The following is a 144,179-nucleotide window of genomic DNA, read 5'->3' as shown; positions in this document are numbered from 1 at the left end:
TAAACTTGAAAAATGGGAAAAATGTTTTTTACCATCCTTTACATGAACACACAAACCAATTTATGGTATCTAACATATTAGATTTGGAACATACAGAAAAGTGCAAAAAACGATAAAAATTACCATAGTGGTGTCGCGAAGCTGCGACTCCACTATATATTTTAGAGGTGGTGTGATATGCCACACGCCCAAAGGACCAGTCCCAAACTACTCCGAATGATAGGTATGGGACGATATATGCATCCGACAAACCCGATGGACAGTGCAATAATCAAAGGTATAAATCTGGGCTTCTGGAGCACAAGATAAGCCCAGATTGGAATGCAGGAAAGATGGACTCACCCGTTGATGACTATCACACGTCTCCAGGAGTATTAGTTGATTTCACTTCACAAATTATATGTATATTCGCCCTGTCTGATATTAATTATCACTCCGAACTCTGATAAGCAACTGACACCACTTGTCAGATTTTACATGTGTCGCAACAATATTTTTAATATGGTGACATTTTGGGATGGGTAAAAAGGTAGGTAGGACATTTGCAGGATTTGGTATTGACATTACACTTGTCCTTTAAGCCTGTGGATGCATACCTAACAATCCCATATATATTGCGCGAACATTCTCCCGGCGTTGAAAGTACCTTCCGAAATTTTAAGTACTTTCAAATAAAGTAAAAAGTTAAATGTAAAACGAAAGATGAAATATAAATATTCTTATCAATACGCTATTAATATTGCAAAGTTAAAACGAAAATTTATAAAATAATGAAATAAAGAAATAATAATTATTGTGTAGGCAAAGGACACAATTTTACGACTGGTCGTTTAAAGTTCCCGGAAGGGGTCCTTACGCGTGCGACACGAACCACTCCGTCTTTACCAGGGAACACCTCCTCAACAACACCCACCGGCCAATAAAGTGGAGGCGCATCCTCTTGATGCACCAATACTATGGTACCTACTAGAATGTTATTCGCGGGACTATTCCATTTTTTTCTCATCTGCAGAGAGTGAAGATACTCTATATGCCACTTCTTCCAATAAGATTGAACGAGGTGGTCCAAAAGCTCTTTCCTTTTCAGTAGACTAATGCGTTCATTAGTCAAATCATAAGCAGGTAGATGCTGAATCGGGGTAGACATCAGAAAATGAGCCGGAGTAAGAGCTTCTGGATAATGAGAACTGCTTAATAAACATAATGGCCGTGAATTAAGTACAGCCTCTATTTGTGTCAGAACTGTGAGAAGCTCTTCATAACATAAAAGTTGAGTACCCACAACCCTATACAGATGCGATTTAATGCATTTAATATTTGACTCCCATAATCCTCCAAAGTGAGGAGCGCGGGGTGGAATCGTCTTCCATTCAATTCTCCGAATGTTAAATTCATTGCGAAGAACTTCTTTAGTTGAATTTGCCTCTAAAAAATTATATAAGTCATCCAGACAATTCTTTGCGCCTATGAAATTTGTCGCATTGTCACTGTACATACACGAAACCGGTCCGCGTCTGGATAGAAAACGCTTAAATGCGTTTAAAAAATTGTCCGTGCTTAGATCTAATACCACTTCCATATGTATAGCCTTCGTTGTTAAACAAATAAATAGACATATATATGCCTTTTGACTTTTTACCCCACGACGGCTAGAAAGGGTTATATTTATTGGTCCGGCAAAATCTACACCCGTATGTGTAAATGCCTTTGCTTCCTGAACTCTAGCTGTAGGTAAATCTGCCATTAGCGGTATAATATTAGAAGGTGCAGTTTTAAAACAGAAATTACAAGCATGTACTCTTTTGCGTATTAGATTTCTCCCCGATAAGATCCAATAACGCTGTCTAATTATTGACATAAGGAGATGTGCACCAGTATGACAATTCACACGATGATGAAAGTCTACAATTATATCGACAATATGATCCTGTCTTGGCAGAAGTACTGGATGTTTGTTTTCAAAAGGTATATTCGCGTTTGTTAATCTACCACCTATACGTAACAAGCCATTATGATCTAGGAACGGGTTTAGTTTTCGGATTGAAGGTGAGCATAATTTATCCCTCTGTATTAATTGTATATCGGCACTAAAATACCTATTCTGTAAAGCTTTTAATACATTCATTTCAGCAATGTTTAATTCCGTGGAATTTATAACTGTTGAGCGTGATAACTTTCGCATAAATCGTAAAATATATACCACAATTCTCAGCAGTTTTGGCCATGAGGAAATTTTTAAAGCGAGATTATATATGGGAGAATTTTCCTCTATTGACGTTATCGTAAATGTATGCGATTTTTTCAATTCCAAAGTATTCTCCTCCTCTCGTGAGGGGGAAAATCTTTCGACAGGCCACTCGGATACTGGGTTCGCAGCCCAGGGCGGACCGTGCCACCAAAGAGAATGATCGACCAGCTGAGCAGGCAGTAGTCCTCGTGATAAACAATCACTAGGATTGGTAACGCCATCTATGTGATAAAAATGTTTCGCGGGTAAATTTTCCTGGATTTCACTAACTCGATTAGCTACAAAAGTTTGCCACCGGTGCGGGGACGAGTGAATCCAAGAAAGTGCTATTTTTGAATCTGAAAAAGCAAATATATCGTTTATCGAAACGCGATTTCTATAAGTATCTATAATAGATCTAACGAGTCTAGATAAAATAAGGGCAGCGCATAATTCCAATCGAGCGAGCGACACTGTTTTCAGAGGGGCCACCTTGGATTTAGAACATATCAAATTCATTGTAGTGTTGCCACCCTTATCCGTGACATGAAGATATATTACACAACCGTATGCTTTCATACTCGCATCTGCGAAGGCGATAATATTTATCGTGCAGTCCTCCTTTACTCCCAAATATCGAGGTAAATTTAAATTAGAAAGCATCGGTAATTCTTCCTTGAATTTGACATATCTATTAACAATACTTTGGGGTAGTTCCTCGTCCCATCCTACTTTCTCTAACCACAGCTCTTGTAAAAGTAATTTGGCATATAAAATTACCGGAGCAACCAAACCTAATACATCGAATAAACGAGCTATTGTGGAAAGAATTGATCTTTTACATATAGTTTTTTCCTCCGTCGGACATATCATAAATCGAAAACAATCAGATATCGGATCCCATTTCAATCCTAAAATGCTACATTTATCCGAAAAATCCATTGTCGCGCGGTGCGACTCTGGTAATTGGGCCAGTAAATGAGGAGAATTACTCGACCATTTGACTAATTCAAATCCTCCACACTTGAACATCGCCATTAAATCCGTAGCCAAAGTGATGCCTTCACTTATAGTATTTACAGAATATACAAAATCGTCCATATATAAATCATTAATTGCAACTTCCGCCGCTTTCGGATAACAATTTCTTTCATCGCTCGCTAGCTGCCGTATAGTTCGCATTGCTAGAAATGGTGAACAGTTCAAACCAAACGCGAGTGAATTAAATTGATAAACTCCAATTTGTTCATCTTTGTGAAATCTATAAAGAATTTTTTGATATTTTCGATGGCTTTCCGTTACCATTATACGTAGATACATTTGCTTAACATCTGCGGTTAATGCTACAGCGAATAAGCGAAATTTAATTAAAAGTGTAAATAAATTAGATTGCAAATTTGGACCTGTATACAAAATATCATTAAGTGACAACCCTGAACTGGTCTTTGTACTTGCGTCTAATACAACACGAGTTTTAGTTGTTGATTTATCTTTACGAATTACTGCGTGATGAGGAATGAAATATCCCTCATCAATATTAGATGAAGACGGAACTTCAACCCTCATATATCCCTTTTCCAGATATTCAGAAACTACTTCATTATAACTGCAATGCAATTCTGGCGAAGTATTAAATTTCCGTTCTAAATATTCATATCGACGCTGCGCGACACGGCGCGAATCACCTAAATTATTAGGATCTATCTTAAACGGTAAAGATACAATATACCTTCCCGATTCATCCCGTTGGACTGACTCGAGGTACATTTTCTCACATTCTGCATCTTCAGCACTCATCAACGACTTAATAGGCATGTCTTCCATCGTCCAAAACTTGGATAACGCATTATATAAATCTACATTGGTTATGGGGCCGAACGTCCACGAAACCTCCGGCGTACACGTAGGTATTTCACCCATTACAATATACCCGAATACTGTCTGTATAGCCGGTGGTGCATTCGTATTATGTTTAGATAAAACCTTATTCCCCAGCAGAATATATGGAAATAACTGTGCACCTAATAAGATATCAACATCGGATGGAACGTTCCAGGATTCATCCGCTAAGTTTAAACCCACTAAATGCTCACATGACTTTGTGTCAACATGTTGTGTAGGAAGCTTATCAGTTATTTTATCGACAACTAATAGACTAATTTTATAAGTATCTTCTGAAACGCGGGATTTAATTTTTAACGCAACGTGTCCCAATATTGGTGTCTCTACTGAACCAACACTTTTAACTACTGAATTATTTAAAGGAATTATTTTAAGATTTAATTCATTACAAGTGTTTAAACTGATTAAATTTTGTTGCGAGGCGCAATCAATTAAACACCTTACGGTTACTTGATTATTTTTATTGTCATAAGCAAATAACTGCGCGGTTGACAGTAGTACATTCGTAGCTATATTACCCGCAGAAAAATTATTATAATGTTTATTATTACGCGCTATTAATGTAATGGCTTCGTTTTTCGATTGACTTTCAGTATTCACCGTGCTCTCAAAATGCAGAGCGGTGTGATGTCGTTTTTTACAAATTCTACAATCCGATTTAGATGGACATTTCACAGTTTTATGTTTATCGCTTAAGCAGTTTACACATAAATTATTTAATTTCACAAACTGAAAGCGAGCATTTGGTCTTAATTCGTTAAATTGTTCACATTTAAACAATTCAACATGATCAGAATGATTACATTTCCGACACCTGTTACGATTATTATTACTTGACTTCGGTTCGACCACAGCGAATGAATGCGTAACTTTGTTTTTATTATTAACAACTTTATTATCATATTGCCCAGTTCGTTCTAGGATTTTAACATGCGACCGAATGTATTCTATTAAATCGGCATATGTAGGTATAGCTTTCTCCCGTATAGACATTTCGAAATTTTGCACCAACTGTATATCTAATTTTTTCAGTGCAACATGTAATATTATAAAATCGGTTAGGTCATCAATACCTAATTCCTTGAGTGCAGCTATGGAAGACGCAAACCGTTCGATAAAATTATTTAACTCATTTGGGTTACTAGGTGCCAATAATTTTAAATTCAAAATATTGTTCAGATAAAAGGTACCTAGCACGCGTTTGTCCTGATATTTCTTTTCGAGAGCTTCCCAAATTAAAAAATAATTTTGTTCGTTCGGAAGTATTCCCGCAAAAACTGATAACGCCTTTCCTTGGAGTTTCCCTATCAGATATTGCATCTTTTGCGACGTATTCAAATTTTGATTTGAGTGAATGTTTAATTTAAAAGCTTCATAAAATATCGACCAATTCTCTTGATTACCATCGAACGATGGCATCTCGATCGGTGGGAGCTTAATTAATGGTGAATTATTTAACTTCTGTCGATCACGTGATGAATCTTGCTTTGCCATAATGCTTTCGCGTGTAGAAACTACAAAACAGTACTTATTTTCGAATTTACTCCATAAATCGAAATTCATATTGTAATTTGAATCCTTTTTCAACTGAAGTGTATGAAATTCATCACAAAATGTGTTAAATTGTGCATAATATGTAGCTGTATTAACCGTTTGTTTAACAAAATCCTCCGAACTTCTCGTCTCCCTGTCCGCAATACTTTTCGCTTTCTCGTATAATTCATTAACACGATTATGCATCAAATTAATCTTCGATTCTAGTAACTTGATTTTAATATCCTGAGTACTATCGCTAGTCGCCATGATTAATTGTATGTAGAAATTTAAACACAACAATAATTACAAATGCAACCTAGTACATACAAATTAACAAAGTATAAAGAGGAAATAATATTTATTTATAACTTTAAATATGTTAATTTTAAATACCCCGTTGGTAATCCGGCTCGAAAGAACCAAAAATGATGTCGCGAAGCTGCGACTCCACTATATATTTTAGAGGTGGTGTGATATGCCACACGCCCAAAGGACCAGTCCCAAACTACTCCGAATGATAGGTATGGGACGATATATGCATCCGACAAACCCGATGGACAGTGCAATAATCAAAGGTATAAATCTGGGCTTCTGGAGCACAAGATAAGCCCAGATTGGAATGCAGGAAAGATGGACTCACCCGTTGATGACTATCACACGTCTCCAGGAGTATTAGTTGATTTCACTTCACAAATTATATGTATATTCGCCCTGTCTGATATTAATTATCACTCCGAACTCTGATAAGCAACTGACACCACTTGTCAGATTTTACATGTGTCGCAACAATATTTTTAATATGGTGACATTTTGGGATGGGTAAAAAGGTAGGTAGGACATTTGCAGGATTTGGTATTGACATTACACTTGTCCTTTAAGCCTGTGGATGCATACCTAACAATCCCATATATATTGCGCGAACACATAGCAAAATACACGGTAAGTATTTAACCATTAGAAGATGGGTAATATTTTGTAAATATCTCAAAGCTAAATATAATATTGTAAATTATATTTTAAACAATTAAAATGCATCTACAATGTCAAAGTTTTACTTAGAAATTTTCATGGACAGTATTGAAATGCGTTCAAAACTTCTCAAACCTAGTTGTACGATTACGGTAATAGAATCAGCTGGTTGACCAAGAGTTAAATTTTGTAATTTTACTATGAAACACATTGTGCCTTTAACTCCCTCAGGGGTAGTTCATGTCTCAATAAAAAGGCCGGAAGCTCTCATTAGTGCCATGAATACGCATAGCAAAATATAGACTATGTTTTTAATAAATAAATAAACATCTAGCAGTTTCTCCAGAGGGGTAGAAAGATGACAGACTGCCACACAACTCTGTCTCAGCACACACTCCTTTATATGACATGACGGCCTCCATTGGTCGAGGGGTAAGGCTCTCGACTAGCAAGCTGGGGGTAGCAGGTTCAAGTCCCAGCAGATAAAAAGATCTCCCTCAACCAGTCTTTCCAAATCGGCCCGCCACACATTAGCCAGGACTTAGACAATCCTCACCCCTGCTATGTCACCAAACGTAGCGAACCACGGTGACTAGTGGCAGAGGTGTCGGTCAACCAATGAATGGTTCCCCGTGCGGCGTTACCCATATCCCTGTCTTCCTCCTTCTTTTTCTTCCTATTTCTACCATTCACCTCTACTTTATATATTCTGCTCTCTGAGTCCGTGAGCTGGCTGCAGTAGTAGTTTTTCCCATTTGCCTGACGTTGAAACATTGAAGCACCCTATGTATGTGTTAATCATTACACAATTTCAGCAGTTAAATGAACTATTAAGTGGAATTTTTTCAGTCCACAGTACCTAGCTGTCAATTACACACTAATTAGGGTTAAATAGGTCACGATAATTTAAATTTTTATGGATTATATTTCATGGTAGTCCCCACATTTATGAGAGAGCTTATAGTGGCCCCCACTTTAGGGAATTATATTGATATAGTTTATGTATGGTATTAAATTTACACTCCCTATAATAACTATTTACATTTATCAGCACTAGAGTCCCAACTGGAGTCAGTGGGATTATGGCATCCCCAATTAGGGTACGTTGTGGGGCTGAAGGTAGTAGAGAGGCGAAGGAGTTGGGGAGTGGGGAAGTAACACTAAACTCGGCTAAAGCCGTTTCAAGCAACATATAGATTCTGAATAGCGGTCTTTTACCACTGGACGATACTTATAGTATGTACCACTCTTATGTTTGATGACTAGATTTGAATAGCCAGGAACTTTTCAACCTTCCTCCTCCCCATCTCCTTCCCTTCAGCCTCACAACATACCCTAACTGGGAACAGTTGGGACTCCAGTGAGGTATTCAAATATCAGTGAAATTGAACAGTGGTAACTTAAATTAACAGAGTTGTTAAATTATTACATATTGTATTTCACTGACTGATTATGTTATTTTATTATTTCTCCTTGTTACAGGTTGAAAAGACGATCGAAATACTCCAAAAAGAACTGAGGATTAACGCCATCGTCCTTTTGGCGATGAATGCAAAACTGGATGGGGGAGATATTCTATTTACAGGTTATTTACTCATCATTTAGATTACTATTTATCTATAATCTGTATTTGCGCGTGCGATGATCCTTTGTGTTGCGGTTGCTGCTTTTTTTTTCAGCTTTCTTTGGATATCAGAAACAGTTAAAAGATGCAAGTGTAATCTATACTGATTTGAATGAAACCTAATGTCACCTATTTATGTACATAGGAACATTCGCCACCGAGACCTTAGACAAGCCAATGATGTTGATTATTATTATTATTTAAGAAATAATTTTGATATCTTGAGTTGGCCGTCACTCCACGGGTCGGTAAAAAATCGACATAATAAAATTCTGCAACACCCTGCGCAGAAAAGTTCCACACTGAACTGCGCTGCAAACCGTTACCTTTCTATAACGATCTTAATTTTCTGCGCAGGCTCTTGCAGCATTCGGTTTATGTCGATTGCTTGCTGACCCATGGGACGACGGGGTAAGACAAAACTAAGATAAATTTACTTTACGTTTTGTATAATTTGTAAAACTCCTGTTTGAAGGAATTATCAAACTAATTTGTAGAATTTGGTTGATAATGCCTTTAGAAGGTGAAACAGCTGTCACGCGCAATAATAATTACACAGCAGAACTTGTATATAAATAAACATTTTTTTTGTAAATTGAATAATATTAAAAAAACTAAAATCAAAACTGACTACTTCAGGCACACCCACAATGCATTTGTATCTGTTTAAGATCCTTCTTCCATAGGGATACGCAAGAATCTGATATTCATGTTGTGTAATTGCATCGCAAACAATTTGTATATATACATCGCTACTGAAGTCACGAGACCCGCGCCGCCACCAATCATCATTGAATTCTCGAATCAACCTCACTCACAACAAAACAGTTCTGTAGCTATCATTATCTGATCTAAAGCACATCATTGTTACAAAATGTCTGACACAAATGACGCCATGTTTAAAGTCTCTACGATGTGAATGGCGACAACCTCGTCCCACTGGTCGCGGTTGAAAACCTCCGCGTAGAAGTTTGGCGGTATCCCTGTGGAAGAAGGGCCACTTTGCGAACACATCAAAACTTTGAATAAATTATTTCCAAAAAATACTTTATCACAATCCGCTTTGCTGTCTGTTTTCTTTATTGAAAATGCTCTCTCAATAACGTAACTCTACATGTTGCTTTGTTTGCGTTTGCTTGTGAAATACATAGGTGTGCGGATTTATTAAGATAAATGTAGCTAATTTACCACATAGTAGCGTTATTCATGTGAATTTTAATCCCAAAAAAACGTTTTTAGGTCGGGAATTTTTCGTAGGCTTGTCCAATTGGAGCAACGAACTGGGAGCGCGGGCGCTTGCTGAGACCTTCCCGGAGTTCCCCTGCACTCCTATTAAGGTAATTATATCCTCATACATCAGTTAGAACTCCGACAGAAGAAATATTTAAAAACTATCAAGTCTAAAATGAGCCAAAACTTTTTAAACTAAAAAAAATACATATCTGAATACTCCACCTACATAGAAACTAATTAAAATATGTTATCATGTTACTCGTTCATTAACTTTTCTCAATATAATTACAGTGTACGGGAAATCCCATATAAGTTCGTACTGTTATTTATAACTCTTTAGTACTTATGTATGCACTAAACTGATACATAAAAAGGCTGGCCTAAGGTTTTGTGGTATTACTTATACTTAGTAGTTTCAGGTAGGCGACACATTATGCTATACACATCACGGCTTGGCCTATTTCAGCGTATCACTCGCCATAGTCTACTAATGGTAATGTATGGCGAGCGGTATGCTGAAATAGGCCAAGTCACGCAAATATAGCGAGCTTATTACGTGGACTGTCACAGGCTTTATTATTAATGGTATGTCATCGCGGATGCTTTGTGAAGAGTCTTTTTAACCCCCTTGTAAATGGCAAACAAATCCGAATTGTGATTGGCCATACTAGTTATGATTCCTTAAGGCTGGGCGACTTACTGTTTGAATCATGCACACGTGAAGAAAACCTTACATGAGCAGATCCCGCACGTTAGATCGACATCGACTCCGTTCCCAAAAAGAAATTTATTTTCTGTCAAGACATACTCACGGTGGTGAATTCCAGAATATGGTCGAAACAGTCTACTTGGTTCTTGATGCCTTGTACGTGCGGGTCTCTATACTAGACTGAACTGAAAAAGGGTAATGTTTAAGTACTAGACTAGATTGGCTGGCGGCAGGTGCAGCGTCTATATAGGCGCGCATCTTAGTGGAGCATTCTAGAAGCTGCGGGAAAGCCGGCGTCGACAATATCTCAATGTTTCCAGGCAGCGCTCTTTGCGAAATTAGATATGAATGCTGCCTGCGCAATAAATAATCATAATAAATGCTGTGAAACAACCTGAACTTAGTATTCAAACAGATTGAGTTTGATTCCCATGCTTAGTGAATGTGTTTGGACTACAAGTCTTAAGCGCGCTCTACACTCGCGGCGCGAACGGCCGCGAAGGCCGCGAAACACGAGTGTGGATCTTGTTCACGCCTTCGCAATCTTCGCATTCGCGCTTCGCGCCTTTCCCCGATTTTTGTCGGTTTTTTGGCCCGCGACAAAGGGTTTGCGGTTAAAGTCGCGAACAAGACTGAAGCTTTGCGAGTGTGGATGGACACAGTTCACGCGCGGATCGCGGCGTATATTCACGGCGTGAATTCACGGCGCGACTTCGCGCGCGAGTGTAGAGCCAGCTTTAAGATTAATATTTTCATAACTATACTAGATGTACCCCGCCACGCGTTGATGTGGCCCGGTCTGTCTGTGCAGATAGAGAAACAATAGCGCATGTTGCTTTTATGTCCAACAGATGGCGCTGTTTTTCAAAACAACATGTCTGTCCAACAGATGGCGCTGTGGTTAAAAAAAAAAACATATTTTTACCTGTCTCAGGTGACATTCATATAATGTAGATATATAAAAACAGACGCATATTCAAATGCAACCTTGTATTAAAATTTCAAAGCAATCTTATTTTAAGCATTAATTACTCACCTGAAATATCCATACAAATTGAAAATATCTCCCGAGTAAACATAAATATACCGCCGACGGGAATTGAACCAGCACCTTCTGATGTCCGGTCACGTGCTCTGGACCACTGAGCTACGTCAGCTTATTCACAACTCTCCAAATAATTCAATATGTAAAAGTAATTCAGGACTAACAAAGCCTTTCCTACAAAAATAAATTTGGTTGTTTAGAGGTCAAAAAATATAATAAGCAGTAATTGTTGATTAAAGTACTTCACATTATTTATTATTTATTTTATGCTATTTTGTGCTATGCATAAAAACCTTGTCTTATAAACATTAGTTTATCATTCAAAAAATACTAATTCAAAGCAATCGGTGAAAAACTTTAGGAGATTTAAGATTTTGAACAAACGAACATTTACATTTATGTAGAAGATTTGCTGCCACCTACGAGACGTCTTGTGTCAACTCATAATTGATCTGTAACGTCAACTTCTAGGTCTTGTTGTTTATTAATGAATTCGTTTTCTATGATTATATAATCCCTTATGTATTTGCAGGTGCCCGAAGGCAAGCTGAACCAGTACGTGTCGCTGGCGGGCCCGGACGTGCTGTGTGTGGGCGAGGGCGCGGGCGCGCGCACTGTGCTGCGTCGCCTGGAGCGCGCCGCCTCGCACGCGTACACTACGCTCACTGTGCCCGAGGAATGGGCCGCCAACTGCCTCTACGTCAACGGCACGCTCATACACCGCGCTATAGAGGAGATCCCACAATCCTTCCAAGTAGGTTTTTCAACTGAATCGGTTTTCTTTACTTAAAACTATAACTTCTAATGATTACTTTACAGCATTCACCTAAAGAGAGTTGAGCAAATTAAAGATTTTGTTAAAATTTTAGACAGTAAATTAACTTTTGTTCATAATATAAATTAAATATCTAATGGCCAAGGCCATGAAATGTTTGAGGTTTATTTCTAGTTTGGTGAAAGATTTTTAATGACTGAATTTCTTTAAATTACTATTCCTTAGTTGTGAGAAGCAATCCTGAGTATAATTCGATCATCTGTGCTATTTTTTAAGATTTTATAATATTCACCAACTAAAAATAGAGAGAGCATAAGTTTCTGAGATTTATTAATTTTAAGTTATATATTTCAATTGAAGATCTTAATTATGCTTTTTTAATAGACTTACTAAACCTAGCGTATTTATCATATCACAGTGGATGATTTAGTGTGTCTGATGCCCTGGAGTTAACAAGTCTTACCATGCGTTACCTACCCGTTCCCTACGACAGATGGCTTTGTATAATGTTCCTATGTCTGCAAATAATTATTTCGTAAATTCGCCTATTCAAAGACATAGTGTTTTGTAATAAAATCGAATTGTAATAATTTGTAGGTATTCTGTGAGAAAGTGGATTTTGCACGACGCTCTGTTTGCTACTCGGAGCTGTCCAAGATATCAGCTGGCCTGACCTCGGCCTGCCTCCTCATCAGGAAGACCAACTAGAGATGAGATCCCGCAGCCCGGCCCGAGCAGTCTTTTGACTTCAACGATTTATTTTTAAAGCTATTTGCATTATTAACCAAATGATTTTATTGGCTGCCTATAGATCTGAATTCTTTTTTTTTGTGGTATAAAAGTTACCCTGAAGACAAGAAATTTATTATTATAAATTCTTTAATTCTCAATGGCGTTCAGCTGACTTTCATTTTCAAAATCTTTTTGACGCTTAATATTGCCACCTTTATAAATAAATTTGCTTGCCAAACTAAAGATTTGATCTGTTTTGAATCTCTATGTAAAGTTATTTAATTTATTTGTTATTGAGTATTCCTATTACGCTTTATTATTTTATTTTTATCCAAAAGTAAATCAATCGTCTTTATTGGAAACTTTTCTGAAAGTATGCCCTTTTTTGTACATATTTTCACCTTAAATTCTTGCCATTTTCTTTCCCAAACCGGTGATATAATTCATGTTTATTTTTTATTTTTTTTTTAACAATAATTAAATCACTTTAATGTCTTTGCAAACCATAATATTTCACTTTTTGATTCCACTAAAAAATCCTCATAACGTGTATGCTAGCGATGGGTGACTCATTTTATTAAGTGCGGGAGCCACAGTACCAGTTCAGTATTTTCGTTCGGCACAAAGAGAAAGAACGACGTCTCAATTGTGAGCTCAGATCGTATTAGCAATGAGAGTTCGGTACGGCTCCCCCGATACGGCTCTCCCATACGATGATCATACGACTCTTGGTACCGGCATGCCGTCTCGTACCACAAGAAAAATAAGATGCTAGGTAGTTAGTAGGTGTATGTACGTATGTCCAATTCCAAATGTCGAACGCCATTCACGTTTCTGAGTATGTATTAACAATCAATATTTGAAGGGTGCTATTTGTCTTGTTCAATAGAGCCGTGGTACGGTTTACCGAGAGTCGTACGAATATGGCTCATCATAAACAGAATTGATTGTGCGCCTCTCTCATGAACGACTCATCGCTAATATACATTATTGTATTGAAGACAGTATTATTACATTTACTCATTCAAGGCTTCGTAGCCAACTATTTAATCTATTTATTAATATCAATATTACGTCCTCTGGGTTGTCTGTATTGCAATTATTGTTTTTCAATATTGTTTTATTTCTCATGTCAAAGGAATTCTTCCAAAAGGGTAATGTATAAAATATATATTTATTATATTATGCTATAGAGAGTGAATATAAAAGTCTGCATTTTCTATTTTATTTTGTTATATATCTTATGTAAAATATGACTGTTTAATATGTATGAAATGAGAACATTCCCTTTATGTTAAAATATGTCCATGTACGTAGACTGATGATTGGCAGCAATGTACAACTTCTTTTACACTTGTTAAATTCTTTCCACTATCAGAGGTTTATTTCTAAAAATGTATTAATTAATATCTTGTCATTCCATTTTATTCTAGATGATAATTTTCTAAATTTAATTATTTATCTTACACTTAATCTAATTGTAACACACTATTTAAGCTAATTCTAATATTCTTTAAGAGTTGTGAAAATAGAAGAAGAAAGTACATATTACGTTTACTTATGACTTTTCCGTTTGCGCACAAACAAGTTATTATTTACTTATGACTTTTCCGTTTGCGCACAAACAAGTTATTCATTAAATACCCCATTTACACTTTATAATTATTTGAGAATTTTTAAATCATAAAATTTTGTGTACAAGAAATTATATTCCACTGTTATAGAATAGTTTGATGTTATAGAATGTATCCAATATACTTGCCCTGTAATATGTGTGTGTAGACAAGTCCTCATTAAATCAGCTGTTACAGTTAGTGTTAGTATTGGTGGGAATGCAGAGTTTGCTAGAAATTCTATCAAAGATAGCACTTTTAGCAGTGTCCAACTAATGTAGATCTTTTATACCATCTCTGAGAATATTCATATGGTAGTGAACACAGACATTCAAATTGATAGACTTGCCCCAGCATAAAATCTGGGAGGCAAAGCACGTGACCAGGCTCCAGGCACGGAGAATGCTTTGTATAAACTACGACATCAGTCGTAGGTTGACTGCCAAAGAGCACACATTGAAATAACCAGACCCTGTGCAGAAAAGTAAAGTTCGCTAAAGTAAGGCAACCGTTTACAGCGCGTGGGACGTTTTGGGACTTTTTGCACAGGGCCTGAATGTTAATTTTTAACCGATTTGTCTCATGCACTATCAAATCGGTTGCACAAAAAAAATTATAAATGATTGAGGTGAGTAAATTATAACGCATTTGTAAAAGAGTTGAAATAAATAAAGTTACAAAATATTCGATTTTGGAAACAAGCGTAATTTTTTTCGCCCGATACGGGATTCTCAAGTATTTTTATTACAAAGTGAGCAATCCTATGCGAGTTGCCTGTAAGCTGTCAGATTCGTTTATTTGATAAATCACAGAAAGGGAGACGGTCATGCCTCCTCCCCCTGATGGGCCGTTCTATCAATATGAATGTCCATGTTAATGAAGGATGGAACTGACAGAAAAAGAAAGGAAGACTGACAGAATGAAGTGAAAATCCGATCTCGTAGATCACGGAGTAGAATTGAATTTTGTTTATATTGGATTAAATAATTATTACCTAATTTATTTTATCAAAAAATATATACAAAAGACATTATAATGAAGTCCTTTATGATAAATTCTGTGAATGGTATTTTGTACTGTTTTACTAAAAGATAAACAGTAGGTAAAGTCACTAATTTTGTAGAAAATTAAAACCAAATGTGTAGTTGACCAAATCAGTGATGTCACTTTCGGTTTTTTGCTTCTGGTAATCAAATTTAATTTAAAAGGATGTACGATTTGCGATATTATTAAAATGTATTGAATATTTATATATGACCACTTGAGAGTTGATATTATCACCACGGTTGGCAGCTTAATTTGTCTAGTATTCCACTTCACCATTGGAAATTAATCTGTATAAAGAAACAGGGATGACATTCTGCAAATGAGTGAGCATGAAAAGATGTATGTGAATGGTGATCATTTCATTTTTCTCATGATTTTAGTTACCGGTGAACAAAAGTAATACATTTTTATTCCAACAAAGTGGAGAGATTTGCACAAAGAGAATGATAACATTGGTAAATACAGTATGCGATTTGAAAGTTAAAAAGAATACAATTTTCGACCAGCAAATGATCCGAAAACCATCTGTTTCTTAAAGAATCCAGCCGTTTGGGAGTTCAGGGCTATTATCAAACAGTTTGCTAATGACCTTGAACACCCAAAAAGCCGTCGCAATAATACAAACTAATATACTTGCAGAACTCATACTAACATTATTTAATTTGATTTAAACATTAAACTTGTAAGAAGATACTTGCCCCCGAGACCCCCGAATTAGAGATTGTCAAATTCTGCCCTTTAGGCACTGATTCATCGTACCTCTAGTAAATGTTAGATATTAGTAAAACTGTACCCTATTATAGTATGTACTCGATATCCTGAAATAATAAGTGTATTTTAAATTGTAGCTTGAACAGGTCCTTCCCATTTTAATATGTTGTAAACGGGCCACTTAGTGATAAATAAAAATGTTATTATATTTATTAGAAAAATTAAAGTCCCCTTTAAAAGTACCTACATTGTTTCAATTGTAACCTTTGAGTCACCTTGTAGAAATGTGTTTTGGCAATGATAATGAACAGTGCGTGTATAGATCTTCCTGCATAAAAATGACGTGTCATTCCACCAAACTATGTAATGTCAGTCTAGAAGCAGATGTAATGTGGGCCCAACCAATTCAATGTTACGGGACCTATGTGTTCGTATATCGAAGATCCAATTTTATCCATCCTAGCCGAAAGAAAGATGCTAGACTTGCCCTAACAACTACAAAGCAGGTGACCATATTTTTAAAATATGACATCAGTTGTAAGTTGACCGCCGAAGAGCGCAAAGTTCGCTAAAGTAAGGCAGTGGTTTGCATTGGAGTCCATTGCGGGACTTTTCTGCGCAAGATCGGAATGTTCTTGAATTTTAATCCAACCGCCTGGCGTGTAGCGATGCTAAAAATGAGTGAGGTGGGTAAACCAAATATTCTTGATTTATATTATTTATTCTTAATATAATGGCTGGTGGCTCCTTCTATACTCTTCCGATCACTTTAGACATTTTTCCTTCAAATTCAACAGGCAAATCTGGATCTGTCTGTGGGCGCCTCTGTGAATGTGTTTTGCTTAGTTTTTTTTTTTTCATCAATGGTTACGTCCAGACTAAGCCACTCTCAACTAAGCAGTCAAAAGGGCAAAATAAAGTGTATGAAATCAATTGCGACTATAACAAAGTATTCAGGTTTTCCCATCAATGTTCAAGTTTAGTATTTATTAACTTACTTGCTAATCTCCTGATTAGCTCTCGAGGCTCCCGAGGCTCTGCGAATTCTTATTGTCCTTGTTAGCCTTTACAGCTATCATAACACAATATCATTGCTACCTAAATAACACTTTTCTACTCCCTATAATACAATTAATTGATGGACACAGCAAGGCTGTTTGAAATGTTGGTTCTGGCCAAGAAAGACTACATGTAATTAATAACAGAGAATCCATTGACAAGTGTGCACGTCGACCTGGGAACATAGTAATGCATACTTTGCAACATGGGCCCCGTTTGTCCTTACCTTCACTTTTGCAAGTAGCTAAAGGAGGATCTCAATTCTTTTTAAATCCATAATTTTTTTTGTATCCAAGTGCGTTGAATGTATCAAATTGTGGTATCCCTTTTAAAAGTATGTACCTATAACTATATAACTTGTCCTGCAAGTTCGATGAAATCATCTACATGATGATGTAGTGTAAAAAAAATCATGCTAACTAAAAATGCTCAATTTCAAGCACAAAAGTGGTTTTTAGTTATTTTAAAGTTAGTTAGTTAAAAAAAATGATCAAGAGAAACTGTTACAGATAATCTTAGCCATCATATTGTATTTTAAGTTGTTTCTTATAAGCGTTCATATATTTCCAATGAAAAAATACATTTTTAGTAGTTTACGCTTATATTTTTGAAGTAATTAACAATTTTCTTGTAATTCTACTTGAGGGAAGTGACAGGAAAAAAAATTTATCCTAATTTCCTAGTCACAATTTGATTGAAAGCTGTAGTTTATGGGTACTGTTCAAATATCGATAAATTCCAATTATAATCGTGAGGTTGATTGACATCCAAATCTAAGTGAGTTTATTTAGCTAGATAATACAGGGTGCAGCGCTTTAGTCGTTACCGAAAAGGTAATTTAGTCGGTCCGAACACCGGGGCTTTGTCGTCTGCACTTTTCTTGAAAATGGCCATTCTTTCGTCGGCCTTCCATCCCTGTGGAGCGGTGAACAAACACAATTTTTGGTATGTACTAGTTGAAAATGGCAAATCCACTCCCCAAAAGTGACCGTGTGGTGTGCAATTTCCAAATTTGGGGGTGATTGGGCCTTATTATGGATGAACCGTGATTGTCAACACTCAACGTTATGTTTACATGTTGGAATATTTTTTTAAAACTCAATGAGAAGAATTAACGGAGGAAACATATCCGAGAGAATCTGATTTCAACAGGACGGTACTACGGCCCATACTGCTCGAGTTTCAATGACGAAACTGCGAGATGTTCCCTGGGCGCCTAGTTTCTATGAGGGGTGGCCCCCGTGCCCACCTGATTTGAAAATTTGCGACTTTTCCTGTGGGGCTACATGAAGATTTTAAATGTCAGTCTCACACCTTGGAAGATCTCGGTAGTTCGGGACGACATGGCCGCTATACCCATCAAGATGTGCCAAAATGTTAAAAAATCACATTCATCAATGTATCGCTGCTGGGGGAGATCATCTTTCTGATCTCATCTTCAGGACTTAATGCGTAAAAGGGCATGATGTACCCACTAATATAAAATAAACCCCACTTCTGTAAGCTGCACTGCTTTTTTTGCTGAAGTTATTTCACATCAAACAAGCTTTTCAATTTATAAGGGATTGTCATGCTCTCCTTTGTTTAGTGACTGAACCATATGTTATTATGTTGAAGAAAATGTGAAAAAAAAACATATTGGATTTTTATATTTTTTTATATAAGAAAAAGGACAAATTATATAAAATGTCTTATATCTGAATAACAATTTCAGAATTGTAATTCTTACATAATAAAAATACTTATTATATAAGGTACACAAAAAACATCCGACGACATTCTCAAGAATATCAACATTTGTAATATCAATCTTAGTCATTTCTAGAATCATAATGAATTAGTAAAGAACATTTTAGACCAAATAATACTACGTCTTGTGAAATCTTAAACAAGGTTAATTCATTCATTTTGTAGTGTATGGCCAAACATTAGTAAGGGAAACCAGGGCAGAGTGGGGTCACAGGGTACAGCGCCCTTGAGGTGATTTCTCACAAAAACGGCGCTGTATAAATTATCCAAATATTAATGGGTGTTACTTCCAGCAAGTTGGGTGGGTTCTGACTCGAACCGAGTCCCGTGGAACAAACTTATAAACGTGTGAATATATTTGTTGCATCACAATTAAACAAATAATTAATATTTATTAGGAAAAAGATGCATCATTCTAGCCCACGTACTACAAATTACATGTTTAAGTATGTAAGTAAATGATGATCATATGAAATGCCCCCAAACGTTGGCGACCCTGTTCTGATTCCGCCCCCGGCCTCGATTCTCGACATTTCACAATGGTTCGACCCACTCGTTGTTCGAATGGAATGACTTTTGACGTATGTAATTATGTACTTTCGACGAGACTCAAGAATAAGAATCTCTACCATTGTATGTATTTTGGATTGGAGAATCGATATCTATGTCTCCCCTCACAAGACATCAAGACAATTATTTGTATAAAATGTTGGATGTTTCAGGTAAAATTGTGTACATTACGTTACTAAAATAAAACAAAAAATGTATATAACATGTTAAAATTCAATATGTTACGAATTTAAAGCCATTTTCAGTCTTCATCAAGTCAGTGGCAGCCGGTGACTTATTTTGAGCTAGAGAATAAGATTGTAAAAACCTTTCTTTTGGAAGATTAAAAAACAATTATTGCATTAGGTTCTATAAAGAGTTACTAGTCACTGGTCTTGATGAAGAAAGGTATTACTTGTGCTTTGCGGCGTAAGAGAGTTGTTTTAAGTACTGAGCCATCCCGAAGAAAAGTACAAAATAACTCCACAAAGAACAGCATCGAATGAACTGGAATAAGATTTACACAAAATAAGTTTGTACTGTAAATATGCACATTAGGCTGGAAGAGACGATTGGAAGTATTTCTGAAGACCGACACTACAAGTGAAGGATTTCGCTTGAGATCTCCAGACCATCTACCCCGGTGCAATTATACTGTTTCAGGATTTACTATTTGGTACTTCTGACGTGTCATTAACGGCATAATTTCACTACAAAAGAAATGCCTCGAAAACTATTCAGCGATCGCGGTGAAGATTTAGACTTAAGATTAAGACTTTAATTTATTTACATATTTCAAGGAATGTAAATTACTTAGATATTATAACAACGGCTAGCGGGCCATTAACCTTGTCGAAGCGGCTGTCGCATGTCGCTGTGAAGTTCTACTATAGCACGTACATCGTGTCTAAAGGTGCCGCATGGTGGGTAGATTGCAAAGGTTAACCCCAACTTACAAGGGAAAATAAGATGTTACATTTCGTTTCCACGTACTTATCTATATTGTTTTTCATTTCTTAAGGAATAAGTTAAATTTTACAACAAAAATGTAAGATAGGTTTATAAAAAATAAAGGGGTTTGGACAATTATGTTGTACAAATCAACATATTTCAATAATTATCATTAGACATCGGATTAAATGTATTATAAAAGTAGAAAACGATAAACACAGGAAGGTAACATGTATCAAAACAGGTAGGTGTCTCTCAAAACCCAGTTCTTTGGGAAGGGCGGGGGGTACTGCGAAATTCAAACACATCAGGGAAGATGTGATGATTGACACTGTAATGCTGTCCGAAACATTGGCTAATAAAGGAGGTAACGCAACACGGAAACATATGTGAAAATTTCAATTCATATCAGCTCATATTTATTATTATATATATTATATTATATTTGAAGATTTAAATAACTGAAATAAAAATGATCAAACATGCAAATGCATATAATCCAATGTCTAATTATCATCTTACCCTAAGTACACACATAAATATAATGTTATACATCAATAGAGGTAAAAGGGCTTTATTACCCTTTCATATAAAACATTCAAAGTAGTTAGAAATGTCAGTTGGAATGGCTTTGAAAAGGAACCTAAAAATACATAGGTAAATTGATCAGAATTGATTTCATATGTTTTGTAATTTGAAAATAAAATGACTTAAAAGATTTTAAATTGTATAATATTATAACATAATCTTTTTTCAATAAAATTTTATTTGCAATTCTGAAGTCTTCATCAGCCTAAAGAAAGTGAAGCATGATATCTAGTCCTGATAATAGAAATTTATTATGAATCCTGTTTGGTCACACATGTTAGTGACTGCTGATGACAAACTCGCAATTGCGGCCATTGGATTAAAGACTAATATTAAATAATTTAAACAAAGAAATTACACATTACTGGTAATGTATTATTAGATACCTATCTTGACCTGACGCATAAATTCTTATCTTTCATTTAGGTATTAAAATTCTATTAGACTGAATATAAAATAATTTTTTGTTGCCTATGATACTGTTATCATTTCCAAAAATAATACTATAAAAACATGAAATGGAGGTAGATTCAAGTTTATAGAGAAAATTCTTTAGTCTTATGGTTCGAATACTGGCAGGGTCTCAAGCTTCTCCTTGACCGCTTCCGTGGAGTCGTCGCTGAGCAGCAGAGTATGCGAGAAGCCCATGGTCACCTGCGTCACTTTGGTTCCCGACATGCGCGACACTTCGATGGGCTTCGTCGAGGACTTAGTCAGGTCACCCAATCCCTGGAAGGAACAAACACGGACTTGTTAACTTAGTAGTCAATAACCTCTTTGTCCGACTGCACACACAATAACTAAATAATAAAGTACATCTGCCAATAGTATTTGAAAATATGAAAATTTACAAAAATTAGTTAGTAGTTTGACCAGAAGCGTCACATGGAATACACTCACAGCCAATTGGCAGATTGTGATGGTTTAGGAGCACTGGCAGCTAGCTCTAAGGAGCGGACTCCAACGCACTTCCTGTATTTTTGCCAATCTAAAAATTCCCCAGCGCCCAAGAACATACTAATTTTCCCACACGTCTCATCACATAAATTATAACAAGAAACTCGATTCAATTATAACATAACGCATTGGTACAAATAGGTGTCTATATAATGCGTGCATAACAAAAGCACAGCACTTTGTACCTATATTCAGAGCAGTGGTTCATTTCGCATATCGCTCAAAGGATCTTATGAGAACATTTACATATTCTATGATTGAGTCGAAACCGTAGGTAAGTACATTGCTTCGCAAATATTACCCCAAGGCATTAGATGTTTCAAATTACATCAAAAGGAGAGGTTTGTTCAGTGGTATGTTGAAAGGGGACGCGTTTGTGTCATATTCTTATCGTTATTCGATATTGTGTCTCTAATTTAACATCAACTCTTTTCTATTCACTGATAGCGTTCTACCAACATAAACAATGCAGACATGTTGTGACAGATATATCATTGTGATTCGTTTATTGTACGACTTATAAATGAGTTTTATTATTAACATTGATTTTATAAAAAAAACATCGCGCTGAACTTTGAAAACGGTTATGTACTAAACAAGAGTGCAAGTCAAAAATAAAAACCTGTAACTGTAGTTTTTGAAAGGAGTATTATAATAAAGCAGGTTGGTTTAGTGTTTGGTGGGGAATCAAAAGAATTAAGACCACAAAATCGGTGATTTGCAAAGAATTGTGTGAAATTATATTATCTCAAGTACAATCAGGATTACAGATCACCTATCAGCAGCTAAGTTACTCTATCAAGATAAGTTTCATATAAGATAAGTTTCATATAAGATAAGTTTCATACAAGATAAGTTTCATATAAGATAAGTTTCATATAAGATAAGTTTCATACAAGATAAGTTTCATATAAGATAAGTTTCATATAAGATAAGTTTTGGCAAGTTTAAATTAGGGAATAAACTGTTTACAATTTACGATCGCAATGACTTTACAAATGCCAATTGGTGAATTTCTATTTATTGTTTAATTCGTTAGTGAGTTCTAATTATTAAGATAGTTTGAAAATGGCCTTGAAAGCTGAAACAGCTGTAACAATAACAAAAACCAAAAAATACTTGCAGAACTTGATAATTATATCATTAAATTTGATTTAAATAAATTATTTTTTTAAATAGTGAATATCTGTTTTATATTTGTTGAAAAGAATGTGACCTTACTAAGGACGGGTTGTTTCGGAGAATCTGAACAATTCATCAAATTTCAACGTTCATTTTCAAGTTCTGTGAAAGATTTTTTCAAGTTCTGTTTTTATTTCAGTTTTGTCAAGCAACTAGCCTACAATGATATAAAAACAGAACTTGACTAAGTCTTTCACAGAACCCGAAAATGAACGTTGAAATTTGATGAATTGTTCAGATTCTCCGAAACAACCCGTCCTTAGCTACCCCGTTCTAAGATCACATTGTACAAGGTAATTTGTGTTAATTATAAATTTGATTTGATTGTTTTTTTAGTACGTTAATTTTGTTAATTTAATTTTTGTCGCTAGTTAAATTTTTGTAAACATTCAAAATATGCAAGAGGTAAATTATAAAGCGAAATAATAAAAGAAAAACATAACATTATTCAAGAAAAATGTATAGTGGTAAAACATACAGAAGAAAAACATAATATACCGTTGATCTTTGTTATGTTGCAACATTTTATCTACATTCTTCCTTCCGGCGTCCATAAACCATTTCTTAATACTTCTTTTAAAGTCAGTTATTTTTTTAGTGGTTTTTATTACAAGAGGGAGGACATTAAATAGTTTTGTAGAGAAATATTACTAACATTGTAATATTTTTGATACAACTATTTTATAATAATGTTTAACACATTGTAGTCGGGCGCTTCAAACAATGGACTCTCTAGCCTATAGCGGGTGTTTTTCGCGATTAGCGCAAAAATATATCGCTTTCTTAAAATTGATACAATTTCTAAACCAAATAATATTTTCGATTGAAATTTTCAAAGAAATCATATATGACATTTGATCATCAAAAATAAATTATAATTGCTTTGATTACATCATAATTTCCTCACATTTCAAAGCTGAATATAAAAACCTGATATTAATTCAGTAAATAGCATTCAACATTCAATATTTGATAAATCCATATAAAAGATAACATGTTTATTTATATCATATAGTTATATAATAAATAATAATATATATTTGCCGTGCCCACAATTTTACAATCGCTGGATGTGTGAAATCTGATCGCATAAATATTGAACAGTGTCGCCTAAGGCCGAAGGCGAACACTGAATAACTCATAAGTTTAATTGCATCTTGTCAAAAAAGAGTCTTATGCCGTTGCCTCGCCTAATTGAAGAGCCCATTCCACTTATGAATGATAGTATTTATTCTTTCAAGGAATCAGTACACTTCATCTGTTGATAATCCTTCACACACCATAAGTGCATGTATCAATGGCTTGTAAAGACATTTTTGTAGGGATAAAGTCCTATACAATGCTAATATATTCAAATAATAAAATACCAAACAGTAAACAAAACAGTGCAATACGTGAAATGACTCAAACTAAACTGGAGATTGAGATCGCATAAAAACTGTAGATTTGTGGTGACGCCTTTACAAGCGGCACACTAGCCAATCCGGACAAGGCATCTCAAATAACGTCGACAAACTGTCGCCTAGCACCCAGGTAGCAAATTACCCTTCAAGGTGTTTTATTTCACGCTGATAACAAACCCGTATAGCGCCGTTTCCCGCCAAAAACGACAGTCGACAAAAACAGCATTTGCCGTGTCCCGCAGTTGACCGACAGTTCGCGAAAAACGGCAAATGCCGTGACAATGTGTTAAGAAATAGAATTAGTCGAGATAATCTCAATGCATTGTCAGTGCTAAAGCATTAAAAACGCCTCATTCAATCTATACCGGACTTCAACTGCAAGGTCACCGACCTCTTTGAGACAACGGAGGATCGACCTAACCTACAAATAGGTAGGATATTTTTTATTGTAATAGGTAGGTATATAGTATGCCCAAATTTTTTAGCACACCACCCATTTATGTGAGCACCAACCACCACTGTTTAGGAGCACACAGATCATCAATTAGCGCGCAGTGCAGGTGGACTTATTATTATTATAATTATTATGCACTAGAGAAAGTTTGGTGGTGTTGAAAGTTAGATGTGGAAGAGGGAAGGGAATTGGTTTCACACAAAAAAAAATTAATTAGCACACAGTGCAGTGCAGGAGGATATGTGCTATTTTTGCACTTGAGAAAGTTTGGTGGTTGGCTGTTGAAAGTTAGATGGGGAAGAGGAGGGAATGTAAAATTTCGCTAATTGGTTTCACAAAAAATTATTATCTACGCACAAATTGATACATTTTAAATTTCATAATCGCCGCAAGTCTCTTAAAATACAATAAATTTTTGGAATGAAAAATGATATTTTAACAACATCCTTTTTTACTCAATAATATGTATTCGAGAAGACTTATAATGAAAGAGTAATGTATGTAAGTTACCAATTCTCCGTATGTGGGCGATGCTCCCCAAGCGATGAGGCTGTCATCGGCTGCAATCACGATAGAAGTGTTGCTCACTCCTACACTGTGAATATTCCAGCCTGCAGTGTGCAAAACAAAAAATTAGAATTTCAAACAACGACTATATAATCATTACATGAAATACGAAATGGTAATGTAAAATAACCTGCAAGGTCCTGCACCGGCTTTGGATACATATTAGCTTCACCGGTGCGCTTAGTTTGTCCAAACAGAAATAGTCCACCTGATGACAAACAAACAAATAAATAAGTAGATGTAATAAAATAAAAATTAGATGGTATTATTAGAGAGGTGAAGGAACACTTACCGAGATCATTGATGGCCAGGCTGTAAGTGGCTCCGCAGTAGATGGAGCGGATTCCACGGCTTTGCGTGTCAAAGTATTTGATCAGACGCGGGACCATCTCATCTTTGGGCTCCGCATGCCCCAGGCGACCGAATCCTCCAAAGCCCCAGCTGTAGGCTCGCTTCTTTGAGTCGATGGCCACCTGGAATTCAAACAAACTGTTGTATACCACTGATTCATAAAAGTAAGTTACAACGGACTTCTCATTGAGGTCTGTAGCAGACATTGAGGTCTATAGCAGAATACTTACAGAGTGGCTCGTTCCACAAGCGACATCTACAATCTCCACATCATCCAATGGCTGAACATGACCGTCTTTCCCCTTCTCGATGAAAAGAACTACTCGCTTGGGAGTCGGCTCAAAGTGGAACGAGAGCTTTGTGGATGTGACAAAGTATTTGCCGTCTGTGTTGTGACCTGGAAGAAATACAAACAAGGTATGTATTATAGTGTAAACAGTACTGATGTTTGAGTTTTTAGCCTCCATCAGTGTGCGTAGACGACTCTGTTGATTTTAATAATTAGTATTAAGTAATAATTTCATATATTAACTGCCATGTCATCCAATTTCAGGGAAATGTCCGTGTGTATGAATGATTGCCACCAAAAGTTGAAAGAGTGAGTCTATCTGCTGAGTTTCAGCTTGGTCAGGTGTCGGGAAGTGGGTCAATTTGCATTCATTCATTCGCAAAAACTAAATAGAAGTATTTAAAAATACACCACGCTCGTCCAATGAGAATCATCACTACAAGTACTAAACATATTTTTAATTGGCAATAGAAGTTCTTACCTAACTGGCCATACTCTGGGAGTCCAAAAGAGTAAAGTCCTCCTTTGCAGTCCAGTATCATGGAGAAATCGGCCCCGCAGGCAACTTTGATGATGGGTGCTCCACTAAACAAACAAACCAATTAAATTATAAATTTTATCCATATTATGTCCAACTATGTCTTAAAATAAATTATAGAATGAATCTCACCGATAGTTGATTCTTGTGGGAACAAGTAGCTGCTGGTTGGACACGCTCCCAACTCCGCACTGACCATTCCTGTTGTCTCCGCAAGCATACACCACACCAGAATCTATTGTTAAACAGAATAGTTGAAGTATAAATATTGATAGGTTTAAAGCTAGAAACAAATGGCAGCATGTTATATAGTATTCAATAAGTTACCAGTTAAGAAAAGGGAGTGGTTGCGGCCGGCAGCAGCGCTGATAATGTTCATTTCTGCAAGAGCTGGAATCTCTTCAGGCAGATCCTTGGTCAGGGTGTCGCCGAGCCCAAGCTGTCCACAAGCTCCGCGACCTAAAATATATACACACACTTTTTAGCAGAGGGGCAGCCTTACGTATTAATCAAACACGTCCGCAACCTACTAGTGAAGGGGTCGACAGACAGCCATGTGATGGGAGCGGGGAGGGGGTGTGTGGCTAGACAAATTCTGTGATAAAAACAAATATTTCAACACAGAAATGACCAGCTCCTTAAACAAGTAACTTTTAAATTGTCATTTTATGTGGTGAATGAGTTCTGTATAAAATAAGGAACTAGAATATCTAGAAAAAACTAGCTATGAAAGAGCGCAGTTGTCCACACTGATTCGCTGTTCGAGTCAAAGTTCGTTCTTCGGCTCATCTCATAAAGCTGATTGAGTGGAAGTGAAATTGGAGTTGGTGTGAAGAGCCATAAACGCCTGTGCAAAGAGCCGCGTGCGATCCCTGTACAGTGGATTTTTTAAAGTTTTCATTGAGAAGCCCTTCAACCCCCTCCAGTTGACAGCGAAATTCAAGATTTCACATTTCTGGGGATGTTTTGAATTCGTGTTCTGCAAACCGGTTCTTCAAATCTAGTTCCATTTAGGACGTGCATTAAGAATTTAAAAGCAAATTTAGTCAGTTCCCGCTCGTTTTAACTAAGTTTGACTGTAAATTTTATATAAAACACATGAGATAAAACTATTATTACTTACCAAAGGCCACAGCTTTGCCGTCAGCGTTAACCAACAGAGAGTGGGCTGAGTTACATCCACTGACAATCAGGCGATACTGCAAAAATAATAAAATACATCAAATTCCTTGTCTGCAGCAACTCATAATTTTAGGATTAAGACAGGGATACGCAAATACCCGATAAGTGACTATACAAGTATCGTGGCGACCTCTGCCATACATCTGCCCAGAGGTTCGAACACATGCAAATGTTGCCCATATTTTGTACACTCGTCGGCGACACAGATCTCCCGCGACCAAATCAGTTATTTTGTAACATTGCATGTGATTTAAATCAATGCTAGGAACAAAACAGTCGACAAAGAATGACGGGATATAAAAATGACAGCAAGTTTGGTTGTGAGTTAATAAGTTGGTTGATAATTTAACAATGATCCAACATTTAAAAGTAATATCATGAGTGTTCAACACCCAACAGAGCTGACTTATCGAGAGTGTTTTTAAAAAAGTAACTTTCGCCCAAAATAATATCAAAGCACTTCACTCTCGATAGCCCCACAAGCAACTTAATTCGCCAACGGGTGGGGGATATTGCCCACATTAGGAATCAGTTTTTGAAGCATGAAGATAAAAATACAAAGTTTGGAAAATTTTAAGTCTTAATCCTGGGAGTATGTTTTTCCACTAGTTGATGTTCACATCCAAAGACTTCAATAATAATATATATAAAGGGGCTGACAGATTACGCTATACACATCATGGCTTGGCTTATTTCAGCATATGGCTCGCAATACAATCCCAATGGGAATATATAGCGCGCTTACAGCGTGGTCTGTCATAGGCTTAATTCAATAAAAAAAGTAACCTTTGTATTAGTGAAGCGATGAAACACATTCAAGTTGGGGTGAGTTCTGACCAGCTTGTTGGTCTCGCGTTTGCCCGTCAGATCCCAGGACACCTGCCCAGCGATCATTAGCACTCCTGGCTCTTTGCACATCTTCCTGATGAGTTCCTGAGAGTATCCAATAATAAAACATGAGTTTTTTCGGGTTTCACCAACCTCCATTGCGGAAGGGATCAAATAACTTATATTATAGACAAAGGTAAGAAAATTTTAATAAATCTATATTATAAAACACAATATGCGTGCCGCTAAAACTCAGAAACGAGTCCCGGTACGATCAAGGGAGTTATATGGTGTGGTAGACCTCTATCCCTCATCCATGAAGCAGGTACCCACTTTTACCTGAAGGGCTTGCTTTTGAAGATATAAGAACATTATAATAAGATATAAGAAACAATATATATATAAGATATAAGAACATTCAAGAGTATTCAAGAGTATTCAAGAGTATTCAAGAGTATTCGAGAGCATTCCACATTCCAACATTGTGGAATACTCTGGAACATTCCGGAAAATCCCAGATCATAACATAGATCATAAAATGGGGTTACGTTCCGTTTCCTGATAAACTTTTAGTAAATTCGTAATCCTAACTATGCAACGGAGTTTGATATGGTTTTCACTATCATTTAGAGAATTTCTTCTGGAAGGTTTATATATATATATATATAATACATGGTTATTATATTTATTGAAGGTAGAGAAAAGTCGAGCAACGCCGGGTTCACGTCAGCTAGTTTTAAATAAATATTGCATGGTATCTCAATTCGAGATTATAACTTGAATTAAAGTCGATTAAAATGATGATGTTGTTTGTTTTGCAATTAGAATAGTCAGCATGAAAAGACAAGTATTGTACTTTAATTTACCTCGGGCAGTTTGGCGTCAGGCATCTCGGGTTCCAAGATGGGGATCGGCTCCTGAATCGGGCTGTGGATGGTGGAGTCATCGCTCTCCGAATCGGAATGCTTTTGGGCGGCCTTCTTTGCTCTGGCTTTCGACGCAGCAGCGGATGCCTTCGAAGATGGACGCTTGCGAGACTTACCGTTTCCCTGTTCGGACATCTTACTGCAACAATTAGACAACAAGACGACGTTAGAAGTGCCAAACACTGACGACCTCGATAAACAAACACCGCCTCAACTAATAATATTGACTGTTATCACGCGTGGTGTACGAACTGAACCAAAATGGACATAAAATGCCGGGAAATTTTAATGGTTACACAACTATTTATGGTATTTCACCTTCTAAAAATATCACTCGATGAATTATAAGTTTGAACAGTAATATACACAACCTTGTTATGTTAATTCAACGGAATATGAAGTGAAAATGAGAGACGCTTGCGACCGGCTCTGGAATTTCCTGTTGATCAGAAGCCGTTTCAAACCAGAGAGAAGGTGTCCGGTAAAACCATAGAGACATAGAGAATATAGGACATAGAAAACATAAACATGGAGACTCGCACCATAAATCACACACGCGAAAACATCATATTATAAAAAGTACCTACCATCGACAAATTTCTGCAGATTTCTTATATACTGCATTTTTTATTTGAAAAAATTAAAAACTTTAAGATGAGTATGTATTTTAATTCGAAATAATATTATTGTTCTGCCAAAGAATACCTAAAGATTTCAAAATTTACATTTTTGTTATTATGGAATACAGGATTATTATATTTTATCAGTGTCAATAAAACGGTTATTAATTTTCAATAAAATTAAAGAGATTATAAGTTAAGATGAACTTGAATTTTATGTTTAAATATGCAATTCGAGTATATTCTAGGGAGTTTGTTACTTAGTAAAAATTAATTAGCTGTTATACAGAAGTGCAAAGCTCCACTTTCAGTAAATTAACAAACAGCCTCTTGAGACCTAGCAATTGAAGCGGGGTTTTAACTGCTAGTAACAATCAACAAACAGCCTCTTGAGACCTAGGATACAGCAATGGAAGCAGGGTTTTATGTGCTAGTAACAATTTCATTTTTTATTTTCCAATATGAAAAAAATAAGCATACCATGGAAAAACTTTTTTTAGTGTGGGTATAAACACTCATAAATCAGAATGACAGAGGCGGATTTGCAGTCTTGGCCGCCCTAGGCCCCAGACCATGTAGCCGCCCCTTTCTCAGTACCCATCATATTGACCAGGAGTATCCAAACTTTTCAGTATGTTCCTAGGGTCAAAACCGTTTTAATTTTCCTGCCATTATCATTCATGGTTCATGGGGTGAGATTTGTCCAGGTCTTGGCGGCGGATACGTCTGCCCACCTGCTGCGTGGCGGGCCGGATCGAGAGAGACTGGGTGAGGGAGGCCTTTTGACCTTTCCAGCCGGACTATCTTGACCCATCGCCTTGCACCGCAGTTGGAGGGATGTATTCATACGTATGTCACTCCTGGACACACTAATCCCCAGATTCCTACCCACCCCTCATACATTTTCCTTTTCAGAACTTCCTATCCTTCCCTTCCTTAAAAATACCCTCCACACAGCATCACCTAAGATGACATAGGTCGTGAGGGAAAACATTTTCCTCAAAGCCTCCTGTGTGGAATTAATGTAACAAAATACGCTTGCTAAATTCGCTAGTTCAATTACTGTATAATTGTCGATTGTCGCAGGCCGGATTGATGACATTGGCGGGCCGTTGTTTGGAGACCCCTGATATGGACTATAGACTACATAATGAATTTATTTTATTGACAACTTTTATCGAAATCGATTCAGAAATTTAGTTAACTATAATAGCTATTAATTCTCTGTGTGTGAACACGCTATTATGCATAACAATACCTAACGCGGTTCAGTCACTAGCGCAACTGAATGGATTGGAAATACGCGAGCGGGCGAGTGACGGAGCATGATAGGTGTGGCGAAAGCGGCTGCGGGGCGTGGGGGCGCGCTGTGTGCTGTGTGTGAACACGCTCTTGCATATCGCTATTTCGTACGTAGAATATTTAGGTACTTAGGAAGTAATTTCTTGTTATCATCTGTGACTTTTTTGTCACGATTGGCCGCCCCTAATATCTGGCCGCCCTAGGCCTGGGCCTACATAGGCCTAAGGGCAAATCCGCCTCTGCAGAATGATGTTTATATTTATTCACTTAGACACATGTAATCTTGGGGAATGCTGTGTAGGGTACTCTTTTGTGGAAGGGCCATGAAGCAAAACCACCGTGGGAGGTAAATGCTGTCCAACGTAAAAATGATCCATTCTTATGTCTCACGTGGAAAATGTTGAATTCATTTACAAACCCTAAAGTATTATGAATATCTCTGAGGAACCAGCAAATTAAGGACAAAAGAAACAAAGAGAAGTAAGCTTGTGTGCTAAAGAAGAGACAGGAGGGCTGATAAGGATTTTGAAAAAATAGCGAATGCAGACAATACTCTCGCCATTTCTCCGCAGGGGTAGGCAAAGAGGGTGAATAATTCTTTCAATAACCTTTCTGTTATTCTGACTCTTGACATGGCCCGACTCGAATATTTGGTTAACTTAATCGCGCCGTGTCTTCCTCCGGTATCAGTGACTTTTTCTACAATTCACATTAGCATCATATTTTCTCCTTACCCTCCTTCTTTTATTAATTTGCTCTACATGCCCAAACCATCCTAGTATCCCCTTCTTAATCTTACTCTTTCTTTGCAAAACCACACATTTCTCTCACGATCATGCATGGTTTACATACATGTCTCAGAGATCTCATTTCTACAACATTCAGTCTACTTCATTCTTCCTCTGCCAGTTCCACTGCCATATATCTAAAGGCAGTATGTAGAAACTATACCAACATAATATAAATAAATAAAAATTCAGATTGCGTATGTTTATTGAAAGTAGTGGACCGATTATTAGTGCCAGGAGTGTTTAGAGACTGGTTTGAACTGTAGAAGAAGTCAGACACGCCCGAGTAATACTTAATGCAGTATCTCTGCACCAAAATGAGATATGGAGTCGAATTAACATTGCGGTGTACAGTAGTGAATGGTGGAAGAAGTCAGAGACACCCGAGAAAGACATTAGCAATAGCGAAGGGGACTGTAATGGAGTTCTGACATCTACTCAGATCTACAGTAGCATGGATCGCATGTTTCATCGAAACCCGTTGCATTCCCAAGCTCAGATTTATTTTTTAAGGATAAATTTAGGCTTGTATCATCTCGGGTTATTACTTTAATTTCGCTGCGGGCATCATCGTAAGTAGTAATTGTATCATACGTATCCAGAATATTTAGCATTTTTCAATGAAATTCATATTTACGTAAAACTGTAAAAACACTCAAACCCCGAAACCGCTTGATACCGTGTCGCCGACACAATTAAAAATCTTTACATCACAATTATTCTGTCAAATGATATGATATATGTAATTAATCAATTGAATTACATAGTGATATAGCAACAGATCCTGAAACACATCTGAAAATAAACATCCACCACCTCACTCGGAGCCACCAGTCAAAGAAATGAGCACCGCTAAGGAACCGACTCAGTATTTACGTTGATCCCCCTCCACTACTCACCAGAGGGAATTCCAAGATGGCCGACGCCTCCAACCATTGATATTTTAATCAAACAATGATTACAAATTCAAAAGTGACTATTTGTGATAACATCGAACTCAATTTACGGGAAAATGGTCGTAAATATAACCACGAAACAAATATCAACATCAAGAAATGATTATAATACGCTAACATAATAACATAATAAATCACACCTAAATATATTTATTGCTCTTTGGGAAATGTTCAAACCAAAGATGTCTAACTTCAAACCCAATATGAAAATTTGTATATTTTATCATAAAATAAATAAACGAGACTTGAGGTGATGGTTTAGGTAAATTGAACTAACTTGGTTAAAGGTATCATACCACAATATTACATCGGTTGGCTTGCTGAGAGGAAAAATACCTAACCAATTTACTCCTCACTAAAGAGGGGAACCTCCTCCGAGAGGGCCCGATTTGAATTTGTTCTATAAATAGAGAACCGAATTCTATGAAAAATCAGTTCAACAACTACCTCTGAAAGGGAATCCTCTTTACTGAAGAACCATCACCAAATCTGCAAGAAATATGTTTTACTTAGTACTAAATTGAGTTTTGCCTGTAATAAATAAATTCCTTTCTGAACTTGGCTTCAAATTTCAATCCAAACTTTCGCCACACTCGCCGAGACGTTGACAAGTGTACCCAGAGCCTCCTATGCGTGTATAGTAACTGTGCGGGCGGTTAATTACTTTTCAAAATAGAATAATATTAGCGGGTGGGGTGGTTCCTCCCAGAAACTGTTTACGAAACATTACACATAATATGCCTGCTTCATATTACCAAATCATTCTGGGTGGCGTTAACAATATTTACATATTCCTTCTTGGTAACAGCAATCTAAACGCAAACATTCATTATTGCTCATTACTCATTTCAGGCAAAAGTTTTCTTTTTATTTATTTATTTGTATATTTAACCCTTCGGGGCTCTGGCATATACTTTTTAAAGATGCTGTCAGAAAGTCAGAAAATTTGTGTGTATTTCCGCATCTTATTAAAATACAAATAAATGGGATATTTCTGAATGTATCCGAAAACTAAAAACTGTTGTTGAAAGGTTATAAAATACGCTATCAAATTTTATTATTAAAAATAAACATAATAATTAACATTGAAAAGTTTTAAAAAAGACTCACCTTATTTTTTTTTTGTCTAAACACTGACCTAAATTTACTGATAACAAAAAAAGACATATATTTATTAGACAAATGTATTATAAACATTACCGCCTAAAAGTTGTCATAGAAGTGTCATAGAGGTGTATATTTTAATTATTCTGTGGTTAATTTCTACAATTGAATATAAAGCATAGTGTTTTCTCTTTCAAACACCGTTCATATTTCTAACTGTTAAGCGCACTTGACGTGAAATGACCCTAAACTGCGCTATATAAATGCCATGTTATTATCATTATTATTATGACGGCAAAGAGACAATGATTTCTATGATACCATACGAGCTTTTCCCTTGTTTAAAATTTTCCATCCGCCGAAATTCTTGACTTAAGAGGAAGCTACAAGCCAAAAATGTGTATATTCTTGGTATACCTTATATTGTAGGTACATAATAGGCATTAAAATCGCTTGACAAACAGAGTCTAGAAACGTTCGATTTCAAGCCCAAAAATGTTTTTTATTTATTTTGTAAATAATTTTATAAGAAAGCAAAAAAGTTAATGAAACTGTCACAGATAATCTTAGCTATAATACAGTTGTTTTTTTTAAAGTTGTTTACTTCACATGTTCATCAATTTCTACTGAAAAAATATTTCTTTTAGTAGTTCACATTTATATTTCTTATTGAGTAATTTATTTTTTTATTTGTATTTTACTAAAGCGAAACGATAGGAAAACCTTCAATTTATCCAAAGCATATTTTTTTTAGTATTCACAATGTAAACCAATTCGTTACAAAGATTAATCAAAATAGTGATTTAGCAAAGCTTCGCCTTAATGGTGATGGCTAAGATCAAACAATGTTTTTGATTCCTGATTTAATGGTGATGTCTAAGATCCTGCAATGTTTTTCGAGTTGATTCGAAATTGTGAAATTAAAATAAAAAACTTTCATAGTAAATGTGATTTATTTAAATTACAAATAATGTACAGATGAATGGCATGATACATATTTGAAAAATATTTATTTAGGCAAATAACCATTCCCTCAAAATTACAACAATGTTAAAATTTTCAAAAACAAAATACAAGTGCAAATGAAAAAAAAAACAAAGATAATTTTTCAATTTGCATAACTTGAACTATCAACAAAAGAGTAGATAATGAAAGCAGTAATAATTATGCAAAAATTCATTTAAAATGAAATGTTAACTGGTTTGTTCAGTGTCAAGTGTTCACTGTCAGGTGTACAAAATAACATTGTTTTAAAACTGGTTTCATACACATGATTTAAATGTTAATATATTCTATTCACATTTAAATTATGACTTTACATTTGCCCTTACGATGGACAAAATGTTGACTAAAGAAGGAGGCAGCGCAACACGGCATAGTACCCCAAAAATCAATCTTGAATATACAAAAAATGAGTAAATTCATTTTACTCGACACAAAAAAATTTTAATTTAAGCAATGCTGCTATACAATTATATAATATGTATAAGAATGTGGCAGGAATTATAATATCAAAAATGGCACAGAATACAAAAAATAAACACTTCCCGGATTCAAGCAACAAATCATTAAATGTTTCAGAATCAGACAAGTCAATTATCTATCACGGTTATGAATGCATCAAATAAATATCACAAGCATGATTGTCAATATTACTAGAATAAAAATATATACAAGGCACAATGTCGGGAAAGCCAATGGGGAGCCCAGCAATTAAGCCGGCCACAGACTACGATTGACACGGAAGCTATGTGGCTTTATACAGTGATGCGGCCACACATTGCTAGCTGACCTACGCCACGACAACGCCCACTTTCGCCTCTACAGTGTTAGATGAATCTGAAGGTGAATTTGTTTTATTAGTTAAAATATTTCTGTATTTAATGACAATATTTCAATGTCTTTATTAGCGGGTAAGCGGGGGAAGAAACGTGACTGCCGTGGACTAGCAATGTGGCTGCAGCTTCGCTCGGCCGGTGAATACCGTATGCGTAGCCCGCTATTCGTTAATATGCATGGCGCTGCCATTGTGAACAAAGCTAAAGCCACGTGTGAAACGTAGCTGTGTGCAGCTATCTGTGGCGGGCTTTATACCGCTTACTTTGATTTTGTGCAAAATATAAATCGAGTTTAGTGATATGTTAAACCTACACATTATTATTACGAAAACACCTCAATATTTTAGAATAACATTATGTATACCAAATGCATTGATCGATTGGCAAAATCCTAGATTCTATTGAGATTAAGAACTCAAAATATTATTGAGAAATTCATTTTACTTGTTTTAAAAAACTTGACAAAAATAAATAAAATAATATAAAAAACACAAAAATGCTTAATATCTAACCACATAACCCATCGGGTTTAGAAAATATAATATCATGTTAGTTACAAAATCTATCAGATTGATTTTTGAAATATTCCCACTAGACTTTCAATATAATTTTTTTGAATGTATATGGAAACTTTTAAATGAAAGAGAAAGTTTGGTGTTCTTTTTCTAAAACTGTTCCCATGCATATTTTCTTGCATAAGAAGTTTGTTTTTTTTTTGATTCTTTGAAGACTAAATTTGAAAAATGGCCTGCTCAAGAATTTTCTCAACTCCTCAAGGCCATATTAAGCTTTAAGTTTAAGACAGGAGGTCAAAGTATGTTCGCTTTGCAATAAAATCAAAATAAGTGGAATATTTCTGAATGTATCCAAAAACTGAAAACTATTTTTGAAAGGTGATAAAATACGCTCTATGATTGTGTTATTAGAAATATAATTTTTTTAATGCAAATTTCTTTTAAAAATGGCGCACCCTACTTTTTTGAAGCATAAAACTTATGCATTCTACATAATAGACAAATGTATTACAAACGTCATTGTCACAGGTCAAGTTCACAAAAGTTTCATTTTTATTTTCAAATTGCATTTGCAACCTTTGGTTTGATAAAGGTGCCAAATAATTTTTTTCTGTAATAAATTTCTAGATTTGAATATAAAGCGTGGTATTTTCTCTTTCTAACACCGTTTAGATCATATTTCTCACTATGACAGTAAGGGAGATACAACAATTTCTATGAGTTGTTTCCAAAAGTGAACAAATTAGCCTGGGGTTAAAGAGAGTTTAAGTAGATATCATTTTCACGAAGAAAAAATAAATTAAATTATAGACGGACAAGATAAATTATAACATGTTTAAATATACATAAATAATCTCAACTTTCTAATTTGTTCGAATTTGCCCGATTATGAAATTGCTATGCAAAGTATATTTTCCTATATTATGTATTAATGTATGAACTAAGTATAAACTGGACACAATAAGATTTACAAAAAAGACACGGCTATAATTTTAGTGAAACTTTGAATTTAATTTAATTATTAATAACTAACATTACTAGATTGTAATAAGCATTTCAAAAAGCTTATTAACATGATGTTATGTTAAAAGAATAATACAGACAGTAAAATGATCAAACAGAGTGTTCATTTGTTGTAAGATTCAGCATTCTGAGGGTCCACGTCCTCTCCGTAGTCTAACTCATCTTCCAGGGGATCTTCTTCCATAACTGCAACTCCGTCTTTGCAACCCAAGCATCTGTAGGAGACAACATTCCAATAAATACAATCCTTTTTGGTATTTAAGTTGTTGTTTTATACAATACTTGGGAAACTTATTACTAACCATCACGCCGTATCAACAAAGGGGTTGGTAGAATATGAACATACACTTCTCGCTTCATTCGCATTCATACATACCCTTTTGCTATTCTGCTCTTGACAAGGCCAGTTCAAGTATTTGGGTTGTTTGATCCTGCCTCGGCATCCTCGACTTTTTCTATCATTTACTCCTTTCTTTATTCCTTCTCTCTTCGTGCCCAAACCATCTAAGCATTCCTTTCTTAATCTTACTCATTATGCTTACATCAGCCTTGCATTCTTTGTCAATCTCTAGATTTCTCATACGATCATACATGGTTGTACCACACACATTTGCCTCAGGGATCTCATTTCAACAGCATTCAGTCTACTTTCATCCTTACTCTGCCAGATCCATGCCTCACTGCCATACCAGAGATTGTAAAGTTACAAGATATAGGGTAGAAATCAGAACTCCTTTCTGGACTGCTAACTTTGCTTCTTTGGCAATTTGCAATCAAATTTTAAAGTCACTGACAAAAAAGGAAAACAATTAAATTATTGATACATATTTGAAATAATTTACTGCACAATAAAAGTGCTTACGCAGTAGATTACCGATCAGTTGTTGAAATGGCATAATTTAATTTAAACATAAATAATTTTGGAAAATCATGCAAGTGGTGAAAAAGTCACTGCAGACTTATGACAAACAATATAGTTACCTGCTCTCATCCAACCCATAATCAGCGCAAGTATCTCCAAAACATTCACAGCAACCATCACTGAACCATCTGTAAAAGAAATCATATTTAGAAATCGATATATTTAATTCACAGAAGTGGCGTACCCACAAAACACATGAAAAAGGTTAGCAATCTTCTGTCAACCTGTTAAGGAAGGGGCCTTAACAGGTTGACAGAAGTGGTGCACCCACAAAAAGCCTGAACGAAGTTATTAGCAATTGGAAGGGGCCTTTAAAAGGTTGGCAGAAGTGGTGTACTCACAAAATGTCTGAATGAAGTTATCAATTGGAAGGGACTTCAACAGGTTGTCAAAAGTTGTGTACCCACAAAATGCCTGAATGACGTTAGCAATTGGAAGGGGTCTTTAAAAGGTTGGCAGAAGTGGTGTACTCAAAAATGTCTGAATGAAGTTAGCAATTGGAAGGGCCTTCAACAGGTTGTCAAAAGTGGTGTACCCACAAAATGCCTGAATGACGTTAGCAATTGGAAGGGGCCTTTAAAAGGTTGGCAGAAGTGGTGTACTCACAAAATGCCTCAATGAACTTAGCAATCGGAAGGGCCTTCAACAGGTTGACAGAGGTGGTGTACCCACAAAATGCCTGAATGAAGATAGCAATCGGAAGGGCATTTAACAGATTGACTGCTGACTCGGTGACTGGGGTGCGCACAACTAGTATTGTTAGTTATTGTATTACTTTTAGTGCACCACCCATTTTCACCCAAGCCGCCACTGGTCTTTGTTACGCTTGACCTTGAAAATGTACACTTATAAGAAAGTTGTAATAATGGTCACCTCAAAGAATAGCAAAAAAAAGAGCAATTAAAAAAACAAACAATTTTTTCCTGTGTCTATTGTGTCTTTGTGAATTTTATTCACAAATTTACTTAGTTTTATTTTCTCAGCACAGCACTAAAACCTTGTTTCCTTCTAGTCTATAACCCGTGTATTCTTCTTGGTTTGTGTTAAATAATATATTTCATCACATAGAAGTGGTAAGGGCAACAAACAAAATATTTCACTAAGAATTATCTCAGCTTGACAATTTTGTTACGCTACCTGTATGATGACCACCTCATTTGTGAATATAGAGCTGATGTGTAGACTAACAAGTGATGAGAAAATTAATTGAAAGCATACCTGAAACCAGCAGCGCCCATGCTTACGCAACTGCTTTTGCATTTAGACCAAGACATGCACTGTATGTAATATGTAACCGTGCAATTTACACAAAGGTAGTTTGACTTCAGGTCTTGCTCGAGGGTTTCTGAAAAATGAAAATAAATAAAACAATTACAATTATTAAATACTAAAAAGTAATTTATTTGCTACACATCTTTTGTCTATGGATCTGGGGAAAAATCTACATCTGTAAGCCAGTCGCCTTATGTACCTCATCTTGGGAAATTAATGAAGCGGGCATTCGTTGACCATTTGTTCAGTGGTCTGCACCGTAAAACATTCACAGAGAATCTTATCTCATTGATGGCTGACCAGAGTGGAGCTGACCGGACAGGCAGTGGGAACCCAGGCTGTCTCTCAGCGGGGTCGTGTATGAGATGGGCATTTCTCATGTCAGCCGATTGCCACTCAAGTTATCTTCTGAAGTAAGAGTTAACTGGAGGAACCCCTCTCGTTCCATTAATTTTGGGACTTAAGGCAGCATGTCATCATTGTGAAAAGATATTGAGCTATTTTACAGTGTTTTTTTTTGTTTACTATTTATTTATTTTATGTTAAATATTCCCTTAGAACAAATAAACTACACTTTTTTGTTAAATACCTTTATAATACATACACTGGAGTATCGAAGAAGGGTAAGCAAGGACCTATATCCTTTTAAAATTTTGATTTCGGAGCTCGATTGTCGCGAACTCCTGAATCTAGTCAACATAAGAGTACCTACTCGACACGCTAGGCATAAGGACGTATTTCAATATCACAGAAGACAAAAAATGATGAAGCAAATTCGCCAATTCCTCACCTATAGTTTAGCAAACGTATATACAAATAATACTGACATTTTTAGCACGACTAATTTGATGTTTAACCTCTGTCATGTGCCAGGGGTAAAAATCAGATTATCAATTAAAGGAACAAGTGTACATGAGTGCTCTCGCCTACCTCACTAGTCCAAGTGGGTACAAGATACCGACATGAGTCGAGGTGGGAGCGAGTGAGACGAGACGAGACGAGACGAGAGCACTTTGTACACATTCGCTCTAGGCCTGTCTTGGCGAGTGTGTACAGCCGGCATGGGACAGTGATTCCATTTGAATAGAGAAGCAATGCAAATAGAATTCAAAGATGAATAGATACAAGCAACACAGCGTATTGATCAAAATGATTCCAAATGGTGACTTACGGAGCGAGGTGTCCATAGCAGGAACGGGGGGGAGAACAAATACATTCCACAGCCTTCCAGTCTCAGTTTCCTCTGGAATAGTCAGGGCTGCATACAGCTGGGGGAAGATGTCCTGATCAGCAAACTTCTCCTTGTACGATCGGCTAAGATTGTTAGACGGGACTACCAAATCCTGACACATGTCTAAAAAACATAATATTGGATTAACATCAGTTTGTTGAAAAATAAACAAAACATCAGCGCAGAGTGCCGGTATTCTACTAGGGGAGTTTTGTTGTTTCAAATATTACTGAGAATGCACACAAGTTGATAAATATTGTTACGCAGATTACCAACAAATGCAATACAATAGGTAAAATAATAATATTGGAGGGTATACATGTTTTACACTGAAGAGGTAAGCCGATATAAGTGTGTTGTGGGCACGTTCGAGTGCCAAAAATAAGTTCGAAGTTCTTTCCTGAAAGTTCGTACAGATCACACCTATAGGGATTATCTATTCTGTGGTAATAAATAATAAAATCGCCAAGAACAATTATATAAATATAAATCGTCATTGCACAGGTTATTTCTGTCAAGTAACATTTTCAAATTTGGAAAGGAGATTGTAAAACAATGTAGGTGATCCTATAGATCCCTAATTAATTTTTAAAATGTCAACAGATATAACCCTTCACAACAACAAAATATTTTACAGCGTTAAATATATTTTCGCTTTCTTATTAAACAATGAAAAAACGCTAGAACATTCAAACTAAAATCAGGGAATGCAGCAATGGGATGGGAAATCTGACAAAGGATAAATAGATCACTTCTTCAAATTCACTAAGTGGAGTCATTTTACTTTAAATAAAATAAATAACTTTGTATACACCACTATTTAATAAAAAAATGCCGTGATTCAAAACCAATGGTTTCTTCATTAGGATAAACGTATAATAAAAATTACGATAAATAGATCGTCACAGGGGTCGTCAACGTTGACATAGTTGTAAAGTGAGTATGTAGTAGAAAAAGATTACCGACACACGCACAGCACTCGCTGTATAGGTAGCTGAGGCAGTTGGCACAGAAAAAATGCCGTGATTCAAAACCAATGGTTTCTTCATTAGGATAAACGTATAATAAAAATTACGATAAATAGATCGTCACAGGGGTCGTCAACGTTGACATAGTTGTAAAGTGAGTATGTAGTAGAAAAAGATTACCGACACACGCACAGCACTCGCTGTATAGGTAGCTGAGGCAGTTGGCACAGTCCTTGCAACAGGAGCAGTGCGTGAGCTCGCACTTGCAGGACTGCGTGAGCATGCACTTGGACACCACGCTGGCGCACACGGCCTCGTTGCACAGCGAGCTCTCCCCTCGGCTCGCCCAGCCCACCAGCAGAGCTACCAACACCAACATTGGACCTGGAATAACACCAGCATATGATCAAAAACCATTTAACCTTTTTATCGCAATCAATCCCACCATACGGCGCTTTTTGACACATTGTTTGACAGTTAACTTTCGAAAGAAAACAATGTCACATTTCGAACTAAGATGGATAAACTTAGTATAAAATTAATAAAGTATTTTTTGGACAAACTTTTTTGATCATTGTAATTTTGCTAAATTGTACCGAGTTATTTAAGATTATTTTTCTTACTTTCAACTTTCGATATGTATACAAAAATTAATTAATTTCAAAACATTTGGATGATTTGTGTAGAGCTGTTTTTACGAAAAATTATGTCCAATATTTTTTCTCCAATGCTCTCAATATATTATTAGAAACTTTTACAACAACTTATGGCTAACAAATCATAATACAAAACTAAAATAATATAATATATGTATACAATGCATTTGACCAATGGACATCAAACTGCGTTAAAATGTAAATATTATTAAATTTATTTGAATTAACTTGTAAAGCTTATAAATATGTAATATTTAATCATTGAAGAATATAATATCAACAACTCTCAATGAAAATATGAAAGAGATAGATACTAATAAAAACGTGACAATCACAACAAGAACCATTTATTTTCTATTTCTATCTTTATCTCTTTCATATTTTCATCGAGGGTTGTTGATATGAGTAAATATTATTTATAGTCTAGTTATCGGTGCAATCTGTTAATTAACCATTCAGGCCGCTGGCATATTGATCGTTATATTTCTTAAAGACGCTGTCAGAAGGTCAGAGAATTTGTGTGTATTTCTGCTTTGCAATAAAATCCAAATAAATGGAATATTTCAGAACATATTCGAAAACTGTTTTTCAAAGGTGATAAAATACATTTTCAAATTTTATTGTTAGAAATAAACATAATAATATGTTGAAATAAAAAATTTTGAATGCAAACATAAAAAATTAAAAAATGGCTGACTAAGTTTTTTCATCTAACCACTGAACTAAAATAACAAAAAAACGCATTTTAATTGAAAAATGTTATAAACCTATGTCACCTTACTTTTTTGCTGTTTCATATAAAAATAATTTATAAAAGTTTCATAAATTTTTCTCAAATTGTGGTCGGAACCTTTTGTAAAACATAGAGGTACACATTTTAATTCTTCAGTATTTAATTTCTAGATTTGAATATAAAGCGTATTGTCTTCTCTTTCTAACACTGTTAAGGTCATATTTCTCACTATGATATTACTATCATAATGATTTCCATGAGACCAATGAGATCGAATCTAGGACCCCTTCTCTTTCTCTTATTCATCAATGACATTGGCAACACTATAAACCACTCAAAATATCTCCTTTTTGCTGACGATATAAAACTTTTCAAAGCAATCAAAAGTTACATCGATTCCATTCTTCTGCAGAACGATCTTGATTCTCTTGTCAAATGGTCGGAACTGAACAACTTACCCTTCAGTATTCAGAAATGCAGTGTCGTTACATTTACAAGGTCCAAAGATACATTCCTGTTCCCCTACCACATTAATAAACATGAATTAACACGTAAAAATGAGATTCGAGACCTTGGCGTAATTTTTGAAGCAAATCTCTCTTTCAAATCCCATATATCTGATATTGTCTCCCGTGCCAACAAAATGCTTGGATTTGTTCTTCGTAATTCAAGATCATTTACCAACGGAATCGCAATCCGAAGAACGTATGAAGCACTTGTTCGCAGTATCTTGGAATATAGCTCCATTATTTGGGCCCCTTCTGAGCAAAACCATATTCTCGAAATAGAAAAAGTACAAAAGAGATTCATGCGTTACCTATATATGAGGGAATATATGTACTACCCTTTCCTGTATCCATCCTTATTCTTAGCAGGAATGCTCGATCTTAATACATTAGAAGCCCGCCGAAAAATATTTTTAGGAAAACATTTTTTTAAGATAATCTCTGGAACTATACATAATCCACCTATTTTGAAAGAGATTAACTTATATGTCCCAGACAAGTATACTCGTGGAAGGTCCCATACCCTTTTTTATGCTCCAAAAGCGAGGACTTCTGCCTATCAGAACGCCCCAGTCAACAGAGCGACTGAACTGCTCAACGAGTCTGCATTGACCATCGACATTTTTAACGTAACCTACAGACAGTTTAACAATTATCTTTTGACGTATGTCACAAAGTAGTGAAACTGACCTTTTTATGTGTTTTGCTATACTTTTTGTCTAATTTGTAATCATCTCCATAATGTATTGGTGAATAACCGTTTTACGGAGAACATGAAAAATAAATAAATAAATAATAAATAAATAAATATGCACTGTTCTAAAAAGCGAACCAATCGACTCTACGGGTGATAGCTGTTTGTTCGCAAAACTGAACCAATTAGCCTGAGGAGGTAATAGAAAGTCTTCCAAAACATTTAAGTTGTTATTGTGAAAATTCACTTCAAGGCCACTTTACAATTTAAATAACCTTAACAAACATTCGAGAATATAATTAAACAAATATAGGTACTGCATCTTAGGCAAAATTTAAACAAACTACATTATTGTTATCTTGACCACAAAAAAAACTACTCCACTCTTAATTTTGTTCCTTCCTTCCTTCTATAGTAAATGTTTTAAACAGCTTTGCAGTGTCAAAATTTTCATTTAAAACATATATGTTTTACGTATAAATTTTAAGACATGTATCATAATCTATTTATAAAATTTTGTTGTGATGATATTGAAATGTTGGGTTGAGATTTTGTATTGACTGAGAAAAGTATTTTGTGAATATTGTGGAATAGCAAAGATATACAAATAAGTGGCTGGAGATCATATTACAATACAATACAAATTGATGTAAAGTTTCCCTCTGTAAACTTAAAAATGCACTTTAGATAGCAAGGAATGTTTTATTGAAATTTCTTAATTATTTGTCTAAATATGTAAAATCGTATATGGCAGTGATCGAAACATGACAGGAAATACACACTTGACAAAATAATCACTCGCCTTAAATATTGGCAACTTGTACATGTAAACAAAAGTGCATTATTCGTATTACCAAAAAAATAAACTTTGTTGGTGAATCAAAATAATGCAATTTGTTTGCAAGGAGCTAAAAAATAAACCACGTTTTATTTTGTGAATTGGAATAGAATTAAACGTAGTTGTACACTCGAGAAAAACATATTTAGAGCAACTTTAAAACAATAACTTTTAATTACCATAAAGCGCCATTTTTTACAACCTTTCTTAGAATTGCTTTAATTGGAGAAATCAATTACAACTTGAAACACAGAACTCAATAAGAAGAACAGAAATAACAGAATTGTGGATTATTTATGTTTACCACATTCATTGCCATTGCAGTAAAAAATAGTTCCAAAGAATTTACAGGAAACATCTCATTATTAGTGTTGCCAACGGATATTGGCCTAATGTCGCCGTTTTTCAAACATTTAGTAGCCTAATGTAGCCGAATTTCAGTTGCAGTAATTCTAATGAACTCGCATAAATTCTGCCCACATATTCCCCACAAATATTCTACGTGAGCTTGATTCCCCCTTTTTATTATTCGAAATCGATGGGGGGGGGGTTGTTAGAAAATTTCTCTAAAACATAATTCCCCACAAAAATAATTCAAAATTAGTACTCCCCTAAAATATTTGAAATCCATGGGGGGGGAGGGTTGTCACAGAACTTCGCTGAAAAAAAAATCCCCACAGCCAAAAACATCATATGTGATTCCCCACAACAATTTTGAAATCCATGGGGAGGGGGAGGTGGGGGGTGGATACTGAATTCCATTTCGGACAATTCCTCACATTTTTTCATTAAAATTGAAAATTTTCATTTCATATTTATTTATTATATGTAATTTGGCTGATTTAAATAACTTGTCTCTGAGGTAGTCTAATCGGCGACCAGTCGCCTTTTAGATTTTTTTATAAATTTAATTTAGATTAAATTTGATAATATTATTATTAAGTTCTGCAAGTGTTTTAGTTTTTTATTATTGTGACAGCTGTTTCGGCTTACAAGGCCATTTTCAAACTGTGGTTAGTCCACATTGAGACGACGTTTTTATACTATTTCTTACTATACTATACTTACAGAACTTAATAATAATATTATCAAATTTAATCTAAATTAAATGGAGTTCTACGAATTAAACACAAAAACAATAAAAAAAAAAAAAAAAAAAAAAAAAAAAAAAAAAAAAAAAAAAAAAATAAAAAAAAAAAAAAAAAAAAAAAAGCCTTTTAGATTTTTTCGTCGCCGATTCTCGTTCTGAGTAGCCTAAATGGCGATAAATCGCCTTCGTTGGCAATACTGCTCACTATTGATAGATGGATAGGTCTCTATTTCTATGCATTCGAATCAAAGGTATTTATTACAACAATGCAATTATGATGCTCACATACAGCCTTGATTTTCTTATACATAATAATCCATCAATTTTCCTTTTATTACATAATCATTTTCAACAGAACACAAAAATTTTGAAATATTAAAAAAATAGTCGCCTATTTTGCGGTTAGTACTTTTACCAAGTAGGTACCCACCCACAAAGGTAAATGTTTTTTTTTTGTATTAGGCAATTCACCCTAAAGAGAGTGCTTTGTGAGGTAAATGGTTCTAAAAAGGGAGTCGCTATATGCACAGCGACTAGTCGACAGGGGGCGTGGCCAACATATCCGAGCATACCCGAGCTGTTCCGAGTAAATTGTTTCTCAGAGGTGAGAAATTCTCACTGCCTGTGATGAGGGTGGTTTATTTATGCCTGTGATGCAGAATCAGTGAAACGCGGTGGGCGGTGAAACGAAACGTCAGAAATCATCAGAAATGGCGTCTTTGAGTGCCGGTTTAGACCGTCTTTTAGAAATTTCGCTAAGTAATTTCAAAAAGAATTCAGAGACGGGTGTTATGTTATCAGTGGATACATTGACAATGAAGTAAATTATGAAGCATGTCTGTGTTCTGTGAACGCGTTAGGGCACTCTTTTTCAACGAGAGACAGTATGAAAAAGAAGTTGGGAGGTAAGTTCTAAACCTTCGTCTAGGGTAGGCCTTCCCATTTCTTCAGTTCATAAGCAGCTGCTGATATTTACGAGTTATTCTAAATTAACATTTCCAATCTTTCAGATGCAGTATACACGTTCTGCCCGCCTACAGTGGAGTTCTTTGGGATGCCATTTAAATTCGGTATGAATGCGTACAGAAAGTGCGCCCAAGGCCCCCGACTACACCGCCCAAATAACAGCAAGGACAGAGTTGAATTGGTATGTTAATACACCCTTGAACCACATCAGCTAGGCCTACTCCCCCTCGTCTTTCAATAGTAGCATTGACAGAGCACCGAGGACTCGGTGGTCCAAGATTGATGTCTATAACCCCAAAATGATCACCGTATCGTCGGTGATGTGTTTAAAATAAAAATAAAAGCGATGGGCCTGGGCCTAGGTAAGCTAGGACTAGATTACACCAGGGGCCTTCCTAAGATGGCAGTTGGAGCTCCGTCGCATTTAGATTAACACGATAATCACACCAATCACAATTCATCTTTGTGTGTTAAAAAGTGTGCCGTGACTCGTAACACGTCCTCATTTCGTGTTAGTCTAAAGAAGACCGTGCTCAAAGTGCCAAATTAATTAAAGCCCCTGCAGCTATATCTTATTTCACAATTTTAATTCACATCACACTGGATTATAAGCATACTTGTAATTTTATACTAATGTCAACATTGCAAAGGCCCTAACAACTTTTGTAAAAGTTAATCATCTGCGTCAAATAAGTTAACCATGGGCAATTTATTTGCCGCACAAATAATAGGCGTCTTATGCGTATAAGCCTATTAGACCATATACCTTGAATTGTTCTTTCAGGCTGATCACCCAAACCATAAGAAGAAGAGGTTCCGGGTTTCGGACTCCAAGAAGCTTGGTTGTCTCGCAATGATGAGTGAAACAAATAAAATATTTTCCAGAATTTTCTGTTCCACCTCAAATTGCAGAAAGAGCAAAAACGAAGGTATGATAGTTTCTTTTCTCTGCTTATCCCTACATGGGCAATCACTTTATAACATTATTTTAATGTTTTCACTATATTTAGATGCAGTGTTGTGTCAGATACTTTTTAAAAGTATCTAGATACAGATACAGATACTTGGCAACATTTGTAGCTAGATACAGATACAGGATACATTGTAAAATTGTATCTGTATCTAGATACATATACTTTTTAAAAGTATCTCACAGATACTCAGATACATTTCTTCTTTTTTGGGGGAAAACTTATAAAAATATATATATTATCGAAAACAGCGATTACTTTAATTTCTTAAAGATGGTAGACGTAAACGCTTGTGATTATTTTACATATTTACACTTGCTTGTTTTATTCGTTGCCCTAAAAGATATTGGCAAATTGGCCTGCAAGCGGTGATAACATAAATGCATTAGGGGTTCTCGCGAGTACCCGGGTAGTATATTACTACCCGTGTACCCGACGCCTCTTGGATAAATAAAAAAATACGTGAACTATGTGCAACTTGATTACCTACTTTGGGTTCTGATGGAAAATTAAAAAAAATATATTATTCATTATTTTTATTTTATTTTTTAAATTATTTTTTTTTATATACGGGGGTACCCGGGTACTCGGTTACTTGGGTTAGGACCCCTAAAATGCATGTATATAAACTGCTATAAAATATTATACACTAGATGGACAAAAGTACCCACTAGCTGAATCTGTGTCATGAATCTGTGAGAAAACTTTAAAATTAACTAGAGAAAATCGGTCAAGAAGTTCACTTCGAAAATAAAGTATCTGAAAGTATCTGAGGTGTCAGATACTAGTAAAAATGTATCTAGATACAGATACAGTTATAAAAATATAGCTAGATACAGATACACAAAAATGTATCTAGATACTACACAACACTGGTTAGATGCAAGGTTATACAAATACCTTTTTTTACAACACAAATTTGTTTAAAAGGAAATGTGGTGGGAATACGCAACTTCCCATCGCTTACTTAAACACATTTTCAACATTCTTATCTATTGAATTTGACTGTGCTGCCATGGTAGATGTCAGCACAGTACCATGGCCGGAAATATGATTCCCAGGGCCTCAACACTGCAAAATAGAAGGTGTGAAGCATACTTCCCTGTGCCCTTCAGGAAATCAGATATTTTTTGTTGAAAATATTATTTTATATTTTTTACTGCCTACCAAACCAATAATTACTGTTTTTGTAGGGTTCTGTTATTTTTATTTATAGTAAAACATTGTGGCTTGTTTTCAGATTCTGAAACAAGTGAAGGCAGCCCTTCAATCCACCAGCCCACCTAAATGTGTGCTACGTTATTACGTCTCGGCAACCGGAGAAGCGAGCCACAACCACAGCAGAGACGCGGCCAAGATGACCCAACAAATTCATCCTGACCTGATACAGGAGATCAACAGGCTTGTTGAAGCTGGAGTTTCCTCGGTACGAGATGTGTCTCTATTGTTGGAGCAATTTATTAAACATAAATTTCAGGATGGGGCAGAACCTGATCGGCTCAATTCAGGGTTTACCTGTCATGTTTTTAAAGGGGTTTGTTCCCTCAATGTTTATATTTCCTTTGTGTGGTGTAATGTATTATTTTCCATTAATAAAATAATATCAAATATGAATCAATGAATTGCCCGACTTCCTTCATTGCTCACTTATCCTTCAACATGCTATATGGCATCCAAATTTTCACATAGACTCCAAATAATGCTAGTTTTACTTTCCCATGGGTGTACTGTTTTGTAATGTAAAAATATTAGATACTTTGAGTATATATAGGCTTAGTACGAATCTATACAAAAGTTGAACATAGGGTCTACCACAAGTCTTTTATTGTCCAAAAGTTAATTATATTTGCAGGAATTAGAATGTGGTTGCCATACCGAACAGTCTTTAAAGGCTTTGGAATCAACTTTATGATATTGGCCCTATAGTAATGTAATCTAACCAAATGAAATCAAGGTGCAAGAATCGTATTTAACGAAAGATAAAAATTAGCTATCGGCTGCTCGGCAATATTCGGAAATGCTCGGCCGTGACGTCACAAAAAAAATCTGAGCGGAGAACCAATTTCAAATAAAGCGCCGAAAAACTTCACTTCGGGTATGCTCGGATATGTTGGCCACGCCCCCTGTCGACTAGTCGCTGTGCATATAGCGACTCCCTTCTAACTTCATGCAAAGGTAAAAGTAATGAAAAAATAAAATCTATTATCTATGGGAATGATATTTCTGTTATCTATGCAAAGATATCTCACTATTTTTTTTTTAATTTTTAGCCGTTTGACAGTTTTTGACTCACTTAGTCATTGTTTTCAGTCCGTCTGTTGCGAGAAATTAACTGTGCTGTGCGCTATATAAGATTAATTTAAACAAACTTCTTTGAAGTGCACGAACTGTCTGATAATCCTCGATTTGCAATAATGGTATGGACTTACAACAACATGGAATCCCGAGATCGTAAACGTCAAATCGATACACTGAAGATCTTCAATGACTGGTAAATATACATTTTTTATTATTTACGTATTTAAAAGCTTTGTCGAATGACCCCTGGCGCAATTTGATGTTTACCATTCATGCAATATTCATGCTTTTTGTTTCAGTGTTGTGGAGGTCACTGAAAACAGTGAATATGAAGTAGAATTCACTTCAGGGGACAATCAGATTCGTATCGAAGTTTTGCTGGGACCTGAATTCCCCAATGAAAAGCCCATATTACGTGTCAACCCCATGGTGTCCCATCCGTGGATTACACCAAACACTAGAGATATTATCGGGGCTCCTGGTTTGCTCAATGTAAGTCGACTTTTTTAGTTTCAATAACTGTCGGTACACAAAATAGGTTTTTAGGTTATTGTAATAATTTATGCACATTTCCTAACCTTCAAACTTAACTTCGATTGTAAAGAAATGGAACTTTAATGGATCTTTTACCATTTCCCCTGACATAAATAGTTGTTTCTTGTAGTAATTAAGTCGAAACCAAGCCTATTTAGCTTGAAGCGCTGAACTGTCAACTAACTTACAACCATTCAAGAGCACGTACCTCCACACAAACTTGCCTCGTCAACAATCCTTGCTGTAATTATATTTATAAATCGTCTCTTGTCTCACACATAACCTTTAACTGTTGACGTGGGTTAGTAAGTACACTATTGCTGAGGACCCGCCCGAGGGACAGGTTTATTCGTGTAGCACTTACTGCCTTCAAAATTTTGTACAAACATTAATAAATCTGTTCAAAATGTTTATCCAGATATCTTTATTAATTTTAGAATTGAAAATAAACTAAATTAAAAAAAAATCAGAAGGAGGAACTTTATTAATTTATACACAACAGAATAAATAAATTTAAAAAGCTTTTGTTTCTTATTTAAAAAAAATATAAATATTCAAAATTAAAAAAGGTTTCTTCAATTTTTGCATGTGCAAGTAAATAGTGAATAAAACTAAACACCAACTATAAATCTGACCAAAAAAATCATGCAGGCTTCCAATTAGGTGAATTTCAGCACACAACGGTGACATGTAATATTGCTGCAACCCAGGCATATGGGCTTCTTACACAACCAACACGCAAAACGCGTGCGTCTTTTGAATTGATATGGACATACCGAACAGTTCTTCTTGTCAGTCACAGCAGGTTCGTTACGTATTGATTCTGGTTGAGGTGGTGGAGGTTTGTCTTGACCGACTCTCTGTTTAAATTGAGGTAAAACAAGTTCCCTTGCCACCTGTGTTTATTCCGTATAAAATTACACATTATTGTTGACTATACGCTTGTAAGTTTCTACGAGAGAATCACACTAATACTGACAACCTGTCTTAGTGACGGCAAGTAAATACTTACTTTATTGCTGACCAGACGAGTCGTTTTGCATACGACGAACACTGTGCGGACGACGCAACTGATCGGTAGAGCAAAAGATCCTAGGAAGGTACTTGGAGGGATTGGTAGGACAGAAGGAGAGGGAAATATAGGATTAAATGTATGCGTGCCATGTGAAAAACGCCCACGTCGGCAATTAAAGGATAATCTAATGTTATGTCTCTTGATAATAATTGTCTGACTCAATGTTTTCCTGAGGCATCCCAGACTTCTACGAGATAATTTTTTGTAATAATTCTCCTTACTATCTCTTATATTTATCTACATATACTCTATCTCTTTGCATTTATCTACATTTTCAATCTATTAACTGTTAATAATTTAATCTTTACTTATTTATTGAGTGAGTTTATCAAAATAATTTTTTACAGTAAGCGTAACAACTTTTTTTAAATACATTTATTTTTCAGACTTTCATGCATTTCATCATACATTTTTAGTCCTCTATATATTAAGCAGTTCTGTGATTCTCATTTGCGGCAATCTAATTCTATTTATATTTCTGGTTTCATATTTATGTATATTTTCATTAAAAACTATTTCATAAAGTATTTTGGCATTTGGTTTACATTACAAGTTTACAATTTTATGAACACAAATTAACACATTATACAGGGTGTATCGGCACGTACCCGACAAACTTTAACCAGCTATTCCTTAGCACATTTGGAGTAAAAAATGTGCTAAGGAATAGCTGGTTAAAGTTTGTCAGGTACGTGCCGATACACCCTGTATAGCAGTCTCTTTTTTATTAGAATCCAATTCAGCTCCTCTCTCATTTGTTTAGTTTTTGCTTATTTGCCTTTCCTTAGAATAAATCTCATAGCTTGTTTTGAATATAATATCACAAAGCAGTAATCTAAATGTGGAGCAACTATAGTTTTTAATTGACAACAAAGTAGAATGAAAACTTTTTGGCAATATTTTCCCCTTTACAATCTTGTATTTATTTGGTTCTTTTTCGCAAATCTAATTTTTTTCAAAATTCTTCAACCTTTGATCAACTGTTACAAAGCTATAACTCTTGACATCATTCAGATAAGCATATTGTCAATAACGTAAGCACATTGTCAATGACGTAAGGACATTGTCAATGACATAAGCATATTGTCAATAACGTAAGCAAATTGTCAATGACATCAGGACATTGTAAATGACGTAAGCATACTGTCAATAACGTAAGCACATTGTCAATGACATCAGGACATTGTAAATGACGTAAGCATACTGTCAATAACGTAAACACATTATCAATGACGTAAGAATGTTGTCAATGACATTAGCACATTATCAACGATGTAAACTCATTGTAAATGACGTAAGCATACTGTCAATAACGTAAGCACATTGTCAATGACGTAAGAATGTTGTCAATGACATTAGGTCATTATCAACGATGTAAACTCATTGTCTATGGCTAAACCCCTTCACATACTAATTTTGGTTGGGTACCCAAAGAGACATTCTATATTATTTTTTTTTTTCAGTTCACAACCCATTCTGATTTAGGAAGGGTGGTTCAGGCAATAATTCGAGACTTCAAGCGCACCCCTCCACCCCTTGTGATGGTGGAAGACAATGCCACATCGGCTCAAGCGGCCGCCCCTCTTGCCCCAGCCCTCACCGCAGGTAAAATTTCTCATCACATTTATCTATTTTCTTAAGCGCACCCCTCCACCCAACAAATATTTATCCATTTGCCCAACCAAAATTTTTCATTTGACAATCGATTTGAATAAATGCAAACTTCTTGAATGACCCGAAGTTATTTAAAAATTCCTGTTATTTTAGGAACAACTATTTGTTGCACATCTTCTCTTTTTTTAAATTGTCACTTCTTGCCAACATTTACATCAGATTTGCTAATATTTATTTTTCTGCTTTAGGTTCATCTGTCCCTGGATTTGACAACCTTTCTAATGAAGAACTGGAGCTTATGTACAAACACCCGGAATACATGGATAAGTTCATCGAAGGTTTGCCCGCATCCACAGAAATGGAAAACAATTTAAATAAGGCCATGGAAGATATTGAAATTCTAGCCAGTATGTTCATTATGTTTCTCTCAAATTATCTGTCGACTGTCTTCATATATGAATTTGATTGTTCCACATAAAGCGTTTCATTTCGTTTGAGTTGGTTAATGTCACCAAACCCAAAAAAGCTTATTGAAAACCAGTATGTATTAATTTCATCTTTGCTTTATTATGGCGTAAACATTTTTTGTACGGATTGCGGATGGTATTTTTGAATGCGTGGTTTCACTTTGTAAAAAAATATATTACATCTTTTTATAAAAATTTTGTGGGCGATTGATTACTTATTAAAGACAAGCAGAAAATCCTCAGAATACATTCATGAAGAAAAATGCAATTGCAGGTGTTATTAGCGGGACTTTGTCCTCTATACAGTTTTCGAAGCATAAAGATTAAAATCGCACTGCAAAAAATTCTAGCAAATTTCTGTTCTAAAGTTTATTACATAAAATATTCTGGAATATTTTGTAGCGGCGCATGTCCTACTACAATCCATTATTTAAAAAATTGTGTTATTCATAATAAGGAAGTTGAGTGAAAAATATTTTGACTTATAAAAAATATGTTCATGTAGATCAAAAAATATCGATTCTAAATATATAAATATATTTCTATATTATTATTCTTAGAATTAGTTAAACGTTCTTGAAAAAGCATTCAATAGCAATAGACTGTATACGCTCCACGATTGGTCGAAAGAATTCTGACGTCACATGTGTCGTGACTTGTACGTACAACGGATCACCTATGGTGCATCTCTTTCTATTACATGAGAGATGGTCGGTTTAGATGAGAGAGGTGTATAGGCCAAAGGTTTATTTGGGTTTGTCAAATATATGTACGTATTTGTTGTTATTATTATATGAAATGGATTTCTAAAGATACATATTCGTATAGTGCTTTATAATAATATGTTGTTTATTGCATAACTTAGAAGTTTTTATTATTATACCTGTCACATAGCATGTGATACACTTCAGGCCGCCGGCCGCCCAGAAAAGTCTCACAGTGAACTGGGCTGTAAACCGTTATTTTACTTTTGGTCTTTACTTTTCTGCGCGGTGGTCCTGAATTCGCGCGGGGAACGTCAACAAGTAGCGACGGCAATACCGTACAAGTACCGTACCGGGCGGGAAAAGCAAATATTCTAACTTAAAATATTAATTTAACTATGAAATCTTAATCAATTTTCTTTTTTTTTTTTAATAACATCAATTCTAATAGACAGTTAACATTGGTAAAAAAATTACTGGAATTCCTTGTTGAAGAATTAAAAATTTTTCCATACAAAATGCTTAAGCGACGTGGTTTTCACAGTTCGAATGACGTCACACCACACCCCGCCTCTTACCGCTCGGATTCCGCTCGTTTTGGCGGGCTTAATAAAATTTTAACTTTGAGAATTAATTTAATTATGAAAACAAACATTAAAAAAAAAAAAATACCTGTATTTAAGTTTGAATGCGAACATTGATAAAAAAAATAAAAAAAAATGGACTCAACTTCCTTATTGTGCGTAATTTAGAGTTTTACATGCCTATGTATATGATATATAAAAATGTGCTGTATCTACTGTATCAATTGTTAATATGAATGTCTTCTACGGACACGGTCATTATGTGTTGCATACATTGCTACAGTTGATGTGGAAAATCCAAAATGAGAAATATCATTCAATGGAATAACATTTCAATTTTGTGTTTTCTAAATCAACATATTACATGATAGTTGACTGAAGCCCTGTTTTAAATCAAACTGCTCGAGCATTTTGCATTTCGTCTTTCTATAAATGTGTTTGTTACATTTCGGTTCCGATTTGAAAATGTGATTAAAGATGGTGGCCATTTTAACCTGTCCTGCGCCGCACTAGTCTATAGGCATGATCAAAAAAATCATTTCTCTGCAAATATATTTATGAGTAGCTATTCTGGGGAAAATACTTATGATAACTTATTAACTGGTGATATAAGCGGAAAACTGGTCAATCTACATCACATAGAAAACCAAGAGAACTTTTGTTTTTTCGATCTGAGCATTACAATTTTATTTTTAAATTTTACCTAAAAAATTCCAACATCGGATCTGATGTTAGAAAAAAGGGTGACCGGATAAATCATCAAAATGATAATTAATCACATCTTTAAAAAGTTATATAAAGTCATGGAAAGTGATGAAATAAAAACTTTATTAACTGGGTTAAGGAGGTTAGGCCAGGTTTAAATTTTCTTTTTCATCGTTTCTAATGACTTTATATCACTTTTAAATGTGTGTTGAATTGTCGATGTGTTGATTTATCATGGAACCAGAAAAAATTTATTCTGCAAAATCGACTCCTTAAATGATACAGATTCACCAGTTTCCCCACTTGTACTATGAGTTTCCGGACACCGTGTAAACACATTATCTTGTAAGACAGTACAATTTACAAAAATATGGTTTTGCAAAAAACAAGTAGGTACCTGTTATTACGAAAATACAATCAGCTGACACAAAGTGAAAATTTTATTTCAAATTGTAATTAAGCAGGTAGGTATTTACGTACCTACTTATAAATCTTATGATTTCAGAAGAAATTTTAGTTTTGATTTAACTTCTTGATCGCTGATGCTAAATTTTCACTGTGCGCCAGTTGATTCTATTTTCGTAATAACTTATTTGTTTTTTGCAAAATTTTGTCTTTGTAAATTGTACTGTCTTACCAGATTTTTTTTTTTTATAGAGAATACCTCACAAGAGTCCCAACTGCTCCCGTCTGGAGCCAGTGAGACTATGGCATCCCCAATTGGGGGATGTTGTGAGGCTGAAGGTAAGTGGGGAAGGGAAAGAGGAAGGTGGGGAAGTACCTGGCTATTCAGATCTAGTCACTAAACACGGCTAAAGCCATTTGGAGCAACGTTTCAATTCTGAATGGTGGTCTTACACCAGGGCGATACTGGTAGTATCTTCCACTCTGGAACGTGCCGCAAATATAATATATATTATTTTAATTAATTAATTGTGAAATAACACAAATTAATCAAATAAAATTTATTTGCGCACGCCGGGTTCGAACCCGCGACCTTTGGAATGGCAGTCCAATGCGTTACCACTGGACTATGCCGGCCGTCAAATGTGTTTATACATTTATAATAGTATATAGTAATATTTTTCCAGAATAGCTATTATTTTTTAACAGTATTCTTAAGGATATGCTGGCGAACAAGAGTATAAAATGAAAGAAAATAAAAACATAAGTTTTTGGATGCGATGTTTACTGTTCACAAAACTACTAATTATGTTCTAACAACTTATGGATATAAAGATTTGAAAATAATTGTTGTATTTTATTTGATTTGCAGAAGAAAATTTGGAAAAAGATATTGAAATTACGAAGAAGAAAGAAGCATTAAACCAACGCATCGATCATGTGTCACAATTGAAAAAGAGATTTGAAGAAAAATATTTTCAACACAAGAAGCTAACCCAAGCCTACACTCCCAAAGCTATCGTGGTGAGAAACTTAAGTACTTACTTCTTTGCATTTTACAGTCTTGTTGGTAAGGCTACGCAATGCGTTGTCCTTTTTCACATCAATGTCTTCCAGAATGATCCTCAATTGAATATTTCCCACATGGACGGTGCACCTTTTCCAGGTCATTAAATCGAGCATTTAACCCTTCATTTACTTTTTCCCTAAACGCCTCCTCTCTGAAACTTCTGCGTGGGGGGTTGGAGGGGGAAACAAGACGCACTCGTTCAAAACGGAATGTACGCGGTCGCATTAACTCCTCATAAAAGCTCAGCTACACTACTCGCGAAGTTGACCGAATACGATAGTGTGGGCACGAACTTCACTTCGCTTCGGGCAACTTCGCTTCGCTTCGCCCGACTTCCGATTGTTGTCGGTAAATGCGCCCGAGTCAAAGGACTGGACTGAGTTACTCGCGAAGTTGCACGAGTGTGTGGGCACGCACTTCGAACTTCGGCTAACTTCGTCGAGGACTTCGTCGAAGCGTCGAAGCGAGTAGTGTAGCTGACGCTTAACAATGTAAAAAATAATGGAAAACTAAAAAATATAGTGTTTATTTAAAAATTATTGTTCGATGTTGAGATTTTTATATTGTTGATTATATTGATCAGATGTTGCACATTTAAGCTTATTAAGGCTGATTTAATCTCACCATACATGTAATTTTAGGAATCCCTACATAACCTGGCAACCCAAGCCGATAGAGATGCGGAGAATATTGCCAAAGAGTTTTTGGCCGGTAACATGGATTTAGACACTTTTTTGAAAAATTACACAGAAAAGCGAAGTCTGGGACTGAAGCGCCGAATGAAGGAGGATCGCTTGGCCAATCAGTTGGCACAACTTAACCGGGCTGGGCTGTCTTCCAAGTAGCCTGCATCTGTTGCCCTGTGAACAAATACCTCACGCCGTGCACATTCGCCGTGGCAACAGCTCTTGACCTTATTTGGTAGTTTGACGGATGATCAGTGTAAAAAGAACTGCAAAAGTTCATTGTAAACCTTGGCCAAATACGATTTCTTTCCGATATCTCTATAGGTTTGAATCGATATAATATAGCTGCACTGGTAAAACCTCCAGTGAACCAATTGTTATCCTTTTGTTACTTACCTTCAAACAATGTTGTAGTACCTTTTGACTATTAGATCGAGATATCCAATTAACGTTGCGTATTGTGTCTCTCTAAGGCGTGGTTTATACACAAGTGGCGAGTGGCAGATATTTGGCTCGAACTCACTTCTCCATAGACCTTTTGTCTGTGTGTAATTTACGCCACACAATGTCTCCGCCACTTGTATATACAGCACACCTTACTTTGTCTGCATTGTATTTTTTTTTGTATTTTGCATTCCATTTGATTTTGCGTATGTACTGAGAGACTGAATTGGAAATTTAAGCGAAGAATGGTCAGACTAGGACCACGCCCACTTCACATTTCTCGTGTTCTTTTTTCAATGCTTGGAAGAAATATATTTAATGCCTTTCGTTATTTTATGCACTGCACTGGAGGTTTATATTTCTCAATTATGTTGCCTGTGTGATAGGTATGTACATAGTATGATACAAAAAAATATTTGGAGAATTAACAGTCAAGCGATGTTAATCTTTCATATTATTCGTCGTCCATTTGAGTTATTACAATTTTTCCATTAGAATAAGTAAATGTGATATTACATATCTAGTTTGGGTTGTACATTAAACCATTCTATGCCTAAGATTTGTTGCTTAATTATTTGATCCTATGAGGAAAAGACTAGTAGAGTAGCTACCTTAATACATTATAATCATTTGAAATTACGCTCATTAACCACTTAAAGGTAGAATAAGGAACTCCAGTCAATTTTTATTTTTATTTTTTATCATTATTACCTTATAACTTAAATACCAGAATATTTATAGTAAGTTTTAATAATTTTCATTTTTGAATGCCCACTGAAACGCCCGTGATGTCACAAGGAACTTCTTTTTCAATTGGGTCATCTCAGTACTAAACTGAGAGGTACTCATAATATAGTCGTTTTATTTCCTTTTGTATGTATTACAGTAAGATACATGATTTAAGAAGTGTAAGTAAGAGTTAATACCACGCTGATATATTCCAAAAAGCCATTGACCGTAAAATTTTACATGTTTGTGAAAGATTTAAGTGAAGCGACAGTAATCTTTACAACACGTCTAGTAATTAAAAATGTTTTTTTAGTTAAATATAAAGTGGTATTTCTACAGTTTACAAGAAAAAGTTAAAAAATTCCTCTATTTTTGAAAGCAGAATTTTAAATTGAATTTATCCATTCGTTATATTAAAATCTCTGCTTCGTTATATTAAGTCTTTCATCTGCTTTCAAAACAGTTGCAACGTTCATTTTGATGTTCAATCGAACTTGGTTATAATGATCACGGCAATAGGGAGTTCACGGCAATTACAAAATGATATTTTAGTTAAGGCTTATCTTCATATAATTGTTGACTGCTATAACAAGATCAATTCACTGATATACCGTGCAAATAATTTTGTCAGCACAATTATATGAATACATGAATGGGTTGTTGGGAATTATCTTCTTAGTAAGTAGTAACAAAGGGGCCACAAATTGGTACAAATTGTCATAAAATCTGCGAAAGTCATGCGAAATTTGAACTTTGCAAATTTTTTCCTGTCTCTTTTTTCTTTTAAAAACCAATAAATATGTTTATGAAGGTACCTAGTTACGAGTACCTACATCCCTAAATGGGTAAATTTATGATACACAAGTTTTTCAGCAGAGGGGCCGCTTTGCCTATTTTTAAAATAGGCCGTGACAATAATCTTTATAACAAAAAATAATTACCTACAAGCAGATTTTTTTTTTGTTTTCGTTGATGAGAGGGGGGGGGGGGGATTTATGACAAGTGCGATTTTACAAGCGGTAGGTACAATAAGCACAAGCTAGTGATAATAGGATAGATAATTTAGTGATATTTTTCTTGGAAGCCTTGAACCAGGCGATGATAGTTATAGTGTGTTAATTGCTTTGAAGAAAAAATTGAGAAACATGGAAGGGAAATCTTTAAAACAATCAATGATAATAAATTTGCGTAATATAAATGTATTATTCTAATTTATTTTTTTAAAAGGTAATCCCTACTTTATTTTGAAAATGTACCGTACTTTTGTTAATATATTGATAGTAGGGGCATGTAGGTAGGTACATACGACTTTTAAAAAACCTATTTTGGAATATGATTAATGGCTAAAAGGAGCCAATTTAGTCAATCCCCTTGTGCTCGTTATAACCAAGTTTGACTATACCTCAAAAATATCAAATTTATTACATTCACAAATTTCTGATAACAAAACATAAAAAATGTTCATACAATACCACTAGAAAAGCTAAATCCAATCAGGAAGGGTGTTTTAATAATAATATACAACTAAACTTATATATTCAGAACCGACCTCTGTTGACCTACATGAATTTTTGTTGGATTTGGATTTTTAAGCAATAATATTTTTCACTGGAGTTCCTCATTGCAATTTATGTAACATATGCTAATTAAAACTTCCGTCCCACAATAACATTATTTTGTTGCCTGTTGGAAAAGGTTGTCCTGATAAAGTTACCACTTTTTTCCTCACAATGTTGGAAATTAATGACTTCTGGTTTCCGTATTTCTTTGGGGTTACCCCATTTTATTTTAAATCTGAACAGCCGTAATAAATTGTAAATGGCCGCTATAACAAAAAACCACATAAAGAACTGTAAGACACGAGTGTATTTTTTACAATAACCATTTTTGCAAATCCATTAATTAGTTTTTTAAACCTATGTTATGTTAACTTGCCTCATCATAACAATCACATATACATTCTATATTAGGTATTGAATAATTACGTTTATATCATAACAATCACATATACATTCTATATTAGGTATTGAATAATTTTGTGGTTTAAGGAAAAATAATAGTTTTTCAATGATAATAATAATATTTGTGCGTATTTGTAAGAAACCTCTGTATTATGGAGATAAATATAATATTTAAGAATTTATCCTGTTTGAGAACAACTTTATTTCGAAGTATGACTAAAAGTCGTTTTGTATTTGTTTTTGTTATTTATTTATTGTTATTGTGTTTAATTTGTAGAGCTCCATTAATTTTTTTTAAATTTAAAGTAAATCAAATTTAATAATGTTAAGTTCTGCAAGTACATATTTTAGTTTTTATTTCGTTGTATGTTATTAATGCAGCTGCAAGTCCTTTGCAATATTACCTTGTGTTATGCAGCAATAAAAAACAATATCTTAACTACTATAGTCCTAGTGAGGTTGATATTTATGAGAAAAAAAATGATTTATGTAAAGTGAGATGCAATAAATAAAAAAATAAATATTAGTGCGAAAGTGTTTATTTGTTTGTCCTTTCACGTCACAACGGAGTGACCGATTGACGTGATATTTTGTGTAAATATAGTTGGAGGACTGGGAAGTAACATCGGCCTATTTACTCATTGATTTCTATTTCATATTATTACAATAATTCATTTACATTTTTTTCAATTGTCCAACAGTAGAATAGACCAGTGCTCCGCAACCGGTGTGCCGTGGCACACTGGTGTGCCGTGAGCCGGACACAGGTGTGCCGCGGTCAAATTCAATGTATTTCACATTTTATAATATTTCATTATGTATTTAATACACAATGACAAAATATTTTTCGTAATATTGTCTATTTTTCATTGTCTGCAGATACTGTTAAAAGAGGTATTCACAATATATTAGAAACACTGATTAGAAAACTGTTATTGGCTGAAAAATTTGCACTTCAGATCAACGTAGCTAGATCAATATAGCTAGAGTAAAGTTGGCCTCTCAGAAGCTGGGCGTACTGTACAGGGCCCGCAGATACTTTAATAGTACACAACTGCTCACCCTGTACAAATCGCAAGTGCGCCCTACTGTCGAATTTGGCAGCCATCTCTGGTCTGGAGCCCCAAAATACCTGAAAAAAACCCTTGACTCTGTGCAGAAACGGGCGGTCCGTTTGATAGATTCCCCAATCTTAACAAACGGACTGCAATCTTTAGAGCACAGGCGTCAGGTAGGTATGCTGTCCTTGTTCTATCGGTATTACAATGGAAGATGCTCTGAGGAACTAGCGTCATTGATCCCTTCGGCACCGGTGCGTAGTCGGGATACACGCCAAACGCGCGCCCAACATTTGTACACAGTTGACACTTGTCACATGAGAACGGGTCGCTTCTATGATTCGTTCTTAAGTTCAACAGCTCGGCTGTGGAACGAACTGCCGGCCTCTGTGTTTCCTCCCTCCTACAACATGGGACTCTTCAAGACCCATGTTCACTCCTTCCTCTCCACAAAAAGACCCTCCACACAGCATCCCCAAAGATGACATAGGCCCCGAGGGAAATTATTTTCTTCAGGGCCTCCTGTGTGGAGTAAATATAAAAAAAAAAAAAAAAAAAAAAAAAAACGAAACAACCGATATTAAAAATAAAGCACAGTTGATAGCTATTGTACTTTTCGTTGACGAGGACTTTATTAAATAACATTATTTATTTTGTAAGGAGGTTCCAGAGCGAACTACCGGTGAAGAATTTTTTCAAGTAACTGATGATCTCTTCAACATATATAATATTAAATGGAACAATTGCATTGCTGTTCGCACGGATGGCGCTGCGGCAATGACGGGTAGTAAAAAGGGTTTTGTCTCTTGTGTAAAACAAAAAAATCCAACGTTACAATTTACACACTGCTGCATACATCGAGAAGCATTGATGGTCAAAAATTTACCGGAGGAAATTTTGAACACGATGAATGAATGCATTAAAATCGTAAACATAATTAAATCAAGATCCCTAAACTCGCGAATCTTTAGAATACTCTGTGCAGAAATGGGAGCCGAATATGAATCCTTATTGTTTTATACTGAAATTCGTTGGCTATAAGTTTTGGCTAGATTGTTTGAGCTTCGTCACGAGGTGTGTGAGTTTCTTTTAAATCAAAATATGTCCAAACTATATCAGCACCTCGATGATAATTACTGGATAGCCAAACTTGCATACATGGCTGATATATTCAAGCATTTGAATGAACTTAGTAACGAACTTTGGCAGAAAGAGTTGCAAAAAGGATGTTTGGAAATGTACCAAAGGATCAACCATAGTACAATTGAAAACAAACAATTAACTGTGGATCTGACCCAACAACATTTAGGTATGCTTCAGCAGAAATTTGGTCGGTATTTTTATTCCATTAATACGGAACAATACGATTGGATTCGAAATCCTTTTGCAACCAATGCAATAAATTCTACGGAAGCACTGCCTCTGCAAATTCGAGTGGAATTTACAGATTTAAATAATGATATGACATTAAAACTTCACTTCTCCGAAGATCAATTAGATGTTTTCTGGATTTACGTTGAAAAAGAATATCCTCACATTTCCGTCAAAGCATTCTTAACACTACTTCCATTTTCAACGACATATTTATGTGAGCAAAGTTTTTCAACGCTTGTATTAATTAAAAATGATAAGCTGTCATGCTTCCAAGAACTTCGGGCTGCGCTGTCAAAAATCGAGCCGAATATAAAACTTTTGTGTTCATTGAAACAAGCGCAGGTTAATTTAACAATTAATCGCTCATTAATTTATTATTATTTTCTAAATCAGTACAGTCTGCAACCTGGCAGGCAACGGACGCGTGTAACTGTACGTTAGTCGCACTAACACGTTGAGACCCGAATACAAAACAGGATAAATAAAACGTTGCGATGGAGGAAGAAGTTGATCCGCATGACTACATATCCAAAGCTAAGAAAGAAATTGCTGAAATGACCGCATTATTCGATGAATCAAGAATCACAAAAGAAACAAAAATAGAAATCTCGAAAAAAATTAGCTCTATTATGGAAAATATTTCGCATATGGCGATAGACCTAGCAAAACTGAAAGAAAAAAATACAATGCTGAAGGAAATGCTAAAAACTAAAAATGAAAGAGTAACGTACGCGTCAGCAGTAAAAACCAACTATCACCAAGAAGAGATTGAAGAAAAAAACTTTCCAATTATAATAACTTCATTAAATACGAACCAAAATCAAGACCAACTTAAGGAAACAATACAAAATAAAATTAAAATATCTGCTCTGGGCATCGGAGTAAACAGCATGAAAAAAATAACTAACAACAGATTAATTATAACTTGCCCTAAAAAAGAAGATGCAACCAAACTGAAAAATGAAATAAACAAAATATCAAAAAAAGACATTACGGCAGAAGAAATACAAAGAAAAAAACCGTGTGTAATATTCAAAGGAATACAAACAAATTACACAAAAGAAGAATTTTTAACAGACTTAAGACTCCAAAATGATGACATTAAAATAATGACAGATCAAAATCCTGATATATTTCAGGTGAAAGCTATCACCGACAACAAAAGAAATAAGTCCCACAATATAATTGTCGAAACAAATGGAAACATGAGAGATTACCTTATAAGAAAAAAACGTGTCAACTTAGGATTCTTGAGGATATATGTTGAAGACTGCTACCCTTTAACGCAATGCTACCATTGTCTAAGATTTGGCCATACTGCACATAAATGCCTAGATAAAATAAAGGATCCAAGATGTATGCACTGCGCCGGGGACCACCAATACCGGGAATGCAAATCTCTGGACTGCCCCCCCAAATGTGCCAACTGCTGGGATTCTAATCAAAAGAAACAAAAAAATTTCCCTACGGATCACCTACCAAATAGTATAGCATGTAAGTTTAGAAATTATATGTTAAAAGTTGCCAAACAAAAAATTGATTACAATGCAGAATAAATTAACTATTTTAATTAAAATCAATAATTTAAATATTCAGCCTGACGGCATAGTGTTAAACAAGCCATTTACAAATCATGAGTCACTGCCGATTGCTTATCAACGGCGGCACTCTTATTTTAAATATATTCAGACGACAATAAACAAAAATAATAATAGAGGTGTTGCAGTACTCATTCTGACGAAATTCATTATTGTTAATATTTTAGATTACCCAATAATTCTTACAAACTGCATTAAAATTGAAATAAATATAAAAATGACATATGTAAACCTACCTTTCAATCATTACTCAAATAAATACTTAGGTATAGTAACCAGAGAGGTTGTAATAAATTATCATATTAATAGCACAGAATTTGAACTAATTATTTTATAAAACATTGCTTTAAGTAATTATCTAGAAGAAGATAATGAAGTAGATTTTTTAAGAACTAACGATCTACAACAGTGGATAAATATTAAAAAAAGTGATGTAGGGGAATTAATTTGTATTCATGTAAATATCAGATCATTATGTAAGAATTGGGATGTTTTGCATGTTTATTTAAGAAATTGTTGGGAGCGTATAGATATTTTAATGATTAGCGAAACAAATATACAAGCTGACCAAATTAATATGTATGAGATTCCGGGCTATTCAAATTACAACTATTGTCGTAATAATAAATCAGGTGGGGGCATATCGCTATATATAAGAAACAGTATGGTATTTAAACAATCACCACTAGAATCAAATTATTTTGAAAATGTTTTTGGTATAATTACTCTTCCAAATAAACAAAGTTTGAGTATATTAGCGATATATCGACCACCGAATCTTAACAAACTATCTTTTATCAGGGAAATTGAATCTATTCTGACGGATTTCATAGGCCTTCGAGACAATGTTTTGTTCTTTGGGGACACTAATATAAACTTGATGAATTTTAATGATCCTGTAGTAAACTCATATGAAAATATTCTTGCAAGCAATTATTTGATCAAATGCATAGACGGTGTGACGCGTGAAGCAATTGTTAGCGGGCGCATAACACAATCATGCATAGATCATATATACGTTAGGTACAGTAACGGGCTTAAAAAAGTGGACTCGCTATCAGCGTGTGTATGCGAGATTTCCATAGCAGATCACTATATGACAGCCGTTAATATTAAATATGATGTGCAAAAAGAACCATTAAAAAACATGAAAAAGATAACAATTTTGTCCCAAAAACATATTGATAATCACATCCGAGAAATACATTGGAATTCTTTACTTAATGAACAAGAAAGTACCTTTTTGTATCATCAAATTAAAAATAATTTCATTAATTTATATGAAAAAAGTACTGTGTCATTTTTTGAAAAACCAACCAAAAGACCACATGCGATCAAAAAATGGATAACTACAGATATTTTAGAGTTAATAAAAAAAAGGGATTTATTGTTTCGAAGATGGAAAAATTCTCCTTGTAATAAAACTTATGAAAATGAATACAGGTACATGCGAAATAATGTCAACAAATTAATTACTAAAAGAAAAAATTGTTATTTTAAAGATAAATTCAAACGTAGTTTCAATAATACTAAGCAAACATGGGATGAAATAAATAAATTGTTGGGAAGAAAAACAAAAAGTAATTGTGATGAAGTCATCTCACGATATGTGTTAAAGGAACAAACGGTGGAGAGTGTAACAAACCAATATGTAAATTATTTCTCAGATAGTATAAGCCAAATGTTGCACAGATGTGATTTTAAGGCATCCAATGTTAATCAAATAGAATTACCTCACAGTATGTATTTACCAAAGGCAACTCTCACTGAGATAAAAAATATTGTTAAGAAAATGAAAAATTCAAAATCCTTGGGAATGGACAACATAAGAATGTACGACATAAAAAGACATATAGATATTTTAGGACCTATTATAACGCACTTAGTTAATAGACTTATTATAGAAGCTGAATTGCCAAATGATCTTAAATGTGCTATTATTAGACCTATATACAAAGGAGGAAAGCACTCAGAAATAGGAAACTATCGACCTATCAGTATAATGCCTGCACTTGAAAAAATTTTTGAAAAATATATTTCCTTAAAATTAAATAAATACTTAGAAAAATTTGACATTATAGACCAAAAACAATATGGCTTTCAAAAGAAAAAAAGCACAGAGCATTTATTACAGGATTTTTCAAATTATATTAATAATGAATTAAACCATAAAAGACATGTTTTAGTACTATTTATAGATAACTCCAAAGCGTTTGATACAATTGACCCACAAAAATTATTAAAAATCTTAGAAGCAATTGGAATTAGAGGTAACCTACTTAATTTGTTTAAAAATTATTTATCTAATAGACATATATGTGTAAAAATATTAGAAAAAATGAGTGGGAGGAAAAAAATCTGTGCTGGAGTCCCGCAGGGGTCGATTTTGGGTCCAACCCTTTATATTATATTTGTATCAATAATGAAAAAAATATTTAAATATGTAAGACACTTTGTATATGCTGACGACACTGCTCTTGTCATATCTGATGAACAATTATCCATTGCGATTAAATATATGCAACATGACTTTACGTCCCTGATAAAATGGTCACATGACGCAGGTCTAATCATTAATACCAAGAAAACTAAATTGATGCACATACGGTCTCCACATGCTTCATTTCAGATCATGCCTAAAATAATTTCACATAACTTTATATGTATTCATCAAAACATTTTACAGACATGTATGTGTGAAAGTATTGAACTGGTAAATGAATACGTTTATTTGGGGGTGACTGTTGATTGTCATTTCAAATGGGATACACAAATAAACAAAACTTGCAAGCGGCTGAGAGCGATAGTGGGTAGGATATACAAACTGAAATGTTTCGTTCCGGTGAATATTTTAAAAATTATTTACCTATCACTCGCAGAATCAACTTTACGGTATGGTTTAACTACTTGGGGTCACTCTTGTAAAACTAATTTAAACCACCTGCAATCAGTACAAAATTCTTTGGTGAAGTTATTAGCCCAAAAACATATTTTTTCACAGAGACGAAACATATCATTGTTGTATCGGAATTTAACAATATTACCGGTGCAGGCCTTATTATGGTACAAAATATTGATTCAACATATATCTGAGTCTGATTATAAAAGAAAAGTGGAACATGAATATAATACAAGGTTTACGAAGAATGAAGGAATGCTTGTTCCAAAATATAATAATAAATACGGACGGCGAACCCTAGAATTTAACGTGCCAAAAATGCTTAACATGTTACCCATTAATATAAAAAATTGCGATTCCACAAATAGATTAAGATATATACTGAAACAATGGTTACTAAATAGAGATAGTTTATATTAATTTATGTGTGTTAATTGTATAGTTATAGTAATAATATTATGTGTGTATGTATGTAATTGATCATTAACATCCTGTTGACAAACTGCTTTATTGAAGTTTAACGGGATTGTAACTTGAAAACCAATAAAAAAAAAAAAAAAAAATAATAATTATGAAGATTGCGTAAAAATAAAATTTTTATATTTCTATGTATGTATGTATACTTTTCAAATAAAAAACAAGGAATTATTGTAAAATTTGTGTATCAAATTAATATCTATATATTTTAGCTTTTGGTGTGCCGCGGAATTCGAGGAGGAAATTTGGTGTGTCGTAGGTGAGAAAAGGTTGCGGAGCACTGGAATAGACGGTAGTTTAAGTTCTAATATATTATTTTGCTACGCATTACAATCTGGATTTTATAGAATTTTTGACATGAAAACGTTATAAAAAAGCCCCCATACTAAGGTCATGCCAGAGTTAGCGATGAAACGCTTTTGTTGTTACCAAATATTTAAATATATCTAGAGGCCCATGGGTTGTGGCGCTGAGAGGCGTGTGTATTCTAAAAAGAGACCACTGTCCGTTGCTGATTAGGGTAAGAGGAGTCAGATAATTCTGCACGACCAAAGAATTAGCCAAAACTCCATGACGGAAAGGGTTACACGAGTTTTTTTGTGCATTGCAAAAATCCTTAAAACAATATCTCTTAAACTGTATCTCATAGCTGTCATATAATGCAAATGACCGCCCATCACACTAGCGCCATCTTCTTCGAGCTTTTTAGATTATCTACCATTAAGGCATCATTGTAGGAACCAAATAAATTCACATGTTTTTTTTGTTTGTTTAGCAATCTGTGTTGTGAAGGCAGAAAGATATCATATGTTACCTTAATTCTAATATGTACTGCAGATGACATGGTTGTTTGCGACATCTCACGGGTCACAGAAAAGGAATTGATTGCATAATGAACACCTGTTGTTCCCGATGCTTGTCTGAATGCCCCACACCAAAGAAGAGTAATCACACAATAAAGCAAACTCACGGCTGCAAGTCTTCGGTTGATGGTTTAGTGGTGAATTTAATTTGTTTTAATTTTTCACTATCGTTGATTTGCACCATAATACAGTTAGATTACATCACAACAGGCACTTGAGATAATTATGCACTTTTACGGCGGATACTGGCTAGGTTATGACAGGGCAATAGGTACTTGATAACTTTTCTACAGCAATCCCATTGGACTGGACAATCACACTGGTCGTGACAGAGCAAGAGGTAATCAAGGGACGAACAAATACTTCGAAATTAAGATTGAATAGTTTATTCCTGTAAAGTTGACATCCAAGTAGAATTAAGGTAATGCATGACTATTTTACTGCATTCTAAGGACGGGTTGTTTCGGAAAATTTGAACAATTCTTCAAATTTCAACGTTCATTTGCGAGTTCTGTGAAAGATATTTTCTAGTTCTGTTATTATTTCAGTTCTGTCAAGCAACTAGCCTATAATGATATAATATCAGAACTTGAATAGGACTTTCACAGAACTCGCAAATTAACGTTGAAATTTGATGAATTGTTCAAATTCTCCGAAACAACTGGTCCTTAATCAATTTCTAAAGTGTATAATTGTATTAAATCGCTTAAATATTTTCTGAAAAAGACTAGTGTGATTATTTAATAAAAATATGTTTATAAATTGATTTCAATGATTGTTTGTTTTTTCAAAATCTTTATACCTGTGGCCTAATGATAAGAGCACTGTTTTTTTAAACCAGAGATGTAGGTTTGATTCCTACTATGTTCTGTGTGCAATTTTTCTTCTTGTGATTTATTTTGTATTGATACTTTCAGGTTACTACCTAAAAACAAACACCTTTTCCTTTATTGAGCTTCCAACAAACTTTCTTGATTGTATTTTTTTCGATGATACCGCCTCGAAAATATTGTTACAATTTTGTCGCAATTCTTTAAGATTTTCAAAATTCACACTTTAAGATTGCTGGTTTTTATCGGCTTTTCGACTGCACCATTTTTATATTGTGGTTGTAGGCTGTACCGCTGTTAGTATAAGGTTCGGGATTATTCATATAATGATACTCCAAAATTGATTACTATGTTTATTGTTAACCGAGCACAAAGATTACGAATACATGGTTACTAGGTAAGTCAAAAATCAAAAGTACTTTTTCGCAGTGCAGTAAGGAATGTATGAATATTTTGCAAACAACTGTATTATATAATACAGTAAATTATTAATATTAATAATAAATTAATTTCGTGCTAACCATAGACAAAATAACATTTAATACACATATAATATTATCTAAGTGAATCAACATAACTATCAATCACTGTCAAAATTATTTGGTAATAAGCACGGCGAGGACAATGACATCTGTGCTTTGAAATCTTATACTTTATTTAGTCATTTTAAAGAAAATCTACAACAAAAAAACACTTGCTTTGTTGCAATAATTTGTGCACCCATACCATTTGTCTTTTGCAATATTATGACTAAATTATTAATTACTAAAAGAGGTGAAAAATATGCAAAAATTTAATTATTGTCCCTGCCACAATCGAGGAGCAGTTTTGCATAACCAAAAGGCCAGCATCCTACTGCTGGCGACTAGGCACATAGCGGGCGAATCATACACCTCCACTGACGACATTGCACTATACGCATCATGGCTTAGCCTATTTCAGCATATCATACTTCTCGCGTACACTACCATCGGGAATGTATGGCGAGCGACATGCTGAAATAGGCCAAGCCATGAGGCTTGAAGAACACTCTAGATGTCGACTTGCAAAGGAAGCATTGAAAAGAAATGAGCAAACCCATTTAAACAAAGCTTTTTTACTAAAATAGATCTATTGTCGAATGTCTTTTAAAATTATTATTTTTTTTTGATTTGACTGAGAATTGAACTTTTATTCCCAGGTACCACAGTCAACTGCGTTACCGACCTTGCCAGATGCCGATCGTGTAGGACTGACATTTATTGCATATATTAACTGCTGTAATTTCGTCAGGTTTCAGAGAAAAGGTTGATAGAATGCATTGCTATCGCCAACAAGTCTATTTGCAGAGTTTCAGCTTGATCGGATATCGGGAAGAAATCACTCATTCATTATCGAAAACAAAAGTGATCTTTTGTATTTAAAAAAAAGTTATGTCTGGTGAAAGACAACCATTCAGAATCGAAAAGTTGCTTTAAATGGCTTTATCCATATTTGGTGACTGGATCTCTTTCTCTTCTCCACTTCCTTCAGTCTCACAAAATACCCTAATCGGGGATGCCAGAGTCCGTACAGTCAGGACTCTTTTTATCACATTTAAAAAGAGTTTCTGATTGTCAAAGTCTGGTTTGCTTGAAACAGCCTTGGGTCATCTATTTCAACAAGACATACAATAAAATGGAAACCAAAATGAATGTCCCCGACACAACGAAGATGCGGTGTTTAGCCCAAAAAGAGACATCTTCTTCACTCTGGACTGTTTTGCGCTGCTTGTATTTCTTTTTACCAAATTTCTTCTCAAATTCGGCGATTTCACGATTATTCTTAATTTGTTCTTCGAGCAATCGTTTGCTTTCTTCTTCTTGTCGTACTTGAGAGTCTTCAGCTTTCTTTAGTTCGCAAGCTTCGTCGCACAAAAGCGCGTTATCTTGTACCTTTAAAACATGAAAATCATTAGGTAAGATTGAACTTTACTCAGGTAATGAATGAAAAGGTTCTGTGCATGAAATGACTACTTACCAAATGACAAGGTACGTCTTTCTTGATTCTGCGACAAGGGCAGTATACTCTTGATTTCCGCGTGCATACTTCTTCAATTGGACAATCTCCAGAATGGCAAGTAGACCGACACCTGTGTCCGCAGTCCAGCTGAAATAGAAAAAAAATGATCCATTTAACTTAGTTTGCCGGCTGGAACTGCTGTGATATATTATCATCAATAATATTGTGTATTATGAGGATAGATTAGTGATTTAAAATTAAATTTTTGATTTTATTTATTTTTTAACCTTAAATTCAGAAAATTAAATATCCCCCAGTAATTTTAAACAAACACCAGCTGGATTCGTCAATTTCGATTGCGTATCTGTCGTTTTCGAAGTAATTTATTATCTCCCATCCAATACAATACATGAAATACAATCCACAATTCTTTTTAAAACTATTAATTTCTTTAGCAATAATTAAGTGCGTTTAAATGCCCTTTCCAGCCGACAAGTCAGGTTTTGTGTTAGGTGAGTCGAAAAATAAAAATAGTTTAAAATTGTTTCAATATACACAATTATAATGGAATTCCACCACGAATTATTAGTATAAACAATTGAAATTTTAACAAAATAAAAGTTATGCAATATATTTGTGCCTAATATTTTATGGTTTATATTATTTAAAACTCACAAGGCGGATGCACTGCTGTTGGCACGACAAACTCTTCTCCTTCTGCGCCTCATCGGTGGCAGTGAAAAGGTTGCACTGCAGGAACAGCTCTGTAAGGCCGCAGTGACAGCTGCGCTTCAGAAATTGCTGGCACGGCTCGCAGGGCGCGGCATGGCAACGCTTCTTGCACGGGTGTGTGCAGCCAGATGGACGTGACAGCTTGCACTGATCGTCGCATTTCTCGCAGTCTGTTGCAAGCTGCGGAAATACGTAAGTTAAAGATGTTCAATACAGAGATTGAAACGTACTTAACGCAAAGGAGAAATTCGAGAATCTACTTGAGTAGCCACTAGAGCGATTTTTAGCAAGTTTGTAATAATGTACCTAATTTATAGAACCTAAAAATATGGGATAAATGGAGAAATCTAGGTGAATTCATTGGCTTTAAACCGTAATAAGAAGTTCATATATTTCGATATTAATATTTTGAGGAAAGATATTAATTAAATAATATGGTTAATGTAAATATTTACAAATAATCGCTCGAGTGGGTAGATCCTGAGATAGATAAGACTGCGGTGGACTAACCATAAGGAAAGAATGCCAGATGAGAGGACCCGGCAGAAAGTGCAGCACTCCAGCGAGAAACCGGCGGCCAAAACTCTCCAAGGGTTATAACGCTATTAATTCAGAAGAGTTATATACCTGCGCAGACTGTCCATCGGCGACCGGGTGGCACTCTTTGGAACACTTGTGGTTTGTGCAGGCTAATGGGCGACCACACTTCCTTCCACATGAAGACACACGCGCCAAGTGACACGGCCACTCAGTAATCTCGTGGTCACCCAGGCAGTTCCGTTGCACTGGCTTTTTGCAAGGTGGGCATGGCAAAGCTCGGACCTCCACCTGAAAAACAACTATACATACTTAAGGCGATGCACTAAGTCGTGTAATATTTTAAATTAAGCCGCTGTCCATAACAACCCTTACATAGATGGCGATAAGGTTTAAATTCCCGCTTAACACCATCCGCCTGTTTTGATTTATGCAAGAAAAAAACATGCCCAAAACGTGCCTTTTATTTTATTTTGTGGATGTTCAGGCATAAATATTTAATTTTTTTCCGATCATTTTATAAATAACCTAATTTGCCACATTATACAATAAAATCATAACCGAAAATGGGTTCGTAAGTAGGAGATTTTGAACTTTAAAGCAGTTTTCATAGGCCTATATAAAAAATAAACGATTATTTCAAAGGCCAAGATGTATTCTACTCGCAGTATTTAATGAAAGCATCTGAAACATTTCTAGGCGACCAAATTTTCAAACCAAAAACACATGATTTTGCATTACTACGTATGGCATTGCCTTAAACAACAACGTCCATCTTGCTTCTATTTAGTGTTACACAATAATCTTAATATATAAAAATTATATGTGCTCGCAAAACTTTAAAAGTAATCGACCGATATTGCTGAAAATTTCAAAGGTTGTTCTTGTTAGTTGAAGGAGTGTTTAGAGAGTAGTTTAAAACGTAGAATAAGTCGGAGACGCCCGAGGAATACTTAAGGAGGCACTGGAATTAAAGTCCATGTAATGTAGTTTTTTAACAGTAACATTATGGTATACAGTAGCGAATGGCGGAAGAAGTCAGAAACGCCTGAACAAAGACATTAGCAATAGCGAAGCATCGCGGGTAATATATATGGTAAAGTTCCTAATAGCGATAATTTGATATTTAACAATTTGTGTTTATAGTTTTATACATTGTACGTTTGCACACACCTTTGGCTGTTGAAGTTCACAAGGAGTATCAGCTTTAACAGTGGACAACACAACGGGCACACAGCTGTGACACACGGCGACACAGGAGTGCCCGCAATAAAGGAGCTTTCCACACTTCTCCTTGCACTGGGGGCAGGCACCAAAGTGGCACTTGTGCGTATTTTCTTTAACATGACTGCACGGTGTTGCTATCCTAAAAAAATTCCACTTATTAAAGCACTTCATAATGGCTCAGTTATGTCGTGATTTAGAATGACGTAAGTGTTAGTATTTTTTTTAATAACAAAACATCCATTCAGGTACAATACATTTTTTAAGTTGTGTAAATCTAGCAAAAGTATCGCAAGCAACTACAGTAGAACCCCGTTAATTTGAAATCCATAGGACAACAAAAATTGCTTTCGAATTAATGAATTCTTATGCAATATTAAGAAAGAAAAAAAAAATGAGTTTCTCGGTCCCTCTTTCAAATTCTGGTAGGTTCTTGGAGTAAATTCGAAAAAATACGACATTCGATTAAAATCGAATTAAATTGATTCAGATTTACAAAATAATAATACGAATCAGGATGGTGTATAACCTCGTTAAATGTCATTTTATTGCATTTTAACGACTTTGTTAGATTCAAATTTACAAATTATGTATATTTTAGCAAATATCGAATTTATTACACAAACAAAAATTTTTGAATTACGAATTAACGAATTTAGAAGTAAAAAAATTTGTGGAAGAATTTTTTTTTTCAATGAAAATTTCGAATTACTTGTTTTTAGAATTATCGGGGTTCTACTGTATACAGTGCCATGACATACATACCGGCAGTTATGTGAGCATTTTGGTGGTTTGGCCTTTTTCTGCCTTCCACAAGGTACCGAATAGAAAGTGCGACCGCAGCGGCAAGGCACCTTGGCCAGTTGCGGGCACGGGTAGCAAGGGCCGCGGTGGCAGATAGAAATGCACTTGTGTTTGCCGCACTGCAGACTTCTGCCGCAGACCTTATCGCACGGCAGACAGTCTCCGTTGCAGCACTTCTTGTTGCACGGGTGGCGGCCGCACTCTTTCACATTCTTGCATTTGGTCTCGCAGAGGTATTGCTTACTGCACGGCAGCTGTTTCGTGTGCATTTCGCAACGGCACTTTTTGTCCACGAGCTCCAAACACTGAAATTGTTAGAAACATGCATTATTAAGGGTTGGTTACAAACATTTTTAATGCTGTCACGCTCCAAAATTTATATCAACATCATTGAACAGGAAATGACAAATTATTATTTTTGGAATAATTGATGTCACAGATTATAATAAAATACAATATATTTATCCGAGATACTATCTAGTTTGAGTTGAATCTTGCAATCAAACTTAAAGATAGCAGCCAATAAAAATGTGCGGTAAGAAAAATGAAGATAATTTAGTTAAATATTACAGAAGGAAATAGGGTCACATTAGCGCTTTTGGTACAGCAGCACCCGGCAAGGCGAAGGTCTTGGGTTCAAGTCACAGAAGGGACTTTTTGATTTTTAAATTATGAAGCATTTGCAATTCGTGGTTCACTTCTTAAAAAATAACTTCTTATAATCAAGGTCGTCCAAAAACTCTCGACAACTCAGTTTCTTGTTTTTCTCTATTTTAATCTATCAAAATTACCTGTGGGCATTTATCCTTGTGGCATTTGTGTGGGCAGATGTGCTTCCCACATGGCAACACTTTATTACAACTTCCACCACAGGAGGACACATCCGTGGGACAGGTGACCTCCTTCTGCACCGCACCGCATGGACACTTCTGGAAACCGGTGAAGGGACATTGGCCGCAGGTTATTGTGTGGCAAACTTGCTCACATGTATGGTAGCCACAAGTCAATCGTTTACCACAGACCTGTAACAAGGAAGTTATTGCAATTTACAATATTTAAAAACTTACTTATATTATTTTATAATTTGAGTTTGAATTCCCTCGCCATAAAGAGCTTTATCTCTTTTCTCTACTTTCTATAAATATAATATGCATGTACATATTACATATATAGTCGCTCTAGTTCGTTTTTGTCCAACAGACCATTTTTGGCGTAATTGAGTTAAGTATGCAGTGTTCTCAAAAAGTATTTATTTATACGACACAAGTGAAAAAAAAAAAAATTCTTAACCTTTTATATGCGTCATAAATTTGTATCACTTCGTTCACACGTGGGGCTATTTATCATCAATCTAATTTATGACTTTAAACAATAATCACGCATGGATTTTAAAATTTGTTTTAAAAAATACGTCGCTTATGTCTTGAATTATCTTTTCAAGTATAAATAAACAATCCAAACATCAATGGGACTTGATAAAAATTCGAAGTATATATTCGTAATGTGACTGATACGGTATACCCGGGCGGCCATGTTAATATTTCAAGGATAACGATACACATGGTTATAAACATACTGGAGTAGAGTTCTTCAACTGTGGTGCGATGTAAGTGGTTGATTTATGGGTGCGATGTCGCGTTTGACTGGATACATGAAATATTGACACACTTAAAAAGGTTCATATAATAAAAAATAACTACACTTAAATTTACAAAACAAAAAAAAATTTAAATTTACCAACAGAACCATCGTGAAGAGTGGTCAGCATGTGAATTTCACGCCTATCGTGCCATTTCAAAGCTAACAACGGTGATTGGTGCTTTGATTGGATTTCCCCTTTCTTCAATTTAACAAAAGGTGCCATGCCTTTCCTGTTTTTCCGAACAGTGCCACAAGCATTAGTTTTTTTTTCGTGTAAATATTTAAATAAATTTGGTGTACCAGTTATCGCACCACAGGGTGGCCACAAAAAACGGATTTCAAAATTCCCTGATAATTCCAGGTTTTCCAGGGCAGTTTCTATATTTTTCCCTGATATGTTTTATTTGGTATAAGGACATATCGTTCAAAATTTTATTTTTGAAACACGATTTTCATCTACGCCAGAAAATTAGAACAGATACATAAATAAAGGGAATTCCGTCATCTAAAGCATTTATTATTTCCTTGCACCACAATGATCTATTCAAAACAAAATACACTTATTACAAATTTATGATATTTCGCCTGAAGACAATTTGTGTACAAATGAAAAGACCAGACAAAAATAGACAAATAAACAAAAGTAAGTACAGTAGAAACCCGATAATTCGAAAAAACGCGTAATTCGAAATTTTCGCCAAAAAAATATCCGCAGAAATTTTTTTTCATACAATTTTTTTTTTTAATTCGAAATTCATTAATTCGTAATTCGAAATTTATTTGTGTCCGCGCACGAAAATTTGTTCGTGAAATTCGAAAAAAAATGATTTTTGCGAAAATAAATCATAATATTTCGTAAATCTGAATCTAAAAGTCAGCCGTGGCGGTAAAACGCCGAAAAATGTATTTTTACGTGGTTATACATCGTCCTATTTAGTATTATTATTTTGTAAATCTGAATCGATTTACACTGGAATGTTGTATTTTTTCAAATTTATTTCGAATATCTGAATTTTAAAGGGCCCGCCGCGACGGAAATCGGACGCGAAATTTCAATTTACGCGGAAATATCGTATTTTTACTAACTTTACTTAGAATATCCGAGTTAAAAAATACGGCGCGACGGAAATCGGCCGAAAAATTTCGATTCACGCCAAAATATGACATATTTTTACGAATTTACTTCAAATATCTTAACTTAAAAGGCCGGCCGCGAAGAAAAACTGCCGATAAAATTCGATTTACGCGGAAATATTTCATATTTTTACGAATTTACATCTTAATTTAAAGGGTCGGCCGCGCATTCTCGATTTACACGGAAATATATCGTATTTTTGGGAATTTTTTTCGAATCTATATTTTAAGAGCCGGCCGCGACGGAATACGGCCGCGAATTCTCGTTTAACGCGGAAATATATCGTATTTTTACGAATATCTCAATTTAAAGGGTAGGCCGAGACCGAAATCGGCAGCGGAATCTCGATTTACGCGTAAATATATAGCATTTTTACGAATTTATTGCGAATATCTGAATTTAAAGGGCCCGCCGTTACGGTAATCGGCCGCGAAAATAAAGAAATAATTGGTATTAATACGAATTTACAACTAAAATACCACCCGGATTTGAAGAGGCGGCCGAGAAAATCGATTTTCGGCGTATTTTTTTTTTTTTTTCATAAAAATTCGAATTACGTGGGAATTCGTTAATTCGAAATTTGATTTTTGATGTCCCGTGGATTTCGAATTAACGAGGTTCTACTGTATTGACACTTTGTAAAAATGTTGATAATGATGATCTTTAAATTTTATTACGACCGTACTGGGTGTCCGACCCTTTTGACACTTTGTTGTAACTTTGCTAGCTTTTTCTTTACAGATTTCGCACCTACATAGTATAGGGGAAAAACCAAGGCGGGTGGTTTACGACATGATTGTGTTGCAAGGGCTATTTACGAAAATAATAATAAAAAAATACCTACTTATCTAGTTTGTCTTTGTCGGCATATCTTTTGTTACACACGCCGCAAGTAAAAGTAATAAAACACAATTTTGGGACTTCACAAATCGTAAATAACGAATTTCGTTTTATTTTTGGAATTCCCTGATATTTTAAGAATATTTTAAAATTCCCTGACATTTCCCTGATAATTCCCGGTTCGGTAAAATTCCCTGATAATTCCCGGTTTTCCAGGTCTGTGGCCACCCTGCACCACAAATTATGACCCTTTCCGAAATAATCTGACAAAAGGGTGGTTACAACGCCTCCCGAAATACCAATACCTTGAGTATCATTTTTTTCTGTATCAGAACCAACATAAATTATAAAATCGAGAATGAAACCCGTCATGACGTCACACATCACAAACATTTTTATTCCAAATCGGTGACGTTTAGATGGAATGTATTGCTTGAATAATAGACGGCCTTTGAAAACGATGATGCTTTCGTCAATACATAGATTTTCATGGTGCATCATAGTTGATTTAAAAATCTTTCGTGTGTGGTCAACAAGAACACGTATTTTATGCAGTCTATCAGTAAGCGTTTGAATATTACTATCACTAAAGTGGAGCATCTGTAATATTATCTGATAACGGGCATTGTCTTTGCAAATATTGGTGAAAAGATTATGGGGTTCGTACTCCAATGTTCCTCGATAGCAGTGGCGGCTCGTGACTTTTGGGTGTAATAGAGTGCTAATATTATAAAAAATGGCATTTCTGATGCTGTTATAGCTGAAAATGATTTTTTTTTTTTTTTTCGAAAATCGATTTTTTGTATGAAGATTTTCAGGAAATTTCAGTATAGCCGTGCGCCGCACGGAATTCCTGAAAATCTTCATACAAAAAATCAATTTTTCTAAAAAAAAAAAAAATCGTTTTCAGCTATAACAACATCAATTAAGCCATTTTTAGTAATATTAGCACTCTAGTAACCCAAAAGTCACGAGCCGCCACTGCTCGATAGTTAAGTGTTTGTTCCTAGTCATGGCAAATGTTAACGCAATAAAAACACAGTACATTTCTGAGACTGTTGTATCAACCCATTTTGTAACTCTCGATTTTGCTGTAAAATCCATCGTCCTAATTTTATATTGATAAAATTGATTTGTTTCATCAACAATTTTTGTCATAATTTCTGTATTCAAAAAATGTTCAAAAAACATAAGTTCGGGCGTGTCTTCAGTTAACCTGGTATCTGGATTGATACCTGATGCGAAATCGTCGAATTCATAAATAATGGGTACGAAAGGGCCGGCAGTCCACAGATTTTCAACCACTTCTTCTCCTTCTTCAATGTTCATTTCGGGTTCAGAATCATGGCTTTCATGTATTTCAGCAGCTTCGCAATTATTATCGACGTCACTGTCACTAATTTCAAAATCTGAATCTATTTCTAAAGTAGCACCAAATATTTCTTCGTCATTAAGACCACGACCCGACATTTTGTATTTTGGCAATAAAAATACTTTCAAAAATTGATAAAAAGTCAAACTTGTACTTTACTTTACACTTGATTTTTCACTAAAAAAAAGTTTTAACCATGTATCTTTATTTGAAAATAATCTAACACTGACGAATTTTATATTGCTTCAATAGTTTGAATGAATGTATGTAACTGAACTTATTTTAAAATATGATAAATCAGATGAATGTACACTGTAATTAAAATAGTTCATATCCACGAAAAAGCAAACAATAATTCGATAAAACAATGTAATCTACACGGCGAGCGTCTCTGTTTGAGAATCTTATAAAATGCGCCTGCGCAATAACGTGTGTAAAGACGCGGGAAGAATTCAAACTGATTCATTTTTCGCTCTGAGTTGGAAGATCCCTTCAAATCTTTGTATCGATGATTAGGATACGTATTATGGATAAATATCGTAAGATGTCAGTAGTGTAAAGAAGTGAGATTTTTTAGGAGTATAAGTTTTACCGTGCTCAAGCATGTTTCATACCCATAACGCCGAAGAAACTTTGCGTCGCACAGATTTGCCTCCCGCGTACAGGGCATGTACAGTAGCATGGAGCGACATTGCAAAAATCAAATCTCGGTATTGTAATAGCTGCCAAAAGATGCTTCATGTCATTCATATTCACGTAAAAATACTTAAAAAAATCTAAACTTATGTCTTCATTCAACAACCTAGCGATTTCATAACGTAAAAAACGTAAATTTAGCCTATTTTTCCCAAAATCTGAGTACAGTCTCAAAAATATAAAATAATATCCATTACTTTCAATTGCATTTACCTTATTGAACATTACATGTTTTATAAAAAAAAACACTGCATAAATTGCTGTTAAACTAGTGAGTTTGTGAGCGCTGTGGAGGTGGGGGGGATAATTTCGCTCCTATTGTTTCGTCGCAGAAACTAGATGCGACATGCATCTAGTTTCGTTTCGGCTACCGCTGACCGTAGACGTGTTAGAATCAAATTTCAATTAAATTTTAAATCTAAATTTTAAATCAAAATTAAATTTTAACACATATAATTGTTGTGAAAATGAATGCAAATTACACGAGAAGCAAAATTTTATGTCCAATATTCGGGGCACCAACTGAAATGAACTCTCAAATGTTACCTACTGTCTCAGAAGTGATTAAACATTATTTTTTCTTACGATATGAGCGTAATCTTAACTCTACAAAAAAAACCGTCAGTATTCGAAATAAAAAGTGTTATATCTGCAATTGTTGAAGGAATTTGGAAGCGCGCTTCTATTCCCATTGTTTCACACAATCGAGTGATGAAACTGATCCAAGATCATTATAACGAATACTTAAAACTTAAAAATTGGCCAAAAAAAGTGTGCATTATTATGTTAAGTTAAATTCTTATGAAATCAAAATGAATAAACTTTTCGATATTGCTTCATGCAAATGTAACAATCTGAATATTTGTTCCTGCGAAAAGACGCGCAAGGTACCCACCAAAGAACAAGCATTCCTTCAAGACCAAAGATCCTCGAGAAATATGATACTGGGAGCAATAGACACCGACACAACAAAAAAATTACATCGGAAAATGAGGATGCAAGCTCGTTTATCTGAACTTGCTTCGATGGTCAGCTCATCTACAGCATCAGCGACAAAACCACGTCAACCATTTTTTGATGAAAACCAATCATTTTCTTCACATTCTTCGCAACCTCCAGAAAATTCCCGTATGATATTAAAACTCCCCACTTTGGCCAGAATCTGCGATCAGTATGGTTTGTCAGACAGGTCAGCATCAGCTGTTGCAAGTGCTACATTACAAGATTTTGGCATAGTAACCGAAGACGACTCTAAAATGGTGATTGATAGGAGCAAACTCAGACGAGCTAGACAAACGTGTCGCACTTCTTTAATAAAAACATGTCAAGTAAAACGTCGGAGTCATCAAATATTCGAGGTCTATATTTCGATGGAAGGAAGGATAAAACACTGTCTCAGGAAAAAATAGGGGATAGATATCATCGGAGAACGATTTCAGAAGAACATTATTCCATTTTATCTGAGCCGGGGTCTCAATATGTTGGACATGTTACACCATCATCAGGAACTGGCAAAAACATCGCAAAGAGCATGTTACACCATTTAAAAATGAACGGTTTTAATTTGAATGATTAATCAGCGATTGGATGTGATGGGACTGCTGTCAATACAGGCAAAAAAATGGAACTATTAGATTTATGGAATTGGAATTAGGTCATCCGTTACAATGGTTTATCTGTCAGCTACATGCAAACGAACTTCCCCTTCGCCACTTGTTTCAACACTTAGATGGTGCTACAACAGGACCTAAAGGGTTTTCAGGACCTATTGGAAAACTTCTTTCAAGCAGCTCTAAAAACACCGTTATAAATTATTCACCAATACACTTTGAGATACACAAACTCAACGCAGAGGAATTGAAAAATTTGAGCACGGACCAAAAATACTTGTACGAAATATGTTTTGCAGTTACAACAGGTCACTGCCCACCAAATTTAGCAAACCGTCATCCAGGTAGTATTTGTCACTCACGCTGGTTGACGACAGCAAACTCAATACTTCGATTATATATAGGAACAACTAACCCTTCAGTGAACCTAAAAATTCTTGCTGAATATGTTGTTAAAGCATATGCTCCGACATGGTTTGAGATAAAGAGGCACCCGTCGTGTAAAGATGGGGCATTACATGTTTTTACTATAATAAAACTCACCCGATATTTGAGCACCGATCTACGAGATATAATTAATCCAGTAATTCAAAGAAACGCCTATTTTTGCCACCCGGAAAATCTGCTACTATCCATGATAATGGATGACAACCTTATTGTAAGAGAATTGGGTTTGAGACGAATATTAAAGGCGCGAGATAGATGTCCGAGTCCATCTGTTGTTAGAGACTTTATTATTCCAACAATAAACTTTTCAGCAAGTAAATATTACGATATTATCAACTGGCAGGAATGCGAAGTTACACCGCCACCGATACTATCCGAAATCAGTAATGACGACCTAGTCAAAATGATAAATAATTTTGGTGAAGAAAAGGACAGTATTGAATTTCCCAGATTTCCCTGCCACACTCAAGCAGTCGAGAGGTGCATCAAATTAGTTACCCAGGCATCGTTGTCTACAGTTGTGTCTGAAGCAAGAGATGGATTCATTCGGGCGACAATAAAATCTAGGCATATAATGCCCGAATTTCACACCAAATCTCATTTCAAAACACGATAAATTTTATAAAACTTCGATAATGTTTAAAAAAATTCTCTTTGTTAAAGTATTTTATTTAATAAAAAAACATGTTTCCCAAAAACACGAAAAAAACAATAAAAAATCAATAAACCTCTTCAAAAAACCAAAAATAGACCCCGCCTTGAAACTATGGTAATTTTATTTTTATTTTCACATGTGTTATGCACCTTATTAGCTATAAAACCCCTAATAAAATTGTATTTTTGCTATGAATATCGCTTGTTTATAATGCTTGGCAGAGTTTTCAGCGACTTTTTTCATACAATTTTTTTCTAAATATAAATGTGCTGGTTGTTGAATAAAGGAATGTTTCGATCGAGTTGATTTTTTTAGACGAAAGAGGTGTTATATAAAGGCAACTTTTTTTTGCTATTACAGTACTGGCATCTTTAAAAAAAAAAGTCCCATACAACGTCACTCCACCCTAATGTACAGTGAGTCGCAGGCGTGCGTCTCCCGCAGGGATAGGGTTAATGTGTTTTCAAGACGCAGTTTGTCTCAAGTGCACCAAAATTAAACAACATTCCGAGCGTGTTTATCCAACACTTTGTCCTACATCCATATTAAAAACGTGTTCTCTGCATAATTTTAAACATTTGGAAATTTTTTTAATTAAAAATAATAATTTGTATCATTTTAAATCATTGTAGTAAGCTTAAAATGAGCTGTTTATGAGTTTTTTGTAAAAAAAACTTTTAAGCAATATTTCTCCCGATTCACAATTTAGTCGTTTGGACATAAACAAACTAGAGCGACGATATATAAACCTTCCGGATGAAATTCTCTAGATGATAGTGAAAACCCCATCAAATGCCGTTGCGTAGTTTAGAATAACTAAGCTACTCTTATTCTATTTAGAGATAAAAAATAAATATATTAAATTTTTACAATGGCATGCAAATTCCTCGATGCATAATAACCGTAACTGCGAATCCCAAATCGAGAAACTCATATTTACCTTGGTGCATTGCCAACTTGTCTGAGAGCACGGAATCTTGTCCTTACGGCTTTTACACTGACAATATTGCTCTTTGAATTTGGAGCAGGGATCACATTCACCCGTGTGGCACTTTTGGTTGCACCTGTGTTGGCCACAATCCAGTGATTTGTTGCAAACTTGAGTGCAGCACCAACTGGAAACACTGCAGCGAACTGGCTTGGGTTGGGACTGCCCGCAGGCGCAGGGCAGACTCACCATCTTCGGGCAAGGTGGACATGGCCCTAGAAAAGGTATAAATAGATACGCTTAATTACATATATTATCACACTTTGATCGGGTTATTTTTTCGCCGGCTGACCGCTGAAAACGGGCGAAAATAAAGGTCCCGCGCGAATTTGTTTAATTTGTTTTAAATCGCTATATCTTCGAAAATAATGGAAATATTTCAATAAAATTTTCTACATACTAATTCAGCATACCCAAGCTATAAAATTTCTAGCCGAAAACCAAGTATTATTTCTAATGCAACATAATAAATCGAAAACAAAGTCATTGTTGAGTCATTAGGGCTAAATTTTTTAAGTATAAACTAGGTTTCAATTTTATAAAATTACAAATTATTATATTTTCACCAAGCCCAAATCATTATAAAAACAAAAACAATTGCGACTTCTCTAGTATCGTCAGAGTAACACATTATTACCCATTGAAATACCACGTGTGCAATTGCTCCTCGCACGGTACAGCGGACCAAAACCATCGGAACGTGCTAATAATATTGGTTATTTTTTCAAATGAACTTTAAAATAATCACTTACGGTAGAATGCTTCTCGTATTGCTCACGTAATATTGTTTATTGTTTTTCACCATACACTATTAGGTTTTAGTTTCTAACCACTTTTATGTAATCAGTTTCAGTTCACGTCTAAAAATTGTTCATCTAATATTTGGATACAGTGTGATACTTAGTGAAACATTCCCCCCTATGAAGAGGGACGTCGCAAAATTGACACATATAACTCGTCAGACCTTTCGTTTTGTGCGCAGAACACGCGCGACATTGTCTCTGGGGATATTTCTTTTTACCGCCGGTGACAATTTTTATCGCTTTATGTTTTTTTGTGTCCATTGATAATCTCCCTGGAGGATCTTTTTTCAAGACTTTCCTTTGTAATTGTGATGTGGATGGTCTCGGTTCCTCAAAATTTGCATCAGTTTCAGAAATCTCGGTCATTATCCAATATTTGGCAACATTGAGTAAAAATTGTTTATAAGTCAGTCTTTTGGTTGCATTCAAGGCCTTGTAAACTTTGTAGGAATTAAACAGAGCACAATTCAATAAATACATCACAGCTCTCTTAGTCCATTTTTTGGTTCTTCTTATTATTGAGTAATACGAAAGATACTGATCTGCACGATCAACTCCTTTCATATATTTGTTATACTCAATAATACTCTGTGGTTTCCAGATTCGTAGTTTCGTCTTCCAATCGATATTGCCGCTTTCAAGTATGATCGAAGAATGTATAGTTGAAATCATTCTGACGTCCCTCTTAGATTTCCAAATTTGCAATAACACATCATTTTTTCGACGGAAAATACTTTGGCCTGGATTGAGCTTTACGTTTTTAAGGCATTCGGGAAAACCTCGATTAATTCGCATTGTTCCGCACGTTCTTATTTTATGTTTCAACAAAACTTCACTAGTTTTAACGCTATTATAGTAATTGTCCATATATACATGATGCCACAAATTTAGGTATGGATTAAGCAATGTTTCAACTGTATCTATTAGTCGCTTTCCTTGCCCACAGTATATTTCTAAATTGCAAATGTATCCCGTAGGGGCTTCACTAACCATTCGCACGAGAATACCATATCTAATTATTTTTGACGCATTGTATACTTTAAATGCTAGCCTTCCCCGCCACGGTATGATGCTTTCATCTAGAGAAAGCTCCCTTTGAGGCTTGTAAACAGAATTAAATTTTGGGATGAGATATGTCAAAACGGGTCGAATTTTTTCAAGGCGGTCGCTGGAATCGGTAATGTTTTGGTTATTTGAAAAGTGCCAAGATCTCCAAATTTGATTGAAACGATCACGGCTCATTGTTTTTGAAAATATGGGCGTCTCGATACATTGGTCTGAAGACCAATAATCTTGTCTCGTAGTTTTTTGCACTTGACCCATAAGCAGAATCAATCCTAACATTTTTTTCATATCTGCAATATTTATAGGCTTCCACTTGATGGATTTGTTCGTTTGTTTGAATCTTGATTCATTTTGAGCATGGTAACGATTGCTTTCTTCTACCATCATTTCAAACAAATCATTTCCAATAAATAGTTCTACTACTTGCATAATACTTTTGGAATCAGCTGGTGTTACGCAAACACCAGGATGACCTAAAAATGATTCGATATTTGGCGGATTGTCTATTCGAGACCACTCTTCTCCTTCTTCCTCCATATCACTTTCTTCAGAATCACTGAACTGTAATGGCATCACTGACATTCTTCTCCTACAAGAAATTTCTTCACTTTCACTAGATTCTTCACTTTCACTATCGAATTCAGGCAAATAATTACTAGAACAGGCAGATAAATTATCTGCAACGATTTCGTCATCACTTTCGTAATTTTCAGAATCCATTTTGAAAGGTTTGAAAAGGCTAATATAAATATTATCTCCTCAGAACACAACCGTACGACAATTTGCGTTTTAAAAACTGCCATGCACTTGTAAATATTTATTGGTCCGCCTAACTGTGTTTGCCGATACCTGCTTTTGTTAGACGCGTCAGACACTCTGCGCTCGCTCGCACCTAGGAGTTGAGTGGGTGCGGAACAGAGATAGAGAGATTTGTTTCGGGTTTCATGGTCATAAAAACCCTCATTCCAAGAATTGAATTATTAGAATAACAGAATATGTTATCTAAATTACTTATTTCGTTGATCTTCAAAGCAATACCTATTAAGTGTCAGGTTTTCATAAAATATAGGTCATTTTAGTTGAAATATCGATGTACACAAAAGACTCCAAGATAAATACTAAATAAAGACTTGCATTACAATTTGATAATTATGTACGTATAGTTGGGACCTTTACAAAGAGATTGGTATATAATATTCATATAAAAACATCGGATAATTTCTTCTTTTCTGCCATTGAAATGAGGCGGGCGCAGAAGGTAGAACTACCCTTCCCGACGTTAAGCATCAATCGACCGAACGGGTAGAACTACTCTTCCCGATTAAAGTGTGTTATTATATATTTGTCTCCCTCCATTGCAGAATAAGCATCTGAGTGACTTGCCTGTTACATAACCACTCCAGTGATTGGTATGAATGAAGTGAATGGAAACGTATGAACACTGCTTACTGCGGTTTAAAGCTAATAGATTATCCCATATTTTTAGGTTCTATAAATTTGGCACATTATGGCAAGCGATCGCTCAAAACGTTTTGCAAACTTGCCATAACGTGCCAATCACTCGAGTGGATAAAAGATTTTTTAACACGGTGTGTGGATCCCTCTAGATATGGAATTATCTATAGCTTTGGTTTTTTTCGGCCAACACTAAATGGATGTTGGATTTAGCGGTTGTGAAAACTGCAAACAAGCAGTTTTTAGGTCAGTTTTTGGAGATGAGCGTTCAGAAAGCAAGGCCGGCTCATTCCTTGCTTGGCAGTCCTGATCTCAGGGCAACCTCTTTAGCGTTTTAAATAAATTGATTTCAATAAAATTACCTGGATGGCACAGTAGTAGGCACTGATGACCACAATTCTGCAGTAATGGTTTGTTACAGGTTTCTCCGCAGGAATGTGGAACTGCCCATGGATGAAATACCGGATCGTATGTCTTTTTACAGAAGCATTGATACTTGTTGGGAACCTCAGCCTAGAAAAATATTACAACTCAAGTCTTTCAAAAATGCATAGTGTCAGCACATCAGCCAGTGGAACTATGGCACCTCCAAATGCAGAAATTTGGTAGGAGTATCAAGTACAGCAAAAGCCATGTCAAGCAACCCCTCAGGCTCTCGCATATTCTGTCAGATTATTTCTGCTTTGCAATAAAATCCAAATAAATGGAATAATAATATTCCCCCCCCCCCATTCTAAAGTCATCAGGACCATCCTAGATGAAAGTGTGTTTATGACCAAAGAAAGGTCAATTTTATTTAACTCCGAGTGAAGTTGATGACATTTACAAACATTGAAAGTTTTTCTTGAACAGATATGCAAATTTGATTGTCTGCCTGGGGCCTGCGAGTTGAAAGGTTTCATGGTATTATAAATATCTTATCTTAAATGTAATAAATTATTAATTATAATATATTAAATTAGTTCTTTTTCAAATCGGTACTCCGACGATATCTAATAGTTGAGAGAATCTCAATTTGACGTTGCGCGTGGCTCGGTTACTGACAACAGGACGTATAACAAACCTCGCTGTATGGAGATCTGCATTTAGGACAGCACCATTGAAGTTTTTTGAAAGATTTATCACGAACGGGTAACTCTCCCGGGCTAGGTTCCATGTTTTGAGCTTGTTGATAAACTGTGTCTTTAGCCCAACGCTGTATACACAACAAGTGGAATGCCGTGTAACAAGACTCACAACTCCATATCTGAAATAAAGGAATAACTTTACTAAGTACAATTGAAGGAAAAGTGTCTATATTAATTCAGTTTAGATATAAAGTTATAAGATATTCCTGTGAAGCAAACATTCATAATGCAATTTCTCAAAACTTTGTGCAAAATCCATCTAAAAATTTAATAGAAACAAAAAAGATTGCTTACAGCTTGTGTTCTCTTGACCGATGCTATGCATACAAGACAAATGACTGCACCAGAGTGAAAAGATTGTTCGAGGAACTCTTTTGTCCTGCCCAAATCTGCATCCTTGCTACTGGTTTTATAGTTGACCATAACGGAATCTGAAATAAGGACCAAGTGATTACCGTTATATATATATGTTGGATGCTGTATTGCCAGGCTATAAATTCAGATTAAGTATTGTCTTACCTAGAATCTTTCCATCTTCCAAGTCTTCTTCTTCCGAGGAAGATTCATATTCCTGAATGTGACGTTGCACCGATGCCTGCATCTTGGCGCTGGCTTCCTTAAACCTGGTTTCTGTGTCTTTGGGAGCAGCGACTACCGTTTCACTTTTGTTTTTTGAGTTTGCGGCAGTTTTGTCCCTGGCTTTTGAATGCCAGGGATTCTTTTTTGATTTATCAGCCATTCTGGATTACTATAAAGAAAAATTAAAGGAAGTGACATTAATGTAAGGAAGTAGAATGGGGCAAGCGCGCATTTATTTTTCAGTAATTGATAGTAAGCTACTTTCATAGTATGCAAAATGTCCTATTATATTAGTGGAAGTAGATTTCTGTACTGAAGGGTCAATTTGTATCTTTTGCGTTATCCTAACGCTGCGTTTTAAGTCGTGCAAACGCGATTTCAATTTGTTTGAATTTGATTTCGTTCCGAGAAGAGCAATGAAATCACGTTGACTGATCACTCCTTGTTCGCAAATAAAAATTGATAAAATCACTTATTTGTTTCAAATTAAATTATGAACATTTTTGCAAATGTACATAATTATTCAACCGCATGGAAAACTAGGATCAAAAAAATTTTGGTGATAGTTTCAGTTAGCAAAATGATTTCAGTAAATTGATTCCCGCTATAAAACACACGCATATTCGAATGCAACTTTGTGTCAAAATTTCAAAGCAATCAGTGAAGAACTTGAGGAGATTTAAGATTTTGAACAAAAAACATTGACATTTTTATTTATATAAATTACATTTTGTAACCACGAAAATAATTAAATCTGTGATCGCTTCAGAGCTGCTGTCGGAGATAATAAGCAAAAGTTTTATGTCAACAATGATATTATTGAACAGGAAACATAAAGAGTAGGTACATTATCACATTTATCCATAAATATATAAGTTTGTTAAATTCACCAAAGATTAAAACATAACAGTTTCGCTTTATTCGCAAATAGCTTCCACAAGCTATGACATAAACATACATTCGGTAGAAAAGCAAGTACACATTGTTAAGTATTTATATTGTTCTAAATATGCCAAATACTTTGAAGAAAAGAGATTCTGAATCAAAAGGATTAAAATACGAGAAGAAGTGAGATTTTGTCTCAGTGTTACGTATGAAAGTTGAAAGTGCATTCTAAATATGAACAGAACATTCTTGGAATACAATATTATGAAAAGTAATAAAACCTTGAACGCTGGTTAATACATCAGCATATTCTATGAGTGTTGCTGATTATTGACATTTTAACTCTTTCACATTTCCGACGGCATCTTCAAAAAGTCGCAAAAAAGGGAAGAAAAACTGAGTAATAGCGAAATCGACCGGTGAGTCGGCAGTTGACAGGAGGTGATGTGGGCGATGTTGGCAGTTAACTCGGAAAACTAACCAATCAGGTGAATCCACGCTAGATGGCAACATTATAAAGGGACCTAACTACGGAACATCAACTTTATTGAGAAAAAGTTGAGGTATTAACCTAACAGTCATTCAGAAATTCCGAACAGGTTGTTATATTATTTACGACATTAGCGGATCCCACCACGCTTCGTTCCAATACGTGCTCCAAAGGGATTATCAGAACTTTTTATTTGTTTATAGTAAGTATTTTTACTTTTCCGATTTTATGTCCGGGTTAAATCTTCCCCATAGGAAAAACTAAACCCTTCCACACACTTTTCCACAAATGATCATCTAGTCAATCCACATTGATCCACATAAGTACCATTATATGCAAGTGCGTTTATGATTTTTAACAGATTGATAAATGATAAAAAAAACAGAGCATAATATTATAATTATGCAACATTACTGTGGTATAAGAATAGTCTTTTAGACAGAGAGAAAGGAAGTGATAACTATAATTAATAAATTAGCCCATGGAACAACAGCATTATCGAAATAAAGCTGATTTTGTGAAGATACATTTAAATTACGCGCCATATATCCATCTGTATTCACAGGATAAAAAGTTTTAAAATCTCAACCATAAAATTCGTGGCCATTTAATGGCTGTACAAGGCCCATGGTGACAAGTCTAAAGGAAATTCTGTGAAGGAAAAGGGTATGAATCTGGGGATCAATTTGTCCAGGGTGATGGACTGAATGCATCCCTCCCATGGATCTAGATAATCCGTTGGAGAGGTAAAAAATCTCTCCCGATTCTCGAACCAGCCCGCCATGCAGACGCATCCGCCTCCAAGTCCTAGACGAACCTCTCCCCATGAACCCCTGCTAGTCACCAAACGTAGCAAACCACTTGGGATGACCTGTCAGAGGTGTTGGTTATCCAATAAATGGTTCCCGGAGCGGCAGTACCCATACCCGCCTCCCAAATTGAAATGGCAGTTTTTGCGATCGACTTTTTTGTGATTATTATGGAGATGAAGTTTTATTTCCGCCTTGAGTAACACGCCTATAATTTTTATGGAAAATACAGTGCCTTATTGGGTTCCCATTGCTTACATTTGTTTTATGTGTTAAAAATATATGAGTCGTGTAATTTCTATACCCGCTATATCAACTTTCATTGATTTGGAGAAAACCGCAAAAAACTGTCACATCTCTAGCGTACATAAGTAAATGCATTAAAATTTTTTATATAATGAATTGGAGTAATAAAATTTCGAAAAGCATTTATTTTTCTATATATGTCTAGCAATAATTAAGTAATTTCGATAAATAAAATGGATATAGCGGATTTTGATACTCACTTCGTGATTTTGAAAGTCAACTGAGGCGACATGGCGGGTTTAGAAACTCACGCGTAGATCATTTTGACACACGAGCGTGGCGTCAGAGCGGCGGCCATATTGTATTTTGGCAAAATAACTGCTTGTGATTCGTTGAATCCGATATAGCGGGTTTTGATAGTGACTTTCTGTATGATATAGCGGATTTGGTTTCTCACTCGCAGTTTTAACATGGTTTTTGGTCATGATAAGGAGGGTTTTGAAACTCAATTTTAGGCTCCTCTTGTTGCTCGCAAAAATGTGAACAAGATGTCATACTCAGATCATTTTGTCAAAAAATCGGATATAGCGGGTATAGAAATTATAGGATTCATATAATGTACATACTTACCTATGTAAAAATAATGGGAAAAACTAGGTTATTGCATCCAATGTTAGTTTCATCCACACTTTTTTGTTATTTTGATTATATGACCGTGAGTGGTTTATTTATGACATGACCTGTCATGAACCTGGGATTAACATGGACACATTCGATAATGAATAAATAAAAAAAACGATAAGGTATATTTATTCTGGAATGCTTTTTATTTAGTTAACTGTATATTGCCACCCTTTCGGGTTAAAATATCAAAAGTTAATCGTATGACAAAGAGGTTAGTGTTTTATTGCCGACAAACTACATAAGTAGTTTAGCGGGTTTGAATTTTAACCTGTTGAAGGCTGGAGCATAAAACAGAAAAATATTAGTGGAACCTAATGTTTTACTAGCCCAAACGATGCTGATTTTGTTTTTCATACATTTCTCGAAGCATGAAGGTCAAAATCGCATAGCAAATTATTCTAATAATGATCGTATTAGAATGCTCGTATGTTCTCCAGAGACCAATCGGTGTTCCGGTAAATACATTTTTTTAATTTGAATTTCTTTACAACACGTACGAGTATTCAGATTAATACTATTGTTTCTTTTATTATAGAATTGACATGCCTCATGAATAGTACTCTATCTGCAGATCCATAACTTTACAAAGCAAAATTTGAAAGTTATTTTATTAAACACATTTAAAGTATGAAACAAGAACTCCTAAGTAAAGAAACAGATTGGCAGATAGAGAATTTTACCTAAGAACAAGTATATAACACTTAAACGAACAGATATACATTTAATAAATTCATTACAAACAGATAATTTTAATTTACACTTTAATTATTAGCTTCATTGATATTACGTACATATCTAATTAGAATTACAGTAAAAAAAAAAATCAGTCAAATTTTTTTTATCTTTGTGTTAGTGGAGGCTGTTGTGTGGAATTGAAAATTTAAACGAAAAGTCCAAAATAATAAGTACATTAATTTTAAGCAATTTGGTAAAAATGATTCTGAATTATTAGGGGCAGAGATGAAACAGCAAGGAACACTCACCCCCTTATTGGGAATTGCCAATATTTATCTGCATGAAGATAAATAAAAGGGAAGTAAATATTGTAAGGCAGCTAATATACATACATATTTATATGCCCAGTCATATAAAAGTCAATAAAATCACATTCTTTGTAATTAGCAGATCATTCTAGCGTTAATCATCTGTTAGTCTATAAGAATTGCCATTAGGTATATTAACGATATTGGCGAAACTACATATGTAATGAGATTCAATAATATTTGTTCATCCATTCCCCGCCTTCAGTTTGGGAACTTAAAAAGAGATTTGTTTGAGATTGACAAATACAAAATGTAATATTATTGAGAGACTACAAAGTGATAAGTTATTTTAGAGTTCTACTTTCACATTAAGATTGTTTTTAATATAAGTCAAAAATCCATCGATAGTTCTTTCTCCTGAATAGGTTAAGGCCGTTGGGCTTTTTCCAAATAATTTGAATGTTGGGTAGGCAGAGATGTCTTGGGCCTTGGTAGTCTTGGGATTCACCGTGGCATCCATCATGCGCAGTTTGGCTTTCAATTTTTCGTTTTCTATTTGTTTGGCTGCCGCTTCGAATGCTGGTTTGGTTTTAGTGCAATGGCCGCACCCTGTAATAAATAAATAAATAGTTTAAAAACATATGATAACTTTAAAACTCTAACCTTTTTAGCACAATTCATCCCATAATGTTGCACATTTTGACACAGTGTAATGTGTTTTTATTTTTGTGAAAATTAGATCACATAACCGCGTACATCCTCGTAACGGTATACATAGTAGCCGATAAATCACATAAGTGACAGCCGCATAGATCAGGTTAACTTTATTACAGATACATTGGGAAGTTTTTTAGTAAAATAACAAGTCACAACATGGGGTCTTAGGATCACAAGGGCCTAGCTACAAAAACAGTAGTGACACAAAGCTCTATCTCATGCATACAGACATTTAAGAAATACAGTTGGGCATACATGTGGGCATATGAGCATTCCAATCTTCATTTGTGTTTATCTCAAAACTATGTTTTTGTAGATAGGCCCCTGTGATTCTACACCCTCGAACAAAAATAATTATTTCGTGCAAGTTGTGACTTTTCTAAAATCACAAGTGTAAATTGATAGAAAAAGTAGTAAATATTTAAAAAAATAAATGCATATTTGGGTAAAAGTAAGGAGGTTATACTAACATGGTGCATGAAACATCACTAGCGTCAGTCCAGGAGCACTTATCTCCTTCTCAAAAGTCTTATCGGTGAGATCCAAAACGTCAATTTCATATTGTGAACGACCTGTATCCACCTTCGCTTTGGAAACACTCGGTGTGCTCTCGGTGGGATCTTTCATAAAGTCTATCATGTCAGCTGCCTGCAACACACAATAAAGATATTTAAAATATATACAAATTATACAGAAATTGGTGATTCTATTTCTCAAAAACGAATTTTTGGTTTGATGAACCGATTACATAATGAAGTTCTGTGAACAGTAGACATCTCGGGTAATCTTGATTACTCCCGACTTAACAACTGACAGCTTGCAATAGTCCAGTCGCAATGCTACGGTGCTATGGTGGAATAAAGAAGTACATACTATCAAACACGGATACCATCTGGTCAGGATTGCCCGGACATGGAAAACGCAAATAAATTTACAGACAGACGAAATGCTGAGTGGTCGATCAAACCAGGACTTCGCTACAATGAACTAAAAAATAATATATTTATCGTTTTTGTGTTTAATTCGTAGAACTCCATTTAATTTTTTAAAAATTTAATAATATAATTATTAAGTTCTGCAAGTATTTTGGTTTTTGTTATTGTTACAACTGTTCGGCTTTCAAGGCCACAAGGACAGTTTGAAAATGTCCTTGAAAGCCGAAACAGCTGTAAAAATAACAAAAACCAAAAAATACTTGCAGAACTTAATAATTATATTATTAAATTTGATTTTTATTGAATTTAAAAAAAAATAAGAGTATGCATGTACTCAATAACCCATCTGAGCAGTCTTTACATTGACAATTGCTTGTCTCCAGTAGGAGAAACCACAAGAAGAAGAATCAATTTGGAAACTTACCACTCTGTTACCAGTGTAGTCTTTCCGGACCTTGTCAAAATAACTGAAATATTTGATGGTTGGGTAGCCCTTGATGCCATGTTCCTGGCAGAGGCTCTGGTGTTCAGTACAGTCCACAGCTCCAATTATAGTTCTGGAGTCTTCTTGTAAAGCCTCAGCCAACTTTAAAAATTCGGGTTTTGCCCTTTTGCAATGGCTGCACCCTGAAACAATAATTAAGTGTTAAGAAAGATGATGCTAACGAAGCAACCAAAGTTTTGTCCAAAGAAACATGTGAAAATTTGATTAAAAAAAGTAAAGTGCTTACAAGGGGCGTAAAACATGACAAGTGCATGCTTTTTCTTCTTCAGTGTGCTCCGGAAGTCGGTTGCTTGAAGATGCACAATATTGCTCGCTTCATTTTCTGGCCACATCGGCTGAGGAGGAGGTGGGGGAGTTGGCTCTTGGGGGTCCTAAACCCAAAGGATATAAATTAAACATTACCGTTCTATTGGAAAGTTCATTTATAAATAGAATCACCTCAAGGGAGCTTAAAATGGTCATTGCTCTCTTATTACATAATAAATTATAGCAATAAAGTTGTCACTTTAGCTTTACCTAAACATTTTCTACTTGAGCATGCAGTCTAATACTGATTAGTTTGTTTTAAAAGTCAAGTCTAGGATGAAAGGGTTCAAGTCCCAGATGCGCCCGTGTTTTTTCGGTTTCAAATCTTCGTTTGAGAATTGCTAATATTGTCTTCAATAAGGAGCTAAGTTGTACAGCTGCCCGATGCGAATTTCGGGTCCGATAAGTGGGAAGCAACGTTGAATTGAACAGTTCTTAGCCTTTTTAACCTATGATGGTATCCTCCTTGAAAACTATGAAAGTAAGCAGGTTTCCCTACTAACCATTGATTCAAATCTTGTACAATCAATCTCTCTCCCTGGCGGGTTGACTGAAGTTTGTGATGTCCAAAGGTAATTTCCCATAGCTCTTAATGTTTCAAGGTCCTCAGCAAAGTTGACAATTATAATTTCTAGATATTATGACATTAAATACTTTTAATATATTGTATAATATGCGAACATTTAATGTGTAATTTTATAATACCTTCATGAACTCGACAATTTTCATTTCTTCCCGCAGGCTTATGTCATATTTAAACTCTCCATTAGCAAAGTATTTCAAGGTGGGATATCCCTTGACTCCGAACTTGGATGCTAGTTCTGGCTCCTTGGTGGCATCAACTGCAGCAAGCATTCCACTTATCTACAAAACAAAGGTAACCTCATTAAACAAATAAAATGGAATTACAAATGTATTTATTACCTGATGAACTGCTTCTACCTATCTCGAAGGTGTATCATTGAAAAAAGGCTTTGAAAGAAGAAATTAGTACGGTTTAAGGGATTTTTTTATTTATTTTTTTACTTGACAACAATCATTGTTTGTTTAACCTTGGTAACAAATACAAAAACATTTGTTGCCCAGGTTACCTAATCAAAAATGAAAGATTGCTTGACACTGATAGCTTTGCGGGCAACATTTGTGAGTTTGTTGGTGTCACATAATCTATCTATCTCCATAAATAAAAGACAATGTTCCTAATGGTATAATAAGTCGGGGATGCCCGAGAAAGATATGGCACAATCTATTGAATCAATCAGTTGGTAATAGCGAAACTTTGGCTTTTTATTTCATAGATTTTACAGTGTTATGTTTAGAGAGTGGTTTTCATACAGGTTAACTTTGCAGTAAAACCCATAATAAAACAGTCATAGAACACAAAACAAGCTCCTCAGATGAAAATTTGGTAATTATTCGGAATCGCTGGACAAGGATTATATGAAATATTTTTAAATAAAACCTTCTGATTTACCTTAATTACTATAAAAGGAATCTGACTGCATTTGGGATATTTTTAATTTTAGCATTTTAATTTTTAATTAAGTGAATCGAAAATTCACTTTCGTTGTATGGGATGACAGCTGGAATGCTTTCTGTTGATAAAATTTTCTTTTGTTGGTATTCCTGATACGAATGGCTATATTTTTTACCATGTGCAAATACTAGGTAGGTACTATTTTAGCCAAACTCGAAAAATAAAATAAAGATATTTAGGTATGTTTTATAAAATAGAAAAATTAAAAAAGGTGAGGTTATTATAGGTTAGGTTAGGATAGATTGGATATTATAGGTTAGGTTGGATTATTATAGGTTAGGTAGGATTATTATTAGGATATAGGTTAGGTTAGGTTAGGTTGGATTATTATAGGTTAGGTTAGGTTGGATTATTGTAGGTTAGGTTCGATTATTATAGGTTAGGTTGCATTATTATTAGGATATATGTTAGGTTAGGTTAGGTTGGATTATTACTAGGATATAGGTTAGGTTAGGTTGGATTATTATTAGGATATAGGTTAGGTTAGGTTGGATTATTATTAGGATATAGGTTAGGTTGGATTATTATAGGTTAGGTTAGGTTGGATTATTATAGGTTAGGTAGGATTATTATTAGGATATAGGTTAGGTTAGGTTAGGTTGGATTATTATAGGTTAGGTTCGATTATTATTAGGATATAGGTTAGGTTAGGTAAGGTTGGATTATTATAGGTTGGATTATTATGGGTTAGGTTAGGATATAGGTTAGGTTAGGATTTAGGTTAGGTTAGTTTAGGTTTAAATTATTATAGGTTAGGTTACTATAGTTTAGGTTAAATAAAACCATAATTATAATAATACCTAAATATAAATAATTTAAGTTTTTTAAATAACAAAAATATTTTATTTTTCGAGTTTGGCCAAAACTGTACCTAACTAGAATTTGCATTCTGAAATGATTCAAATTCTAGCTACTCGTATCAGGAATACCAACCAGAGAAAATGTCATCAACAGAAATCATTCCAGCTGTCATCCCATACAACGAAAGTGAATTTTCGATTTACGTAATTAAAAATTAAAATGCTGAAATTAAAAATATCCCAAATGCAGTCAGATTCCTTTTATAGTAATTGAGGTAAATCAGAAGGTTTTATTTAAAAATATTTCATATAATCCTTGTCCAGCGATTCCGAATATTTACTGAAAATTTTATATCTAGGTCAAACCAATAAATGTTACATATAACATAAAACTGGTTCAAAAAGTAACATTGCAAACTATCGCCCAATCTCAATACTCACAGTATTTAGTAAAATCTTTGAGCGTATTGTGTACGATCAAATTTATATAACTATTGTCCGCAGCATACAAAATCAACAACATGGTTTTTTACAAAAAAGGTCAGTAATAACAAACTTAGTCAACTTTACTGAATACTTAACAAGCAATATGGATAATGGACACCAAGTAGATGTTATCTACACAGATTACTCGAAAGCTTTCGATAAAGTTAACCACTCTATCCTCATTAAAAAATTACACCAATTAGGAATCCATGGCGACTTACTTAGGTGGCTAACTTCATATCTGCAGAAAAGACTACAGTGCGTATCAGTTGAGGGAACTAAGTCTAGTTTCTTAACTGTGCCCTCTGGCGTACCGCAGGGTTCCCATCTGGGACCATTACTGTTTAATGTATATATATTTGATATTTATAAATGTTTTTTACATGCTAACTACCTTGCATATGCAGATGACAAAAAAATATACATAGTAATCAAATCTATCAATGACTGCATAAAACTTCAAGAAGACCTAAATCGTCTTTTTGCATACTGTAAATTAAACAAATTAATCATAAACATTTCTAAGTGCAACAAATTATCTTTTACGCGCAACAAAAATAAAATTTATTTTAATTATAACTTTCATGATACACATATCAATGAAATATAATCAATCCGTGACCTTGGGGTAGTACTGGATGTAAAACTAAATTTTATCAAACACATTAACGAAGTAATCAACAAAGCCAATAAAATGTTGGGATTTATAATTCGTATATCTAAACCTTTTCGCAATATTAAAACCATGTATTCCCTTTACACCACGTATATCCGCCCCCACTTAGAATACTGCACACTCATTTGGGCACCGTTCTACCAATGCCATATTGACAGAATCGAAAGTGTGCAAAACAAATTTTTTAAACACATAAATTATAAATTTAAATTACTCTTTGCAAATAACACCGAATCCTTAAAATTTCACAACTTTACTCCACTTCAAACACGTAGATTAATATCTGATCAAATATTTTTATACAAAATTCTGAATAACGGCCTGGACTCTCCTGAACTCGTAAATTATTTAAGAATTCACATACCTACAAGGCCAACCAGACAAAACCATTTTTTTCATTTGCCCGCGTGCAGAACCAACCTTAGAAAAAATTCTCCAATCCCCCGTAAATGCGCGCAATATAACACGCAATTTAATAATATCGATATTCTTAATAATACTCTTGTGAAATACCGAAACGAAGTCAAGCGCACGACCACAAATATTAATTAAATTAATGCACATTTATAGAAAAGGTACAACATGAGCGTCTCCTGTCCCCATCCCATCTTCCTCTGCCTCTTGCCCTTTCCTATTCCTTCTTCCTTCTAATATATTTAAATGATTTTTATTTTTTTTGTTAATTTCATTTTCAGTCAATCTTGTATTATATCACATTAACCAACATTAGCATAAGAAACTATTTTGGCTTACCTCATATGTAACCTCTTGTATAACTAATCCTGTAAAAAAATGCTGTTTGTTTCTTACAATAAATAAATAAATAAATAAATAACATATAAAAAAAACAACCAGTAAAAAGCATAGTTTTATTTACTAGATAAACTTGATGAATATCCTCCTTATATTAGCTTAAATACTTGACATATTATTTTAGTATTTTAAATATTCCTGCGCAAAAAAAAAGTTACCACTGAATAATTGGGATTTCTATAGTTTAAAAGCCCATAAGACAAAAAATCATGGGGTTGTTTCTTTACATTGTATCTTTTTTTACGTTAGAATTTTTAACCTCACTAGGACAAGCCTGTGTTGAGGTTAATAATAATTAAATAATTGTCTACATTACATATTTAAGTCGTTTTTTTAAAGAGCCTTCGCATGAAGCGGAATTCAAAGTCGGAAATCGACAAAATGCGTATTAAAGTTCATAGAATGCACAAGCTTATCTGCCGAGTTTCAGGACGATCGGATGTCAAGAAGAAGGAAGAAATCACTCATTCATTATCAAAAACAAAAGGGAAATTGAAATAGATGTATTTAAAAATACTTGAAATTTTGGACGGCTGTTTCATAATAAATAGGCAAAAGTTTGTGGCGAAACCCATTTGTATTTTGTAATACAGATTTTGAAAACGTAAAATATTTGATTATATCACACAGAAATCAAAATAGTTGCTATTAAATAAGAAATATCAAAACCAGAGGCGGCTTGTGACTTTTGGGTGTACTAGAGTGCTAATAAAAAAATGGCATTATTAACGTTGTAGCCGAAAACATTTAAAAAAAAAAAATTTAAGTTTGGCAGTGAGCTGCACCGATTTCCTGAAAATTTTCATACAAAAAATGAATTTTCACTAAAAAAATAACATTTTCAGTTACAACATCAAGAATGCCATTTTTTTTTTAATATTACAACTTTAGTATACCCAAAAGTCAAGAGTCGTTACTAGTCAAAACTATCTTCTGTTACTCTCAGAAAAATTATTTGGAAATGTACCTGATGAATTTTAAATGTATATATACAGGGTGCGGCAGAGAGGACGGACGGTTTTAAAAAAATCATAAAATAGTTAATTTTTACTCAAAAACAAATTTATTGATGGAATCAGGTTCGCGAGGAAATAGCATTTGAGACAGTCAAGTGTGGAAAATCACATCAGGCATGTGGTGGCCGAAATCGTTGATGCAGTGCTGGAGGCGTTCTTGGAAGTTCGCGTAGACTCTCTCCAACATCGCTCTATATCAGAGATCCATATGCAAAATTCGCTTTACCGAACGATCACTGAGGCGAAGTGCAGCAGCATGTTTCCGGGCAGATCGAGTCGGACTGCGAAGAAAGGCTTGTCGAACACGTTCAACATTTTCAGGAGTTCGAACTGTTCGCGGAGCTCCTCTTGGTCTTCTGTTGATCAGTTCACCACGCCTGCGAAGTGATTCAACCCAACAAAGGATGGTTTTTCGAGAGGGAACAGCTCTATTCCGATGAATGTTGAAGTGGTGACGAAACTCACGCTGTACGACGGTGACTGACTCATTATTTCGGACGAAACAATCATAGGCGAAAACGCGGTGCTCCACCGTCCACGGCTTCATGACGACAACTGGTAAAACAATGCTAGGAACTAACGAGTCAAGCGGCACCCCCCCCACCTCTCTCGTAGACGGAGGGGGAGAGTACTACCCATCTCAAAAACGTCCGTCCTCTCTGCCGCACCCTGTATAATATTGTCAACAGATGTCACTCTAATTTCACCAAAGCAACCAGTTTATTTTATTTGTCAATTTAATGTATTTATTCAGGGAGGTATAACTCCGATCGAAAAGTGGAACGGAAATATTGTGACGTCACATGATTGCCTAACTATATCTATCAATAAAAAACTCTGAAAGTCTATAGAGTTTTTCATTGGTGTATAATAAGTACGCTCAAAAAGCCAGAGTTATCAATCCAGGGAGTGGTTTATTAATGTATATACTTACACCCCTATCTTTCAGCAAAGAAGCTGCCCGTTCATATTCGGGCTTGATTCTCTTGCAGTGGCCACACCACGGAGCGTGAAATACTACCAGGGCTGACTTCTCTTCTTTCAGCATCGGGTCAAATGTGTCACCTGGGTTCAAAATTAATACAAGATTAGTCAAATATCTCTCAGTCACATCGCTTTTAAGATAGACGACCGAATTTGCAATACCAGTACCGGCAAATTATAGAGATCGAAAAATAATGGGTGTTTATAGTAGTTATTGGATAATCGAACGGCAGATTACTAAGAGAATATTGAATTTAAAAGAAACCATTGCTTTTTTCAGAAAGTAAAAAAATAATATTGTTTAGTAGTAATCTAGGGTAATTGCTGTTTTTGCCATTTGATAATGAAAGAGGGCGGTAGGGTAAGTACCCATTGTTGTCGTGTAGAGCTAGTAGCAATGGGTTAGGTGTCATTGCTATATCGGCGCAATGACACGGGATCGTATCGCTTCCCGAAACAAGTCGAAGAAAGCCCTCCAGAATAAACGTCGCAGTCTGCTGACATGTTGAGCCAATTCACATGGACATGGCTCCATCTGTTCACTCATATGACGAAGTGGGTTGGCGCTCAGCACTTGGTTGAGGATAGAGATCTTCAAAATGCTGTGACAGGTTGGCTTATTATTATTCCCAGTCGGCCGAGTTTGCAAAGTAATTTGCAAATTGGTGAAACGTTATCGACAAATGCTCGCAAGTGCAATTTTCACAATAAATAATGAAATTTTTTGGAAAAATTGATTACTGTAGATAGCATTCAGATCAGTGTTATAAATATGACACAATTGCTCCAACTGACATTAGATAAAAGTAAACAATTAAGATTTTCGGGGTTGGTGACTTTTGGCTGAACCGTATATACAGGGCTAGGAATATTACAAGGTCAACGTAATATTATTTTCGCCAGGAAGGTAGCCACAATAAACACTAAGGACGGGTTGTTTCGGAGAATTTGAATAATTCATCAAATTTCAACGTTCATTTTCGGGTTCTGTGAAAGTCCTATTCAAGTTCTGTTTTTATTTCAATTCTGTCAAGCATCTAGCCTATAATGATATAAAAACAGAACTTGAATAGGACTTTCACAGAACCCGAAAATGAACGTTGAAATTTGATGAATTGTTCAAATTCTCCGAAACAACCCGTCCTAACCGTCTTACTAATTAGATTCTTACGCGCTGAATCAATGTTGTTGTGGTAAAGCCGGCCATGAGCCGCATAAGCCGTAGCCGGTAATAAGTCAAGTTTTTCACTATTCTGACCTTCCTCGCCGCTTTTATTTACACCACGTTTTTTTGTAAATAAACAAAAGCATAAAAAAAATACATTTTGATTCCACAATTAAGGAGTTTTATTTTCAAAATTCAACACTAATGGGAGGTTAAACTTTTTCAGGACCATTTGTTTTTTCAATTACTTTATTTCTAAGGATGATTTGTTTCACAGAATTTGAAAAATTCATCAAATTTCAAAGTTGATTTTCAAGTTCTGTGAAGGTTCTATTCAAGTTCTATTATTATTTCAGTTTTGTGAAACAACTGGCCAATAATGATATAATAACAGAACTTGAATAGAAGCTTCACAGAACTTGAAAATCAACATGGAAATTTGATGAATTGTTCAAATTTTCTGAAACAACCTATCCTAAGTGAGCAATGGTTGAAAATTAATACAGGAAGCGTTACTGATTTTGATGTTCAGTTTAATGGTAATTTTATTGTTTCACAACTCTAATGATTTTTGGCATGTTATTATTGCAAGTTTGCAAAAAACGTTTTGAGCAATCGCTTGCCATAATGTACCAAATTTACAGAACCTAAAAATATGGAATAAACGGTGAAATCTGGTTGGATTCATTAGCCTTAAACCGCAGTAAGCAGTTTATATATATGTTTGCAAATTAATATTTTGAGGAATGATATTAATTAAATAACAAATGTAGATCCTAGGAAATAAATTGTACAGCGCCCTTGAGGTGATTTTTCACAAAAACAGCGCTCTACAAATTATCCAATTATTATTATTATTATTATTAAATTGAATGGCCAAATCGGAAACAGAAATGCCATTGTGTTTAAAAAACACAGAATATATGCAACCGGCGAAAGAGTTTTTTGTAAAACCACTTGTTAATTTAAGGTTGACTTACTGGTCAGATGAATGACGTCACTGATAGTCAAAGCCCAGTCCTTTTCCTTTGGGATATGGGACTTGAGGGAATTCTTCTGCATCGGTTGCGGGTCTCGCATAAACTCCACAATAGCAGCGCGATTGTTTTCTCCCTCATACGGGAACTTGAGCTTTCCATTCCTGCAGATGTAATATAAATATTTATTTTAAATGATGACCTCCATGGGTAGGGGATGAGAATAAGGATCTCATCTACGAATCGTGTTGCCTTGCTGAAGGACAATTGTTCAGAATTGAAATGGTGCTTTAAATAGCCAGGTACCTTCCTGTCCATACTAATTTTTATTTGTGACATCTGTGCATACTTGAGAAGGATTATTATTATTTTTATTTTTTTTAAAAGAAAGACAAATATTTCCAGGTTACGAATAACCTGTCAATATTTGAAAATCTCCTACTACCACCACAGTAAGCTGAAATTGTTGCTTGTGTTGGGATGGAAGACTTAGCCAGCCGAGGAATTGAACACACTACGCCTGGGTGGGACCCAAACGCGATGTCAACTCGGCCACCGACCGGTCATTACTGTGCAATATTGCACCCCATATTTCCCCAAAATTAAACACTTTTTATTCTTTTATAGAGATTATAATTTTATTGTGAACTATCTAAGTATATGGGAAAAATTTTAGTCGCCCCAATGGGGCGGGTAATATGCCGATGTGAAAAAAGTGCAGCCCTCCAATCTTGGCGGCAGGTATGCTGACGGGTTAACCCACCCCACAATGTCACATATTTTGGATTATTGAACTAGTGATTTGTTTTTGGGGTATTTTGCTGTGTTGCGCTACCTCCTGCTTTAGCCAACGTTTCGGACAGTATTGCAGTGTCCACCATCAGAGCAGATGTGTAATCTAAGGTTGTGGTGACATGTGTGCTTATGTATGAAGATGTGATACCGTGTTGCCAGGTCCAACCCTCTAAGAGCTGACATTAACATATAATTGGTTTTCTACCAAAGAACTACTGAGCCTAGCTCCATCGTCTCTATTAATTTAGTGATTATTTGTGTAAAACTTACTCATAGAAAAGTAGTGTTGGAAATACTGAAATATTGTACTGATGAATCAATCCAGAGTTTTCCGGCCTAGAGACATCGACGGCTGCCAAGAATGCTTCTCCCTAAAATAACAATTAACATACAGAGCTAATTATTAACTTATTCCACAGGTGTCCGGAGAATTTCAACATTTTAAAGCAAACGAAAAAGCTTTTAAAATTAAAATATCATTCGCAACGCAACTCATTCATATAATCTACCATGCTAATGTTTTCGAATACCGATAATATTATTTTAAATGACTTAAATTTAAAATTAATTATGTTTAAAATTTAGCACAACAATTTTAAACGAGGTCTGGTCAGTTAATTAGTTACATATTTCGACGCCAAAATGTTTATAGGTAGCCAAAGAGTTTTGAAATACATAGGGCAAAAATCCAACCAAAAGGAGGTAGTTTAGCTCCCAAATACATATTATAATATCCAGCAACAAAAACTGTGCATACAAATTTCAAATTGTAACAGAGTTCGCATGGGTAATCTTTTTTTAATCAGTATATATAGTAATAAAAGTAAGTGTGTACAATGTGCATGCCGCAAAAACTCAGAAACGAGTCCCGGTACGATGAAGGAAGTTATATGGTGTGGTATCCCTCTATCCTCCATCCATGAAGAAGGTTCCCGTTTTTACCTGGAGGGCTTGCTTTTGAAGATATAAGGGCTGGAAGTTTCGCACTCTAGAAATTTCTAGAACCGTCCAAACCATTCGAGAGTGTGGAATGTTCAGGAAATAAGTAAAGAAGACCAAAAAAAAATACTATTATGTCTTGTATGTACCTAAGAAATATGACAGAAGATCACAAGATATGTTCAGTTATTCGTAATGCAACTACGGGATTTGGGATTCATTTCAGACTCGCCCAGGGGCAGTACGAGTATCATTGGGACGGTTTGATTTTTTTGCACAGAATTTGAATGACGCGCTGTTTAAAGTTTGGTAAAATTATAATACAAGTTTGTCTTATTTCCCTTTATTTTTATGGGAGTTCACTGTACAAACGCACTTAGAGAAAACCATCGCTGACAGAAACATATAACAGAAATAAAGAGTGTACAGATTTCACAATAAAAGTTCTACCAGTCGCTGGAGAGATAAATAAACAATCTCATACGCTTAGAACCGTACAGGTAAATAATTTTAAAGAGCCTCGCTTGTGATAAAAAAATAATTTGATGGTAATTTCATTTTTGTTAGGAAACTGAAGAATGTAAAAAAAAGAACGTTGTCGAATTGAATCGCTACGCATGGGCATTTGCGGGGTAAGAGGGGAGTGTGAGCTGGTGTTTTAAACTAGTTGAAAACACTATTTTGAAACTTTTGATACTATCGGCGTTCAACGCATCTTCTTTGAAATGATTTTCCTGTACATTCTGTCTGTTTCTACGCAAGTGCACGAGTGAGTCTGCAATTTACATACCTTCAAGTCAGTGGCAGCGTTGGAATATTCAGGTTTCAATGTCTTGCAGTGCCCACACCAAGGCGCAAAGAACATTATTATGGATGGCCTGTTCAATACTGGACCCTTCTTTAGGAAGCGGACCAATGACTGAAAGAACAAACAAATGACCTCTGAACATTGTGTTAAGATATAATTTATATACAAGTTATGATCTGTAGAGTCTTGTTGTATTGTAATACAACAAGTGTATCGTACTTTTTGATGGTAATTAATTTGAATGTATTTCTAAAACAGTATTGATAATCGAACAAAACATACAAACAATAATTTACGAGATACTAAAAAGGCATAAAAATCATAATATAACAGCAATTTAAGTAATAATAATTTATTTTCCGGAAACTATAGAACATATTATATCGGGATGTTCTATATTAGCACCGTCCGAGTATACATTTAGGCACAATCAAGTTTTAAAAATAATTCACCAAAATTTGGTAATTAAACATAACTTGATTGACTGCCGTAATATAGTACCATATTATGAATACGAACGAATTATGATAAAACTATACTAACAGACCGAACGATTAGTCATAATAGACCCGATATAGTTTTACATGACAAAATTAAAAAAATAACTTATATCATTGATGTCGCTATTCCAAATTCCTGTAACATTCAAAAATCTGTTAATGAAAAAATAAGAAAATACACAGATTTAGGAAACGAAATAAAAAGAATTTGGCATTCTCAGAATATAAAAATATTACCATTCGTTATTTCGGCTACTGGCATTATACCTAGCTCTCTCATTCAAAATGTAGGCGTATTAGATCTATCAAAAAATTTATATATAAAGATGCAAAAGTCGGTCATTTTGAATACATGTAGGATAACGAAAGATTTTTTAAATATTTATGTTGAGGGATCAGTAGGATTTATAGGCCCTGTTAGAAGTTCTACCGAGCCGAACCCTCTGATATGAAAATATCTGGAGTCGGTGAATTTTTTTCCCATTTGATCTCTGGTGAGTTGACGTGTTGTTGTTTTTTGTATTGTTTTGTATTTATTTTACTTATATAATGCACTTGCATAGTGTTGATTGACTAGCTGATCATTTGTGGAAAAGTGAGTGGAAGGGTTTAGTTTTTCCTATGGGGAAGATTTAACCCGGACAACAAAATCGGAAGCATTAAAAGTTATTGTAAAGGATGTGCGACTGAAGTCTTGTATGAGAGAGATGGAGTGAAAGTGAGACAACTGTAGGTATATATTATTCCGCCATCCCAATATCACAGTAAATCCTTTATGCAAAGGGCATTATACGAAAAGCAAAGACATTACAAATATTAATGTATTCAGACCCATTTGGTCATAAGTATGTATTCATTTTTAAGTCACTAGTTGAAAGTCTTAGCTATAAGTCACAGTTATACCTCAGAGATGTAAGTTATTAGTTATAAGTAGCTCAGTATCTACTTAGTAGTGAGCTATAGGTCTTAGTTGTAAGTCATTGGTAATAAATCTTATTAGTTCTAAGTGTAAGTGATGAAGTTATGGTTAAATTAATTAAATTGTAAAGCTCTCTTAAGGTGATATTCCCAGGTGTTATATAAATAATATAATCATTTTAATGCAAATAAAACCACAGAATATAAGTACATCGGGGTCAGGCAGGTGAACCACGTCTGTGGCTGATGGATCTTCTTCCCAAGGGATCCCGCCCGACGGATCTCTCATGAAGTTGATGAGCGAAGAAGTGGTGGTCTTCCTGTCGTAGTCTTTGTGGAACTCTCCATTCTTATAGTGCTTCAGATAAACGGGATCGTCTTCATTCACCTTCAGCTTGCGGCACATCTTTTTGGTAGTCCTGAAAACAAGCAAATATTAAATTATTTTTTTTTTTATATGTGTTTATTCAGTTTTTTTTATTTGTACATTATTTTCTCTTACTTAGATCTTACAAAACTGATCAATCAGTTTAATTGTATATATATATCATACATATTTATTTCACTGGCGAGCTTGTGTTGTTTCGAAACTGGGGTGACAGTTAAATAAAATGTTTGGATCTATTCTGAATTTCGGATTCCTTTCCTATGTTTGCCTTCTGTGTGACCTACATTACATCCGGCTTTATTACTGCCGTGGAATTTTCATGATTGATACTTTGTCACTTTGCCAACACCATGAACACAACACATGGCAGAATAGAAACATTCCTGTGTGAATCATTATGCTCCATTAGCCCATTTGGCATGTCTCCGCTCTGATTTTAAATACGTGGGAATGTTCAGTAAAAGGTTTTTAAAATGAACACATTAAAAAACATCCGGCAAGTTCAAGCAAGCGCGAAAGTAAAAACAAAGATACTATTGTAAATTTCAATTAAGAAATTATTTCAGTACAGTCGTATAATTTAAAATGCAACACTTAAGATATTAAATCTGTCTAGTGCAGAGGTCCCAAAATTTTTTTGTCCCGTAGACCATGTGCCAATTTTTTATGCTTTGGATAGACCCCTGTGATGGTAGGGTTTGCCCAAAATTTTAATTTCCCTGGATTTCAATGTGTTCTCAATTACTCAGTAATACACCACCAATATTTTTATGATTCCATGGGGAGGGATGGCTAGGGAATTTCGATAAGAATAATTCCCCACAATATTTTTGTATCCTCTTAACGCATTTCAGACCAAAATTTCCCTAGACAGCACTGGAATAGTGTTTGTCTTAAACATTCATATTTATAAATAAAGAATTAAACAAGTTGCACAAGTTTGGTCAAACGTTGCTATTGAGCGGGTGGGCTCAAAGTATTGCTACTGGTATCAAATGTGCAAGTTCCACTCTCATGAATCCCCATTTGCATCTTCATGCAACCCCAATTTTTTTCCTCTTTTACATCGAAATCGACCACTTTGGGAATGACTGGTCTAGTGCATGGGTTGCCAACATATCTTGCGAAGAATAATATTACTATTTCTTACATGGGAATACGCAAGTATCGAATACTTATGTTGTGTACTCACATCGCAAACAACTTGTCGTGCCCAGTTTGTAAATGCCAGAGACCCGCATCGCCACCAAATATTGTTGAAGCTCGAAACGTCAAAACTAGAATGCTTACATAACCTCACTCACAAACAGTTGCTGTAGCTGTCATTTTTAAATCCTGTCATTCTTTGGCAACTGCTTTCTTCCTATGATTTAAACCTAACCAAACATACACCCACAATTTGAGAGTTCTGTGAACCTTCCTGCATCAACGGAGTGTAGAAAAAACTGTTCTAATGGTATAGACAGCTTGCAAAGATGCTCCAAGTTAAACCCAAGTTTACCAATGGTTTCCATTTTGTCCTTTAGGGTTTTATCTAACAAAAGATATAAAATTAAGATGTAACATACCCACTACAGTCAACTATGACCATGGTCCCATGCCCCTTGAGGATATCGGCTGCGTCTCGAAAGGACCTCAGGGCCTGAGTAGTCTTGGTGCTCGGATAGTTGATGAAACACACAAGGATGTTTGTCTTGGAACGCAGCAGTTTTTTAAAGGCTTTTATCTCCACAATATCCTCGATAGCCGATTTGCTCCGTCCCGTTTGCAATGCATTGTCCGTTGTTATTAGGCAAAACAAAATCAGGGAATACTGAAAACAAACAGTCATTATGAATTATAATTACATCATTTAGGAATATTAGATTAAAGCTAGTGTTAAGCTTAATGATCTGAGATGTGCTTTGCTTCAAACCACTGTTCGTCTTCATACAGAAGTAGCACATTAAAAGGAATGTCAAAAGACTGACATCTATATAAAATACTGGTGGCATTTTCAGATGGAAGACGTCCAGTCGACCGCCTCAAACAAAGTTGGAAAAAGCAACTCCAGAGACTCTGCCTGCTATGGACGGAGGCTGCTGAAATAGCGTAGCACGGGGACGCCTGGAGGCTCTGCTTTAAGTGACGGATTCCCAACCCCAAAAGGAACATGGGAAGAAGATGATGATACATTTAACTCTGCGTGTTCATCGATTCATTTATCATTTGTATTGTTTGAGAGTTATGGTAGAAGCAAAGAGAGGCAGAGGTTCCTTATCTAGTTGTGCAGCACAGCTGTGCCTCTGGGAAGCTTTATTGTTATTCAAATGTAATGGTTACTTATTAACTCAGAAAAGGCTCCTGAGAAGAACTCTGGTAAGATCATTCCTCAAGAAGGTTTTGTAAAATTTGAATGTAGCTTTGAAATGACCGCCTTGAACTTGCAAAACTAGAACCGTAATGGTCAGCTGGTGGAATTTTACTCTGAATACAGTTAACGTTGAATCGTCTATCTATATATCTGGATTTGCTAAACTATACTCTATCTTAAGGTCGTGTGTTTTCACTATTCACTATTAATTCAAAATATTTTTTCTATATTTATAACAAGTCAAAGTGTCTTCATATTATATATGATTTCATAACAACTTATAGTTTATAGCTTTGTTTTGCATCTTCAAGAAATATTTTTTGGAAGGTCAGATTTTATTACAAGTGACCTTGGTAATCTTTACAGAGAATTTTCTAATAAATTGTCTACTATAATGTGAACTTCTTCTAGATTCGCCGGCAGGACGTACGTGTTTTTCGCCGCGCGCCGTAATTTTAATTTATTAAATAATTTACAAGTTTACAAGTTTATCCTAATGGATATCAACGAGGAAACGAATGGGCTTCGTTTGCTAACGATGGCCATCGAAGTTCTCTCTGTTAAAGTGGACAATTTAACTAGTGAGTTGAATGTTGTTAAAAATATTCTAAAAACGTCACCACTAATTGTCGGTAGTTTGTACAATAGTGAAACTGCGGTTGCAGGTACATGTGTGCACAAGATTCCCGTTCACGCTACAGGCGACACACTCGGCCCGCCAGCGCCCCTCGTCACCGCCACCTCACCGCCCCCGCTCGCTACTACCGCAGACAATACAACTGCAACTGCCGCCGGGGCCGGTGTCTCCGTTCCGTTCCCCCCGCACGGCGCCCCGTCTACTAAGCCGACTCGTACCTCAGATGACGCTACAAGTTTGGCCGTTGGAAAAATAATAACCCGCTCGCAGGCTGCAAAAGCCTCCCAAAGAGGGAAAAAAACGAGTAACGCTTCAGACAAGGGACAATCTTCTTCCGCTTATGCTTCATCCCGAAGTACTCCTGATGTGACACCCGTTGCGTCTACCTCCACAGCGCCTACCTCCACGCCATCTGATAGTGATGCGCTGCCCCCGGCCGGCGGAACTGATGTGGATGCACCGCCTCCGCCCGATGGAGCTAAAGCAGATGCACCGCCCTTAAGTCAAACTCCAGGAAGTCAACCTTGGACTTTGATTAATCGTAATCGTAAACGGCGTCCCATCACCGTACGAGGTAGTCAAAAGGACCAGGAGGAAGTGAAATACTTCCATCTTTACCCCTTGCATCCAGAGACTACAGTAGATGACTTAACATTGCACCTCAAAACAATAAGTAAATCTGTCAGTATCTCCTCATTTAAGATAACAAAAATCAAAACGAGGGGAGAATATGCGTCATTTAAAATCGGTGTACCCGGGTCAGCGGTGGCAGAATTACTGCAATCTAAGCATTGGCCTAAGCATTCGTTCTTAAAAGAATGGGTCAATAAGGTAATTACACCACGGCTACCAAATTTTAAGCCTAGTTGACAGTACAATAGTTTTCATTTCTTTTACCAAAACGTTAGGGGACTGAAAACTAAATGTTCTCTATTATATTCTAACGTTTTGGTAAACAATTACGATGTAATAGGGCTCACTGAGACTTGGCTGAACTCCAGTGTGTGCAACCAGGAGTTATTCGATGACAGCTTTCAAGTGTACAGAAAAGACAGAGATAGTGGTAGTGGCCACAGACAAGGCGGAGGCTGCCTTTTGGCTGTCAAAACTAAGTTTAAGGCCGAACACATGCCTGATCTGGAAGCTGACATCGAAGACTTGTGGATAAAAATTACAATCGATTTGTTTGTTACTTTTATATGTGTAATATATTTTCCACCGGCATCAACTCTGGAAACATATCAACTATTCTTCGACAAGTTTCACGAAAACGTGGATCTTCTCGGAGGAAGGAATATTATTGTTTTGGGAGATTTCAACATCCATTCAGCGCGTAGCGGCAAGGATGTTGAAAATGACCTCAAATTTTTATGCGAAGTGTTTGGGCTCACCCAGAATAATGGTATTCCCAATTCTGAGTTGAGGATGTTGGATCTCGTTTTGTGTAACATTGAATTAAATGTCATACATAGCGATTCTCCCCTCGTATATGAGGACAAATATCACCCCGCATTAGAGTTCCGGTATTCTTGTAAAAAGCCTCCGAAGACTACCAAATTACCTAAAACTACAGACGGCACTTTGCGGGGATGGATTTTTGGTAGGGGTGATTTTGTCAAACTTTATCAGATGATGAGCCAATTGGATTGGCATGAACTTTCTAAATTCGATACCGTTAATGAGACGCTACACCATTTTTATTCATGTATATATAATGTATTTGACGCTTGCTTCCCTAGGAAACCTCCCAACAGAGGTGGACGTAGATATCCGAAGTGGTTCACTAGAGATACCATCAGGAGCATTGAGAAAAAACATGCTCACCATAAAAAATGGAAAGCTACTGGTGACCAAAATGAGTATGAAATGTTCAGTAATCTCAGAGCAGTTGTTAGAAGAAATGTTCATATAGCATTCCGAACGTATGTCGACTCAATAGAGAGTGATATCAAGCATGATCCCAAGGCATTTTGGGACTACGTAAAATCACTGCGCAAGGATGGTGGTATAACAGACATCATGATGCATGGTGATCGGGAAGTTAGAGGAGCGGATGTAGCCAATGCATTTGCAACCCATTTCCAATCAGTGTACAGTAATGAGCCTCCATTACTAAATCCCATTTCTGCTTCCAAGTTGAATGTGAAGGGAGCCCAAAACATTGATATAAGTCATATAGACGAATCAGATGTTAAATCTTCAATTAATAACATGAAACATACACATTCACTTGGGCCAGACTTTCTTCCAGTATTTTTTTTAAAAGGATGTGTTGAATTTTTAAAAATGCCACTAAGTTTTATATTCAACCTATCTTTAGATACTGGTATATTTCCTGATTCCTGGAAAGTCTCAAAAATTTGTCCCATTTTCAAAAGTGGATCAAAGACATCTGTCGAAAATTTCAGGCCAGTGGCAATACTTTCCGCCCCGGCTAAGTTATTCGAATCGATAATTCATAAACATGTGCTGTTTCAAGTAGAGCCTTTCTTAATATCGGAACAGCATGGGTTTAGAAAAGGTCGATCAACAGATACTAACCTACTGGTACTCACAGATTATGTTTCCAAATCTTTAGATAAGGGCTACCAAGTAGATTGCTCATATAATGATTTCTCGAAGGCATTTGATACCGTAAACCATGACATATTATTAAATAAATTGTCAACTATAGGTTTTTCTTTACGGTTTCTCATATTCTTTGCAAGCTATTTTACTGGAAGAAAGCAATTTGTATCTCATGGAATATTCATGTCAAAATTATTCCTTGTACTCTCAGGCGTTCCACAGGGCTCTAATTTAGGACCGCTCCTCTTTCTAATTTTTATTAACGATATTACAGAAAATATTCTGCATTCCAGGTCACTTCTTTTTGCTGATGACCTAAAACTATTCTTGGAAATTAAAACTTTAGAAGACTGCATTCGACTCCAATCGGACATTAATAGAATTGTTGACTGGAGTAAACGGAATCGGATCGAATTCAATATTTCTAAATGTTTCATTCTTTCTTTCACAAGGGCACGTCATACTTGGTTTTACCGGTATAACATGAATGCCCGAAGTTTAAAACGTGTCTCCACTATGAAAGATCTTGGCATCATGTTTGATAGTAGGCTGACATTTCATGCTCATATCGAAATGACGTGTAGTGCTTCACTGAAAATGCTGGGCTTCGTCCTACGCACTGCGATGAATTTTAGAGACACCCGGGTTCTCCAAGTGCTATACATTGCGTTGGTTAGGAGTAGGCTTGAGAGTGGGTCGGTGGTTTGGAGCCCACATCAGGTGAAGTATTCCCTCATGTTGGAGAGAGTGCAGAAGAAATTTCTGAGATTCCTCTACCTGAGGGAGTATGGCTACTACCCGTGGCTCTATCCTACTGACTTTCTCTTGGGCATGCTCGGTATGAACCATCTACGGGTCAGAAGAGATGTGCATATTGTATCACACTGCTTCAAACTGATTCGTGGATGGTTTGAAAATCCGACTATCATGGAGAGTATTAGTCTCTATGTTCCTGATGGTTATCTCCGTCACCGACAGCATAGACTGTGCCATCTCCCGGCCTGCAGGACTAACTTGCCAATGGTCATGCCGGTGGGGAGAGCAGTCTTGCTGTTGAACAGAATTAATTCGGATATCGACATATTTAGCATCGGTGAAGCTGCCTTCAAAAGGCAAGCTCTATTGATGCTGGTATAGTTTATACACCGCTAACTATTATGTAATACCATTTTACAAATATACTTAAAAACGAAATAAAATGTAATTTTGTAATGTTTTTAAAGGAATAAACAAATTGAATTGAATTGAATTGACTTAAGATTATATAGTTTCAAAATCTACATATAATTTTTGTTATAAAAGTTACGTTTTTATTCGAACTTTCCCAATGCTTTCGATTTAGAAGAACAAAAAAAACGGGTTTAGCGAAAATTCATATTAAAAATATATATTTCTAAACTGTTTTTGTATTAACATAACATAATAATTCAGAAGAGATACATTATTGGCTTGTGATTTTAATTTTATATGACACAATTTTAAGTCAAAAAAATTAAACACATCCTACACGTACAACAATTTAATTTAAAAAAATGTGCGTAGGACAATAAACAAATGAGTAGAATGAATGTGCGACAGACTACAGACACGTAAAATAATGGCCGGTGTGGGCCGGATTTGGAGTTTTGGCTGGAGATTTATGAATAAAGACACTTACAAATAAACAAGTATGGGTGAGATTCATGGTGGCCACTTTGATTCACGTTAGCACAGCGAACTCGAGTCGATAATTTCCTGAGATGGCGCTAAAACCAAAACTAGATCTGGGCGAGCCTGTTATAATGCAGACGGCCGCCCGGCGAAATTTGACACAAAAGTATTGCTAATTGCTATTTGCTATAGTATTGCCATATTATTGCTAGGTGCGTGCTGGTGCTGGGTGCGCCTGTTCTCACATTGCTGGAGGATTGGGGGCGGAGCTACGAAATCCGAACTTCACTTCATATCTGCCCGGCAAATTTAAACCTGTGACAATGAGAACTTGGCTTTCTTGGTTGGTTGTTATTTCTCCATAAGACTGCATAACAATTACATCGAAGAAGGCACTTTGTCATAAAAATACAAGTAGTGCATTCAAGTTTAAATGATCTTAAGAGTTACTAGTGAAGTAGGCCTATCGTAAAGGAATATCAGGATGGGTCACGGATTAAACACAAATTTCTTCTACTTTGTGATTTTATTCGGAAAACCTAGAATATATAAGATTAAATAACAATTGTGAGGTCAGGCTTCTGGCAGAAAGCTTAAATAATACAAACATAAGCTTCAAATATCAATACAAACTACCAGAGCTAGGTAAGTTGGAGGTTAGTAATAAAAAGTACAATAACCTATCCTAGTAATGGTTTCGTAACCAGGAAGTAGAAGGTTAGGTTAGGTTAGGTTAAAAAAAAAATGTCCGTAGGGTTGATTATGTCTTGTAAATGTTTACTAATAACGACCTCCATATTTCGTTTCTTTCAACTCAAAATCTCCCTCATACTTGAGAGATTTTCGAACGTCAAACCACAGTCAAACTTCAAGACTTCAAACAAATTATTCAAAATCAAGTTGATTGTTGCCAGCCTTCGTGTACACTCGGCAAACTTCGTAGTTCCGAGCCGCTTTGAGCCTTCGTGTTCACTCGGCAAACTTCGTAGCTCCGCCCCCAATCCTCCAGCAATGTGAGAACAGGCGCACCCGCTGGTGCTGGGTGCGCCTGTTCTCACATTGCTGGAGGATTGGGGGCGGAGCTACGAAATCCGAACTTCACTTCATATCTGCCCGGCAAATTTAAACCTGTGACAATGAGAACTTGGCTTTCTTGGTTGGTTGTTATTTCTCCATAAGACTGCATAACAATTACATCGAAGAAGGCACTTTGTCATAAAAATACAAGTAGTGCATTCAAGTTTAAATGATCTTAAGAGTTACTAGTGAAGTAGGCCTATCGTAAAGGAATATCAGGATGGGTCACGGATTAAACACAAATTTCTTCTACTTTGTGATTTTATTCGGAAAACCTAGAATATATAAGATTAAATAACAATTGTGAGGTCAGGCTTCTGGCAGAAAGCTTAAATAATACAAACATAAGCTTCAAATATCAATACAAACTACCAGAGCTAGGTAAGTTGGAGGTTAGTAATAAAAAGTACAATAACCTATCCTAGTAATGGTTTCGTAACCAGGAAGTAGAAGGTTAGGTTAGGTTAGGTTAAAAAAAAAATGTCCGTAGGGTTGATTATGTCTTGTAAATGTTTACTAATAACGACCTCCATATTTCGTTTCTTTCAACTCAAAATCTCCCTCATACTTGAGAGATTTTCGAACGTCAAACCACAGTCAAACTTCAAGACTTCAAACAAATTATTCAAAATCAAGTTGATTGTTGCCAGCCTTCGTGTACACTCGGCAAACTTCGTAGTTCCGAGCCGCTTTGAGCCTTCGTGTTCACTCGGCAAACTTCGTAGCTCCGCCCCCAATCCTCCAGCAATGTGAGAACAGGCGCACCCGCTGGTGCTAGGTGTCTGTCAGTGCTGCAAGCAATCTAAAATATAATATTCGAAATAAAATTCAGATGAGAATATAAACGCAACTATTGCTCTATACAACGTTAAGACAGCTAACGAACTGTGTTTTTTGATATTTTCGGATAGGATTTAGGATTTATACAAGTTAATGTAATTGGTAAAATAAGTAAATTTTCTAAAATATGTTTCCTATAGAGTGCTAAATAAGGTCATTAATTCATACGATTTGGATTGTCACAGCCAAAAGCATTATCATGATTATTTTTCGTTTATTATGCCGTGTACTTCCTCCATCTTAAGCGAACGTTACATTGTACATATATTATGCTTTTTACCGGACACTGTAACGCTCAATGACTAAATAAAATACACTAGAGAGGTAATGCTATACGAAAAGTTGTATATCCCATTTGTGAAATATATAAAAAAAAACTATGATATTGCTCGATGAAGTAAACATCCCCAATTTTAAGAATGATCATTTACTGCGCACTTATCCATTGCACCTGTTAGTAATCTAATAATTGTTAATTTGTGTAGCCTCGATCAAATATCTCCGAATATTAATAATACGTCCAACTCCAGTAAAATTTCGGCATAATTTACTTGCATTGGCTGTCAACTCTGGCACTAGTATTGCATGGCATATCATGCATAAAATGTATGAAAGTAAACAAAGCCTCACAACTCGTGCCGCTGGAGTCGCTAGTGTAACATACTGCCATCAGAATATCTGGGAAATGTCAGAAGTTAGAGGTATTATAGTATTTTCCTCGATTCACTGCCGGCCCCAGAACCTTCTTCAACAGCAGTTTTAATTTATTGTCATAAGTTCACCAAAATTAAAATTCTTCAAGTTCACTATGCCAACGAAATAAATAAAATGTCAATGTTGACATTTTATTAAAAAAAAAATTTTTCGTTATGAACAAAAAAAATATAATGATCGTTTTGGCCAAATGTAATTAAGTATCTTCTTTAAAAAATCGTCAAATGAACCCCAAATTTTTAGTTTAATTCATTAAGACTCGTTAAAAATGAACTACAGTGAAAAAAACGGAGACAATTCATCAAACAATTCAACAAATGGGCAAGATGAGGATACAATAAATTTGTCAAAAGAAGATGGAGATAAAGATGACGAAGAAGAAGAAAATGAGGATCTCTCTAATCTTTGCATTAAAAGTATCAACACTTTAGATGAAGACGTACAACTGACTGAGGATTTTTTTGGCTATAGTGATCCTTCTCGGGTTGCTATTATCGTCCCTACAAAGAGGTTCACTTGGATTACTAAAAACAAATTAGTAGTGCAATTGATTACATACGGAGCGACAATAACAAGCATAGAAGCCCCTGACAGGCACGGGCAAACAGTGGACATTGTCTTGGGGTTCAATGAGATTGAAGGTTATACCAAAAATCATCAATACTCTTTTGGATCTACCATCGGTCGCGTAGTCAATGTCATTGAGGATAGTTTCTTTGCAATCAGAAGTAAAATTTATGTTTTGAGTTCAAACCAAAAGGATCATCATTACAATGGCGGTAAACGTGGTTTCGATAAAGTTAATTGGGAATGGCACGTACAAGATAAAAGAGTGACCCTTAGCTATTTGTCCCCTGAGGGAGAGGAGGGCTACCCAGGAAGTCTGTTAACCCAGATAACTTACACGGTTACTGCAGATAACACAATCATAATTCAAATGAAATCCACTGCCACCGAACCCACTCCAGTCAACATTTCGAATAACATATATTTCAACCTCGCTGGCCATGTAAGATTATCTTTTAATTTAGACATTAATATATCACAAGCTAATAAATTGTGAAAAATTCCTGAAAAACGATTACATAATTCCATTACAAATATAGAAATGAAACATTAGGCAAAATTTAGATTACGGACAGGAGAACTTGGTGGGCAACTGCAATAATATACATTATTTAATTTTTAGAATAACTTAATGAGTAAAACCTCAAATTGTAATATTTAATCATTAAAGCTAAGGTCCTGGGTTCAATTCCTAGATGCGACCGTATCTTTTTCGGTTTCAAATTTTCGTTTGAGACTCGCCAATATTGTCTAATTAATAACTAATAACTTAATACTCATTAAGTTATTACAAAAATAAAAAAAATATTCATCCTAGACTTAGAAAAGTCAATACATGTCGGGGCACTGCTCTACGACTGAGCTAATCCAACCCTATTTCCTTCAGTCATATTTAACTCTAACTACCAAAGATTCTTAATGCATATTTTTATTTTAATGCGCGAAAAATAGGATATATTTATCAAGACACTATCTAGATAGCATTTAGTTCGGGAAGAATCTTGCGATCATACATAAAGATGTAGCAGTCAATAAAAATATGCATTAAGAATCTTTGGTAGTTAGAGTTATATATGACTGAAGGAAATAGGGTTGGATTAGCTCAGTCGTAGAGCAGTGCCCCGGCAAGGCTAAGGTCCTGGGTTCAATTCCTAGATGCGACCGTATCTTTTCTGATTTTTCCATTTCAAATTTTCGTTTGAGAATCGTTAATATTGTTTTCAATGATTGAATATTATTTTGTAGTTATGAATGCGTATTACATATTTGCATTCATTTATATCAATGTACCTGCCAGACAAACTCGAAGCAAAGACACTTTTAAATGTAACAATAACCATATACATATACATACATATACTTACATACATTTAAATATTTAGATTTAAAAAAATTTATTGCAAACCGCAGTAGTGACCCGTGTGCGAGTATACGCAGCACAACTTGGTATAAAATTGTCCGCATTCTTAACGCATGTGGCCGCCAACCCGTGAGGTGGTAGTTTAAGTGAACCCGTCGACCAATCACAGAGAGTTTGAGTGTCTCACTGTTTAAAATGTTTTTTAAATTAAGATTTATTAATTCTACACGTAATTACATATACTAAAACTTATATATTCAGAATTGGCGTATGTCGATCTATATGAAATATGTTTCTAAGCAATAATATATTTCACTCAAATTCCTTATTGAGCAACTGAAACGATCTAACATTTAAATTTAAGGCGATACACTACGTCGTGTAATATTTTAAATCGAGCCGCTATCAATAACAACCCTTACGTAGATGGCGATAAGGTTTAAATTCCCACTTAACACCATCCGCCTGTTTTGATTTATGCAAGAAAAAAACATGGCCAAAAAGTGCCTTTTATTTTATTTTGTGGATGTTCAGGCACAAATATTTAAATGTTTTTCGATCATTTTATAAATAACTTAATTTGCCACATTATACCATAAAACCATAACCGAAAATGGGTTTGTAAGAAGGAGATTTTGAACTTTAAAGCAGTTTTCATAGGCCTATACCTTATTTTTTTCTGGGCTTATAAAAAGACTTATCTAAAAAATACTCGATTATTTTAAAGGTCAAGATATATTCTACTCGCAGTATTAAATTAAAGCATCTGAAACATTTCTAGGCGACCAAATTTTCAAACCAAAAACACATGATTTTAAATTACTACGTAATGCATCGCCTTAATAAATAAATAATAATTATATTTTACAATATAAACAACAGTAACATATAGTCTGGTCTAGGTAATGAACATCAACCTCGATGGTAACATATTATTTGACAACAATATTACAATGAAATGATTTAATAACTTTTTTTCTTTTCAAGAATGCTGGAGCATGTGAGTTATATAACCACTTTGCCACAATAAATGCAGATAAGTACACTCCGGTGACCGATGATCAAATACCAACAGGTTACAATACTGATTATTAATTGTTATACTTTAAATATTACATTACAAATTAACATTTGTTTAATGAATAAGTATTTCAATATTGCAGGGGAGAAACTTCCAGTAGGCGGAACTCTATTTGACTTCAGAATACCAAAACTTCTGTCTGAAGTTATACCTTCAATGCCCGGCAATGGTTACAATTCTAATTTTAGTCTGACAAAAGGTGTGGAACAGGAACTTTCATTTGCTTCACGGTAACTTTGTTAAAATACATAATTAAGTACATATATTTAAAATATTGATGACCCTGCTTATCTAATTTTTGTACATAAATGGTATATATACACGTTGTCCAATGTTAGATACTCGTAGTACAAGCAGGAAACTGGTTTCTCAACAAAACATTTAGTCAATTTTACATCACAACTTTTTTGATTTAAGCTTTCGTACATCCAGTTCAAAGTTGGAATTTTTTGGGTTTAATTTTTAAAAAGTCAGTCACTCGGAGGTCAATATCAGCTTTTTTATCTCTTTTAAAATGCGTCAATGCTTAGACCGGCTCCAATATTTATTTTTAACCTTTTAGTTGCCGAAAAAAATATCTTTTTAATTTTTTTTTAATGTGAACACCGCAAAAGAGTCCCAACTGCTCCCAACCGTCTGGAGCCAGCGAGACTATGGCATCCTCATAGTCTCAGTGGGGTATGTTGTGAGGCTGAAGGTAGTGGGGAGGGAAAGGAGATGGGCAAGAGGCAGGTGGGAGAGTACCTGGCTATTTAGATCTGGTCACCAATCACGGCTAAAGCCGTTTCTAGCAAAGTTTCAACTCTGAATGGTGGTCTTACACCAGGACGATATAAGCATCTTCCACTCTGGAACGTGCCGCAAGTATACTATATATTATTTTAAATGAATAAATTGTGAAAAACACAAATTAATCAAATAAAATCTTATGCACGCCGGGATTTGAACCCGCGACCTTCGGCTGCCTAGTCGAGTGCCTTAACCCTCAACCACGTAGGCTATAAAAGCTCATATTACCTGTTTTCAGACACCGTGTATACATATGCGTAGTAATAATTAATAATACATTTTCAACAGATTTCTTCATTCCCAATCTGGAAGGGTATTAGAAGTATACAGTGACCAGCCTGGGCTGCAATTCGACACTGCCAATCATCTGCCTGATCCTGACGCTATTTGTGAAGTAAAATTGCAATTAAAAAATACATATTTAAAATACATGACTTTTTATTTATTTAGATTGTAGTTTGTATTATTTTATGTAAATATATATATGTACGATTAGTCCCAACCATAAACCACAGATTAGCACTGCCCTTATTCTGTGAAGCGTGCAATGCATGACGTAGACGAGTGCGAGCAAGTATCAATCAATAGTTGAACTTACAGCCCCGATCCGTCAGTGCAAATTTTTATGTATTACGTAAGAGACAGATAAACAGATGACATGACCGTAAATTTTTATCATCAAAATAAATCCGTCTTTTTAACATAAAAATTTAATGACATTTGCCCAAAGGGTTAAAGTTTATCTTGTACGACGTGTATACAAATTCTAATCTAGTATAGTAATGGTAAAAAAGTGCAAATACATTTGTTCATTCATCTCCTAAATTTTACATACTCATAGCTCAATGATGTAGTTGGTTTGTATTGTTTTGTTTGCAAAATCACATATCACAATTTTCATTTTATTTATTAAAATATTAAACAAAGTGTTTCAACAATGATATCGCTAAAATTGTTTTAAAAAAATACTGGAAATTATTTTCAGGGATCACAAATAAAAATAACACGACCAATCATCGGAAAAAGTGGAGCGTCTTACACGAGACACGGTGGATTCTGTCTGAAATCACAAGGGTTTCCAAACGCCGTGAATCAAGTATGTATAATACACTGTATTATCGGATGTGCAAATGACAATATCCTAAAATCACTCATTAAAACCCAAAAGGCCACGATGAAAATTATTCTGAAAGACTCTGTAAGAACTAGCACTGACAAAATATTCAACAAACTTAACAACATGTCACTTACAAAACTCTATTCTAAAACAATTCTCCTTTACATTCATTAAAATAAAACACAAGAAATAACAACTAACACGTACATTAGAAAAACTAAATCTCAGAGTCAAAAACATGTTCAACAAGCAACTACAAATACAACATTTCGGCAAAAAAGCTTCCTATACTAAGGTACTAAACTCTACAATAAAATCCCACTCTCATTCAAAACTCACACAATATATTAACATTTAAACCTCAAATAAAAAGCTGGATACAAAACATAGGGAGATCAGAAATAGATATTATACTGACACCAAATACAGACTGAAACCGAAACCACTCAACTGAACAAAAAACACCATGTAATAAATTTATAATTATTTCAGAAAAAACACTATTTAATATATTAATAATTATTTTATACTATCCATACTACTAAATTTTAATAATATGTAAATGTAATCCTAAGCACGGGAGATCCCAGTGATGATATCATTATATCTATTTGTTACAAAAAAGATAATAAATACTTATTATTTTTATAATAAAACATTTGAGTCGTATAGTTCCTATCTACGATAAGTCCACTTTCGTGAAATGTTGGCAAATTAATATTTTTTAATTACAAGTTTTTTAAAATAAAAACTAGAGAATTATTTATTAGGTGGGCTTTGTTGCCAAACTACGGATGTAAATAATAAGATAAAACCATTAATTTCATAATAGTTTAGGAGTAATTACATAAATAATGATGGACTTATCGGCATTTGAAAGTAACTGTCAAATTAATCGTATATAGGAACTCACCAGCCTATGACTTATCGGTGTTTGTTTCTCAACACCGTTGACATGTGAATGACAAGTATAGGGCCAACAAAAAATTTGATTTAAATGAAAAAAAAAAATTTAATGTTTTATTTTTTTTTATAAAAGTTAGTTAAGAAAAGTGCATAGAAGAAAAATAAAATAAAATACAAATGTACTTACGTAATTTTTTTTTTCCAAATTTTTATTTTTTTCATAATTTTTTACAAAAAAAATACGATGGATTAGAATGTGTTTACAAAAAAAAACCTAAAAATATTTTTTTATTGTTTTCCTAAAAATTTAAACAAAATATTTTTTGTACTCTAAACAAAAGTAAATAATCATTGCAATATTTAAGAATTAAACAAAACCAATTTATTAAATGAAACATAATATTATTATAAAAAGTAAATTTATAATAATATTATAAATGTTTTCCTAAAAAAATAAACAAAATATTTTTTGTACTCTAAACAAAAGTAAATAATCATTGCAATATTTAAGAATTAAACAAAACCAATTTATTAAATGAGACATAATATTATTATAAAAAAGTAAATGCAGATATTTTATGATTACAATTTTTCTGTATTTATCACAAAATATTCAAAAACTATTGTGCTAATCAACTAAATTATAGAACAAAACACAAAAATATTATAAAAAAGGAAATGCAGATATTTTGTGATTACAATTTTTCAGTATTTATCTCAATAAATTCAAAAGCTATTGTGCGAATAAACTAAATTATAGAACAATAAATATTATTAAAATGATGAAAGAAATGTAGCAATTTTATGATGATAATTTTTTTTTTTGATAATTATTTTTTTTTGTATTCATTTCGATAAATTCAAAAACAGATATTTTATACAAAAATCAAGGATATTCAATTATTAATTCTTAATAAAAACTCGTGGTTTTAAACAAAACAAGTGTATTATTTTTATTAAAAAAACTTTTGTTAATTTGCCCATAATATTATGTAAGTACCTTACTTATTACAAGAAATAAATAAATAAAATAAAAACTTTTGTTAATTTGTTAATAGTATTGTGTACCTTACTTACTATTAGGAATAATAATAAAAAAAAACTGCAATAAAAATTAAACTTGAAAACAATAAATACAAACTTTAAAATTATTAAAAACAACTGAGCGAAGTTTTGAGATCACCCAGTAATGGCCGACTCTCAATGAATGATTCCACTCAAAATAGGAGATTTTTAAGGACCTATTACGGCTATCCACGTGTTTTTTGCAAGATTCCTTGATGATAACTCGCTTTCTAGATGTATTCCCCGCCACTCGAACAACAGTTGTTGTTAGATCGGACATTATTTAGCTGTAAAAACGTATAAAAAGGCAGACACTTTTACAAAACAACTGCTTCAGCGGCCATGTTAGAATTTGAGAAATGCTGCCCCCCCATTGGCTGCCTGGACGAAATCTTTCTCGCTCATTGACTGTCTGCATGAGCGGTGGACTTATCGGCTTTTGGAACATACTGTTCCGTGGATTTATCGTTGTTTGGAACTCATTGCAATTTTTAAATCCACTTTTCGTAGGATTTTACGGCCGTTTTGAACTCAACGATATTTGATTAGTGTGCTAAAGAGCCGCTAGAGTAAAACTGCATCATTAGTTCATTTTTGGAGAAAAGTGGACTTATCGTATATAGGAACTATACGACTCATTTCCTATATTATTCATGAAAATATTTATTTTTGTTTAAAATATAATATAATATGTACAAAAACCTTTGACAATAAATAACTATTAATAAGACTGGTATTAATTCTTGCATACAAATTGTGATTTTTGTGACAAAAACCTATGATAAAAAATAACTTACAATAAGACTGGGTATACATTCTAGCATGAAAATTGTGTTGTTTGCGACAAAAACCTATGATAAAAAATAACTTACAATAAGACTGGGTATACATTCTAGAATGAAAATTGTGTTGTTTGTGACAAAAACCTATGATAAAAAATAACTTACAATAAGACTGGGTATACATTCTAGAATGAAAATTGTGTTGTTTGTGACAAAAACCTATGATAAAAAAATAACTTACAATAAGACTGGGTATACATTCTAGAATGAAAATTGTGTTGTTTGAGCACAAAAACCTATGATAAAAAATAACTTACAATAAGACTGGGTATACATTCTTGCTTCAAGAATGTGATGTTTTGAGACAAAAATCTTACAATAAGACTGGAAAACAAAAAAAGTGACGTTTTGATTATGTACCAAGCATTTTGCACATATCGTCGCATTAATTCGTAGAATGCGTAACTCCCAAATGTAAAATTTTACAGGAGGCACAAAAAACCTCGTAGTGAAAAAAAATGAAAGACGGCTTATTCTTTTTATTTATGTTTCGAACATATAATATATTTGGAAATTTATTTTCAATCATTAAACTTTTGTAAGTTAAGGCTTTCTATTTCAAATCGGAGTTAGGAAGTTTACGTAAAAACCGAGAATGGAGATACGCATTTTACAAAAGATACATACTTTTCTGCGAACAGTTTTATGAACAACCTAGCGGAAAATTTGGGAGACAGGAATTTTACATTTACAAAATAAAACACAACAATGTATGTGTATGTCGAGGCAGTCTATTTAGATGCATTTTAATGATTTTAATGATGCGGAAGGTTATCGTTAAAGGAGTGGTAATCCTTTTCTAATGTCTGTTTTAAGTATTGTAAATGCTGGTACTTTTCCTTCCTTAAGGGATTAAATCTGACTCTCAAGTGAAATCTTCAAACTCTGGAGATCATTACAGATTCGGCGACGGTTTTGTGCTGGGTGAGATCTACACTGACCGGGAGTAGTCGTGTCAGAGATGATCGTTAAGTGACGCTTGGAGTTGATGAAGGAGATTGTAGAAGAATTTGATCTGACATTGTCGATCACCCTTGTTGTCCTGTAGAAATAAAACTGATGTACTTACTAGGGTTTGCAAGACCCGGGCAAAGAGTAGCCATGACAGGAAACGTTGTGAAAGAGACTCCTCAGAGTGTGAAGATAGGTGGGAGAGACTTGAAAGTGGAACTGGTGAGCAAACATGTGCTTTAAGCGTAGAAACTCTTCATGCTCAGCATCACTTTGGAGTAAAGTGAACGCTTCATCTAGCCCGGCTGGTCGATCCCGAGGTGAGAAGAAAGGACGTCGATAGATGCGTGCGTTCCTGCGTACAATGCAGGACAATTGACCCTCCACCATCATCCCATGAAGCGGGTAATCTTAATGTTGTGACAACCTGGAGTCGCTTGGCAGTTGATGTTACTCATTTCGGTAGGAAATGTTTACTCACATTTATCGATTGCGGTCCAAGTAGATTTGCCGTGTGGCGGGAAATCGAGTCAGATAATGCAGCTTCGATTATCAGACATTTGGAAGAAGTGTTTCGGGAAAGAGGTCCGCCCAAAGTAGTTCTCATGGACAATGGTACTGCATTTTGTTCCTACAGTGTTACAGATAAGTGTAAGAGATGGAATGTTAACATACCGACCAGCTGGAAACGGTATAGTTGAACGACATCATCAAACAATAAAGAGAACTGCAGCCAGAAGTGGAAGCGATCCCCTGCAGGCAGTGTTTCGGTACAATCTTTGGCTGCAAAAAGTCAGGATGATCGAGGTATTGCGCTGTCTAGTATAGTTCACACTTCACACTCGTGGAGACACCCTTCTGCGCAAGTGAATATAGAAGAGGAAGTATTGACTGAGCTCTAAGTGGGCGATCTTCTTGCGGTTAAACCAGTAGATGGGAGATGCACATCGTGCATGGAAGGGTGACAGGACTTACTTCAGTCAACAACATCGAAGTAGATGGCATACCAAGACATGTGCTTGACCCGCGGAAGATGCCTGACAGAGAACGGACTGTGTCTGAGGAGAGACGAGATGGAATTGCCGCACGTTCCACCGTAAATATTTTGGGTTTGTTTGAAGAGGACAGTGAAGAACCGGATCCGGATATGCATCAGGAGGAGATCCACTTGCAAAGAGATGGTGACCTTGAAGAAGAGATAATCACAGAACAAGGACCTATTAGGTATTTACGAAACCGCAGAGGCACATAAAACAAGAGAGCTACGGCAGAGCGTCACACGGTGCAGAAGACGTCAGTTTAGAATACAGATACAAAACACTATTCGTGACTTCACAATTAAAATTAAGGTTATAAAATGTTCAAAATTGATTAATCAACTTATCTCAGTTAATTTCACTGTAAAACTATTACACCGTAAATAAATTTCCTCAGTCAAAAACACAACAAGCGTGCACGGCTCACCGGCCAATACTGAATTAAGGAGTTACGAAGTATTCGCGAGTAAAAATGGCACTATAATTTTACGCCGTTTCCTAATTTGTGTTTATCTAAAAGGTTAATTTTTTTTTAAATTTCCGAGTTTTACTAGTCGATGCGGGTCTAATTTTAACACCAGATGGCATTAAAAACGTATTTTCGAAAAATTTGGAGATACGCAGTCTACGAATTAATGCGACGATATGTATTATTTGTTTGATTATTTATTTTTATTTGTGTACTAATAATAAAAAGGCGACATTCAAAATGAAAGATTTTATAACGTCATTCAGGATGCTAAGCAAACAGTTAAAATATGAGGAAAATTTTTTAAATAAAATATTGTATTTTTCAGAAACGCTTTCCTAAAGTGATATTGCATCCTGGAAATGAATACACTCATAAAATTGTTATGAAATTTGGATTACAACTTGGAAAATATTTATAGACGAGAGCTTAGAGGATACATAAAGTAAATAATACTACCAATAAATTTAATTCTACTTGTGTTTACTAGCAGAAAAAGTAATTATTGAAAACTCTTTTCAGGGCTATCTACGTTTAAATTATTATTGAATAGGTAGACTTGAATTTGAAGTTCAATTGGCAAGAAATCCCAAAATATCATTTGACATAAACTATATTAGATCTGTAATAGCTTTAAATAGAAATGTATTTCAATTGTATACACATTTTTAAACTTTGAAAGTAAAGAAAAAAATTGTAACCTAATAAAAATAATATCTTTGACTTATTTGTAATATTTTTTTTGTAACTCTAAAATATTTATATACATATTTGTATAAATAATAACGATACTTTTGTTTCAATTTTTGTTCAATGTTCGTAGCTAGCATTATTTTTTTCAGTTACACCTGATCGAATGTTCAAAGAAGGCCTCTTCAAGTTTCTTCCCATGTCGCATACACACGTATTATGGGAAAAATCAATGTCCCATACTGAAATCTTGATATGTTTTTCCACATCGTTCACGGATTTAAATACATAATATGCTTTTTAAAAACACTTTGACCATAGAGCTATACAATTAGAGTCTCTATTGTTTACTAATATCTCATCGAAACGTGTTACACTATCAGAACGCCATAACGGTGTGCTCGTGTTCTGTCGTTTTGGCATAGAAAATTCGTGTTTTATTAAGGACGGGTTGTTTCGGAGAATTTGAACAATTCATCAAATTTCAACGTTCATTTACGGGTTCTGCGAAAGTCCTATTCAAATTCTGTTATTATATCATTTTAGGCTAGTTGCTTGACAGAACTGAAATAAAAACAGATCTTGAAAAAATCTTTCACAGAACTTGAAAATGAACGTTGAAATTTGATGAATTGTTCAAATTCTCCGAAACAACCCGTCCTAGGATTGTTAGGTATCAAACCCGAGACCATCTATCCTGAGTCGAACCTTTTTACAAAACGTCACCATGAGGGTGACAATTGGTTCTGCACAGATGTGCCATGGAGATAAATTGAATATTTCCACATTCACACAATTCAGAATCCTTTAGGCCCCATTTATGCATCACATACACACAACGGCTGTGACTACACCGAAAATGGAAATGAAATCATACATGTGTGTGCATCTTTACGTACGAAAACCGTGCCTTCAGCGTTTTGAAGGCAATGTTTATTCGCACATACATGTGTGCGCATCGCGGCCAAAAAAGTTAATGATTCGATTGAATGACTGACAGAAATTGTGGTAAAAGAACTCGAGCGTCAAATTTACTAGTGCACTCCATTATGTCGAATTTGGATTTGAATTCCATGAACACATGGGGATGTTTACACCAGTTTTTGAGCATTTGGAAGAGATGTTCTCTGGAGTTGTAAAGGCAATTCAGCGGGTACAGTTCCGGGTAGACCAGTTTGTTGGGGGCCAGTGGGATGCAGCCACAACGTACGCCTTCCAGCCTAGAAAATAAATGAATTATAAAAACAACTTAACAGGAGATGATTTGAGGATTCATAGAATCTAGCGGTATTCTTATTTGTACCATAAATGAATATGAGGCGGGGGAATATAGCATTGAATGAAAATCCCTCAACAAGGAGTCCTAAAATGGGTTAGAAATGTGATGTGGGTAAAGGGAATATGAATTATTACATTTACAAACACACGGAAAAAGCGCCGCAGATGAAAAATTTTCTAGGTCAAAGAGCAAAATAACAAATGCTCTCAATTTTTATTTTTCAGTGAGTGAGTATTATATTTAGTTGAAAATTCTTTAGTCTTTTCTTAAACGGAAATAATTTAGTATCGTTTAAAAGGGAACATAAAACATAACAGCTTAACCGGCTAGTAAACGAGGGGACAAATGCGTTGGATTCCCACCTAGGCGTGCGAGTTCAAACCACTGCCACCTAAGTCCTACATCATTGTACAAGCAACATTTTCTTCTTACATAAAAATGTTAAATATTTTTTTCTGTGTCGTGTGTCCTAAAAGTGTTTTTTTTAGTCTGAGTTGAGACCTTTGGTATAAAATTTTCTGAGTCCTTTCCCTCAATGTGTACCATTTTTGTGTCATCTACAAAGATGACATATTATGCCTATATATATATTATGTGTGTGGAGTGATATGGGTCTCTAGCCGGGGCCTCCCACCACTGGGTTGGGGCCTCTCGGGGCGTTACGTCACTATCTGCACTAAATTTGTTACATTTATATACAAGTAACAGATTTATTAGTTTTGGCGCCAGTTACAAAAGGCTATTTTCCTTAAATATTTTTTTGGACATAAATTTTTCTAGAGGAGATGATACAAACGTTACTTAACGACACCCAACTTGATGATAAAACAATTGTAAATAGAGTATAAATTATGTGTTGTATAAATTATGTGTTGTGTTGTATAAATTATGTGTTGTATAAATTATGTGTTGTATAAATTATGTGTTGTATAAATTATGTGTTGTATAAATTATGTGTTGTATAAATTTCTCAAAGAGAAATGACTACATTTTTCGAAGGTTGTCTTATTTCCCTATAATTTTTAGGGGAGTTAGGAGTTAAAGTAAATTTGTGCATTATCTTTTACAAAACCATTACATAGAATATATTTGTACTTACATGGCCACTCCAAAGAATTCATGGTCAGCGGTAGAAACTGTAACATCTGCATCCAGCAATATTTTGTAATACTCTTCCTGAGTCTTGACAAATCCAAAGTTCTTAAGGTTTTTTGCCAACTTGATCTTCGCTGCGTCAAATTCTTCTGGTACCTCTGAGAAAGACTCTCCTAATATACTGACCTATAAACAGACAAATTTAAATTTTGTTGTAAAATCAATACAGTTTAGTAGTAAGTTGTTTAATTGTTTGGAAATAGTACATTGAAGCATACGATAATATGAAGTTGAATGAATGTAGAGCAAGAGAGAAAGCAATGCTGACAGTCAGCCGCGCACACGTCACTTAGCATTGCGTGTGAGGACCATCAGTCCAGCTCATCAGCGCTACGTCGTCGGATACATCTCGGCCCTCTCTTTTAGGATTAATCTAGTAATTCATATAAAAATTAGGATGCTAGGTTAAAATGTTGGCTTGAACAGTGTGTAATATTCAATATGGCAGCCCCATACAAAAAGTGAACCACATACTGTAACCTAAAAAAAGGGCATTTTCAGTTCCTAACAATACCGGCAAAATCCGCATGTGTTTGCGACAAAACTGGCAGAATCCAATTTTACACAACAAAAGCAGCAATCTCCATCTATTAATTGAAAATAACTCAAAAATTTACAAATGAATCACAATAAAATATAAACAGAGTGTAACTTATTGAAACACTTATTAACAAATATTATAGTGTGGAAAAAGTACTAAAAAACAAAAAAACAAGTGGAAAATGCCGAATTTATTTTAACACGCCTCATATGTTCTATTTGAAGTTTAAAAAAATACATATAATATATAAAAAAAATTCCTATAAAATTGGAAGCGCGGAGAACAGTTTAGGTAGAAGAAAGTAAATACACACAAAACACTCAATTATTTCATTAGTTGAAACACGGCTATTGGGGAGTATGAACAACTTACTTGGAAGTCAACATTTTGTTCCTGGAGATAATATAACGCATCCATAAAAAGAGATGGATTCTTATCAAATTCCCATCGATGCGCCCAGACCAGGTGCAACACCTTTTTATCACAAACTTCCCCGGGCTTTTCTAAAACTCTCAAATCATCGATGACATTAAAGCATACGGGGAAATATAAAACTATGCTTTTCCCTTCTATTTGATCGGATATATTTTTTGGTCGGTAATCGGGCTGGATCTTAATGAATTTCTTGATATTTTCCAAGAAGGACGTCATATTGTACTTGGAATTGAAAATAACAATATCTGCTGCTAAGCTGGAAATAAAGAAAGCACATTTAACTTCTTCGGTGACAGGATAACTTATCAAAATGACAATTCAACACACTTTTAAAAAGTGATATAGAAAAATGATGAAGTAAAAACTAGGTTAAATAAGTTACGTAGGTTAGGTTTATATGTTGGTTTTTTAATCATTGCTTTTAACGACTTTACATCACTTTTTCAAGGTGTGTTGAGTTTTCATTATACATATTCCAGAATGTGTGAGACTAATGTTCCACAAATTGATTTATTGGAAGACCAAAGGTTATTACAGCACCTTTGAGATAATTCTTATTATGTATTACTAGTAGTTCTGTGAATAGTATACTTTGTGTAATGCTGATAACTCCGACTTGACAGCATGCAACAGTCGCAACATCGTTATAAAAAAACACGTAAACAAATTTACAGATAGACAAAATGCAAAGTGGTCGAGTCAAAACGGGACTTCGCTACGCTAAGAAAATTACTTTTCTGGATTTTTATTATATGTAATGTGTTTTCTGTCATTGTCTTTTTAATATAAGTATTACATACAAGATACTAAGGACGGGTTGTTTCGGAGAATTTGAACAATTCATCAAATTTCAACGTTCATTTCCGGGTTCTGTGAAAGTCCTATTCAAGTTCTGTTATTATATCATAATAGGCTAGTTGCTTGACAGAACTGAAATAAAAACAGAACTTTAAAAAATCTTTCGCATAACTGGAAAATGAATGTTGAAATTTGATGAATTATTCAAATTTTCCGAAACAACCCGTCCTTAGTTTCCAGCACAGCCATTCTTCAATCCCCACATTTGGAGCATCTAAGACAGTTCTCCCACAGGGATACGCAAGTATTCAATACTGGATGATTCAAGTATCTTACCGACATTTTATTATCTCCTGGGTGAGGTCAGTATCCTGCGACCAGTCGGACTACAGTCTCACCCATGACGTTAATGTACCTACATTACATACACTATGTGATGTAACTACATAATAGTACTGTAACTAGTACACCTCCATCCAAAAAGTATGTTTCTAATTTGATCTTATTATTTAATAACTCGAAACAGAAATTTCCTTTGAAATCGTAGGATTTGTAAGTAATAATAATAATATTTGGCTAATTTATATAGCGCCGTTTTCGTGAAAAATCACCTCAAGGGCGCTGTAAGTAAGTACTTAAATAACTACCTCGTTAATTATAAACCATATATTTAATGTAACATTTTTAAAATTCAAATTAAGAATTATGCAATTTTTTCAAAGTAATGTCACTCTCTCAATGACAATTCTCTTTTAACACTTTCAATATGAAGGCAATTTGGTACCATAATATTAAAAAATGCGAAGAAGATAGTCCAAATAAAGAAAATAATTTGTAAAAATAAAGGTTACGAATTCCGCTTCACGATAAATATGGAATGTTTACTTTGAATTAATACTTGAATTTAGTTATATTATTACTAAAAGTTACTATAAATGTTGGGGTGCCCCTTTAATAACGCCTGCTCGCGTCCCCTTTAGAGTTATATCCCAGTTTTCAAGTAGTTTGTGGGCTACGCTAGGTTTGTATAGACTGGTTTGTGATTTAATTCTAATATGATATTTTTTTTTATTTATTTATTTATAATGTATTACAAAAAAACATGGTAAGTAACACATTATTCCCAATGAGTTGAGATAAAACTCATTACGGGAAGTACAGACACATAAAATACATTTTACAAGGATATTACACTTTTAAAAAAATACAACATATTGAAAAGGAAAAGAAAAATAAATAAAAAAGGAAAAATACATTGTTAAGAATAGAGATTTTAGAAATACTGAGAGACATCTATACACATGAAACATAGTAAACCAACATATGAAAGCGAGCGAAAATTCACTGGTTTAAAAACATTTTCAGGAAATAATCTTTAAGCGTTTTAACTAATATTTTTTTGTTAGTTACTGATTGCTTTATTTCATTAGGTAATGCATTGTATTGTCTATATGCAATATATTGTAATGAGTTAATACCAAATTTTATTGTGTGGGTAGACGATGCTAGGTGTATTAGATTTTGGGACCGTGTTTTGTGCTGGTGTATGTCTGAATTAAATGCTGGTTTGATGTTAGTGTGTGAGGATCTATGTATGATTTGTAATATTGTACAAGTGATATTGTATTTAGGTAGAACCGTAAAAGGAAGTATGTTTGTCTTTAAATATATATCTTTGATATGTATATCCCACGGTAGACGGTAGATATTCCTTATTGCTCGATTTTGAATCACTTGTATTTCTGATATTTGTTTTTTAGTAATAGTGCCCCAGATACTAACTAAATAACTCAGATGGGAGTGAATCATCGCATAGTATGTGGCCCGTAGTAGGGATGTAGAGAGAAGACCTTGGAGTCGGTACAGTACGCCGGTTATTGGGGATATTTTAGATTTCACATGCTCAACATGGGAATTCCACGAAAGTTTAGAGTCTATTAATAGCCCTAAATATTTCGTGACTTCTATATTTTGGAGCTTCTCAGTTCCAAGTGTGATATTCATTGGCACATAATTCTTATTACCGAAAGTTAGGTAGTGCGTTTTTTTTATATTGAGGCTCAATTTATTAATACGCAGCCAATTAGCTAGAATTGAGACATCTACATTCATTTGAGACTCCAGGTCACTCAGGCTTGTACTGTGATAATAGATTACAGTGTCATCCGCATAAAGTTGGAGGTTTCCAGAGATACCACATTTAGTTATGTCATTGACATATAGCAAGAAAAGCAGAGGCCCAAGAATTGATCCCTGTGGCACTCCACATGTGATTTTACCTAAGCCACTCGAGACACCTTTGACTTCAACAAGACAAAATCTATCATCTAAGTAGCTTCGGAGGAGATTTAGGGGCTTCCCAACAATTCCCAAATATTCCAATTTCTTTAAGAGTATTTCATGATCGACCGTATCAAAGGCTTTTTTGAGATCTATAAATATGGCTGCCACATATTCACCCTGGTCTATATACTGTTGAAGGTTGGAGATAAAATCAAAGGCGGCACATTGAGTACTAGAATTTTTCCGAAAGCCATATTGTTGTGGTGTAATGATATTATTCGCAGATATGTATTTTAGGAGTCTATCTTTGATTATGGTCTCAAATACTTTTGAAAAAACCGATAGAAGTGATATAGGACGGTAGTTAGAGATACATGTTTTACAGTCTCCTTTGTGTATAGGTATTATCTTCGCTAACTTTAATTCATTTGGAAACTTTCCCGAGGACAGTGACCAATTAAAAAGTTCTGTAAGGTGACCCGCTAATTCTTCTTTACAAGTCTTAAGAACTGATGGTGTTACTCCATCGAGTCCCGGTGCTGCTTTCAGCTTAGTTTTAGAGATGATCCTCAGTACCTCATCTTTGTTTGTCCTAGCCATGTACAAGGATTGGCAAGCCTTCGGTTCCACAAAAACGGTATTACAGTCATCCGGGAATGACGGAATGGTAGCTGCTAGCTTTTTTCCTATTGAGAGAAAAAACTCATTAAATGCGGATGCTATTTGGCTCGGATCCTTAATTACGCAGTCATTTACCACGAGGGATTCTATTTCGTTAGTTGGTTTATGTGTTCGGTTTGATAGAATAGAGTTTATGATTTTCCAGGTTTTAGTGGGGTTATTTTGGTTTTGTTGAAAGCTGTTCGCATAATATTTGTGTTTTAGATTTCGCCTATAATTAGTAATGGTATTTCTCAATCTCTTTTTAAGTGTTACAAGAGTAAGATTACCAGGGTCTTGTTTCCACTGCTTGTGAATCTGGTTTCGTTCTTTGATTAATGTATTTAATTTGGAATCAAACCACGGAGTATTCAGTTGTACCCGACTTCTTAATCCTGTTTTTGGTGTAGTTGTACCTGATTCTATTGCCTTTTTAATGTGATAATTGAAACTTTTAAAAGGGTCTTCTGAGTTGCTTAAGTTGATCGTGAAATTATTATCAAGAAGATAGGATTTTACTGACATACTGTTGATGATAGGTCTCGTAATCCGGGATTTGGTTCTATTATTAAAACATTTTTTTAAGTTGTTCTTATAATCAACAATAAGTATATTATGGTCACTAAGTGGATCATCAATATTCGATATAGTAGTCTGAATGTTTTGCCTATTTGATAAGATGTGATCTATTAAGGTGCAGCTTGTATCAGTGACTCTCGTGGGAAATGTTTTGTTATGTATTGAAAAATTGTAAGATTGTAAGATGTTGCAAAAATTTAATGAAGAATGTGTGGATATGGATATGTCAATGTTAAAGTCTCCGAATATTAATGTATCTTGTCTACTTTCGTTCAGTATTTTTTCTAGATGTATTAGAAAATCCTGCATATTTGTGTTGGGTTTTCGATAGATAGCATAGATGTTAACTGGTTTCCTATCACTGCTACTAAGCGTTATACCTAAAAAGGAATTTTCATTTGAGAAATTTTCAATAATTGCACATAGTATCAATCACATATATTGCTACGCCGCCTCCTCCTTCGTTGGGGCGAGAAGAAAAAACACTTTTGTAACCATTCAGGGAGTAAAACTTTTCCTCTCCAATCTTAAGCCACGTTTCCGTAATGACGAGCACGTGTACAATGTACCGCGAACTTCTTACTTTTTCTTCGATCTCATCAAACTTATTACGGATGCTTCTCGCGTTCATATACATTATTCGTAGACAGTTCGTCACGGGATTATAATTCTCGATGGTGAGGCACTTATGCTCATGTATGTTACACTCCATAATCTATAGTTGCAAGGTCGTTCTTGAGTGCAGCGATGTAGGCCGGGCAGTTGTCCCTATCTCCAGTTGAGTGATCAGCAGGCTTACCAAATCTGGTGCATGTCGCGCAAACTGGTTTGATGGTGGAATTTGGGCAGGACTCACCAGTATGATTCTGTTGAGCACAATGTCCACATGTGGGTTTGGTATCTCTGCAATACTTGTATGAGTGACCAATCATGTAGCATTTGGTGCAGACAGTAAGGCCAATAAAATCTCGGACGCGGCAAATAGTCCAGCTTATAAATACTTTCTCTTGCTCGACTAGAAATTTACGTACGGTAGCGGGTACTGCGTAGATACGGTGACAAGCGTTACCTGTGCGAGCACCAGCCAGGTGACTTAGTTTACAGCCTGCAATAGTTTCTTCAATGTCTTCAACGTTGGGAATACCAGTGAGAGCCATCCTTAAAAAATCTTCGTCGGTCAGGTCCCAGGGAACATTAAAGAATATCAGTCTCGGTAGACGCTTTGACGGTAGTCGGGCCTTCAGTTTGCTCGAGTTGTCGAAGCAAGGTGCATTTAATAGCTTTTGTTGTTCGCCCGTGGTTGCCGTATTGATCAGGATGCCTTTATTTCTTATTTTTTTTATTCCCGTGACCCGAACGCCTAGTTCAGATGGCCGAATTGTATCTTCAATCATTTTTTTCGTACCGTCACTGTCCTTTGTGGCGTCCGCATCCGTTGGAAAGATGCAAACGGCAAGTCTTGGTGGTCCGACGCGATGTCCTTGTTGAGTGATTGGTGGGGGTTGGTGAGCATCATATGGCTGTTTTCGGGCGATGTCAGCAAAAGAGAGGGTAGCCTCCGTTGCCACTGCCACTCTCCGCATTACAGGCCCGAGATCAGACTCTAATTGTATGATTTTTTGCTCAAGGTGCCTTTTTTCCCTCTTCTCGTGGCGTATTTTTATTTCTGCCATTCTAAGTTGTGCTGTAACTGTAGCTAAATCCGCACGCATCGTCTCTCGCTCCAACAACAGCTGAGATACGGATCTGAAAACTTCCGATACGTTTCTAGCGATCCTCAGCTGCTGGTCTTTTGAGACCTTAGATTGCTTCTCTGCTAACACAAGTTGAAGAGCTGTCAAATGTGCTTGGGTTTCATTGAGCACATCTACTCCTGAAGCGCAAGGATATTCCGCTTCGGTGACGTCCGAGCCTTTGGATGACGTAACCGAGCTGTTTTCATCCGCATCCTCAATCGTGACGCACTTTCCTCCTATATCCTCTGGACTAGGAGACATCATGGTGCTTATGTGTCGTTTTTTAGGACGATTCATTATTAAACACTACTTTATAAGGACACATAAAAAAAAAAAACAATGTTTGAAACAGAGTATTAGTTCTGTTCAGCTTTGCGCCTGAAAATTCGTAGGTGGGCAATCGGTCTAGCTCTATGTAAATCAAAACAAAAGTCGCCGTATCGAGTTTTTATATCACGATTTTTTTTATATTTGCACTAATTGAGCACAAATAACTTTAAACAGTTTATCACTATGAATGTATCTACGAAATCCACTATCGGTTTTACCGAAAAGTTTCTGTTTTATTCACGAAATTATCGGATATGTTTTTTTGTAGGTTCTGGATAATTTTATTTAAAAGAAAAAATACACAAATGTATACTAAAAAGTATTTTGCGAGATGAGAGTAATCTCTTTCGACGCACAATTGTCACTTTAAAAGGATTTAATACACAGAATTTAGATAGTTTCGATTGTAAACAAGGGGTATGACAAATTCACAACACAAACGCAACCAATAGGAGCCCTGAAAGGTGAGCTCATAATTAAAGCGGCCAATCCGCGCACTTTATCCGTTGTACACAACACTTTGGTTTGGGATGCAGTGAATTTTATAGTTTATATTATTAAAAAAACAATGGTAAAATGTTAAAAAGTCACTGGAGAACACTACCACGTGTTAAACTTTCGTTGTTTTTAACGACGATTACGTTTTATCTTCCGTCGGATTTATTATAAAGTTGTTTACTATTATTAACGATAGCTTGACAGAGCACGACGCTTCGCTTCGTAGGTACGATTTTATATATTTACGGATTATGAATATAATCCAACTCTTGATATGAACATAGTCGTCGTCGGCGGCGCCGCATACTAATTGACATATAGCGTAATTGACTTAATAAACGAAATTAAAATTAAAAGTGCGTATTTTTCCGTCTCCCCCTACATAATAAATCATGTTTTGAATTAATAAAGCTAAATCCATTTATTTGAAAGTGAAATATTGCGTATTAAGAGTGAAGCGGAATAAGAGAAAAATAATCTTTACTGAATCATTAAAACGACGACCATCTTGAAATGGAATCAGAAGGTACAAACAAATTAATAAATAGACAAAAGGTTTTCAAACACAGACGTTTGGTTGTGAGTTTTGACTTTTCAAGAATTCGACAACGATTGGTGGCGACGCAGGTTTGTGATTCCAGAAGCGACGTGTACGTGACAAGTATACCACAGGATAACCTGCATATCCCATAACTAATTCTACAGAAATACTCACCAAGAAACAATCTGATTGTACCCGTACTGATAATCTCTCTCCTTTATCACTTTTACTGGATAATTCAACTGGTTTTCATGGAAGTAGATGATTTTCTTAAGTTTAATCATTTCGGGGCATAAACCAAGAAGCTCTCCTAGATTCAACACCGAGCTACAGAACACTGCTCTGAAGTCTTGGAGGCTGGGGATGTTCTGCGACAGGTAGAGGGAGCTGCAGCGCGCTCTCCACGGCCACTTTTTGGCTGTCATTGTAATCAGCTGATAGTCTTCATGTTTCAACCCTGAAACAATATTGTTAAAATATTCAAAAATCTATAATTAAATACAAATCTAGACATAATAAAACGTGTGCAGTACGTTATAGTGCATTTGTACGAAATGGCTAAAAATTAAAACAGGTATTTCCAGTATCAATTTTTTGGTTTAAAGATAAGATGTCATGTTTCTACGCTTGCGATAAGACTCGAAATAAAATACTTTCATGTACATATAGCTGGGACCCTTACAAAGAGATTGACATAAAATTAAAAATTGTCAGACAGCAAAGCCTTTTTCGTCATTCAAGTAGGACCGGCGTAAAAGGTAGAACTACTCTTCCCGCCGGAAGTGTGATTCTTTCATATTGCAATAGAGGACCGGGATGCAATAACAACTTAAATGCACAAAAGCTGTTTTGGTTCCGTGTCTGTCGTGCAAATATTATGTCTGTAATAGAAGTTCTACACATGGAAAAGTTTAAACACAACTAGAACAGGTGAATATTCCCATATACCCTATAATATTAAGAATACATCCAACTCCAATGAAATATTGGCAATGTCAACAACTCTGGTCGCTAAAGGCGCTCTTAGATTATAATTCCATTTCTAAACCATCATAAATATTAAAGTGGTAAATAGCCACTTTAATATATATTTTTATATGGGTTACCTATATTTATTTCGATTTCGATAATTTATTAACTCAAAATAAATAATATATTTAACTTAAAATCCATTAGATTGTATGAAATAAATCTAGGAGGCCGCTAACCTTTTAGGTTGCCATCAGAATGCAAAATGGATATTTGATATTACGCATTTCAAAAAAACGTTCAACACATTTTACTCAAAAAAACTATTTTAATCATGTTCTTATTGTCCCCAGCTCCTTAATTTATGTTTTTAATGGGAAGGTCAATTTTGTAGGTAAGTTGTATGAAATAGTGCTCCATGATCCTAAAAAAGTGATGAAAATAATCGTTCACCTGATTCTATAACGTCGATCATTTGCTTATGGGATCCTCCGTAAAATGGTTCAATGATCAATAGTTTATTCATCTTGCTTCTCTACCGCTTAAAATCGTTTGTAAAATAATAATGACACAAAATTTAGCCTAAATACATTTTAGCGAACAATGAATTGTATTATCACTCGACATAAGTGTAAAAAGTAACATTTGGTTCAAGCACCACACAATTCAAATTGTGCAAAAGATTAGTGCTGTTCACGTTATTGAAACCATTTCGAATTTGACATTTAACGCTTTTGACAGATGCCGCGAAACCATAGACTCAACAATAATATATGTGAGATACCAACGTAATAATCACAAAGTATGCCAAAAGATTTTTGCTTTTGGATTTTAACTGGGAAATGCAGCTTTCTATGTAATATTATTAATATTACAAGTGAAGGACACAATAACGATGATAAATACATATTTTTATCATTAAAAATCACGACTTATAATCCCTTTCGTGCCTTTTTATTTTAGTCCATTTACTTTTACAATGCAATGAAATTTTCATATTTTGTCTATGTATAAAGTTTTGCGTCAAGTTGTCCAACTTGATTTTTTCGTAGCGGCTTCTATGGTACAATTTGAACACGAAATTTTTCTATTGAAATGTAATAGTTATTTTGAACTTGAAAAAATAACAATACTTACGATAGATTAACTATCTTGGTTCTAATATCTCCATTGATGTTCACAAACTATATGAATATTATTAAAAAACTTGTTTAATTTAATTTATCACTGGAGCGAAGAGAAAGCCTCTGTGTACATAATGGGGGGGGGGGATCATTCACAAATGCGTCAATATATGAAACATTTGTGAATGGTAGAAGAAATCGGGGGTGCCCGAGGAAGGTATGGCACGATCAAGCGAATCACATACTTGAATCGGCCCATGTCAAAAGCCAGAATAATAAAATAGTACGTATGAGACGATGTATGAATGTGAATGAGGCAAGAGTGTATGCCAAGACCGAGTTATTTGGCTCAATGCCCACCCCTGCGGAGAAACGACGTGATGGTTAGTTACTTAGAAACAGAGGAGGGAAAAAGCACGCACC

The 144,179-nt window shown here is 35.1% G+C and overlaps 7 protein-coding genes across 7 annotated transcripts in view; 2 read left to right on the top strand and 5 right to left on the bottom strand.

The window, feature by feature from the left end:
* LOC149412552 (N(G),N(G)-dimethylarginine dimethylaminohydrolase 1) overlaps positions 1 to 16,359 on the top strand; it is a 19,941-nt gene extending 3,582 nt beyond the window's left edge. Inside the window, exons 2-5 of the mRNA XM_089645858.1 lie at positions 8,117 to 8,219; positions 9,498 to 9,595; positions 11,778 to 11,999; positions 12,618 to 16,359. Of these exons, the coding sequence (XP_089501984.1) occupies positions 8,117 to 8,219; positions 9,498 to 9,595; positions 11,778 to 11,999; positions 12,618 to 12,728 (534 nt within the window). The 3' untranslated portion in view covers positions 12,729 to 16,359. The remainder of the gene's footprint in view (positions 1 to 8,116; positions 8,220 to 9,497; positions 9,596 to 11,777; positions 12,000 to 12,617) is intronic.
* A 3,801-nt stretch (positions 16,360 to 20,160) lies between these two features.
* Positions 20,161 to 30,177, bottom strand: LOC149412551 (protein RCC2). The gene is made up of 12 exons (XM_089646138.1): positions 30,068 to 30,177; positions 29,637 to 29,835; positions 28,729 to 28,875; positions 27,884 to 27,959; positions 27,088 to 27,219; positions 26,893 to 26,995; positions 26,704 to 26,807; positions 26,164 to 26,330; positions 25,875 to 26,055; positions 25,713 to 25,790; positions 25,526 to 25,626; positions 20,161 to 21,748 (listed from the first exon to the last, which is right to left on the bottom strand). The coding sequence occupies exons 2-12, from the start codon at positions 29,829 to 29,831 to the stop codon at positions 21,578 to 21,580; spliced, it is 1,455 nt and encodes a 484-aa protein (XP_089502264.1). The 5' UTR covers positions 29,832 to 29,835; positions 30,068 to 30,177; the 3' UTR covers positions 20,161 to 21,577.
* Positions 30,178 to 35,419: 5,242 nt separating this feature from the next.
* LOC149412550 (protein twisted gastrulation-like) lies at positions 35,420 to 46,000 on the bottom strand. The gene is made up of 6 exons (XM_089646113.1): positions 45,842 to 46,000; positions 42,416 to 42,619; positions 41,208 to 41,390; positions 39,983 to 40,109; positions 38,824 to 38,892; positions 35,420 to 38,057 (listed from the first exon to the last, which is right to left on the bottom strand). The coding sequence occupies exons 1-6, from the start codon at positions 45,852 to 45,854 to the stop codon at positions 37,946 to 37,948; spliced, it is 708 nt and encodes a 235-aa protein (XP_089502239.1). The 5' UTR covers positions 45,855 to 46,000; the 3' UTR covers positions 35,420 to 37,945.
* Positions 46,001 to 50,972: 4,972 nt separating this feature from the next.
* On the top strand, positions 50,973 to 62,616 carry Vsp37A (Vacuolar protein sorting 37A). Its single transcript, XM_089645672.1, has 6 exons — positions 50,973 to 51,180; positions 51,287 to 51,479; positions 54,060 to 54,201; positions 54,459 to 54,617; positions 57,947 to 58,098; positions 58,786 to 62,616. Exons 1-6 carry the CDS (start codon positions 51,104 to 51,106, stop codon positions 58,987 to 58,989), a joined length of 927 nt encoding a protein of 308 aa, XP_089501798.1. The 5' UTR covers positions 50,973 to 51,103; the 3' UTR covers positions 58,990 to 62,616.
* Positions 62,617 to 71,433: 8,817 nt separating this feature from the next.
* On the bottom strand, positions 71,434 to 92,073 carry LOC149412548 (NF-X1-type zinc finger protein NFXL1). The gene is made up of 13 exons (XM_089646137.1): positions 91,920 to 92,073; positions 90,694 to 90,922; positions 90,469 to 90,605; positions 90,111 to 90,293; positions 89,410 to 89,560; positions 85,677 to 85,939; positions 77,132 to 77,362; positions 76,302 to 76,645; positions 75,486 to 75,678; positions 74,403 to 74,603; positions 73,719 to 73,955; positions 73,062 to 73,190; positions 71,434 to 72,976 (listed from the first exon to the last, which is right to left on the bottom strand). Exons 2-13 carry the CDS (start codon positions 90,911 to 90,913, stop codon positions 72,695 to 72,697), a joined length of 2,571 nt encoding a protein of 856 aa, XP_089502263.1. The 5' UTR covers positions 90,914 to 90,922; positions 91,920 to 92,073; the 3' UTR covers positions 71,434 to 72,694.
* A 2,538-nt stretch (positions 92,074 to 94,611) lies between these two features.
* LOC149412547 (protein disulfide-isomerase A5) lies at positions 94,612 to 117,489 on the bottom strand. The gene is made up of 12 exons (XM_089646000.1): positions 117,331 to 117,489; positions 111,684 to 111,928; positions 109,939 to 110,146; positions 108,292 to 108,420; positions 106,833 to 106,933; positions 105,771 to 105,931; positions 103,576 to 103,706; positions 98,019 to 98,177; positions 97,234 to 97,378; positions 96,927 to 97,129; positions 96,038 to 96,215; positions 94,612 to 95,459 (listed from the first exon to the last, which is right to left on the bottom strand). Exons 1-12 carry the CDS (start codon positions 117,355 to 117,357, stop codon positions 95,200 to 95,202), a joined length of 1,947 nt encoding a protein of 648 aa, XP_089502126.1. The 5' UTR covers positions 117,358 to 117,489; the 3' UTR covers positions 94,612 to 95,199.
* Positions 117,490 to 131,801: 14,312 nt separating this feature from the next.
* Positions 131,802 to 143,164, bottom strand: LOC149412546 (tRNA-queuosine alpha-mannosyltransferase). Its single transcript, XM_089645729.1, has 5 exons — positions 143,086 to 143,164; positions 141,838 to 142,120; positions 134,176 to 134,494; positions 133,207 to 133,388; positions 131,802 to 132,048 (listed from the first exon to the last, which is right to left on the bottom strand). The coding sequence occupies exons 1-5, from the start codon at positions 143,156 to 143,158 to the stop codon at positions 131,802 to 131,804; spliced, it is 1,104 nt and encodes a 367-aa protein (XP_089501855.1). The 5' UTR covers positions 143,159 to 143,164.
* Between the last annotated feature and the right edge of the window lie 1,015 nt (positions 143,165 to 144,179).

This window comes from Hesperophylax consimilis, chromosome 23 (assembly GCF_061612785.1).
Source record: "Hesperophylax consimilis isolate HC1 chromosome 23, BYU_Hcon_1.0, whole genome shotgun sequence".
Taxonomy (NCBI): Eukaryota; Metazoa; Arthropoda; class Insecta; order Trichoptera; family Limnephilidae; genus Hesperophylax; species Hesperophylax consimilis.
The sequence above is the reverse complement of the archived record's forward strand: the minus strand, read 5'-3'. Positions and strand labels throughout refer to the sequence as shown.

What these genes read in the sequence shown, in the direction of transcription:
- LOC149412547 (XM_089646000.1), bottom strand. Translation starts at nt 117,357, where the DNA reads ATGAATCTCACCCATACTTGTTTATTT. An exon ending in TCACCCATACTTGTTTATTT is followed by an intron (nt 111,929 to 117,330) that starts GTAAGTGTCTTT and finishes GTTTGTTTTCAG; the next exon opens with TATTCCCTGATTTTGTTTTG. An exon ending in ACTACACTGGTAACAGAGTG is followed by an intron (nt 96,216 to 96,926) that starts GTAAGTTTCCAA and finishes TGTGTGTTGCAG; the next exon opens with GCAGCTGACATGATAGACTT.
- LOC149412550 (XM_089646113.1), bottom strand. An exon ending in TGCTATGGACACCTCGCTCC is followed by an intron (nt 40,110 to 41,207) that starts GTAAGTCACCAT and finishes TTCATTTTTCAG; the next exon opens with AAACCCTCGAGCAAGACCTG. An exon ending in ATGGGCGCTGCTGGTTTCAG is followed by an intron (nt 38,893 to 39,982) that starts GTATGCTTTCAA and finishes TTTCTTTTACAG; the next exon opens with ATGGTTCAGTGATGGTTGCT.
- LOC149412548 (XM_089646137.1), bottom strand. Translation starts at nt 90,913, where the DNA reads ATGGCTGATAAATCAAAAAAGAATCCCTGGCATTCAAAAGCCAGGGAC. An exon ending in CGGTCAAGAGAACACAAGCT is followed by an intron (nt 90,294 to 90,468) that starts GTAAGCAATCTT and finishes CCTTTATTTCAG; the next exon opens with ATATGGAGTTGTGAGTCTTG. An exon ending in CAAGTTGGCAATGCACCAAG is followed by an intron (nt 77,363 to 85,676) that starts GTAAATATGAGT and finishes TCCTTGTTACAG; the next exon opens with GTCTGTGGTAAACGATTGAC.
- LOC149412546 (XM_089645729.1), bottom strand. Translation starts at nt 143,158, where the DNA reads ATGAATAAACTATTGATCATTGAACCATTTTACGGAGGATCCCATAAG. An exon ending in TACAATCAGATTGTTTCTTG is followed by an intron (nt 134,495 to 141,837) that starts GTGAGTATTTCT and finishes CTTTATTTCCAG; the next exon opens with CTTAGCAGCAGATATTGTTA. An exon ending in AACAAAATGTTGACTTCCAA is followed by an intron (nt 133,389 to 134,175) that starts GTAAGTTGTTCA and finishes GTCTGTTTATAG; the next exon opens with GTCAGTATATTAGGAGAGTC.
- Vsp37A (XM_089645672.1), top strand. Translation starts at nt 51,104, where the DNA reads ATGGTATGGACTTACAACAACATGGAATCCCGAGATCGTAAACGTCAA. An exon ending in CTGAAGATCTTCAATGACTG is followed by an intron (nt 51,181 to 51,286) that starts GTAAATATACAT and finishes TTTTTGTTTCAG; the next exon opens with TGTTGTGGAGGTCACTGAAA. An exon ending in ACACTCCCAAAGCTATCGTG is followed by an intron (nt 58,099 to 58,785) that starts GTGAGAAACTTA and finishes ATGTAATTTTAG; the next exon opens with GAATCCCTACATAACCTGGC.
- LOC149412551 (XM_089646138.1), bottom strand. Translation starts at nt 29,831, where the DNA reads ATGTCCGAACAGGGAAACGGTAAGTCTCGCAAGCGTCCATCTTCGAAG. An exon ending in ATCGCTTCACTAATACAAAG is followed by an intron (nt 27,960 to 28,728) that starts GTTACTTTTTTT and finishes TTATTTTTGCAG; the next exon opens with TATCGCCTGATTGTCAGTGG. An exon ending in CCCACAAGAATCAACTATCG is followed by an intron (nt 26,808 to 26,892) that starts GTGAGATTCATT and finishes TTGTTTGTTTAG; the next exon opens with TGGAGCACCCATCATCAAAG.